The sequence below is a fragment of the Fundulus heteroclitus genome, chromosome 9 (genome assembly GCF_011125445.2).
Source record: "Fundulus heteroclitus isolate FHET01 chromosome 9, MU-UCD_Fhet_4.1, whole genome shotgun sequence".
In the NCBI taxonomy this organism is placed as follows: Eukaryota; Metazoa; Chordata; class Actinopteri; order Cyprinodontiformes; family Fundulidae; genus Fundulus; species Fundulus heteroclitus.
Window position 1 is genome coordinate 36,824,162 of NC_046369.1, and position 128,878 is coordinate 36,953,039.

The following is a 128,878-nucleotide window of genomic DNA, read 5'->3' on the forward strand; positions in this document are numbered from 1 at the left end:
TGGAACTTAAAGCTGTTTGGTAAAAGTACAACCCGGTTGATTAGATAGATTTTATCAGCCCTACATCTAGTCATGCATTAGTTTTACAGTTATCCTCAGATGGAGTTGCTGGTGTTTAAGAATTTATGAAGAATGTTACTGGTTTAAATCGTTTTACTACAGAAGTTAAACTTTGCAGAGCGACAGAAATCAACAGGAACAAAAAAGGATTTGGAAAAATTAAAGAGCAGATCCCACAGTATTTCTTTAACACATTCTCTAAATTAGATAATTTGACTAAAGGCACACATGATTGTGTGCCCTCTTCTGCTGCAAATTGTATTGAAAATGATGCTTGAACGTTCCACATGCCAGATGTAACTTTGTTTTCTTTACTAATTTCTTACTTGGAAGATGGAGTTATAAAACATTCTCCCTTAACACCCCAGCAGTGGTTCTTAATTTGACTGGGACCCACAACAGCGGTGAATTATTCAGAAAAATGATTTTAAAAGTTTTGTCCTCTTCAGTATTACAGCTGATGTAACTAAATCGTTATAGATCTGATTGTGATTATGCTCGCTGGGACAAAACATTTGGTACATAATTTTCCAGTGTGGCTCAGGATGGGGAGAGGAAGAGTAAATAATAATAATAATAAAAAAAGGTATTACAAGATCTATTATTTAGATTGCAATTACAGGGAACAAAACAGAAAGTGAGTAAAATAAAAAGTGAACATGTGATGTTTCAGCAGTTGGATCTTCAACCCTGAAGGTGTCACCTCAGTTTAATTAACTCCAAGGAGGAGGCTTGCCTATTGCCTCCTTTTCTCTATTCTTTATTTATTTACAGGTCTGTTGGTTGCTGAACGTGGAAGCAGATGGCTTGGTGGTCAGTGTGACGTCGAGTATTGAACCCAGGGCGTGATGGATGAGTGTTTGGAGCTGATATGGTGGACATGTTAAAGCACCCATCGACATACAATTGTGATTTTCCTGGACATTGAACACCTGTGGGCTGTTTCACCCCACCAGCAGGTCCACCTGGTATGGAGCAACAAAGTCCTGACATGACCTCACCTCCACAAGGTCAGTACCCCTACAAGGGGATAACTCGTCTGATGACACACCCCTGAGCATGGCCAGCTGCATGAGCACTGCAGACTCCGAGCTGTCAGCGGAAAAGACTGCATGAACTTTTGGTGGACACTGGAGCCACATATGGGCCTCTGAGTTGTGGACTAAGATACTGAGAGAAGAAACAGTGTCTGCCCTTGTGATCTGAGGGGGAGAAAGCATTGCTAGCATCTATGGAGGACTGAGAACAGAGCCTGCTACAACTGGTGTTCTCTCCAGCTATGGAAGATGCAACGTCTGGGTTCCTGCTCTTCTTCCCACCTGACCCGCCACACGTCACTCTACTGCACAGACTGGTATCATGATTCTTTAAGGTAAAACACAGACAGTCATTCTAGGAATATGTATGTGGCACCTGAGCGTTTGGCAGCTGCTACTGCTGAACAATTTATAACGATATATGATGTCGGATGAAACGATTTCACACATTTCTCTTTCTCTCCATGTTGAGCACCAGAAAGAAGTAGGGGCGTGGTTAAACATTCCCTTCAGGCAACTGATTGGGCTCCTACCAGCGTGCAGGTTTGTTGTTTTAAAATATACTGATACCTTTTAAATTATCTGTGATGTAACTAATAAGTTTATTTAAAACATGAGTTTGAAGTGTTACCATGGCCGGGAAAGTACTGATCATCATTAATCAGCAGAAGGTCCACGGAGGTGGGAATCCTTTCATGTGTTCCACTTACATTTAAGGTTAGTAAAGATAAAATAGCAATTTGCCAAGGAACGTGTCTTTCCTGGGCTGTGTTATTTTCCGCAGGAACAACCAATGTGTCCTCCAATAACAAGCAAAGCGTTCTAACAAACCTAAACTACAGCGCGTGGAAGACACATTATAGTTTTGGGACTAAATGAATGCTGTGACAACTACATGGTGGGTACGTTGATCTCATGCAACCTTTGAGGGACCTCGGGAAAATATCAGGTATGATAAAGTTGAATAAGATTTTGATTTGGATTCAGGATTCGAGGAAATTTTTATTTTCTTTCTTCCTACTTCACCAAAGATTACCCTATGGAGTTGAAATGACTATTATTGACAGCTTCTTATGTAATGATGGGTGTGGAGCAGAACCCAATATTCTGCAGAACAGAGTTATTCCTTTAAACTGGATTTAATGGAAGACAGGTGAACATAAACAGGATCCAAATAGAGGTAAGGCAGACATCCAAACAAGCTGGACGGGAACTGGCAAACAGACTGGGCAGAGTAAACTGAAACAGGTAATCCAAAACAGAATCAAGGTGCCGGGGCTCTTACCAAAACAGAGAGAGTAACCGAGGAGGAACAGGAGCATGGGCATGTGAGTGTGACGGACCAACAAATAACTGAGGAGCAAGTGAGGCTTAAATAAAACAGGCGAACAGAGGGAACTAATTAACCGTAGGACGGTGGAAGCAATAACGATGCTGACAGAAGAATAAACCTAAGACTGAGGATAACACAAAGCACAGAACACAGATAAGGACTAATACAAAGACCGGAAAACTTAAAACCATACACAGACTAAACAGGAACCTAAAACAAGATAGAACCTACAAAAGAAATAAAACCAGAGGCAGGAGAGAACAAACTTCACCAAACAATAAACCTAGACAAAAACAGAACGTTACATTTTACTGTTGTTTCTGGAATAAAACTAGTTTGATTCCAAAAGGGGGATGTACATATCAGTAAATGTTAGATAAATAAAAAAACATAAAATAGAAAAACAGGGTGCAGGATTTTTGACATGAGAATGGCATCTATTGAAGAGGAACTGAGAGAGGAACTAGAAAAAGCTGTTCCTGCGTAACAGCCAGTGAGAATGCTAATCTGCAGAATGATTGAGCAGAAGATGCAGAAAACATTGAAATCAGATTTGAAGAATTGAAAATAAATAAGTAAATTGAATTAAGAATTTAAAGGATTTGAAGAATTTGAAAAACTTGAAGAAATTAGAAAAAATTTCAAAAAATTTGAAAGAATTTGAAGATTAAGAACAATTAGAAGAATGGGAAGAATTTGAAGGAATTCGAAGCAATTTGCATTGATTCCAATGGGAACAGCCAAAAAAATCGCACAAAAAGTGAAATATTTTAAAAAGTGTAAAAGTTAACCATAACCATTAGATATAACAGGCATGCCGGGAACGAGCCGAACGTTTTGACACCAAGACTGTTGAAATTGGATGAAGTATGCGGGCGTAGTTAGACGTCGACGTAATAATAATAATAAAGAAAAACAGGAAAACAATAAGTGAGAAGGCTGTATAGCATTCTCACTGATTAATTACAAGAAGAGTGTAGGTGGAGCAGAGCAGCTTCAGATGTGCGTTAGAGTAGAACAGGTGCTGTAAAACAACCTCATGGTGTTTCCTCCAGGATTAAAACAGGAACTTTTTCTGAAGCACCCGGAGTAGGACATCTGGGGTTATAGAGGTTACAGCAATGTCATGTGTAAAGTAGTGTGTGTGCGATGTGTGGTCATTTTAATCCAAGGAAGATTTGGACATCGTTATAGGAAAAAATGTACTTTGATTTCAAACCACAATTAACTAACTTTTGATTCCACAGACACGGTGATTCACATCCGAGGTTTAAAAGTGTTTGTGTGTGCGTGCGTGAATTCTTTTACAGGATGACCAGAGGCCTGTGAAAGGAGAGAACAGAGAAACTATGATAAAATGTCTAATTAACTATTACATTTCTAACAATAGGTTTCCTGACAGGATGAAGATGGAACAATAAAAGGTGGTAAGGATTAATTAGTATCCTGAAAATAATTGGCTGAAATCTGTGCACAGACTAAATTGATATGGGGTAAAGTTTTGTTTCTTGTTGGAGTGTTCAGTTAATTTCATTACTACGACGGAGTATTAGGGCCACACATGAAGGGAATTTTTTTTTTTGCCATGACGAGATTAAACTCGACATGTCAACTTCAAAATCGCCATGTTGACATTAAACTCAACATTTCGAGAATCTCAAATTCAGAACTGCGAATCCGGGTAAGCATCACTAGGGAAAGACGTTACGTTATTGGTAGGCCACCGCTTCCACTGATGATTACAGTTGCAGCACGGCAAAGACTACCTTCACACTTAATTAAAACGCAGAGACTGCAGCTGTGGAGCGCGGTTGCTCTTTTCTCCAAACTTTGGAATGTCGAGATTAAAGTCGCCACGATATATCAACTTTATTCTCGAAATGGTGAGTTTAATGTCGACAGGGACACTTTAAAGTCGACACGTCGAGATTAAAGTCGACATAGCAAAAATATTTTTTCTCTTCATGTGTGGCCCTAATACTCCATTGTACATTACAGGATGCACTCTCTGACAGGAAGGAGTTTTTCGGGGTTGCGACGTCAACCTCCCAGGATTCACAGGTAGCACACGAAATTTGACATCTAAAGATTGTTGTGTAGTTTCAGATTATATTGGAGATTCCTAAGGAATGTGAAGGAGGGTCCACAACCCCCAGACCTCGGCTGAGTGCGCGCTAAGGTCAACGAAGGACAGAGGTGAGGGTTGTGATTTAGGGTGCTCTGACCAGAGTGCGGAGCCGTGAGGTCCCACCACAGGGTGCCAAAGGAAACACCGAGACCAGCGCAGAACCAGAGTGGGAAAGTCATGAAAAGAAAGTGGTCAGAACCAAGGTGGACCAGCCCGTACCAGATGGTGGAACGCACTTCGCACGCGGAAGAAGTGGGCAGTGAGCTGCTCTCCTGCTCCAGAAAAAAAAAGAAGAAAAAAAGCATAAAACAGAAGAGGCAGAAGAAGTAGTTTTTACCTGACCACATGGTGTTGTAGCAACTCTTACACTCAGAGAGAAGAAGAAAACCAAAAAGAGACTCAGAGAACTAAAAAAAATAATTTTGTTTTTATATATGTATTTTTGCATTTCTTGTTGAAATTTGTGTGTTTCTCCACAGGTGTTTTTCCACAGGGGTACTAAAATAGCATTAACCAAACCCCCTAAGGGTTGTGTTGCAGGCAAATGGCTATATCTGGATTATACTAATATTGTGGTGGCCATAGGCAGTAATAAAAGCATTAGAAGGATTGCGCACGCTCTCAGAAACTATGCACGAGTACTCCGGAATCTCTAACCCATTCGAGGGGTGGATGACTGGTGAGTTTGGCAAGTGAAAAAGTCTGATCATCTCTTTTTATATCACTTGCAGCATTTGTAGCAATATTGATTACATGCGATTGTTGTTGCACGCAATGCATTTGCTCATTGACGGTCCGCCTCATATCCTCCACCATTGAGAAACAGAACCACAGAGTTATGATGCCTTTGTTAGTCACAGTACCTGAGGAGGAGAGCGAGGACACTGGGTTTGAGCTGATGCATGTATAAGATTTAACCAGAAGTATTACTGTTTTTGGGAAAATATGTGTTTTTCTTTTATTACTTATTACCATTACAATATAATCAAGTATTTACCAAAGGTGTCATAACAAACCAGGAAATTTAGGGTTTTCTACTGCAATAGTTTATGAGTGAACTCTTAAAAGAGTTCAAAAGGGGGAATTGTGGAATGTATTAACTTTGATTCATTTTTTAGTACACATTTATGAAGGTATAACATGCTTTTATTGTGCAATATATTTGCTTTGAGGCCTGTCTGTTTATCAGAAGAAGAGAATGTGAATAGGTTCTGTGTATGAGTATCAAGAGAACTTTCAAGGCCAGTCCGAGGCAGTGGGAAAGAACAGAAACTCCGGTTCACATGCAGCTGGAGAAAATAATGAGGGAAGATAGTTATTAGGGAGTAAGATAGCGATAGGATGTGTGCGTCATTCATTGTGTGACTTTGTATAATCTATGTTCTAACTTTAATAAAAACCAGCCTGAGCGGGAGAGAGACGAGAGTTGTTGCCCGGAATCGGCAGGTGTACCATCTCTCCCCTTTGCAAAGGTGAAACTGAAATTCTGCGTCCATGGCTGAGTTATTATTTTAAAGTCCTGCACAACAAATTAACGAACCCGGGGAAGCAGACGGCTTCAACAGTTCTGGTCCGGTTTGCTGAAATGTCAGTGCAGCAACTCAGAATGGTACTTAATGGTTTGTGTGGGCCCTAGGTGCTTCAATGCATGCCTGACAATGTTGGGGGGATGCTCCTTAGGAGATGATAGATGGTGTACTGGGGTATCACCCCCCCCCCTCCCCTCCCCCCCGATCCAAACCAATACATCAGTGAGCTCCGGGACAATTGGTGGTGCAACCTGGTGGCGTCAGATGGACCTAAAGATGATGTACCAGAGATATTCTGTTGGATTTAGGTTAGAAGTATTGAGGCCGGTCAGTGGTATCAATTCATTTATCATCCAGGAACTGCCTGTACACTCTTGCCACATTAGGCCAGGCTTTAGACCTCCACCTGAAAAACCATTCCTCTTTTTGGGTTTTAATGTCATTAACACCAGAACAGCTGATCACTGACTAACTACTGAAATCACCACATCAGTAATCTACACATTTAATTGACTTGATATGACTGAAACTCTAATTAAAAAGTGTTAATGTCTTCTGTTTTTATTTTTTTTTAGCAGGGTATAGTTTTCAGTTCTTTCATTTTACCATAGAAAATAAATGCAGCACAAAAAATCCAAAAGAACCCAACAGGCCTGTGATTTTTATGCGTAGGTCTTAAAGGTTTAAATCCAGGCAGACATTTGCATTCTTTGTTTGTTTTTAGACCCGGGGGGTATGAAAAAAAAAAAAAAACCCTGTCACAGTTGATTTTCTTAAGTGATAAAAATCAGTGACTGTATTGGTGTGTGAGTGATGGGTAACGGCTGTCTGTATGTGTGTGTGTGCTGGTGGGGGCTAACTGTCTGACACCTGCAGCTCTTCTCAAAATGCAAATCCAGGCTCACCCCACCCACACCGTGACCCCTCCTTCGATCCCAGAGATCTGGGGTTACCGGCCAACGACTTTAACCAATCTAGATCAGATTTAGATTATAGCCCAAGGCTGACGACATAAAACAGCATCAACATGTTGCTGAGAAAATAATACCGGCTAAATTTCCCTCTGATATTATTTCCAGATCTTGTCAGTTGATATAGCTGGTAACTCTACCTTGCTTTGAGTCGGTAAAAATAACATGTTTTTAAATCCTTTAATAAAGACAAGTGATTAAATTGCAAATACTAGCTTATATGATTCTATGTAGACACAAATACAAACCCAGTGGATATGATTATGCTTTCACAACTTTACTCCAACTTTAAGTTAAAAAAAATCCTTCATGTGTAGAAAAGGGTGGTGACTCAGAACAACATGCCAAAAAATAAATACATTTTTAAGTCATTTAACTAAGCAAAGTGTTAAAGCTCCATGTATCAAGTTGCAGGTGCTGAACTCCTAACCAGCTCTGGGGCCGCAGTCCTGAAGCCCAGCCTGACCACTGACCCCTCTGCTGGGAGCTACTTAAGGATGTCTCTCTGTGGGGAACAAGTAAAGTGCTGAATTAATTGTTATTGTTGTGTGGGAAGTGAGGGAGGACAAGCACCTGTTTTATTGGGTACCACATTTACTCTCTGGGGAGACTGGAGATGCTCCTGGCTATTACCCAGCTCTATAGCGGTGAGGCCGGTAGGTGATGCCGGCAGTTCCTTGGCCTCTCGGCAGGGGGCGCTCAAGGGGCGCCGCTCGTGATCCTAAAACTGTAGAGTGACAGCAAGTTATGGATGTTTTATTAGCGAGTTTTGCTAAACAAGTAAAGCACTAAAAAGACTCTAAACATACAGCTGGAACGGGACTGATCAAGGAAGGCTTTCCTCCCTGGCAGTGAGCTCCATTGACACTGAGAGACTTTTAAAACTGAAGAAGATAAAGAGAACTTTTACCGGAAAATTATAATATTTTTGTTCAGAAAGAGCTCCGCATGGACTTCATTTATAAGTAGAGGTAAGACAGCAATAATTATTCATGTTTTGTTTTTATAATTAAATGTGTGTAATGGGGTTATAGTTTTTAAATGTGTTACAAATGCAGAAATCCATCAGAACTCATAAACTGTTACCATAATTTAGTTTTATTTTTTTCATCAAAGAATCAACATTTTTCCATGTCTCTTGGTGAATTGATTTGGCTCAGTCAGTCTCCTTCAGCACTTTGCAATGAGTCTACTCTGTAGAGTGTATATATTTGTAAATCTGACTCTGGTGACGTCAGTGCCTCACCAGCATACCACAAAAATGGCAGAACAGGATAGATTTAAGGAGATTTGCTCTCAGATGGAGCTCAGAACAGGGTTAAAATGAGGGAATGGGGGGTGTAATTAGTAAGGAATTCTGACCAAGGCATTGCAGTTCCACTTTATATGGACCACAACTCATTGATGCAGCTAAAAAGCATGATGTGGCCCCTTTAATAAAAGTGTACCATAAGTCTAGCCGGCTTACTAAACTAATGATCACATTTTGACCAATGAATGAGTGAATTGAAAGAGCAGGAACATTGTTGAAAAATTAACAACATTAAACTCCTCTTATCTCTGTGAGCTTCTGCAATGTGATAACAACAAGCAGTTTTCACACTTCTCAAATGATGTATAAAGAAAAACAGTTGCTTTTATAGCACACAATCCTTATTTTGATGATTACGTCTCTATAGTGCTACAGTGCAAATTCAGTATTCAGTTTTTGAACTGCTGCAGTTTTTTGGTGAAAATGGCGGGAGGTGGGAGGATGAATTATAAGGCATTCTCCCTGGTCCACTTGTGTGAAAAAATACATTAGGTATTCTTGGATCACAGGAGATGTTTTATTTTAAAGTGTAACTCCCCCCGATTTAAGGGCATAACACCACAACCAGACACTTTTGGGAAAAGAAACGCCACCAAAGTGGTAGATTCAAAGAGAGAGATGGGGGTTTTAAGCAGTGCTGAGTACTGCGAAAGTCCGGACGAAGGAAAACTGTGTTTCATTTCCAACATGAGACCCACAACTGAGAGGAGGTCCTCAATATTACACAGTGGTGCTCCAGGAAAAACCGCATCCAGAACACCAGCAAGACCAAGGAGTTCATCGTGGACTACAGGAGGTCCAGGAAGACTGAACACGCTCCTCTCTTAATATACGGGGAGGTGGTGGAGCGTGTGTTGAAGGTCCAACAACAGCTCTTCTTTCTCAGGCAACTGAAACGCATTGGACTTTCTGCTCATAAGCCTTTATAGAGCCAGGAGTGAAAGCACTGAGCATGACAGTGTGGGATGGGAGCTGCACTGCATTAAATGCGGGTGGTGTAGCTGATTAATTGATCAATTATTGAATAAATGGCTCCTTTTTGTTGCATTTAATTTTTGGCCCTGTGTTTATTTCACTGCGTCATTATGCTGAAAAAAAAATTCCCGGTGAGGACCCTGGTAGTGTCTTGCCTAAAGACACTAAGACGGTCAGACGAGGGATTGAACCGACAACCTGCCAGCTGCAGGAAACGCCCCCTAATTCCCTCCTCCCATTCTAACAAGCTACCGTCTAAATGCAGCTGTTGGTTTTACATGTAAAGTTTGTGGCACTTCAATGCAAAATTTGGAGAAACCGTAGGTGGTATGAAAATAGTGTCTTCAATTTTAAAACAATATGATGGATTTCTGTAAAAACAGAAAGTTAAACTGTGTTTCTACATGAAAGTATGACAACATAGTAAAGCCTAAAAAATAGTGAATTTTAATTTCTATGTTTTTAATGGGGCATAAAATTGTATTATATCTCTAATTGTTGCTATGGGAGGCCCCAACAATTGTGTTTTTAAAAATGTACACAAATACACTTAAGATGTTTATTTTTGAACAGCTGCTAGGTTATTATGCGTCCGCATGATGCCAAAATGATTTCATTCAAATATCAGCACTTAAGATATCCCTTAACAGACATTTGAAAACCCACTTTCCATATATTACGGCGATAGAGAAGTACTTGCTTAAATTTATCACGGTTTTTGAGATACTTTGCTCAGTAAGTGTGAAGATGTTTTCCTGCATTTGGAAAAAACAAAAGGTATGAACCTGATTCTTTGTGTAATCTGCTGATTTGACTTAATGCACTAAGATGATTTCCACTCAATTTGATCGTAATTTAGTTTGACTTGTTGCTACTAATTTGTGAAAAGGTAACATTATCAAACTTTAATATCTGTTTTTACAACTTTTTAACAGAAAAGCCCTCCAGGGGATGTACGCTCTGGAGATGGTGATAGCGCAAGTCTGCAGAAGAGGTAAAGTTTTATAACAATCCTAACTTGTTTCCACATAGTTTTAATTTATCAGACTTTATTTTCCTGTAACAAATGACTTGGACACCCACAAATTTGACATTTTCTGCTTATTTTTCTGATATCAGGCTACAGAGAGAGGCATGGTCTCCCATTTCCACCACAACCCCTGATACCAGCGAGGCTCCCAGGACTAGAAAAACCTCCTTCTGGCAACGCTGGTCTCTTCATAACAAGGTATGTATAGCAGAGCTGATCATTTTAATTAATAAGCAGCAAAGAAAAGTGGTTGTAATTTGTGAGTGTCAGCACAGTCTGAGCTCATCTGTGTGGATTTAGAAGAAAAAGCAGACCCATCTCCCACAAAATGTGGACAGGGTCACAATCCTGTCACCCTCTGTGACAGAAAGGAGGTAAAACAGCAGTTTTCATCAACAGCAGTTTTATATTTTATTATTTTATGTAGGAAAAACTCCCTAATTCCCTCCTCCCACTCTAACAAACTACCGTCTAAATGCAGCTGTTGGTTTTACATGTAAAGTTTGTGGCACTTCAATGCAAAATTTGGAGAAACCGTAGGTGGTATGAAAATAGTGTCTTCAATTTTAAAACAATATGATGGATTTCTCTAAAAACAGAAAGATAAACTGTGTTTCTACATGAAAGTATGACAACATAGTAAAGCCTCAAAAATAGTGAATTTTAATTTCTATGTCTTTAATGGGGCATAGAATTGTATTATATCTCTAATTGTTGCTATGGGAGGCCCCAACAATTGTGTTTTTAAAAATGTACACAAATACACTTAAAATGTTTATTTTTGAACAGCATTGCTAAGTTATTATTTTTACCTTTTGCTACTTATTTGTGAAAAGGTAACTCTATCAAACTTATATATCTGTTTTTACAACTTTTAAACAGATAAGCCCTCAAAGTGATTTACGCTCTGGTAATGGCGAAAGCTTAAGTCTTCAGAAGAGGTAAAGTTTTATAACAATCCTAATTTGTTTCCACATGGTTTTAATTTTTTTTTTTCCCTGCCACACATGACTTGGACATCCAAAACCTGACATTTTCTGCTTATCTTACTGATATCAGCCAGCAGACAGAAGCACCCTCTCCTTCTACCATCACAACCAGCGAGGCTCCTAGAACTAGAAAAACCTCCTTCTGGCATTGTTGGCGTCTTCTTAACAAGGTATGTATAGCAGAGCTGATTATTTTAATAAATAAGCAGCAAAGAAAAGGGGTTGCAATTTTTAAATCTCAGCATGGTCTAACTGATTTCATCTGTGTATACTTAAAAGAAAAAGCAGAGCCATCTCCAACAAGATGTGGACGCGGTCACAATCCATTCACCTTCAGTGACAGAAATGAGGTAAATTAAACCTTCATCAACTGCAGTTTAATATTCTATCATTTATTTTTAAGTTGTCGTTATAGAGGTGTATGCCACCACAGAATAAATTTTATTTTTTTCTTTATTTTACAGTTGTTGCACAAGTGAGAAGTCTCAGGGAGGAGAGACTGGTGTCGAGTTCAGGGCCTCACCTGTTCTTGACAGTCCTGTCTCTGCTCACCATGAGCCGCATCTCCAAGTAGTCCCACAATGCTCCACCACGTATGAGTTTCTTTACATTAGACTTTTTAGAGGTCAACCCAGTTTCAGTCATTACAAAGTAAAATATAAATATACAAATACAGATGTGAGATTGTTTTGCCCCAGGAATCATTGGTTACTTGTTTAGTTTTTTCTCCACTTGTCCTCAAATTAAACTAATAACTGTCTTGTGGACAGTCTTAATTTTTTTGTGTCTTCTTCATAGTATACAATGCACTGGTGATTTTGGGGATGTCGAAGATGGAGGACTGGATGGTTCTTCTGCATCTTCCAGAGAAGGAGACTCCCAAACTGGCCAGAACAGCAGAGTGGAAGAGACTGTCTTGTCCTCTACTGCCACAGCACAGATGTGAGTTATTATTTAGAGCTCAATAATATTTATATTTTATAGTTTTTCCAAGTTTCAAATGAAAAGTCATGTTGATCTGTTTTTGTGTGGTGATTTTTGTGTTGCTTCATTACCAGCATAAACAACCAAGAGGACTGCAAAGAAAGCGAGGCTGATGTCCAAGACAACATCCAACCTGCGTCTGAAAGTCAAGACAAGACTCCCGAGAAAGATTGGTATGAAAACTGTCTAGTCTGGATTCAGGATGTTTGAATAGAATCATGCATATGCACTTACACACAATTTCTCTGTTTCAACACTCAATATATATTTGACCTCCCTTAACTATCACAAAATAGTCTGCTGCAGAATTAAAAACTAGGTACTTGGCATATTATGGTCTGCATGTTTACGTATTAAGAATGTTGTGTAATTACAGAGGTCTGAATGTATTTGCGTTCTCTTTCCAGCCCTTGAAGAGCTAACGCACCTGCCATCAGGGCTTGCAAAATGAGTCACATTTCTTTAACTTTTCCACATATAGTCACATTACAAACAAAAAAAACAAATACATTTTATTGGAGTCTTATGTGAAAGACAAAGTGGTATACAACTGTGATGTAGCAAGAAACTAATACGTGGTCTCTTTTTTTAACAAATAAAAAACTGAAAAGAGCAACATGCAAAAGTATTCAGCATCCCCCAGTAAATATTTCTTGGAACCGCGTTGTGCGGTAATTACAGCTGCAAGTCTCTGCCAGTTTTCCACGTCTTGTGACTGAAATTTTTGGCCATTCTTCTTTGCAAATCAGTTGAAGCACAGTCAGATTAGATGTAGAGCGTTTGTGAATAGCAGTTTTCAGACCTTATCAGATCCAAAGATTCTTGATTTGGTTTAAGTGAGAGGTCGACCGATACAGGTTTTTAGGGCAGATACTGATTATTTTGACAACATGCAAATCGGTATCCGATACGTGAAAAGTAAAAATAATACAATTGAAAATGTTGAGTACAACACAAAGTATCTATCTTTTAATAATAATATTATTAATAAACATAAAGACACTTTTGACATTCCCTTTAATTTCATTTTAACATCTACCCAATTATATTTAATTACTCAAATGCAGACTTTGGTGAATTAAAATCTGCTATTAATTTGATTATTAAAATTGGCTGATTACAGCAAGTGTTTTCAAAGAACTGACCCAAATACTGTTCTTATACTGCTAGACCAAAAAAAAGTTACATTTTTTATTGTTAAAGAGTCAAATTAAATTATTCAAAATAATCTATAAACTTGGTGAATACAACAATTGAGCAAAACCCTTTTTAAAATTTTGGATCTAAAATAATTTACACGTTAATTTTCTACAAAATATCTGACATTTAAAATAGTTATATTTTGCTGAGCAGGTAAAACATTAATGTGATTGTTTTGGTTTTAAAAAACAATTGTGTTCATTTTTCGTTCCTTTGACTTGACAATTTTGTACCGAAAAGTTAGGACACTCCTGCTGTAGAGGCAACTGCAGTAAATGGATGAAAACTCATTTTACATGTCAGACATGTATGAAAAAGGGTGAAATAAAAAGCTTCTAACTTGTGCAAAGCTCCTTTTAAAAAACACAAAACATTAACGATGGCTAGCAAACAATATAGAACATTTAAAATATAACAATAAAAAATAAACACTTAATTGTTTGTGCACTTCATGTAGCAGCACAAGGCCTATGTAGTGCAAATTACGTTCCCGAGAAATGTTCTGTTTGACTTATATATTAAACGTATTTGCTCTACTTAAAAAAATGACCATGTTTTACTATCCTATCCATTCTGCTTCAACTGGCCTGACGGAAACTGTCAAAGACACCGTCTTACTTCAACTAGCTTTGTGACTCTCAAACTAAACTTAATAACAGCGACAAAAGATTTTCTTGTTGTGGGGAGGAGGAGGAAACCTCCTAGACTGACCACTGCTAAACATTATTTTCTGCAAAGTTAAATGCTTCAAGTGTTGTGATTATTTTTATGCGCATACATGGCTTCATATCAACGAGCACTAACACAGCGGTGGCAGGTGGCCAGCTGGAGATCAGACATGTTTTTTTTAGACAGTGTTTTTTAGGAGTTTTATACCGACTTTAGCAGTTTAACCACCATTTACAAACCAGCATTGACCTGCGAGTTTCATTGAGTGGAAGTAAAAACCCTGCTCCGTTCTCAGTAAAACAGCTGTTCCCACCCGCTCACAGTGACTGACATTCAAAGGGCAAATACCGCTAAATTGTCAATCAGTCTGACATTAGCAGGCGCTCTCTGCCAGGGAGGCAGCGGCAACGTATGCGCGTCACGGGACGTCAAAGCATGGTGGCTGAATGCGCCAATGGATCGGCCAATGCATGCAGTGTATCGTCCCATCCCGATACAACAGAAAACACAAATATTGTATTTTTAACTGTCTGATTTAGTATTTGCCCTTTGAATATCTGTCTCGGTCACTGTGAGCGGGAGGGAACAGCGGTTTCACTGAGAATGGAGCAGGGTTTTTACTTCCATTTTCACTCACAGAAACTCGCGTGTCAATGTTGGCTTTTAAATGTTTAAAGTCGGTATAAAACTCCATCCCACTGTCTAAAAAAAACTTGTTTGTTTCCAGCTGGCCACCGCTGTGTTAGTGCTCGTTGCCATGAAGAGTCGGCGTTTACACGCATGAAAACAATCACAACGCTTATAGCATTTAACTTTGTAGAAAATAATGTTCAGCGGTGGCCTTTTTCTTCCTCCTCGTCCCCACAACAAGAAGTTCTTTTCTCGCTGTCATTAAGTTTAGTTTAAGAGTCGCAACGCTATTTGAAGTAAGACGTGTTGGAGCAGGAAAGATGTGACAGAGTGGCGTAGATTGGCTACGAGCGCTCTTTCTGTGTGCGTATGTGAGCGTCTTCCTCTGTGTGTCCATCTTTGACAGTTTCCTTCAGGCCAGTTAGAGCAGAATGGATTGGATAATAAAACATGGACATTTTTTAAGTAGAAAAAATAATTTTAATATATAAATCAAACAGAAGATGTTCTCCAGGAAGGCATTTTGCATTGGCCTGCCTGTCTCCTCATAAACTTTCCAGCACATGCAGCCCAGCTCTTACTCCACCTCCTTATTAGTTCCACCTGTCGTTCCTAATTAAGCCTGGATTCAGTGCACGTGCCAACACCTCTACTTAAAACTCCGTCAGTCTGCTCTTCTCTGCTGGATCGTCATCATTCTTCATCCAAACCTCGTCCTGCCTCGTGTTTCTCACGCCTGCTAGTCAGAGCCTCCTACGCCTGCTAGCCAGAGCCTCCTACGCCTGCTAACCAGAGCTTCCTACACCTGCTAGCCAGAGCTTCCTACACCTGCTAGCCAGAGCTTCCCACACCTGCTAGCCAGAGCTTCCTACACCTGCTAGCCAGAGCCTCCTATGCCTGCTAGCCAGAGCTTCCTACACCTGCTAGCCAGAGCTTCCCACGTCTGCTAGCCAGAGTCTCCTACACCTGCTAGCCAGAGCTTCCTACACCTGCTAGCCAGAGCTTCCCACACCTGCTAGCCAGAGCTTCCTACACCTGCTAGCCAGAGCCTCCTATGCCTGCTAGCCAGAGCTTCCTACACCTGCTAGCCAGAGCTTCCCACGTCTGCTAGCCAGAGTCTCCTACGCCTGCTAGCCAGAGCTTCCTACACCTGCTAGCCAGAGCCTCCTACGCCTGCTAACCAGAGCTTCCTACACCTGCTAGCCAGAGCTTCCCACGTCTGCTAGCCAGAGTCTCCTACGCCTGCTAGCCAGAGCTTCCTACACCTGCTAGCCAGAGCCTCCTACGCCTGCTAACCAGAGCTTCCTACACCTGCTAGCCAGAGCTTCCTACGCCTGCTAGCCAGAGCTTCCCACACCTGCTAGCCAGAGCCTCCTATGCCTGTTAGCCAGAGCCTCCTACGCCTGCTAGTCAGAGCTTCCTAGGCCTGCTAGTCAGAGCTTCCTACACCTGCTAGCCAGAGCTTCCTACACCTGCTAGCCAGAGCTTCCTACACCTGCTAGCCAGAGCTTCCCACACCTGCTAGCCAGAGCCTCCTATGCCTGTTAGCCAGAGCCTCCTACACCTGCTAGCAAGAGCTTCCTAGGCCTGCTAGTCAGAGCTTCCTACACCTGCTAGCCAGAGCTTCCTACACATGCTAGCCAGAGCTTCCTACACCTGCTAGCAAGAGCTTCCTACGCCTGCTAGTCAGAGCTTCCTACAACTGCTAGCCAGAGCTTCCCACGCCTGCTAGCCAGAGCCTCCTACGCCCGCTAGTCAGAGCTTCCTACACCTGCTAGTCAGAGCTTCCTACACCTGCTAGCCAGAGCTTCCCACGCCTGCTAGTCAGAGCTTCCTACGCCTGCTAGCCAGAGCTTCCCACGCCTGTTAGCCAGAGCCTCCTACGCCTGCTAGTCAGAGCTTCCTACACCTGCTAGCAAGAGCGTCCTAGGCCTGCTAGTCAGAGCTTCCTACACCTGCTAGCCAGAGCTTCCTACACCTGCTAGCCAGAGCTTCCTACACCTGCTAGCAAGAGCTTCCTACGCCTGCTAGTCAGAGCTTCCTACACCTGCTAGCAAGAGCTTCCTACGCCTGCTAGTCAGAGCTTCCTACACCTGCTAGCAAGAGCTTCCTAGGCCTGCTAGTCAGAGCTTCCTACACCTGCTAGCCAGAGCTTCCCACGCCTGCTAGCCAGAGCCTCCTACGCCCGCTAGTCAGAGCTTCCTACACCTGCTAGCCAGAGCTTCCTACACCTGCTAGCCAGAGCTTCCTACACCTGCTAGCAAGAGCTTCCTACGCCTGCTAGTCAGAGCTTCCTACACCTGCTAGCAAGAGCTTCCTAGGCCTGCTAGTCAGAGCTTCCTACACCTGCTAGCCAGAGCTTCCCACGCCTGCTAGCCAGAGCCTCCTACGCCCGCTAGTCAGAGCTTCCTACACCTGCTAGTCAGAGCTTCCTACACCTGCTAGCCAGAGCTTCCCACGCCTGCTAGTCAGAGCTTCCTACACCTGCTAGCCAGAGCTTCCCACGCCTGCTAGTCAGAGCTTCCTACGCCTGCTAGCCAGAGCTTCCCACGCCTGCTAGCCAGAGCTTCCTACACCTGCTAGCCAGAGCTTCCCACGTCTGCTAGCCAGAGTCTCCTACGCCTGCTAGCCAGAGCTTCCCACGCCTGCTAGCCAGAGCCTCCTACGCCTGTTAGCCGGAGCTTCCTACGCCCGTTAGTCAGAGCGTCCTACGCCTGCTAGCCAGAGCCTCCTACGCCTGTTAGCCAGAGCTTCCCACGCCTGCTAGCCAGAGCCTCCTACACCTGCTAGTCAGAGCTTCCCACGCCTGCTAGCCAGAGCTTCCTACACCTGCTAGCCAGATCTTCCCACGCCTGCTAGCCAGAGCCTCCTACGCCTGCTAGCCAGAGCTTCCCACGCCTGCTAGCCAGAACCTCCTACGCCTGTTAGCCGGAGCTTCCTACGCCCGCTAGTCAGAGCTTCCTACACCTCCTAGTCAGAGCTTCCTACGCCCGCTAGTCAGAGCTCCCTACACCTGCTAGCCAGAGCTTCCCACGCCTGCTAGCCAGAGCTTCCCACGTCCGCTAGCCGGAGCTTTGTACGCCCGCTAGTCAGAGCCTTCTACGCCCGCTAGCCAGAGCCTCCTACGCCCGCTAGCCAGAGCTTCCTACATCCGCTAGCCAGAGCTTCCCATGCCCAGTAGCAAGAGCCTCCCATGTCTGCTAGCCAGAGCTTCCTACGTCTGCCTGACAGAGTTCCCTTCGTCGACACCTGCTACTCCAGCGCTCCAAGTAATTTTTCTGCTGTGCTGCTGGATATCCTGCTACTCCATACATGTCTGACGTGTAAAATGAGTTTTCCTCCATTTACTGCAGTTGCTTCTACAACAGGGGTGACCAAACTTTTTGGTACATGGGCCAAAATTGTCAAGTCAAAGGAACTCGAGGGCCAAAAAAGTGAAATATATATAAAAAAAAAAAAAACAATACAATCACGTTTATGTTTTACCTGCTCTACAAAATATGAAAATTTTAAATAGTCAGAGTTGTGTAGGAATCCTGTATCGGTCGACCTGTAGTATACACCATTAATGTGTAAATGCTGTGATTTTTTTCCCCCCAATATACACATTATGTGACATGATCCAAGCTTCCCCTATTTCATTTGTTGCTACTAAGCCCAGAAATGCAGCTTCCTCTTTACTGTCATCACCTGCTGCCCATATTTCTTTTATTGTTCCAGATCTGCGCACTCTTGCATAGTGACCCTTCTTTTTGCACCGATTAATCAGTGCATCTCTGGCTGGGCACATATTTTTACTGTAAAAGGGAATCTTTGGCTTTAATGACGTCCACGTTATATAAATTTTCCTGCTTAAAGCAATTGGTCGCATCAGAGAAAAGGAGGCTGAATACCTTTGCACAGAGCAATTTTCATTTATTTGTAATGAATGTTTTACATCATGTAGGATATTCCTTCTACGTCACAATTGTATATGTTATATTGGACTTTCACATAAGATTTAAATAAAATGTTATCTTATGTTTGTGGATGTAATGTGACTAAATTTGGGAAAGTTTAGAAAAGGGCCACTGGAGGTGCTCCTCACGACTTACACGGCAGTGAAGGTCGAACAACGGCTTCCTTGGATCCACGCGTCAAACTGCAGGAAGGTGCCGCCACCACCAGGGGCCGACAAATCGCAGGACAAGAAAGATCACACGCCAGGAATCATCGTCATCGACCTGAGCCACCGAGCTGGCTGTGAGGACAGCGGCCCACCACAAGTTTTTTTTTTTTTCCTTCTTGGTGACTGTTCCTTGTAATGCTTTTAAAAATGTTCCTGTGGGTTTGATAATATATATTTGTTTGATTTGCAGTTTTACAGTAGTATTGTCAGATTGTTGTTTTTTTTCCCCCGTTACTTTTTCCGTTTTTATTTTGTTTTATTATCAGTTTCGATTTAGGCATGAATGAAAATGTTTAGTTGTGTTACTTCAGTTTTGCTTAAGCAATGTTAAAATTGATATTTGGAATTTCAAATGTTTTTCCTGACATGATTGGTATTTGTTCTCACTGCTTGATGAAAGAAATGGAGAAGTTTTCTCACACCAAAGATCACTGATTTATGCAATTTTTGTTTATTATGGAAGGACAGACCGGGATCTGATTGGCTCTATAGATCCTTTAAAATTAGCTAGTAATGGTAACTCCTAGATTCAACACAGGGTTTTCTGGCTCAGATTGGCCGAGAGCAGATCTCCCTGGGGGTCTCACCAATTTTTACTACCCCTGTGGGTAGCGTTTTCTGGGTTTCCCCGGCCACACTGAACCTCTCCTGCTTTTGCTCCTGGTTTGGTAAGTTTGAGGGTGGTGGATGGTTATCCATCGAAGTGGTGAGTGGAGGCTCGAGTAGGAGGGTTTTCAGGGTGGGGAGAAGGTAGACGGATTCGACCTAAATTAGTATACAGGCTTAGCTTAAGTAGTCTAATATACTAAAATAATGTGCACATAGGGACCTAAAACAGGCCTTACTTAATTAGTTGAACCCTAAATTGTAGGTGAATGCTAAACCTTTGATCTTGTGTGTTAAAACTCCATGAAGCATTCAAGCTGATCTTTACTAAAAGTTCCAGCACACGTGATTTGTAACTGTTATGAGTCCTTGGTGTTGTATTTGCATATTTATGTGACGAGTTATCTTGTTTTTCAATAAATACTGTTTCTCAATAAAAGTGCTGGAACTTCATCACTCCACCGTCTCCTTATTCAATAACTCTGGGAAGTCAGTAGTTGTTTAGAATTCCATCCACAGGAAGCTGAAGAGTTTCTAAGACAAAGTGTGTTAAAGCAATATCTTCCAAAGGGCGTGATATAGGTTGTGAGAAGCACTGACTGAGTTTGCATCGAGTTTGCACCCTCTAGCTATCCTAGGGTGTGCTCCACTCATGACAATATGTGTCCTTATTTTATAACAGAATTGCTCAATTTAGTTAAATCGACACACACACAAACTTCTTCTCTATCTGGTCTGGGTACTGGGACCATACTTGCACACCAGTCAGTAGGCTGCTCTACTCTAGAGATTACCCCTCTCTTCTGTTTGAGCTAGTCCTTTTTTACTCTGAGTAACAGGGAAGAGTGACATGTTTTGGGGTTGACAGAGCAAATGGTTTAGCATCTGCTTAAAGATCTATTCTGTATTTACCCTCCATGCGATCTAAGCCGCTGAACAGTTTTGGGAACTGCTCCTCTACTGCTTCTACCCTGGCCACCAACCCAATTGCTTAGCTTGCTGTGCGGCTAAGTAACCCTTGTGTCAGATCGGCTACTACATACACAGGCTGTACTGTAGTTTTGCTGGGAGTGCTCAGGTTAGCGGTAAACTTCCCTTTAACTGCTAGTGGAGACATACCTGCACCATACAATGTATATTTTGTGGGTTGCAGCTGTGGTGTCTGTGACAGAGAGACGTACACTTTTCCTGGCAACACGGTTACAACCGTTCCTGTGTCTATTTTGAGTAAATAGTTCAGATTGTTCACTTTGACTTCAGTGATCCAAGCTTCCTCCATTTCATCTGTTGCTACTGAGCCCAGAAATGCAACTTCTTCACCGTCATCACCTGCTGCCCATATTTCTCTTGTTCCAGATCTGCACACTATTGCATAGTGACCCTTCTTTTTACACTGATTACTCAGTGCATCTCTGGCTGGGCACATGTTTTTACTGTAAAAGGGAATCTTTGGCTTTCATGATGTCCACATTATATTTATTTTCCTGCTTAAAGTTAACTCTAAGAAGATCCTGCTGTTTCTTAACAAGCTCACAAGCCACAATGTTCTGCCAAGGCATTTAATTATGTAATAAAACCAGGGACGGATTAAGGGTAGTCTGGGCCCCTGGGCAAAGAATTTGCCCAGGGCCCCCCCGCCCCCCCCCCCAAAAAAAGTTTACAAACCATGCTATCGTGGATTGTGAATAAATTGAAGCGGTTTGTCGCTTTACATCTTTCCGCACAATTATAGCTAGCCTGGTTGCACATTAAGCCACTCGTGTCGCAACGGAGTAGCCAGAGTTCAATGAAACCTAGCAGAAATACTAGGTGCAGCTATATGCACACAATCTCAAATGATGTAAATTCAAAAATGCAAAGAGAATTAAATTGTTGAAACTAAGTGCAATCAGAAACACTGTCAATATGTTCAATAGAATTAACAACTTGCTAAGGTTTAGACTGAGTGAGAGAGTGGAGGAGGGGCAGCCACTATCTACTAAAAAAATGCATGCTGTGTGCATGTGTGTGACAGAGGCATGGAGAGGAAGACAGATATGAGGGAAGGTATTGAGTTGGCTATAATAAAAATGCTGTGTTAATTGCAGTATTAAATTACGTTTTATCATTGTAAATACATATTAAGTGTGAGTGTTTTACAGCAGGCTTATGAAACATGTTAGGTCCAAATTGTGAGGAAATAAGGAAAAAAAACATTGAATAAGCTGAAAAAAAACATGTTTTCCAATAAACATAATTTCAGGGTTACAAACACACATACGCAGCCACAGCTACTACAATAAAACTACTTGTTGTTTCATCATCTGTCTCCAAATTAAAATTGTGCTACTGGGTAGAATTTGCTTGTAATTCGGATCTGTATGAAACAGCACAGAGTTTAAGACCGTTGCTCTCTCTTTACTCCAATTTATTACACATCGCACTTGGTAGAGCACTTTTTTCTCCCCATTTTTTAGCCCCGGTTGTTACTATGGTAAAACACAGGTCTCATTTTACAATTAACACATCACAAGTGACACATTTGTTATTTGAAGTCTTGTCATTGACGACATATCTGAGATCCATGCTGAGATCCGTGCAGTTACAATGGCGTACCGCGCAGGTGACGTCACCATCTCATGAGCAACGCCCCTTGCCCCTAAGGTAGGTCAAACAGTGTGAGAGCGCACGTAGCAACCAGCCATTACACATGCAACAGATACAACGATATGACCGACTTTTCAGCTGTTAAACTATCACAAGAGGATGTCCAGGCGCCCATTTTACTGGTAGAACTGTGGAACAACATACCAACGTTCAGCTCAAACGATGGATTGAGTTTCGAGGTCTTAGAAAGACTGGAAAACGGGCCGAGTTGATAGGAAGGTAAGTCGTTGTTTTTCTCCTGCTCGGCGTTCATGGCGTCATCAGACGTTTTTTTTCTGTTTGTAGTCACCGTCCAGGAATCGGTATAAATTGTCCGGCCCGCCGAACAATTTAGTCCGGCCCAATGGCCAAATGCATTATCATTATCCAACGGCTGTATCTCCTCGCTGCATCGACCGGTCTGCACCAGATTTGTTGTGAGTCATTGGGGAGCGCTCAGTGGACGGGCAGGGAAAATGCGTGACAGCATCTGCGGTGGGGGGCGGCCGGCGGTGTGCAAACCTCGCCGGTCAGCTGGCCGGCCAGAGCCGCGGCGGTGGCCAATAGGCCGGAGCGGCGCTTGGCTGCGAGGGCCGATCGAGGCCGCTTGCGGCTTTAACATACTTCATATGCGGCCTATCAACGTACCTCGAGTCGCTGTTGCACGTTCCATAACAACAATGTTTAAAAACCATGGTTAGGAGACTTCTTAGACTTAGAAAAAGCGGTAGTTTTACTGAGTAAAACCAAGGGTAACTACAGCGAAAGAGAGGAGGAAAATGCATATTTGCCCCACCTGTACCACGTGATATGACGTCACGTTCTAAAAATAGCTCCTCGCGGTACGCTATTAGCGATGACACTACATGTGGATCAAGCTAGAGTCCACCTCTTTTAAGCATACTAGCTGGGATCCATGTGGGGCCTGCTAAAAGCACTCTTACCCGGGGCATGTGGTAAGTCAGAGGCCCCTGGTAGGGGCCCTCAAAATCAGTCAGAGGCCCACCACACCATCAATTGTCATAAGGCAAAAGCAGGGCTAGGGGCCCTGGTAGTCATAGGGCCTGCTGAAAATATCCTCCACCCCCACCCCTCATCCATTTTCATAAGAGGCCCAAAAGCAGGGCAAGGGCCCTTCCACAACCACATCCACTCTTACCAACGTTCCAGGGTAAGGGTGCTTTCATCAGGGCCCATGGCTGACTAGCAGGAGCAGCTGTGGAGCCCGCTAAAAGCACCCTAAGGGCCTGTGGTTAGTCAGAGGGCCCTGGTAGGAAGTACCCCAACCCTCAAAGGGCCCTTGGTAGCCAAATGTCAGGGGTCCCCACTCCCTCCTTCTTTTCATCAGACACCCTATGAAATAACAATTTATTGTATTGTATAAGTTGAAACAGTTTTGGTCTCAGCTGGCCCGGTCCGTAATCCGTCCTAAAACCATCTGCGGTTGCACTCGCTTCTTGTTACCTCTGATTAAACTCAGCATGTTGAAAGCTAATGTTCCTTCTGACAACAAAGTTGTATAAATGTAGCAACAAATGGTGCTTTTCTCTTTAGACAGAGGAGATGCTTCCTGACGCTCAAGTCAAGCATCAAAAAATAGGAGCATGCATATTGTGTAGGACCAATGATGTCAGACCAATGAAGCTTTGGACCAATAGTGTTCCTACCAAAGTTCAAATCCCTGTCAGCAACACTGCACACCTTCAATCCTTTGACCCTTTGATTTGAAGTATATTTTTTGTTCCAATGCATATCTTAATGTATCTGAAAGCATGTTTCACCGTGCTCTAGTGTTATTGCGTTGGCTTAAAAAGTGTTGTGGTAATTTACTAACCACAACGTTCAAGTCTGGTCTGGTGCAAGTGGATAACTGAATTAACACATCTCTGTATCAGTGACGTGCAGTCAGGGGAGGCAAGTGAGGCCAGGCCTCCCTTATCATCGTGGAAAGAAAGAAAATATATAATAACATAATATGAATTTTGATTCACTCAGTCATTTGTAATAAGTATTTTTTATCTAATTTCCTCATTTTTGATCATATTCTCTTCAAAATCGCAGACTTTTCGCTATTTTTCATATAAATCCTTGGGGGCGCTTGATAGCGAAGCCGGTGAGGCCGCAGCGAGCTTGGCCTCCCCTGGGATTGCGCAATCCCATGTTAACTGCGCTGGCTTCCATTCCGTGAATGCATCTTCCTGTCTCTAGATCATGAATTCAATTTTCAAACAGTTATGAACTGATTTTCCACAATTTAATATATGTGGATTACGAATTGTGTTTTGATCATCAAACTGTGTGCAGATAATAACATGTTTTCGTGCTGCTGAGCGATCATAAAAGCCAAAGAACTCGTTGTAGGTGAGGCCGGCAGTTCCTTGGCCTCTCGGCAGGGGGCGCTCAAGGGGCACCGCTCGTGATCCTAAAACTGTAGAGTGACAGCAAGTTATGAATGTTTTATTAGCGAGTTTTGCTAAACAAGTAAAACACTAAAAAGACTCTAAACATACAGCTGGAACAGGACTGATCAAGGAAGGCTTTCCTCCCTGGCAGGGATCTCCATTGACACTGAGAGACTTTTAAAACTGAAGAAGATAAAGAGAACTTTTACCGGAAAAATTATATTTTTGTTCAGAAAGAGCTCCGCATGGACTTCATTTATAAGTAGAGGTAAGACAGCGATAATTATTCATGTTTTGTTTTCGTAATATAATGTGCGTAATGTGGGTTATAGTTTTTAAATGTGTTACAAAAGAGCATGATGTGAACGTCTGCCTGCTGAGTTTGAAATTACTAAACAATTCTTTAGTGCGGGGGAAAGCCATGTAGATTTGACCGATGCAGTAAAATGCTAACCAACCAATGGGAAGAAGTTGAGCCCTTAAGACACAGCCCCTCCTCATTTGCATAATGAGGCAGAAATCCATACAGAAATGTAAAAAGGACAGGCAGAAATGTAAAAACGAGAGACAGAAATGTAAAAACGAGAAACAGAAATGTAAAAAGGACAGACAGAAATGTAAAAACGAGAAACAGAAATGTAAAAAGGACAGACAGAAATGTAAAAACGGCAAACAGAAATGTAAAAAGGACAGACAGAAATGTAAAAACGAGAAACAGAAATGTAAAAAGGACAGACAGAAATGTAAAAAAGACAAACAGAAATGTAAAAAGGACAGGCAGAAATAAATAGCATCGGAGAAATAAATAGGGCAAAAAAATACAAAGAAAGAACAAAACAGACAAAAATATTATAACATGCACATAAATAAATACTTTAAAAAAATAAGTAATTAATAAATAAAGTGGCTAATTAAAGGAGATATATACATTTTGTCTCACTGTATAATTTATTTTCTACCTACATTTATTTGTTTATTATATTTTTGGTGGCACATAATTGTATGCATATTTATTTATTGAGCATTTATTTATTTCTGTATTTATTTTTAATTATGGAAGACTTGGTCCTCCATAGCTATGGGTAAAATAATACAATTCAGGTTTAAGAGGTGACTTAACAAACAGAAAGTAGCTAAATTTCCAGGAAGCTATCAGTAATAAATCGGGAAATCTAAAGGGGAAATACAGAGCAACACTCTGGGAGTTTTTTAGAACAAGGAGGTTTCGTATATAGAAAAAAGAGAGAGACGTCTCGCAGAACACTACGCGCAAGCTGTCTGTCTGTCTTGTACAACATATTGTATCTGTGGAAATGAGATCATTTTGTTTGAGTGAGTGGGGGAGAGACCATAGACATATATAAAGAGTAACAGTCAATGCGGGGTCTACTCTTATATTATGTCTATGGGAGAGACTGCTTGGATCCGCGGAGGTTGGTGTCTGTGCGCTAATGGGTTTTTGTGTGTAAGTCTGTGTGTGTAGATTTGTGCGTATGACAGAGCTGAGAATAGCAACTGAAGCGTAAGAGAATTACGGTGCATTTGATCAGGATATTAGTGAAAATAAATAGAATTGTGCAGCATGGATATCAATGGGATGACAGATCGATGTATTTGTGGCTTTTTTGGCGCAACAAAGCGTTCTGAGTGCAACCAGCAGTTAGTCGAGGGAAAAAAAAAAAAAAAACAAACAAAAAAAAAAACGGAACTTTAGAAGCGCATCGTTTCGCGGGGGAAACATTTTAGTAACGGACCGGATAGATGATTATCTCGGCTAGTGGGGGAAAATGACTAAAAAAAACGTGAAACGTAATGAGATAAAAGATGACAGGCGAGTGGCGAGATGTTGAACCTTGTTTCTGCGGATGCGCGGCGTCGGACAGCCGGTAAATTGAGCGGTTACGGCGGTGCGGGGCAATTTTGCCAAGTAAACCTCCCCGAAGAGTGACAGAGGCGCGTTGGCCAATAAGCGTGATATTTCAGCAAAATATATTTCGGCAATCTAAACTTTTCAAACATGATCTGTGAACAATACTGTTAAAAGGAAAGACACGTGTGTGTGTTTTGTTCGTCTAATTGTCTTGTTGTATGTGTTATTGGTGTGAAAGCTCTGTTCGTCTTTGGAAAATAATCCAGATTAAAATCCTAGAAAACCACGGTTTCAAAAAGTGTTTATTTGCGCTGAATGTCTGCAGCATTCAAAACAAATGCACTTTGGAGACTTCCATTAAACAGAAAGGTTTAACTAAACGGTTGTCAGAGAAAAATACTTAAGAATTAATAATATAAAAGTTTGTCCAGCCCAAATTAAATTTAAACAAGTAGATATTAACATGACTTAAATAAATATATCTCAGGCTTGTTACAAATGATTGAAACTGGGGATAAAGGTTTTTGTTTTTGTGTTATTTGGGTGCCTAATTATGGAGTACAGTTAACCAGAGCCATGGGGAAAGTATTCAGTTACACTATTAATGCACAAAGCTTGTATTTGACAATGGATTCATGACAGCTGTAAAAATAATAGAGTAGGGTCTTTTTTTAGATTGTAATGTTATAACTTTATTAACTTGGCAAACAGCATATGGGGAGATTATATGGGAGAAGTGGAGCTGGATGGAATATGTGTGGGGGAGACTTTTTACACTGAGCTGAATCGAACCTCAGGGGGACAGTTTGACCTAAAGCAGGACAATAGATATGATAAACAAAACTGACCATGATGTAAACATCTGAATGTGTTGGGCGGAGAATTAACGGTTCCTGGTGACACCCCCAGGAACAACACATTATTACAAACACCCACCAACCTTGCGCGTCATCTGTTACTACACCTACAGCCCCAACATCGCTGAAAACAGCCGAGGATTGGTCACTGATAGTTGATATGTCCCGCCTGCTGCTCAGGGCGCAGCCCTCCACTCTAGAGGCAGACTTGCTGTCTCTGCATTTGACAAACTAAGGGACCGCTCAGGAATATGTGTTTGAGAAAGAGAGTAAATAATAAATGAATAATAAAACTTATATCTGTGTTTAGGAGTTAAAAAAAAAATTTCAGCATGAAATATTTATTTATTCACACATTTGTTTATACATTGTGTAAACATCAGGGCGTAATAATTTGTGATTTTGCTCATTATTGGCTATAGTTTATCAGTTTATGGTACCAGAATGTTGTCATTGCAGTTCTGAAAAGTACCTAAAAAGAAAAGTAGTTTTTGTATAAGCATAATTTTAACTAGTGTGGTTTATTGCAAAAGTGCTTATTAAAATTCCCAAATGAGCTTTTATACTTTCAGAAATAAAAAGATAGAATACGAGATTAATTGAAATTAAAATTTTAATAGTTTAAAAGGCCTATTTTGAATATAATACGCTAGACTTAAATCTGGTTGATCTAAGGAAAGCAGGAATTAGCTCACTAACAACTTCTGCTAATTGTAGGTCTAGGAATCACCAGTTAGCAGAAACAAAAGTTCAAAGTTAAAATGGAACTTAAAGCTGTTTGGTAAAAGTACAACCCGGTTGATTAGATAGATTTTATCAGCCCTACATCTAGTCATGCATTAGTTTTACAGTTATCCTCAGATGGAGTTGCTGGTGTTTAAGAATTTATGAAGAATGTTACTGGTTTAAATCGTTTTACTACAGAAGTTAAACTTTGCAGAGCGACAGAAATCAACAGGAACAAAAAAGGATTTGGAAAAATTAAAGAGCAGATCCCACAGTATTTCTTTAATGTAAACACATTCTCTAAATTAGATAATTTGACTAAAGGCACACATGATTGTGTGCCCTCTTCTGCTGCAAATTGTATTGAAAATGATGCTTGAACGTTCCACATGCCAGATGTAACTTTGTTTTCTTTACTAATTTCTTACTTGGAAGATGGAGTTATAAAACATTCTCCCTTAACACCCCAGCAGTGGTTCTTAATTTGACTGGGACCCACAACAGCGGTGAATTATTCAGAAAAATGATTTTAAAAGTTTTGTCCTCTTCAGTATTACAGCTGATGTAACTAAATCGTTATAGATCTGATTGTGATTATGCTCGCTGGGACAAAACATTTGGTACATAATTTTCCAGTGTGGCTCAGGATGGGGAGAGGAAGAGTAAATAATAATAATAATAAAAAAAGATATTACAAGATCTATTATTTAAATTGCAATTACAGGGAACAAAACAGAAAGTGAGTAAAATAAAAAGTGAACGTGTGATGTTTCAGCAGTTGGATGTTCAACCCTGAAGGTGTCACCTCAGTTTAATTAACTCCAAGGAGGAGGCTTGCCTATTGCCTCCTTTTCTCTATTCTTTATTTATTTACAGGACTGTTGGTTGCTGAACGTGGAAGCAGATGGCTTGGTGGTCAGTGTGGCGTCGAGTATTGAACCCAGGGCGTGATGGATGAGTGTTTGGAGCTGATATGGTGGACATGTTAAAGCACCCATCGACATACAATTGTGATTGTCCTGGACATTGAACACCTGTGGGCTGTTTCACCCCACCAGCAGGTCCACCTGGTATGGAGCAACCAAGTCCTGACATGACCTCACCTCCACAAGGTCAGTACCCCTACAAGGGGATAACTCGTCTGATGACACACCCCTAAACATGGCCAGCTGCATGAGCACTGCAGACTCCGAGCTGTCAGCGGAAAAGACTGCATGAACTTTTGGTGGACACTGGAGCCACGTATGGGCCTCTGAGTTGTGGACTAAGATACTGAGAGAAGAAACAGTGTCTGCCCTTGTGATCTGAGGGGGAGAAAGCATTGCTAGCATCTATGGAGGACTGAGAACAGAGCCTGCTACAACTGGTGTTCTCTCCAGCTATGGAAGATGCAACGTCTGGGTTCCTGCTCTTCTTCCCACCTGACCCGCCACACGTCACTCTACTGCACAGACTGGTATCATGATTCTTTAAGGTAAAACACAGACAGTCATTCTAGGAATATGTATGTGGCACCTGAGCGTTTGGCAGCTGCTACTGCTGAACAATTTATAACGATATATGATGTCGGATGAAACGATTTCACACATTTCTCTTTCTCTCCATGTTGAGCACCAGAAAGAAGTAGGGGCGTGGTTAAACATTCCCTTCAGGCAACTGATTGGGCTCCTACCAGCGTGCAGGTTTGTTGTTTTAAAATATACTGATACCTTTTAAATTATCTGTGATGTAACTAATAAGTTTATTTCAAACATGAGTTTGAAGTGTTACCATGGCCGGGAAAGTACTGATCATCATTAATCAGCAGAAGGTCCACGGAGGTGGGAATCCTTTCATGTGTTCCACTTACATTTAAGGTTAGTAAAGATAAAATAGCAATTTGCCAAGGAACGTGTCTTTCCTGGGCTGTGTTATTTTCCGCAGGAACAACCAATGTGTCCTCCAATAACAAGCAAAGCGTTCTAACAAACCTAAACTACAGCGCGTGGAAGACACATTATAGTTTTGGGACTAAATGGCTGCTGTGACAACTACATGGTGGGTACGTTGATCTCACGCAACCTTTGAGGGACCTCGGGAAAATATCAGGTATGATAAAGTTGAATAAGATTTTGATTTGGATTCAGGATTCGAGGAAATTTTTATTTTCTTTCTTCCTACTTCACCAAAGATTACCCTATGGAGTTGAAATTACTATTATTGACAGCTTCTTATGTAATGATGGGTGTGGAGCAGAACCCGATATTCTGCAGAACAGAGTTATTCCTTTAAACTGGATTTAATGGAAGACAGGTGAACATAAACAGGATCCAAATAGAGGTAAGGCAGACATCCAAACAAGCTGGACGGGAACTGGCAAACAGACTGGGCAGAGTAAACTGAAACAGGTAATCCAAAACAGAATCAAGGTGCCGGGGCTCTTACCAAAACAGAGAGAGTAACCGAGGAGGAACAGGAGCATGGGCATGTGAGTGTGACGGACCAACAAATAACTGAGGAGCAAGTGAGGCTTAAATAAAACAGGCGAACAGAGGGAACTAATTAACCATAGGACGGTGGAAGCAATAACAATGCTGACAGAAGAATAAACCTAAGACTGAGGATAACACAAAGCACAGAACACAGATAAGGACTAATACAAAGACCGGAAAACTTAAAACCATACACAGACTAAACAGGAACCTAAAACAAGATAGAACCTACAAAAGAAATAAAACCAGAGGCAGGAGAGAACAAACTTCACCAAACAATAAACCTAGACAAAAACAGAACGTTACATTTTACTGTTGTTTCTGGAATAAAACTAGTTTGATTCCAAAAGGGGGATGTACATATCAGTAAATGTTAGATAAATAAAAAAACATAAAATAGAAAAACAGGGTGCAGGATTTTTGACATGAGAATGGCATCTATTGAAGAGGAACTGAGAGAGGAACTAGAAAAAGCTGTTCCTGCGTAACAGCGAGTGAGAATGCTAATCTGCAGAATGATTGAGCAGAAGATGCAGAAAACATTGAAATCAGATTTGAAGAATGGAAAATAAATAAATAAATTGAATTAAGAATTTAAAGGATTTGAAGAATTTGAAAAACTTGAAGAAATTAGAAAAAATTTCAAAAAATTTGAAAGAATTTGAAGATTAAGAACATTTAGAAGAATGGGAAGAATTTGAAGGAATTCGAAGCAATTTGCATTGATTCCAATGGGAACAGCCAAAAAAAATCGCACAAAAAGTGAAATATTTTAAAAAGTGTAAAAGTTAACCATAACCATTAGATATAACAGGCATGCCGGGAACGAGCCGAACGTTTTGACACCAAGACTGTTGAAATTGGATGAAGTATGCGGGCGTAGTTAGACGTCGACGTAATAATAATAATAATAAAGAAAAACAGGAAAACAATAAGTGAGAAGGCTGTATAGCATTCTCACTGATTAATTACAAGAAGAGTGTAGGTGGAGCAGAGCTGCTTCAGATGTGCGTTAGAGTAGAACAGGTGCTGTAAAACGACCTCATGGTGTTTCCTCCAGGATTAAAACAGGAACTTTTTCTGAAGCACCCGGAGTAGGACATCTGGGGTTATAGAGGTTACAGCAATGTCATGTGTAAAGTAGTGTGTGTGCGATGTGTGGTCATTTTAATCCAAGGAAGATTTGGACATCGTTATAGGAAAAAATGTACTTTGATTTCAAACCACAATTAACTAACTTTTGATTCCACAGACACGGTGATTCACATCCGAGGTTTAAAAGTGTTTGTGTGTGCGTGCGTGAATTCTTTTACAGGATGACCAGAGGCCTGTGAAAGGAGAGAACAGAGAAACTATGATAAAATGTCTCATTAACTATTACATTTCTAACAATAGGTTTCCTGACAGGATGAAGATGGAACAATAAAAGGTGGTAAGGATTAATTAGTATCTGAAAAATAATTGGCTGAAATCTGTGCACAGACTAAATTGATATGGGGTAAAGTTTTGTTTCTTGTTGGAGTGTTCAGTTAATTTCATTACAGGATGCACTCTCTGACTGGAAGGAGTTTTTCGGGGTTGCGACGTCAACCTCCCAGGATTCACAGGTAGCACACGAAATTTGACATCTAAAGATTGTTGTGTAGTTTCAGATTATATTGGAGATTCCTAAGGAATGTGAAGGAGGGTCCACAACCCCCAGACCTCGGCTGAGTGCGCGCTAAGGTCAACGAAGGACAGAGGTGAGGGTTGTGATTTAGGGTGCTCTGACCAGAGTGCGGAGCCGTGAGGTCCCACCACAGGGTGCCAAAGGAAACACCAAGACCAGCGCAGAACCAGAGTGGGAAAGTCATGAAAAGAAAGTGGTCAGAACCAAGGTGGACCAGCCCGTACCAGATGGTGGAACGCACTTCGCACGCAGTCAGGCTCAAAGGAAAAGGCGACACCTGGTATCATTGGAGTCAGTGTGCAGCCACTGAGGAACCCCAGTGCTCTCAAACATCAGGTGCGCCAGGATTTACAGGATAACACCACAACGCCGTGAAAGGGAGCATACCGGTGAATCCTCTACTCTCCAAGGGACATAATAATGCCCGTAGAGAGATTCAGTGAGCTTAAGCTCACTCACAAAAATTGCGCAAAGGAGACAAAGCAGAAGAACAAAGAAGAAGAGGCGGAAGAAGTGGGCAGTAAGCTGCTCTCCTGCTCCAGAAAAAAAAAGAAAGAAAAAAAGCATAAAACAGAAGAGGCAGAAGAAGTAGTTTTTACCTGACCACATGGTGTTGTAGCAACTCTTACACTCAGAGAGAAGAAGAAAACCAAAAAGAGACTCAGAGAACTAAAAAAAAAAAATATTTGTTTTTATATATGTATTTTTGCATTTCTTGTTGAAATTTGTGTGTTTCTCCACAGGTGTTTTTCCACAGGGGTACTAAAATAGCATTAACCAAACCCCCTAAGGGTTGTGTTGCAGGCAAATGGCTATATCTGGATTATACTAATATTGTGGTGACCATAGGCAGTAATAAAAGCATTAGAAGGATTGCGCACGCTCTCAGAAACTATGCACGAGTACTCCGGAATCTCTAACCCATTCGAGGGGTGGATGACTGGTGAGTTTGGCAAGTGGAAAAGTCTGATCATCTCTTTTTATATCACTTGCAGCATTTGTAGCAATATTGATTACATGCGATTGTTGTTGCACGCAATGCATTTGCTCATTGACGGTCTGCCTCATATCCTCCACCATTGAGAAACAGAACCACAGAGTTATGATGCCTTTGTTAGTCACAGTACCTGAGGAGGAGAACGAGGACACTGGGTTTGAGCTGATGCATGTATAAGATTTAACCAGAAGTATTACTGTTTTTGGGAAAATATGTGTTTTTCTTTTATTACTTATTACCATTACAATATAATCAAGTATTTACCAAAGGTGTCATAACAAACCAGGAAATTTAGGGTTTTCTACTGCAATAGTTTATGGGTGAACTCTTAAAAGAGTTCAAAAGGGGGAATTGTGGAATGTATTAACTTTGATTCATTTTTTAGTACACATTTATGAAGGTATAACATGCTTTTATTGTGCAATATATTTGCTTTGAGGCCTGTCTGTTTATCAGAAGAAGAGAATGTGAATAGGTTCTGTGTATGAGTATCAAGAGAACTTTCAAGGCCAGTCCGAGGCAGTGGGAAAGAACAGAAACTCCGGTTCACATGCAGCTGGAGAAAATAATGAGGGAAGATAGTTATTAGGGAGTAAGATAGCGATAGGATGTGTGCGTCATTCATTGTGTGACTTTGTATAATCTATGTTCTAACTTTAATAAAAACCAGCCTGAGCGGGAGAGATACGAGAGTTGTTGCCCGGAATCGGCAGGTGTACCATCTCTCCCCTTTGCAAAGGTGAAACTGAAATTCTGCGTCCATGGCTGAGTTATTATTTTAAAGTCCTGCACAACAAATCAACGAACCCGGGGAAGCAGACGGCTTCAACAGTTCTGGTCCGGTTTGCTGAAATGTCAGTGCAGCAACTCAGAATGGTACTTAATGGTTTGTGTGGGCCCTAGGTGCTTCAATGCATGCCTGACAATGTTGGGGGGATGCTCCTTAGGAGATGATAGATGGTGTACTGGGGTATCACCCCCCCCCCCCCCCCCGATCCAAACCAATACATCAGTGAGCTCCGGGACAATTGGTGGTGCAACCTGGTGGCGTCAGATGGACCTAAAGATGATGTACCAGAGATATTCTGTTGGATTTAGGTTAGAAGTATTGAGGCCGGTCAGTGGTATCAATTCATTTATCATCCAGGAACTGCCTGTACACTCTTGCCACATTAGGCCAGGCTTTAGACCTCCACCTGAAAAACCATTCCTCTTTTTGGGTTTTAATGTCATTAACACCAGAACAGCTGATCGCTGACTAACTACTGAAATCACCACATCAGTAATCTACACATTTAATTGACTTGATATGACTGAAACTCTAATTAAAAAGTGTTAATGTCTTCTGTTTTTATTTTTTTTTAGCAGGGTATAGTTTTCAGTTCTTTCATTTTACCATAGAAAATAAATGCAGCACAAAAAATCCAAAAGAACCCAACAGGCCTGTGATTTTTATGCGTAGGTCTTAAAGGTTTAAATCCAGTCAGACATTTGCATTCTTTGTTTGTTTTTAGACCCGGGGGGTATGAAAAAAAAAAAAAAAAAAAAACCCTGTCATAGTTGATTTTCTTAAGTGATAAAAATCAGTGACTGTATTGGTGTGTGAGTGATGGGTAACGGCTGTCTGTATGTGTGTGTGTGCTGGTGGGGGCTAACTGTCTGACACCTGCAGCTCTTCATACTCAAAATGCAAATCCAGGCTCACCCCACCCACACCGGGACCCCTCCTTTGATCCCAGAGATCTGGGGTTACCGGCCAACGACTTTAACCAATCTAGATCAGATTTAGATTATAGCCCAAGGCTGACGACATAAAACAGCATCAACATGTTGCTGAGAAAATAATACCGGCTAAATTTCCCTCTGATATTATTTCCAGATCTTGTCAGTTGATATAGCTGGTAACTCTACCTTGCTTTGAGTCGGTAAAAATAACATGTTTTTAAATCCTTTAATAAAGACAAGTGATTAAATTGCAAATACTAGCTTATATGATTCTATGTAGACACAAATACAAACCCAGTGGATATGATTATGCTTTCACAACTTTACTCCAACTTTAAGTTAAAAAAAATCCTTCATGTGTAGAAAAGGGTGGTGACTCAGAACAAACATGACAAAAAATAAATACATTTTTAAGTCATTTAACTAAGCAAAGTATTAAAGCTCCATGTATCAAGTTGCAGGTGCTGAACTCCTAATCAGCTCTGGGGCCACAGTCCTGAAGCCCAGCCTGACCACTGACCCCTCTGCTGGGAGCTACTTAAGAATGTCTCTCTGTGGGGAACAAGTAAAGTAATGAATTAATTGTTATTGTTGTGTGGGAAGTGAGGGAGGACAAGCACCTGTTTTATTGGGTACCACATTTACTCTCTGGGGAGACTGGAGACGCTCCTGGCTATTACCCAGCCCTATAGCGGTGAGGCCGGTAGGTGAGGCCGGCAGTTCCTTGGCCTCTCGGTAGGGGGCGCTCAAGGGGCGCCGCTCGTGATCCTAAAACTGTAGAGTGACAGCAAGTTTTTTTTTTTTTTTTTTTTTTTTTTTTTTTTTTTTTTTAAGCAAATCCAAAATACAATTTTCAAAATATCAGATAAGTACAATTAAACATATGGCAGCCATAACAGATTTTTTTTGAAAGACAAAAAATAAAATAAACTTAAACAGTCTCATTAAAGTTAAATCAAAAGTAAAAAGAAAATAAAACAAATAACACAGGGGTTTAGCTAAAGTATACTGTTATCAAATCTGAAAACTTTAAGGCTTTGTTACTTTCCAGTAATTTGATTGAAGCATACAAATTCTTTACATCATTTTGGAATGCTTGAAAATTTGGAGAAATTTTAAAAAATTTGCATTTGTGAATAAAGAATTTTCCAATAATGAATATAGTATTACACAGAAATTCTACCCTTTTATCTTGAAAAGTAATGCCAAATTTAACTCCTTTATATTCAAAATTAGGAATCGCATTTTTCGTTGATAACCAATCATGAATCTTGTCCCACAAAGACTTAACCACACAACAACTGTAAAAAAGATGTTCTTGTGTTTCCAAATCTTTCTGACAAAAATTACATACATCAACATCAAATTTAAATCTTAAGCTTAAGAACTCTGCACAGGGATAAATATTATTTATAGTTTTAAAATTAACTTCTTTCATCTTGGGTAACACAGGAAATGAGAAAAATCTGGTTCTAATCTTAATCACATCCATCTCTGAAAATTCATTTAAAGATAAATTCTTTTTAACTGGGAGAGGGAAAATTTCGTTGTTTATATGTTCTCTCATCATTTTGTTACTGAATTTGAGATATGTGAAATCGTATTTACCTATAAGAAGAGAGGGAAAGATCGGAGTTACATCAGAATATTGAATCATTCCTTTGACCAAGTTTATCATGGTTGCTGGAATTGCCTTGATCACAGATAGAAACCACTGAGCTATATTATACACTGGAGTGCTAATCACCGTCTGTTTGAACGAGTCGCTTTGAAGCCACCAGCCGCCATATTGGTACTCCCTATTTCCCCCCAGTAACTAGGGAATATGTGCGCTACAGCATCGAATAACGAGGATTTTCTCATGTTCAGGGGGGGCTTAAGACTTTTAAAATGTCAAATGCCATATACTTTTATGTTATGTTGTAAAAATATCAAGTACTGAGAAAGTCATGTGCTGAAATATTTAGCATTTTATTCATTTAAATATATATGTTTAACATTTATAAATATATAAATAACAATATACAAAAACATATTTTTACATATGTGTATACATATATATACATATATACATATACACATACTTATATATACATATATATATATTTAATATGAATAACATGTAAAATATTTCAGCACATAATTTCCTAGTAGTTTATAGTGTTAGTACATCCACTGACTGTAGAATTACCCGTGAAACGTTTTCACACAGCCAGAAAACTGCTTGTTGTTGCAATTGAATCCTATGGGATTCTGTGAGAGTAGGGAGGAGCAAGATGGCGGCCAGTGACTTCAGTTTTTCGGCAAAATCAGCACTCCAGTGTATTATATAGCTCAGTGATAGAAACTGTCTCTGTGGGCAATCTAAATTACATTTTCTTTTAAATTCTGTGTAATCTAGAATATTACCTCTTGTATCCATTAGATGTACTATGGCCCAAATTCCTTTTTCATCCCAATCCTTGTAGTATAGAGATTTTCTCTTATATAGAATATATTTGTTGTTCCAAATAATCATATTATGTGGTGTAAAGTTGTGCTTGTATAGCATTTTCCAATACTTAAGAACTTGTGTGTGGTAGTCTGATAATTTAATTGGTAATTTTGCAGGATCAAAGTCACATTTTAAGAGAAATTTTATTCCACCAATTTTTTGAAATAGTTGTGATGGGAAACTAAACCATAAACTTTTTTCATTCTTAATAAAAGTCTGCAGCCATTTTAATTTTATTACGGCATTCATTACTTCAAAATCAATAATGTTTAATCCTCCTTTTTCAACAGATTTTACTATGTCGTTCTTTCTGATCAGATGTTGTCTATTATTCCAAATGAAATTGTAATGAATTTGATTAATTTTTTTTATTGTAGAATTTGATATATTTAAGGAATATGCCGGATAAACTAATCTGGCTATTCCTTCCATTTTTGTCAACAATATTCTACCAAAAATTGAAATGTTCCTTTGGAGCCAGCTGTTAAATATTTGTTGATTTTTTTGTAGGATGGGTTGAATATTTATTTTTTAATTTTCAGTGTGGTCCTTGTTAATCATTAAACCTAAATATTTTACTTCATTTTTTGCTTTGATATTATGAATTAAAGTGGATCGATTATTTTGAATAGTTAAAATTTCACATTTTTCCATGTTAAGCTTTAAGCCTGAAGCTTTTGAGAAGAACGAAACTGCTTCTAAAGCCTCAGGTATTTGGTCAGCATTTTTTAAAAACAATGCTGTATCATCTGCTAACAATTTTTGTACCGAGGAAATTTAGTGGACTTATCTTGCTGTTATTTTTAATGTATAATGCTAATAATTCTGTTCCTATTATGAAAAGTAGCGGGCTAATCGGGTCTCCTTGTTGTATACCTCTTTTTACATCAAATCTCTTTGTAGTTCCTGACTGAAGTAGAACCGAGCTTGTTATATCTTTATATAATGTAGAAACAATGTTTATAAATTTTTTCCCAAAGCCAAATTGTTGTAACGACTGTAAAATGAAAGGGTGCTCTATTTTATCAAAGGCTTTAAGGAAATCTAAGAACAAAATGATACCTTCATCTTCTATAAAATGTTTGTAATCCATCAGATCCAAAACTAGGCGGATGTTATTGTGTATTAATCGACCTTGTAGGAAGCCAGATTGATTTTCACTGATGATTGTGTTTATTCCACTTTTAAGTCTATTAGCCAGGACATGTGTAAGGATCTTATAATCTATATTTAATAAAGTAATTGGTCTTAGGTTTTCAATAATTGTTTTGTCTTTGTTTGGTTTAGGTATTAATATAATCAAGCCTTGCTTCATTGTAGTTAATAATGTGTTGTTTTGTATGCATTCATTCAGTACTTCATACAGTAATTCTCTTATATCCAACCAGAAGAACTGATAAAAATATGTAGTTAAACCATCTTGTCCTGGTGATTTACCCAAAGCCATTTTCTTTACCGCTGCATCTAGTTCCTCTATTTTTAAATCAGTATCACAAGTCTTTTTAAAATCCAAATCTATCTGTTTAATAAATGGTTTGACTGTTTTAAAGAAGTTGTCAGAATGAGTAACTGAAAATTCTGAAGAGTATAGATTCTGATAGTATGTGAATATTTCGTAAGATATTTCTTTTGATGTTGTTACAAATCTATTTCCAATATTTAGAGACGTAATTATATTTTTCTTTTGTCGGGTTTTTTCTAATATCCTAAAATATGAACTATTTTTTTCTCCTTCTTCAATCCATTTGGCTTTTGATCGAATAAATGCACCACGTGCTCTGTCTGTTGATAGAATTCATCCAATTTTGATTGTAATTCGATATATTTCTTTTTTTCCGCTTCTGTTGACAAGGAGTTTTTGCAGCAGTTATTAATATCTTGGCTCAATTTTCTTTCCTGTTCTTTTTGTTTCTTACTTTTTTCTTTACCATAATTAATAGAATATTCTCTCAGTTTGTATTTAAAAAATTCCCATTTATTTCCTTTGCTGGTAATTTCTCTATTTGTTTTAACATCAGATAAAATCTTTTTAACCATATTACAGTACTGATCATCTTTTAATAAATTTGCATTAAATTTCCAATATTTTTGTCTGCATGTAATATCTTTTTTAGACACTAGAGTGATACTGACAACTGAATGGTCAGTTGCTGGGGCAGCAGAAATACTAGTCTGTGAGGTATAGTTTAAAATTTCCTGAGTTACTAACCAGAAATCAATTCTTGACATACAAGAGCCATTAGGCTTAAACCATGAAAACTGTTTTAGCGTGGGGTTAAACTGTCTCCAAATATCAATAAGAGAATTGTTTTTGCAAAATTTTGTAATTGTTTGATTAAATTTGTGGTCGAGATATTTTGTAGGGAATCTATCATACCATTCATCAGGAACACAATTGTAATCACCTCCTATTAAAATACAATCCGTTGTATATTTTAATTTAAGATTCTTAATAACCTCAGAAATTCTTTCTAATAATAGTTTGTTTTTAGCTTCTCCACTATATCCATAAACATTTAGTAGAATAAATGGAAGACCATCAATATTCAATACCGCAGCAATCCAGTGACCTTCTGAGTCTTTTTTAGTTTCCAAAACATTTCCTGGGCAGTTGTTCATGCAAATGGCCACACCTGCAGATTTGTTAGTTCCATGGCTGAATAAGATTGTGTCGCCCCATTGATTTCTCCAAAAAGCTGTGTCTTCTTCACTGGAATGAGTTTCTTGTAGAAAAACACATTGTGCCTTTAGTCCTTTGCAAAATAAAAAGATAGCTTTTCTTTTGGTGTTATCCTTGAGTCCCCTTGTGTTTAATGAAACAAACGAACATTTATAACTGAAATTGTTCATAGAACTTAATCAAACAGTTTAATATAAATAGGCTAGTGTAACTTGCCTTAATAAAAGTCTAGAAATCTAGAGAAAGGAAAATAGAAAATATATATTGGACCCTCTTATTAAACTTTTTGTGCGTCGTCATTGTGAAATTCTCCTGCTGGTATCTTGAGACATTTTATGCAAATATTTGCACATCCTCAATAAAGCCGAGCGGTCCCCGAAAGTAGGCTCTTTTCTTCTGGTCCCGCGCCTCCTTGATTTTTGGCCACAGCTTCTCTCTAGCAGCTTTGTCCTCCTTCGTTAAATCTTCAGCAAATCTGATACCGGCCTGTTTGCACACATCACAGTCTTTGGAGAGCCTCCATATCTGATTTCTACATTCTTTTTTCACAAACTGGATGATCACTTGCCTTGAGTGATTTCGCTCTTTTTTCCCCAGACGGTGGACGGAGTCCACCATGTCATCCACATTCCAAGCCACTCCTGGAGCAATCCTGGAGAGAAGTGAGATTACCACTGCTCTGGTATCTTCATTTTCTTTTTCTCTCAATCCTTTCACTCGAAGATTCCATCTTCTTTTATATCTTTCTTGTTCCTCACATCTCAACTTGACTGCTTTCACTTCTTCCTTCAGCATGTCAACTTGTTTTTCGAGCTCAGCCGTTCGTTTCTGGGAATCAGCTACTTCTTCACGCAGAAAAGCCATCTGACTAGAATTTTCCTCCATTTTTTTATTAAGTTCTTCCATTTTTCTTTCTTGTATGTCGAATCTGTCTGCCAACTTATTAACAGCTTCTAAAATCTTGCTGTTGGTAGCAACTTCTTCCTGCAGTTCTCTGTCTTCTGCGGCTTTATTTTTCTTTGTAGCTGCCATCTTGTCAGGAGTGGATGTTGGCTCACCACGCTTGTTCATGTCGAGCTTCTCTTTTCTTGCTAGTGTGTAGTTATGATCTGATTCGGCCATAAACAGTAACGAGTAACCCGGTTTTCACATCCAGCAAGGACTCCGGATTTATATTCTTCTTTTTTTTCGGCAGACTTCACACTAAACTGCGTTTTTTACTTACTTTTGAGGGACCGAACTAAGAGCTCCAAAAAAACGTTGCTGCTCACAGCGCCATCTTACCGGAAGTCCTAGAGTGACAGCAAATTATGGATGTTTTATTAGCGAGTTTTGCTAAACAAGTAAAGCACTAAAAAGACTCTAAACATACAGCTGGAACGGGACTGATCAAGGAAGGCTTTCCTCCCTGGCAGTGAGCTCCATTGACACTGAGAGACTTTTAAATCTGAAGAAGATAAAGAGAACTTTTACCGGAAAATTATAATATTTTTGTTCAGAAAGAGCTCCGCATGGACTTCATTTGTAAGTAGAGGTAAGACAGCGATAAACAGAACTCATAAACTGTTACCAATCAGATGACAAATAATTTAGTTTTATTTTTTTCATCAAAGAATCAATATTTTTCCATGTCTCTTGGTGAATTGATTTGGCTCAGTCAGTCTCCTTCAGCACTTTGCAATGAGTCTACTCTGTAGAGTGTATATATTTGTAAATCTGACTCTGGTGACGTCAGTGCCTCACCAGCATACCACAAAAATGGCAGAACAGGATAGATTTAAGGAGATTTGCTTTCAGATGGAGCTCAGAACAGGGTTAAAATGAGGGAATGGGGGGTGCAATTAGTAAGGAATTCTGACCAAGGCATTGCAGTTCCACTTTATATGGACCACAACTCATTGATGCAGCTAAAAAGCATGATGTGGCCCCTTTAATAAAAGTGTACCATAAGTCTAGCCGGCTTACTAAACTAATGATCACATTATGACCAATGAATGAGTGAATTGAAAGAGCAGGAACATTGTTGAAAAATTAACAACATTAAACTCCTCTTATCTCTGTGAGCTTCTGCAATGTGATAACAACAAGCAGTTTTCACACTTCTCAAATGATGTATAAAGAAAAACAGTTGCTTTTATAGCACACAATCCTTATTTTGATGATTACGTCTCTATAGTGCTAAAGTGCAAATTCAGTATTCAGTTTTTGAACTGCTGCAGTTTTTTGGTGAAAATGGCGGGAGGTGGGAGGATGAATTATAAGGCATTCTCCCTCGTCCACTTGTGTGAAAAAATACATTAGGTATTCTTGGATCACAGGAGATGTTTTATTTTGAAGTGTAACTCCCCCCGATTTAAGGGCATAACACCACAACCAGACACTTTTGGGAAAAGAAACACCACCAAAGCGGTAGATTCAAAGAGAGAGATGGGGGTTTTAAGCAGTGCTGAGTACTGCGAAAGTCCGGACGAAGGAAAACTGTGTTTCATTTCCAACATGAGACCCACAACTGAGAGGAGGTCCTCAATATTACACAGTGGTGCTCCAGGAAAAACCGCATCCAGAACACCAGCAAGACCAAGGAGTTCATCGTGGACTACAGGAGGTCCAGGAAGACTGAACACGCTCCTCTCTTAATATACGGGGAGGTGGTGGAGCGTGTGTTGAAGGTCCAACAACAGCTCTTCTTTCTCAGGCAACTGAAACGCATTGGACTTTCTGCTCATAAGCCTTTATAGAGCCAGGAGTGAAAGCACTGAGCATGACAGTGTGGGATGGGAGCTGCACTGCATTAAATGCGGGTGGTGTAGCTGATTAATTGATCAATTATTGAATAAAAGGCTCCTTTTTGTTGCAGTTAATTTTTGGCCCTGTGTTTATTTCACTGCGTCATTATGCTGAAAAAAAAAATCCCGGTGAGGACCCTGGTAGTGTCTTGCCTAAAGACACTAAGACGGTCAGACGAGGTATTGAACCGACAACCTGCCAGCTGCAGGAAACGCCCCCTAATTCCCTCCTCCCACTCTAACAAACTACCGTCTAAATGCAGCTGTTGGTTTTACATGTAAAGTTTGTGGCACTTCAATGCAAAATTTGGAGAAACCGTAGGTGGTATGAAAATAGTGTCTTCAATTTTAAAACAATATGATGGATTTCTCTAAAAACAGAAAATTAAACTGTGTTTCTACATGAAAGTATGACAACATAGTAAAGCCTAAAAAATAGTGAATTTTAATTTCTATGTTTTTAATGGGGCATAAAATTGTATTATATCTCTAATTGTTGCTATGGGAGGCCCCAACAATTGTGTTTTTAAAAATGTACACAAATACACTTAAAATGTTTATTTTTGAACAGCTGCTAGGTAATTATGCGTCTGCATGATGCCAAAATGATTTCATTCAAATATCAGCACTTAAGATATCCCTTAACAGACATTTGAAAACCCACTTTCCATATATTACGGCGATAGAGAAGTACTTGCTTAAATTTATCACGGTTTTTGAGATACTTTGCTCAGTAAGTGTGAAGATGTTTTCCTGCATTTGGAAAAAACAAAAGGTATGAACCTGATTCTTTGTGTAATCTGCTGATTTGACTTAATGCACTAAGATGATTTCCACTCAATTTGATCGTAATTTAGTTTGACTTGTTGCTACTAATTTGTGAAAAGGTACCATTATCAAACTTAAATATCTGTTTTTACAACATTTTAACAGAAAAATAAAATGTGGTCTATTAAATATAAGGTCTCTCCCTCCAAAGACTTTGTTAGTTAATGAATTAATTTCTGATAATCAGATTGATTTGTTTTGTCTCACAGAAACCTGGCTACAAGAGGACTACGTTAGTATAAATGAGTCAACCCCCTCCAGTTATTCAAATTTCCACATTCCCAGATCTGTGGGAAGAGGAGGAGGAGTGGCAACTATCTTTCAGTCTGATTTATTAATTAGTCCCAGGCCAACTAATAATTACAGTTCTTTTGAACATTTAACCCTCAGTTTCCCTCATCCAAACTGCAAAGCAATAAAACCTCTTCTGTTTGTTGTTTTGTATCGTCCACCAGGCCCTTACACTCAGTTTTTGGATGAGTTGTCAGATTTCTTATCTGATTTGGTGTTAAATACTGATAAGGTTATTATAGTGGGTGATTTTAACATCCATGTTGACACTGAATGTGATAACCTTAGTGTAGCCTTTAAAACTATCCTAGATTCAATTGGTTTTGCTCAAAATGTGCATAAACCGACGCACTCTCGGCTCCATACTTTAGACCTTGTGCTGACATATGGCATTGATTGTGAAGAATTAACAGTATTTCCTCACAACCCTGTCCTGTCTGATCATTTTTTAATAACATTTGAGTTTAATCTAACTGAATTCTCCACCCCCAAAAGAGGGTTCCATTATAGTAGATTTTTATCGGATAATGCTGTATCAAAACTTAAAGAGTCTGTCCCCTTCTTAATATCCTCAGTATTGCAGAAATGCCCTGTAGATGGCAGCATTGCTGTTTCTTCCCATTCACAAATCGATACCTTTGCTAACAATGTGACTTCCTCATTGCGTTCTGCATTAGACAATGTAGCTCCCTTGAAAAAGAAGGTGATTATTCACAGGAAGCTGGCTCCTTGGTTTAATTCAGAGCTGCGTTCCTTGAAGCGCAATGTTAGGAAATTGGAGAGAAAATGGCGCTCTACACACCAAGAGGAATCCTACTTAATCTGGAGGGACAGACTATTGTTGTATAACAAGACCCTCTGCAGAGTTAGAGCAGCATATTTTTCATCATTAATTGAAGAGAATAAAAATAATCCTAGATTTCTCTTTAGTACAGTTGCCAAATTTACCCAGAGCCACAGCTCTGTTGATCCATCCATTCCCTTAGCTCTCAGTAGTAATGATTTTATGGGATTCTTCATAAATAAAATTGATGCCATTAAAAATAAAATAATTGGCATCCTCCCAAACATGATTACCTCGTCCTCAGTAAGTGAGGCAGCATTGGAGGAATCTTTAGAATCTGCGCAGTGTTTGAACTATTTAAAAGCAGTAGAGCTTTCTGAGCTATCTAAAATTTTAGCTTCATCTAAACCTTCTACCTGTATGTTAGACCCAATCCCAACCAAGTTGTTTAAGGACATATTCCCTTTGATCAGTGGCACTATTTTAGACATGATTAATCTATCCTTAGTAAATGGATATGTACCACAGGTTTTGAAAGTAGCTGTTATTAAACCTTTACTTAAGAAACCTTCTCTTGATCAAGATGAGTTAGTAAATTACAGACCTATATCTAATCTTCTTTTCTTATCTAAAATTCTTGAGAAAGTAGTTGCTAATCAACTTTGTGAACATTTACAAAGTAATGACCTACTTGAGGAGTTTCAGTCAGGCTTCAGAGCTCATCATAGCACTGAAACAGCTCTGGTGAAGGTCACTAATGATATTCTCATGGCCTCAGATAATGGACTTGTGTCTATACTTGTCCTGTTAGATCTCAGTGCTGCGTTTGATACAGTTGATCACAATATTCTCCTACAAAGACTTGAACATACTGTAGGGATTAAGGGGAAAGCATTAGGCTGGTTTAAATCTTATCTGTCAGACAGATTCCAATTTGTTCATGTTAATAATAAATCTTCCTCAAACTCTAGGGTCACTTGTGGAGTACCACAGGGTTCAGTCCTTGGACCAATTCTATTTACTATATATATGCTTCCGATAGGCAAAATTATCAGACAGCATGGGATTAATTTCCACTGTTATGCTGATGATACTCAGCTATATTTATCCATAAATCCTGATGAATCCAATCAATTACTTCGACTGCAGTCATGTCTTGATGACATCAAAAGCTGGATGACTTTAAATTTCCTGCATCTAAATTCTGACAAGACCGAAGTTTTAATCTTTGGGCCAGAGTCCTCAAAAAATAAACTTCTTAACCAATCACTTAATCTGGGTGGCATTAAACTGGCCTCTGGTAATAAAGTAAAAAATCTTGGTGTTATTTTTGACCAAGACATGTCATTTAAATCCCATATTAAACAGGTTTCCAGAGTTTCCTTTTTTCACCTCCGGAATATCGCCAAAATTAGAAACATTCTGTCCAGGAGTGATGCTGAAAAACTGGTCCATGCATTTGTTACTTCAAGGCTGGACTATTGTAATTCTTTACTATCAGGAATTCCACAAAATGCAGTTCAAAGCCTTCAGCTGATCCAAAATGCTGCAGCAAGAGTTCTGATGAAAATCAACAAGAGGGATCATATTTCTCCAATTTTAGCTTCCCTTCATTGGCTTCCTGTTAAATCAAGAATAGAATTTAAAATTCTTCTTCTAACGTATAAAGCCCTTCATAATCAAGCTCCATCATATATCAGAGCTCTGATTACCCCGTATGTTCCTAACAGAGCACTTCGCTCTCAGACCGCAGGTCTGCTGGTGGTTCCTAGAGTCTCTAAAAGTAGAATGGGAGGCAGATCCTTTAGCTATCAGGCTCCTCTCCTGTGGAACCAACTCCCAGTTTTGGTCCGTGAGGCAGACACCCTGTCTACTTTTAAGACTAGGCTTAAAACTTTTCTTTTTGACAAAAATTATAACTAGTGACTCATGTTACTCTCAGCCACCTTTATAGTTTTACTGCTATAGGCTTAGGTTACTGGAGTATATCAGGATCTAATTTTCTCACTATATTGAGTTCTACTGTTCTTCAATTATGCATTATGTGTTGTCATTTCTGCTTTAACTTTCTGTTCTCTCTCTTTTCTCTTCATAGTAGGTACACCTGGTCTGGCGTTCTGTTAACTGTGACATCATCCAGAGAAGACGGCTCACCCGCTACTACCATCTAATGTAGAACAGATTACTAGATCAATGTGTGCTTCTGTGCTTTTTTGTCTCTCTTGTTGTGTCTCTGTTCTGTCTTCTGTAACCCCAGTCGGTCGAGGCAGATGACCGTTCATACTGAGCCCGGTTCTGCCGGAGGTTTTTTTCCCCGTTAATGGGTGGTTTTTCTTCCCACTGTCGCTTCATGCTTGCTCAGTATGAGGGATTGCAGCAAAGCCATGTACAATGCAGATGACTCTTCCTGTGGCTCTACGGTTCCCCAGGAGTGAATGCTGCTTGTCGGGACTTTGATGCAATCAACTGGTTTCCTTATATAGGACATTTTTGACCAATCTGTATAATCTGACCCAATCTGTATAATATGATTGAACTTGACTTTGTAAAGTGCCTTGAGATGACATGTTTCATGATTTGGCGCTATATAAATAAAATTGAATTGAATTGAATTGAAAAGCCCTCCAGGGGATGTACGCTCTGGAGATGGTGATAACGCAAGTCTGCAGAAGAGGTAAAGTTTTATAACAATCCTAACTTGTTTCCATGTAGTTTTAATTTATCAGATTTTATTTTCCTGTAACAAATGACTTGGACACCCACAAATTTGACATTTTCTGCTTATTTTTCTCATATCAGGCTACAGAGAGAGGCATGGTCTCCCATTTCCACCACAACCCCTGATACCAGCGAGGCTCCCAGGACTAGAAAAACCTCCTTCTGGCAACGCTGGTCTCTTCATAACAAGGTATGTATAGCAGAGCTGATCATTTTAATTAATAAGCAGCAAAGAAAAGTGGTTGTAATTTGTGAGTGTCAGCACAGTCTGAGCTCATCTGTGTGGATTTAGAAGAAAAAGCAGACCCATCTCCCACAAAATGTGGACAGGGTCACAATCCTGTCACCCTCTGTGACAGAAAGGAGGTAAAACAGCAGTTTTCATCAACAGCAGTTTTATATTTTATTATTTTTTGTCGGAAAAACTCCCTAATTCCCTCCTCCCAATCTAACAAACTACCGTCTAAATGCAGCTGTTGGTTTTACATGTAAAGTTTGTGGCACTTCAATGCAAAATTTGAAGAAACCGTAGGTGGTATGAAAATAGTGTCTTCAATTTTAAAACAATATGATGGATTTCTCTAAAAACAGAAAGTTAAACTGTGTTTCTACATGAAAGTATGACAACATAGTAAAGCCTGAAAAACAGTGAATTTTAATTTCTATGTCTTTAATGGGGCATAGAGTTGTATTATATCTCTAATTGTTGCTATGGGAGGCCCCAACAATTGTGTTTTTAAAAATGTACACAAATACACTTAAAATGTTTATTTTTGAACAGCTGCTAGGTTATTATGCGTCCGCATGATGCCAAAATGATTTCATTCAAATATCAGCACTTAAGATATCCCTTAACAGACATTTGAAAACCCACTTTCCATATATTACGGCGATAGAGAAGTACTTGCTTAAATTTATCACGGTTTTTGAGATACTTTGCTCAGTAAGTGTGAAGATGTTTTCCTGCATTTGGAAAAAACAAAAGGTATGAACCTGATTCTTTGTGTAATCTGCTGATTTGACTTAATGCACTAAGATGATTTCCACTCAATTTGATCGTAATTTAGTTTGACTTGTTGCTACTAATTTGTGAAAAGGTAACATTATCAAACTTTAATATCTGTTTTTACAACTTTTTAACAGAAAAGCCCTCCAGGGGATGTACGCTCTGGAGATGGTGATAGCTCAAGTCTGCAGAAGAGGTAAAGTTTTATAACAATCCTAACTTGTTTCCACATAGTTTTAATTTATCAGATTTTATTTTCCTGTAACAAATGACTTGGACACCCACAAATTTGACATTTTCTGCTTATTTTTCTCATATCAGGCTACAGAGAGAGGCATGGTCTCCCATTTCCACCACAACCCCTGATACCAGCGAGGCTCCCAGGACTAGAAAAACCTCCTTCTGGCAACGCTGGTCTCTTCATAACAAGGTATGTATAGCAGAGCTGATCATTTTAATTAATAAGCAGCAAAGAAAAGTGGTTGTAATTTGTGAGTGTCAGCACAGTCTGAGCTCATCTGTGTGGATTTAGAAGAAAAAGCAGACCCATCTCCCACAAAATGTGGACAGGGTCACAATCCTGTCACCCTCTGTGACAGAAAGGAGGTAAAACAGCAGTTTTCATCAACAGCAGTTTTATATTTTATTATTTTATGTAGGAAAAACTCCCTAATTCCCTCCTCCCACTCTAACAAGCTACCGTCTAAATGCAGCTGTTGGTTTTACATGTAAAGTTTGTGGCACTTCAATGCAAAATTTGAAGAAACCGTAGGTGGTATGAAAATAGTGTCTTCAATTTTAAAACAATATGATGGATTTCTCTAAAAACAGAAAGTTAAACTGTGTTTCTACATGAAAGTATGACAACATAGTAAAGCCTGAAAAACAGTGAATTTTAATTTCTATGTCTTTAATGGGGCATAGAGTTGTATTATATCTCTAATTGTTGCTATGGGAGGCCCCAACAATTGTGTTTTTAAAAATGTACACAAATACACTTAAAATGTTTATTTTTGAACAGCTGCTAGGTTATTATGCGTCCGCATGATGCCAAAATGATTTCATTCAAATATCAGCACTTAAGATATCCCTTAACAGACATTTGAAAACCCACTTTCCATATATTACGGCGATAGAGAAGTACTTGCTTAAATTTATCACGGTTTTTGAGATACTTTGCTCAGTAAGTGTGAAGATGTTTTCCTGCATTTGGAAAAAACAAAAGGTATGAACCTGATTCTTTGTGTAATCTGCTGATTTGACTTAATGCACTAAGATGATTTCCACTCAATTTGATCGTAATTTAGTTTGACTTGTTGCTACTAATTTGTGAAAAGGTAACATTATCAAACTTTAATATCTGTTTTTACAACTTTTTAACAGAAAAGCCCTCCAGGGGATGTACGCTCTGGAGATGGTGATAACTCAAGTCTGCAGAAGAGGTAAAGTTTTATAACAATCCTAACTTGTTTCCACATAGTTTTAATTTATCAGACTTTATTTTCCTGTAACAAATGACTTGGACACCCACAAATTTGACATTTTCTGCTTATTTTTCTCATATCAGGCTACAGAGAGAGGCATGGTCTCCCATTTCCACCACAACCCCAGATAACAGCGAGGCTCCCAGGACTAGAAAAACCTCCTTCTGGCAACGCTGGTCTCTTCATAACAAGGTATGTATAGCAGAGCTGATCATTTTAATTAATAAGCAGCAAAGAAAAGTGGTTGTAATTGGTGAGTGTCAGCACAGTCTGAGCTCATCTGTGTGGATTTAGAAGAAAAAGCAGACCCATCTCCCACAAAATGTGGACAGGGTCACAATCCTGTCACCCTCTGTGACAGAAAGGAGGTAAAACAGCAGTTTTCATCAACAGCAGTTTTATATTTTATTATTTTATGTAGGAAAAACTCCCTAATTCCCTCCTCCCAATCTAACAAGCTACCGTCTAAATGCAGCTGTTGGTTTTACATGTAAAGTTTGTGGCAATTCAATGCAAAATTTATAGAAACCGTAGGTGGTATGAAAATAGTGTCTTCAATTTTAAAACAATATGATGGATTTCTCTAAAAACAGAAAGTTAAACTGTGTTTCTACATGAAAGTATGACAACATAGTAAAGCCTGAAAAACAGTGAATTTTAATTTCTATGTCTTTAATGGGGCATAGAGTTGTATTATATCTCTAATTGTTGCTATGGGAGGCCCCAACAATTGTGTTTTTAAAAATGTACACAAATACACTTAAAATGTTTATTTTTGAACAGCTGCTAGGTTATTATGCGTCCGCATGATGCCAAAATGATTTCATTCAAATATCAGCACTTAAGATATCCCTTAACAGACATTTGAAAACCCACTTTCCATATATTACGGCGATAGAGAAGTACTTGCTTAAATTTATCACGGTTTTTGAGATACTTTGCTCAGTAAGTGTGAAGATGTTTTCCTGCATTTGGAAAAAACAAAAGGTATGAACCTGATTCTTTGTGTAATCTGCTGATTTGACTTAATGCACTAAGATGATTTCCACTCAATTTGATCGTAATTTAGTTTGACTTGTTGCTACTAATTTGTGAAAAGGTAACATTATCAAACTTAAATATCTGTTTTTACAACTTTTTAACAGAAAAGCCCTCCAGGGAATGTACGCTCTGGAGATGGTGATAACGCAAGTCTGCAGAAGAGGTAAAGTTTTATAACAATCCTAACTTGTTTCCACATAGTTTTAATTTATCAGACTTTATTTTCCTGTAACAAATGACTTGGACACCCACAAATTTGACATTTTCTGCTTATTTTTCTCATATCAGGCTACAGAGAGAGGCATGGTCTCCCATTTCCACCACAACCCCTGATACCAGCGAGGCTCCCAGGACTAGAAAAACCTCCTTCTGGCAACGCTGGTCTCTTCATAACAAGGTATGTATAGCAGAGCTGATCATTTTAATTAATAAGCAGCAAAGAAAAGTGGTTGTAATTTATGAGTGTCAGCACAGTCTGAGCTCATCTGTGTGGATTTAGAAGAAAAAGCAGACCCATCTCCCACAAAATGTGGACAGGGTCACAATCCTGTCACCCTCTGTGACAGAAAGGAGGTAAAACAGCAGTTTTCATCAACAGCAGTTTTATATTTTATTATTTTATGTAGGAAAAACTCCCTAATTCCCTCCTCCCAATCTAACAAGCTACCGTCTAAATGCAGCTGTTGGTTTTACATGTAAAGTTTGTGGCAATTCAATGCAAAATTTGGAGAAACCGTAGGTGGTATGAAAATAGTGTCTTCAATTTTAAAACAATATGATGGATTTCTCTAAAAACAGAAAGTTAAACTGTGTTTCTACATGAAAGTATGACAACATAGTAAAGCCTGAAAAACAATGAATTTTAATTTCTATGTCTTTAATGGGGCATAGAGTTGTATTATATCTCTAATTGTTGCTATGGGAGGCCCCAACAATTGTGTTTTTAAAAATGTACACAAATACACTTAAAATGTTTATTTTTGAACAGCTGCTAGGTTATTATGCGTCCGCATGATGCCAAAATGATTTCATTCAAATATCAGCACTTAAGATATCCCTTAACAGACATTTGAAAACCCACTTTCCATATATTACGGCGATAGAGAAGTACTTGCTTAAATTTATCACGGTTTTTGAGATACTTTGCTCAGTAAGTGTGAAGATGTTTTCCTGCATTTGGAAAAAACAAAAGGTATGAACCTGATTCTTTGTGTAATCTGCTGATTTGACTTAATGCACTAAGATGATTTCCACTCAATTTGATCGTAATTTAGTTTGACTTGTTGCTACTAATTTGTGAAAAGGTAACATTATCAAACTTAAATATCTGTTTTTACAACTTTTTAACAGAAAAGCCCTCCAGGGGATGTACGCTCTGGAGATGGTGATAGCTCAAGTCTGCAGAAGAGGTAAAGTTTTATAACAATCCTAACTTGTTTCCACATAGTTTTAATTTATCAGACTTTATTTTCCTGTAACAAATGACTTGGACACCCACAAATTTGACATTTTCTGCTTATTTTTCTCATATCAGGCTACAGAGAGAGGCATGGTCTCCCATTTCCACCACAACCCCTGATACCAGCGAGGCTCCCAGGACTAGAAAAACCTCCTTCTGGCAACGCTGGTCTCTTCATAACAAGGTATGTATAGCAGAGCTGATCATTTTAATTAATAAGCAGCAAAGAAAAGTGGTTGTAATTTGTGAGTGTCAGCACAGTCTGAGCTCATCTGTGTGGATTTAGAAGAAAAAGCAGACCCATCTCCCACAAAATGTGGACAGGGTCACAATCCTGTCACCCTCTGTGACAGAAAGGAGGTAAAACAGCAGTTTTCATCAACAGCAGTTTTATATTTTATTATTTTATGTAGGAAAAACTCCCTAATTCCCTCCTCCCACTCTAACAAACTACCGTCTAAATGCAGCTGTTGGTTTTACATGTAAAGTTTGTGGCACTTCAATGCAAAATTTGAAGAAACCGTAGGTGGTATGAAAATAGTGTCTTCAATTTTAAAACAATATGATGGATTTCTCTAAAAACAGAAAGTTAAACTGTGTTTCTACATGAAAGTATGACAACATAGTAAAGCCTGAAAAACAGTGAATTTTAATTTCTATGTTTTTAATGGGGCATAAAATTGTATTATATCTCTAATTGTTGCTATGGGAGGCCCCAACAATTGTGTTTTTAAAAATGTACACAAATACACTTAAAATGTTTATTTTTGAACAGCATTGCTAAGTTATTATTTTTAACTTGTTGCTACTTATTTGTGAAAAGGCAACACTATCAAACTTAAATATCTGTTTTTACAACTTTTAAACAGATAAGTCCTCAAAGTGATGTACGCTCTGGGAATGGCGAAAGCTTAAGTCTTCAGAAGAGGTAAAGTTTTATAACAATCCTAATTTGTTTCCACATGGTTTTAATTTTTTTTTTTTCCCTGCCACAAATGACTTGGACATCCAAAACCTGACATTTTCTGCTTATCTTACTGATATCAGCCAGCAGACAGAAGCACCATCTCCTTCTACCATCACAACCAGCGAGGCTCCTAGAACTAGAAAAACCTCCTTCTGGCATTGTTGGCGTCTTCTTAACAAGGTATGTATAGTAGAGCTGATTATTTTAATAAATAAGCAGCAAAGAAAAGGGGTTGCAATTTTTAAATCTCAGCATGGTCTGACTGATTTCATCTGTGTATACTTAAAAGAAAAAGCAGAGCCATCTCCAACAAGATGTGGACGCGGTCACAATCCATTCACCTTCAGTGACAGAAATGAGGTAAATTAAACCTTCATCAACTGCAGTTTAATATTCTATCATCTATTTTTAAGTTGTCGTTATAGAGGTGTATGCCACCACAGAATTAATTTTATTTTTTTCTTTATTTTACAGTTGTTGCACAAGTGAGAAGTCTCAGGGAGGAGAGACTGGTGTCGAGTTCAGGGCCTCACCTGTTCTTGACAGTCCTGTCTCTGCTCACCATGAGCCGCATCTCCAAGTAGTCCCACAATGCTCCACCACGTATGAGTTTCTTTACATTAGACTTTTTAGAGGTCAACCCAGTTTCAGTCATTACAAAGTAAAATATAAATATACAAATACAGATGTGAGATTGTTTTGCCCCAGGAATCATTGGTTACTTGTTTAGTTTTTTCTCCACTTGTCCTCAAATTAAACTAATAACTGTCTTGTGGACAGTCTTAATTTTTTTGTGTCTTCTTCATAGTATACAATGCACTGGTGATTTTGGGGATGTCGAAGATGGAGGACTGGATGGTTCTTCTGCATCTTCCAGAGAAGGAGACTCCCAAACTGGCCAGAACAGCAGAGTGGAAGAGACTGTCTTGTCCTCTACTGCCACAGCACAGATGTGAGTTATTATTTAGAGCTCAATAATATTTATATTTTATAGTTTTTCCAAGTTTCAAATGAAAAGTCATGTTGATCTGTTTTTGTGTGGTGATTTTTGTGTTGCTTCATTACCAGCATAAACAACCAAGAGGACTGCAAAGAAAGCGAGGCTGATGTCCAAGACAACATCCAACCTGCGTCTGAAAGTCAAGACAAGACTCCCGAGAAAGATTGGTATGAAAACTGTCTAGTCTGGATTCAGGATGTTTGAATAGAATCATGCATATGCACTTACACACAATTTCTCTGTTTCAACACTCAATATATATTTGACCTCCCTTAACTATCACAAAATAGTCTGCTGCAGAATTAAAAACTAGGTACTTGGCATATTATGGTCTGCATGTTTACGTATTAAGAATGTTGTGTAATTACAGAGGTCTGAATGTATTTGCGTTCTCTTTCCAGCCCTTGAAGAGCTAACGCACCTGCCATCAGGGCTTGCAAAATGAGTCACATTTCTTTAACTTTTCCACATATAGTCACATTACAAACAAAAAATACAAATACATTTTATTGGAGTCTTATGTGAAAGACAAAGTGGTATACAACTGTGATGTAGCAAGAAACTAATACATGGTCTCTTTTTTTAACAAATAAAAAACTGAAAAGAGCAACGTGCAAAAGTATTCAGCATCCCCCAGTAAATATTTCTTGGAACCGCGTTGTGCGGTAATTACAGCTGCAAGTCTCTGCCAGTTTTCCACGTCTTGTGACTGAAATTTTTGGCCATTCTTCTTTGCAAATCAGTTCAAGCACAGTCAGATTAGATGTAGAGCGTTTGTGAATAGCAGTTTTCAGACCTTATCAGATCCAAAGATTCTTGATTCGGTTTAAGTGAGAGGTCGACCGATACAGGTTTTTAGGGCAGATACTGATTATTTTGACAACATGCAAATCGGTACCCGATACGTGAAAAGTAAAAATAATACAATTGCAAATGTTGAGTACAACACAAAGTATCTATCTTTTAATAATAATATTATTAATAAACATAAAGACACTTTTGACATTCTCTTTAATTTCATAGTAACATCTACCCAATTATATTTAATTACTCAAATGCAGACTTTGGTGAATTAAAATCTGCTATTAATTTGATTATTAAAATTGGCTGATTACAGCAAGTGTTTTCAAAGAACTGACCCAAATACTGTTCTTATACTGCTAGACCAAAAAAAAGTTACATTTTTTATTGTTAAAGAGTCAAATTAAATTATTCAAAATAATCTATAAACTTGGTGAATACAACAATTGAGCAAAACCCTTTTTAAAATTTTGGATCTAAAATAATTTACACGTTAATTTTCTACAAAATATCTGACATTTAAAATAGTTATATTTTGCTGAGCAGGTAAAACATTAATGTGATTGTTTTGGTTTTAAAAAACAATTGTGTTCATTTTTCGTTCCTTTGACTTGACAATTTTGTACCGAAAAGTTAGGACACCCCTGCTGTAGAGGCAACTGCAGTAAATGGATGAAAACTCATTTTACATGTCAGACATGTATGAAAAAGGGTGAAATAAAAAGCTTCTAACTTGTGCAAAGCTCCTTTTTAAAAAACACAAAACATTAACGATGGCTAGCAAACAATATAGAACATTTAAAATATAACAATAAAAAATAAACACTTAATTGTTTGTGCACTTCATGTAGCAGCACAAGGCCTATGTAGTGCAAATTACGTTCCCGAGAAATGTTCTGTTTGACTTATATATTAAACGTATTTGCTCTACTTAAAAAAATGACCATGTTTTACTATCCTATCCATTCTGCTTCAACTGGCCTGAAGGAAACTGTCAAAGACACCGTCTTACTTCAACTAGCTTTGTGACTCTCAAACTAAACTTAATAACAGCGACAAAAGATTTTCTTGTTGTGGGGAGGAGGAGGAAACCTCCTAGACTGACCACTGCTAAACATTATTTTCTGCAAAGTTAAATGCTTCAAGTGTTGTGATTATTTTTATGCGCATACATGGCTTCATATCAACGAGCACTAACACAGCGGTGGCAGGTGGCCAGCTGGAGATCAGACATGTTTTTTTTAGACAGTTTTTTTAGGAGTTTTATACCAACTTTAGCAGCTTAACCACCATTTACAAACCAGCATTGACCTGCGAGTTTCATTGAGTGGAAGTAAAAACCCTGCTCCGTTCTCAGTAAAACAGCTGTTCCCACCCGTTCACAGTGACTGACATTCAAAGGGCAAATACCGCTAAATTGTCAATCAGTCTGACATTAGCAGGCGCTCTCTGCCAGGGAGGCAGCGGCAACGTATGCGCGTCACGGGACGTCAAAGCATGGTGACTGAATGCGCCAATGGATCGGCCAATGCATGCAGTGTATCGTCCCATCCCGATACAACAGAAAACACAAATATTGTATTTTTAACTGTCTGATTTAGTATTTGCCCTTTGAATGTCTGCCTCGGTCACTGTGAGCGGGAGGGAACAGCTGTTTCACTGAGAATGGAGCAGGGTTTTTACTTCAATTTTCACTCACAGAAACTCGCGTGTCAATGTTGGCTTTTAAATGGTGGTTGAGCTGTTTAAAGTCGGTATAAAACTCCATCCCACTGTCTAAAAAACATGTTTGTTTCCAGCTGGCCACCGCTGTGTTAGTGCTCGTTGCCATGAAGAGTCGGCGTGTACACGCATGAAAACAATCACGCTTATAGCATTTAACTTTGTAGAAAATAATGTTCAGCGGTGGCCTTTTTCTTCCTCCTCGTCCCCACAACAAGAAGTTCTTTTCTCGCTGTCATTAAGTTTAGTTTAAGAGTCCCAACGCTATTTGAAGTAAGACGTGTTGGAGCAGGAAAGATGTGACAGAGTGGCGTAGATTGGCTACGAGCGCTCTTTCTGTGTGCGTATGTGAGCGTCTTCCTCTGTGTGTCCATCTTTGACAGTTTCCTTCAGGCCAGTTAGAGCAGAATGGATTGGATAATAAAACATGGACATTTTTTAAGTAGAAAAAATAATTTTAATATATAAATCAAACAGAAGATGTTCTCCAGGAAGGCATTTTGCATTGGCCTGCCTGTCTCCTCATAAACTTTCCAGCACATGCAGCCCAGCTCTTACTCCACCTCCTTATTAGTTCCACCTGTCGTTCCTAATTAAGCCTGGATTCAGTGCACGTGCCAACACCTCTACTTAAAACTCCGTCAGTCTGCTCTTCTCTGCTGGATCGTCATCATTCTTCATCCAAACCTCGTCCTGCCTCGTGTTTCTAACGCCTGCTAGTCAGAGCCTCCTACGCCTGCTAGCCAGAGCCTCCTACGCCTGCTAACCAGAGCTTCCTACACCTGCTAGCCAGAGCTTCCTACACCTGCTAGCCAGAGCTTCCCACACCTGCTAGCCAGAGCTTCCTACACCTGCTAGCCAGAGCCTCCTATGCCTGCTAGCCAGAGCTTCCTACACCTGCTAGCCAGAGCTTCCCACGTCTGCTAGCCAGAGTCTCCTACGCCTGCTAGCCAGAGCTTCCTACACCTGCTAGCCAGAGCCTCCTATGCCTGCTAGCCAGAGCTTCCTACACCTGCTAGCCAGAGCTTCCCACGTCTGCTAGCCAGAGTCTCCTACGCCTGCTAGCCAGAGCTTCCTACACCTGCTAGCCAGAGCCTCCTACGCCTGCTAACCAGAGCTTCCTACACCTGCTAGCCAGAGCTTCCTACGCCTGCTAGCCAGAGCTTCCCACACCTGCTAGCCAGAGCCTCCTACGCCTGCTAGTCAGAGCTTCCTAGGCCTGCTAGTCAGAGCTTCCTACACCTGCTAGCCAGAGCTTCCTACACCTGCTAGCCAGAGCTTCCTACACCTGCTAGCCAGAGCTTCCCACACCTGCTAGCCAGAGCCTCCTATGCCTGTTAGCCAGAGCCTCCTACACCTGCTAGCAAGAGCTTCCTAGGCCTGCTAGTCAGAGCTTCCTACACCTGCTAGCCAGAGCTTCCTACACATGCTAGCCAGAGCTTCCTACACCTGCTAGCAAGAGCTTCCTACGCCTGCTAGTCAGAGCTTCCTACACCTGCTAGAAAGAGCTTCCTAGGCCTGCTAGTCAGAGCTTCCTACGCCTGCTAGTCAGAGCTTCCTACACCTGCTAGAAAGAGCTTCCTAGGCCTGCTAGTCAGAGCTTCCTACACCTGCTAGCCAGAGCTTCCCACGCCTGCTAGCCAGAGCCTCCTACGCCCGCTAGTCAGAGCTTCCTACACCTGCTAGTCAGAGCTTCCTACACCTGCTAGCCAGAGCTTCCCACGCCTGCTAGTCAGAGCTTCCTACGCCTGCTAGCCAGAGCTTCCCACGCCTGCTAGCCAGAGCCTCCTACGCCCGCTAGTCAGAGCTTCCTACACCTGCTAGTCAGAGCTTCCTACACCTGCTAGCCAGAGCTTCCCACGCCTGCTAGTCAGAGCTTCCTACGCCTGCTAGCCAGAGCTTCCTACACCTGCTAGCAAGAGCTTCCTAGGCCTGCTAGTCAGAGCTTCCTACACCTGCTAGCCAGAGCTTCCCACGCCTGCTAGCCAGAGCCTACTACGCCCGCTAGTCAGAGCTTCCTACACCTGCTAGTCAGAGCTTCCTACACCTGCTAGCCAGAGCTTCCCACGCCTGCTAGTCAGAGCTTCCTACGCCTGCTAGCCAGAGCTTCCCACGCCTGCTAGCCAGAGCTTCCTACACCTGCTAGCCAGAGCTTCCCACGCCAGCTAGCCAGAGCTTCCTACACCTGCTAGCCAGAGCTTCCCACGTCTGCTAGCCAGAGTCTCCTACACCTGCTAGCCAGAGCTTCCCACGCCTGCTAGCCAGAGCTTCCTACACCTGCTAGCCAGAGCTTCCCACGCCTGCTAGCCAGAGCCTCCTACGCCTGCTAGCCAGAGCTTCCTACACCTGCTAGCCAGAGCTTCCTACGCCTGCTAGCCAGAGCTTCCTACACCTGCTAGCAAGAGCTTCCTACACCTGCTAGCCAGAGCTTCCCACGCCTGCTAGCCAGAGCCTCCTACGCCCGCTAGTCAGAGCTTCCTACACCTGCTAGTCAGAGCTTCCTACACCTGCTAGCCAGAGCTTCCCACGCCTGCTAGTCAGAGCTTCCTACGCCTGCTAGCCAGAGCTTCCCACGCCTGCTAGCCAGAGCTTCCTACACCTGCTAGCCAGAGCTTCCCACGCCTGCTAGCCAGAGCTTCCTACACCTGCTAGCCAGAGCTTCCCACGTCTGCTAGCCAGAGTCTCCTACGCCTGCTAGCCAGAGCTTCCCACGCCTGCTAGCCAGAGCTTCCTACGCCTGTTAGCCGGAGCTTCCTACACCCGCTAGTCAGAGCTTCCTACGCCTGCTAGCCAGAGCCTCCTACGCCTGTTAGCCAGAGCTTCCCACGCCTGCTAGCCAGAGCCTCCTACACCTGCTAGTCAGAGCTTCCTAGGCCTGCTAGCCAGAGCTTCCTACACCTGCTAGCCAGAGCTTCCCACGCCTGCTAGCCAGAGCCTCCTACGCCTGCTAGCCAGAGCTTCCCACGCCTGCTAGCCAGAGCCTCCTATGCCTGCTAACCAGAGCTTCCTACACCTGCTAGCCAGAGCTTCCTACACCTGCTAGCCAGAGCTTCCCACACCTGCTAGCCAGAGCTTCCTACACCTGCTAGCCAGAGCCTCCTATGCCTGTTAGCCAGAGCCTCCTACGCCTGCTAGTCAGAGCTTCCTACACCTGCTAGCAAGAGCTTCCTAGGCCTGCTAGTCAGAGCTTCCTACACCTGCTAGCCAGAGCTTCCTACACCTGCTAGCAAGAGCTTCCTACGCCTGCTAGTCAGAGCTTCCTACACCTGCTAGCAAGAGCTTCCTACGCCTGCTAGTCAGAGCTTCCTACACCTGCTAGCAAGAGCTTCCTAGGCCTGCTAGTCAGAGCTTCCTACACCTGCTAGCCAGAGCTTCCCACGCCTGCTAGCCAGAGCCTCCTACGCCCGCTAGTCAGAGCTTCCTACACCTGCTAGCCAGAGCTTCCTACACCTGCTAGCCAGAGCCTCCTATGCCTGTTAGCCAGAGCCTCCTACGCCTGCTAGTCAGAGCTTCCTACACCTGCTAGCAAGAGCTTCCTAGGCCTGCTAGTCAGAGCTTCCTAGGCCTGCTAGCCAGAGCTTCCTACACCTGCTAGCCAGAGCTTCCTACACCTGCTAGCAAGAGCTTCCTACGCCTGCTAGTCAGAGCTTCCTACACCTGCTAGCAAGAGCTTCCTAGGCCTGCTAGTCAGAGCTTCCTACACCTGCTAGCCAGAGCTTCCCACGCCTGCTAGCCAGAGCCTCCTACGCCCGCTAGTCAGAGCTTCCTACACCTGCTAGTCAGAGCTTCCTACACCTGCTAGCCAGAGCTTCCCACGCCTGCTAGTCAGAGCTTCCTACACCTGCTAGCCAGAGCTTCCCACGCCTGCTAGTCAGAGCTTCCTACGCCTGCTAGCCAGAGCTTCCCACGCCTGCTAGCCAGAGCTTCCTACACCTGCTAGCCAGAGCTTCCCACGTCTGCTAGCCAGAGTCTCCTACGCCTGCTAGCCAGAGCTTCCCACGCCTGCTAGCCAGAGCCTCCTACGCCTGTTAGCCGGAGCTTCCTACGCCCTTTAGTCAGAGCTTCCTACGCCTGCTAGCCAGAGCCTCCTACGCCTGTTAGCCAGAGCTTCCCACGCCTGCTAGCCAGAGCCTCCTACACCTGCTAGTCAGAGCTTCCCACGCCTGCTAGCCAGAGCTTCCTACACCTGCTAGCCAGAGCTTCCCACGCCTGCTAGCCAGAGCCTCCTACGCCTGCTAGCCAGAGCTTCCCACGCCTGCTAGCCAGAGCCTCCTACGCCTGTTAGCCGGAGCTTCCTACGCCCGCTAGTCAGAGCTTCCTACACCTGCTAGTCAGAGCTTCCTACGCCCGCTAGTCAGAGCTCCCTACACCTGCTAGCCAGAGCTTCCCACGCCTGCTAGCCAGAGCTTCCCACGTCCGCTAGCCGGAGCTTTGTACGCCCGCTAGTCAGAGCCTTCTACGCCCGCTAGCCAGAGCCTCCTACGCCCGCTAGCCAGAGCTTCCTACATCCGCTAGCCAGAGCTTCCCATGCCCAGTAGCAAGAGCCTCCCATGTCTGCTAGCCAGAGCTTCCTACGTCTGCCTGACAGAGTTCCCTTCGTCGACACCTGCTACTCCAGCGCTCCAAGTAATTTTTCTGCTGTGCTGCTGGATATCCTGCTACTCCATACATGTCTGACGTGTAAAATGAGTTTTCCTCCATTTACTGCAGTTGCTTCTACAACAGGGGTGACCAAACTTTTTGGTACATGGGCCAAAATTGTCAAGTCAAAGGAACTCGAGGGCCAAAAAAGTGAAATATATATATAAAAAAAAAAAAAAACAATACAATCACGTTTATGTTTTACCTGCTCTACAAAATATGAAAATTTTAAATAGTCAGAGTTGTGTAGGAATCCTGTATCGGTCGACCTGTAGTATACACCATTAATGTGTAAATGCTGTGATTTTTTTCCCCCCAATATACACATTATGTGACATGATCCAAGCTTCCCCTATTTCATTTGTTGCTACTAAGCCCAGAAATGCAGCTTCCTCTTTACTGTCATCACCTGCTGCCCATATTTCTTTTATTGTTCCAGATCTGCACACTCTTGCATAGTGACCCTTCTTTTTGCACCGATTAATCAGTGCATCTCTGGCTGGGCACATATTTTTACTGTAAAAGGGAATCTTTGGCTTTAATGACGTCCACGTTATATAAATTTTCCTGCTTAAAGCAATTGGTCGCATCAGAGAAAAGGAGGCTGAATACCTTTGCACAGAGCAATTTTCATTTATTTGTAATGAATGTTTTACATCATGTAGGATATTCCTTCTACGTCACAATTGTATATGTTATATTGGACTTTCACATAAGATTTAAATAAAATATTATCTTATGTTTGTGGATGTAATGTGACTAAATTTGGGAAAGTTTAGAAAAGGGCCACTGGAGGTGCTCCTCACGACTTACACGGCAGTGAAGGTCGAACAACGGCTTCCTTGGATCCACGCGTCAAACTGCAGGAAGGTGCCGCCACCACCAGGGGCCGACAAATCGCAGGACAAGAAAGATCACACGCCAGGAATCATCGTCATCGACCTGAGCCACCGAGCTGGCTGTGAGGACAGCGGCCCACCACAAGTTTTGTTTTTTTTCCTTCTTGGTGACTGTTCCTTGTAATGCTTTTAAAAATGTTCCTGTGGGTTTGATAATATATATTTGTTTGATTTGCAGTTTTACAGTAGTATTGTCAGATTGTTGTTTTTTTCCCCTGTTACTTTTTCGGTTTTTATTTTGTTTTATTATCAGTTTCGATTTAGGCATGAATGAAAATGTTTAGTTGTGTTACTTCAGTTTTGCTTAAGCAATGTTAAAATTGATATTTGGAATTTCAAATGTTTTTCCTGACATGATTCGTATTTGTTCTCACTGCTTGATGAAAGAAATGGAGAAGTTTTCTCACACCAAAGATCACTGATTTATGCAATTTTTGTTTATTATGGAAGGACAGACCGGGATCTGATTGGCTCTATAGATCCTTTAAAATTAGCTAGTAATGGTAACTCCTAGATTCAACACAGGGTTTTCTGGCTCAGATTGGCCGAGAGCAGATCTCCCTGGGGGTCTCACCAATTTTTACTACCCCTGTGGGTAGCGTTTTCTGGGTTTCCCCGGCCACACTGAACCTCTCCTGCTTTTGCTCCTGGTTTGGTAAGTTTGAGGGTGGTGGATGGTTATCCATCGAAGTGGTGAGTGGAGGCTCGAGTAGGAGGGTTTTCAGGGTGGGGAGAAGGTAGACGGATTCGACCTAAATTAGTATACAGGCTTAGCTTAAGTAGTCTAATATACTAAAATAATGTGCACATAGGGACCTAAAACAGGCCTTACTTAATTAGTTGAACCCTAAATTGTAGGTGAATGCTAAACCTTTGATCTTGTGTGTTAAAACTCCATGAAGCATTCAAGCTGATCTTTACTAAAAGTTCCAGCACACGTGATTTGTAACTGTTATGAGTCCTTGGTGTTGTATTTGCATATTTATGTGACGAGTTATCTTGTTTTTCAATAAATACTGTTTCTCAATAAAAGTGCTGGAACTTCATCACTCCACCGTCTCCTTATTCAATAACTCTGGGAAGTCAGTAGTTGTTTAGAATTCCATCCACAGGAAGCTGAAGAGTTTCTAAGACAAAGTGTGTTAAAGCAATATCTTCCAAAGGGCGTGATATAGGTTGTGAGAAGCACTGACTGAGTTTGCATCGAGTTTGCACCCTCTAGCTATCCTAGGGTGTGCTCCACTCATGACAATATGTGTCCTTATTTTATAACAGAATTGCTCAATTTAGTTAAATCGACACACACACAAACTTCTTCTCTATTTGGTCTGGGTACTGGGACCATACTTGCACACCAGTCAGTAGGCTGCTCTACTCTAGAGATTACCCCTCTCTTCTGTTTGAGCTAGTCCTTTTTTACTCTGAGTAACAGGGAAGAGTGACATGTTTTGGGGTTGACAGAGCAAATGGTTTAGCATCTGCTTAAAGATCTATTCTGTATTTACCCTCCATGCGATCTAAGCCGCTGAACAGTTTTGGGAACTGCTCCTCTACTGCTTCTACCCTGGCCACCAACCCAATTGCTATGCTTGCTGTGCGGCTAAGTAACCCTTGTGTCAGATCGGCTACTACATACACAGGCTGTACTGTAGTTTTGCTGGGAGTGCTCAGGTTAGCGGTAAACTTCCCTTTAACTGCTAGTGGAGACATACCTGCACCATACAATGTATATTTTGTGGGTTGCAGCTGTGGTGTCTGTGACAGAGAGACGTACACTTTTCCTGGCAACACGGTTACAACCGTTCCTGTGTCTATTTTGAGTAAATAGTTCAGATTGTTCACTTTGACTTCAGTGATCCAAGCTTCATCCATTTCATCTGTTGCTACTGAGCCCAGAAATGCAACTTCTTCACCATCATCACCTGCTGCCCATATTTCTCTTGTTCCAGATCTGCACACTATTGCATAGTGACCCTTCTTTTTACACTGATTACTCAGTGCATCTCTGGCTGGGCACATGTTTTTACTGTAAAAGGGAATCTTTGGCTTTCATGATGTCCACATTATATTTATTTTCCTGCTTAAAGTTAACTCTAAGAAGATCCTGCTGTTTCTTAACAAGCTCACAAGCCACAATGTTCTGCCAAGGCATTTAATTATGTAATTTAGACCCAGTCCTTACCAAATTATTTAAGGAAGTATTCCCTTTTATCGCTGTCTCAATTTTAGATGTGATTAATCCATCTTTAGCAAACAGATATGTGCTACAGGCTTTAAGGTGTCTGTAATTAAACCTTTACTTAGAGCATAAAGGTATGTAATTTATTTTATCATCTTGATCTAAAGAAGGATTCTTATCTTTCAATAGTTGCTAATCATGTGAACATTTCCACAGTAATGACCTGTTTGAAGAATTTCAGTCAGGCTTCAGAGCTCATCATAGCACTGAAACAGCTCTGATAAAAGTCACTAATGATATTCTCATGGCCTCAGACAATGGACTTGTGTCTGTACTTGTTCTGTTAGTCAGTGCTGCATTGGATACAGTTGATCGCAGATTAACTGTATCCAATGCAGCACTTGTTGATTTGTCTGACAGATTCCAGTTTCTTCATGCTAATGATAAATCTTTTTATGCTCTTGGTTTACTTGAGAATTGCAGAGTTCGGTGTATGAGAAGTTTTTCTTTAATATATACTTATACACTTCTACTTGGTAAAATTATCAGACATCATGGGATACGTTTTCGTTGTTGTGCCAATGATACTGAGTTGTATATTTCCATAAATCCTGACGAATCCTATCAGTTAAGATAGCACACTATTTACAGTAACTTGCAGAAAGTAAGACAATTTAAAATAAAACGTAGTTATAAAGTTAATTCAGTGTGAGGAAGCTTGTAGTGGTCATTTTAAATTGTGTTGGATTTACTTTAAATAAAATATCAACATAAGTTGCTGTAATGTTAGATTTGCTTTTTAAAAATCCATGTAAACTATTGCAGCATTTTCTAAGACAGTGTATTTTTCAGTGTCTCAGTGGTCTTAGAGGTCTGTTTCAGAGTATGAACTCAAACCCTGGAGCCAGCCTCCTATAACTGATTACCTTCTTTATCAAGAGGCCTACACTAACACTGCGCACAGACTGAAGTAGATTTTTCTAAAATAACTCTATTAGAAAAAGGACCAGAGGCCATAAATATAAAACTGCAACAATACAGCTAATCACCCCTCTCAATTTTTTTTTACACGGGTTGGAATGAATTGAAGTAAAAGAAAAAAGATGGATATCCCCAATTGCCCACAAGAGGGTAGTAAACATCAGCTGTGCTACTTGAAGAACCATGGTAGCGACACTGTGCTTCCGGTTCTTTGTCTGACGTGGTATCCGGACAAAATTAAGCTAATGTTGCCCAGAATAAACTATCCCGTATCAATTTGTGTAACGTCTATTCCTGTTTAGATACTCCGTTATTTCTGACGATGCAAAGCAGCTCGCAGCGCGGTGAGGATTGGGTTCCTGGCACCGGGGAGCTGCCTCCGCTCAGCGCTCATTGTTAGCCTAGCCTTAGCCGTAGCCATGCTCCCAGCCGCTTTCACTTCTGTTCCGCACTGGGACCACCGCTGCTAGCTAGCCTGGTAGCTAGCTAGTGAAGCTTCTCCCCTCCAGATAGGGCAGTCGTTTCGCTGTGTATGAGCGGGCTATCGCTTGGTAGACTCCCGTCGTGTTTGATGGAAGAGCTCCAGCGAGCGGAAGCGGTCCGCCGGTCGTCTTAAAGCGCCCAAACGGGGATGGTGCGTTTGGGGAGCTAACCAGCAGACCTGACTTTGAGGAAACCTCTCATCTCTTCACGTTCAACCTGCTCGGCTTTATTTCACCCGAGAGGGCGGTTACTGGTTAGTTGGTTGCAGCGCTCTTCTCGAGAAGAGGGGTTTGTTTTATTGTTTCACTATTATCCTTTTATTTTATTTTTTGGAGGGGGGAGGAAAAAACACACAAACATTTGTGCCACGATGGCTTCCTCCTCCGGAAACGACGACGACCTCACAATCCCCAGAGCGGCGATCAACAAGATGATCAAAGAGACTCTTCCTAACGTGAGGGTGGCTAACGACGCCCGGGAGCTGGTGGTTAACTGCTGCACGGAGTTCATCCACCTGATCTCCTCTGAAGCCAACGAGATATGCAACAAGTCGGACAAGAAGACCATATCCCCGGAGCACGTCATCAACGGTGAGCCCCGGCAGCTCCGTCCTGGATGCGGAGGACCAGGATGCGGGCTTTAAACCACCGAGAGTAATTGGTTTGCACTTTCTCCCTTTCGTTTTTCGCAGCGCTAGAGAGCCTCGGTTTCGCATCGTACATCACGGAGGTGAAAGACGTGCTGCAGGAGTGCAAAAGTGTCGCCATGAAGAGGAGGAAGGCCAGCTCCCGACTGGAGAACCTGGGCATCCCGGAGGAGGAGCTGCTCCGGCAGCAGCAGGAGCTGTTCGCGCAGGTAGGATCCGTGAAGGGGGGGGTGAAAGTGGCGACCCCACCTAGCAGGGTGAGGCGTTGGGTCATGCAGGAGGACTTAAGCCAGCAGTGGGTTCTGGATGCGCCCTGCTGAGCAGAGTGTTCAGGTGGGTTTGCTGCAGCCAGAGAGGGCAAAGCTACATCTAACAGTCACCAAGTCATGCTGCTGACCCACAGGGAGATCATTCAGAGGCTTCAGAGTTTATAAGATGCTCAGCAGTGTCTCACACAGTCCAATATTTAACTTCCATGCACAGACACTGAATTTTCAGTTTCCAAAAACTCAAATTTGGTCCCCATCCCAAAAAACTTACTTCTTGTCATTTTTATCATCAAAATTACAGAAAAAAGAAATGGAAATACATTTATACACTTGGTCTAATGACTCTGTATACTATGAGTTTCACTTCCTGAAATCAGTAACAAGAAAATAGCCTTTTCTCACTATATTCCAGTTTTCTTAGCTGTACATGCATTAAACCTATCCGTTGTTGGTCTTTGATGTTCCCTTAAGTTTTTATTAACCTCCAGAACGTAAATATTTCGTTTCAGTATCAGAAAAATATCTAATTGTGACACTATTGCTGAAAATTGTGATTACGATGTTAAGCACAGTTAATTAGGGCTGGCCGATATGGACCAAGAATTATATCTTGATGTTTTTCAGGCCGAATGCTGATATGCGATATTTATCTCAGTACGTTTTTCCTTTCATAAAGTAATTATAAAACGGCGTCTCTGAATCAAAGCTTTATCCCAAATGTCTCACAGGCACATTTTATTAAAACGAAAAGCTGTAGATGAATATGAGAGAGGGCTGAAACATAACCTGCTGCAACACATAACAGTATAACCATAACGCAACGTAGACCATCTTCTTATAGTCTCATCTTATATCTCATTAAAAAACAATTTTTAAAATCTCGATAGATTGCATAGTTAACTTACATTTCTCACGCATTTTCCTTTTTTTGTGGCCAGGGGCGGCGTACACAGGGAGAAAGTTAGGACAACTCCAAAAAGAAAATGCTAAATAATTCTGAGTTGTGGAATGATTTGGATTTTCTGTCATACAGTGTCTGCATGATCTGCAGCATCTCAGCCCGTAGAGACGCCCATCCGATGTGGCCAGTCGGGGCCACACTGGAAATGAAATAACCTAACACTACCAGATCCTACCTCCAGGCAACCCTGTGATAATACACACTAATATTGCGATTTATCTGTATTGTGCAGATCTAATTTAAACACGTTAAAAACACAGGTATAAGGCTCATGTTTGGGCTGACTTAAAGGTAAAGGTACAAACCTGTTGCTCAGCTGTGCTGCATTTTACAACATGGTGACACAAGCTTTATGGCTCATACACGCCCACTGGTTTCACATGCAAGGCAGTTACACAATGATCTCTTGGCTGCCTGCAACCCCCCCCCTCCCACCCCCCCACCCCTGCATTGACTCAACATGGGATTCTCCAGCAGCTGCCTGTAACGTGGCTGGAGTCCTGATGCTACCGTTTATCTGCTGGTGCCTGGTCCAGACGTGCCAGCTTCTTACAAATGAAATGATTTCCACACCCATCAGATCTGCAGGTTTACCAAATCAGATCCAGGTCGGACCGCTCCCTCTGGGTGGCTGGCCTGGTGCTTCATCCAAGTATCGCATTAGAAACGGCAAAATTCGGTTCAACTCACTAAATTTAGCAAAAAGGTTTTTATGCTCGCTTGATTTTTGTTTGACTTTCTCAAAAAGGCGTAAATGCTCTAAAGGGGAGATGGAAAGACTTTCATGGAATCGGTTCTAACATAGCAAACGTTTAGCTCACATGACTGATCGGCTGTTTCTGCTGCCGGCGTCTTCCTGGATGTCCCCACAACGCTCGGAAACAGGTCTGGAAGCAGAGCCAAAGAGACTGGAACATTTCTTAGTCTCATCCGTGGAAAAAAAAACAAATGGCGACGCATTAATTAAAACCTCCCCCCTGTTCTGATCTGTGGTGTGTGCTAGCCACTGAGCTATATAATACACTGGAGTGCTGATTTTGCCGAAAAACTGAAGTCACTGGCCGCCATCTTGCTACTCCCTACTCTCACAGAATCCCATAGGATTTGCTTGCAATAACAAGCAGTTTTCTGGCTGAGTGAAAACGTTTCACAGGTAATTCTACAGTCAGTGGATGTACTAACACTATCAACTACTAGGAAATTAGGTGCTGAAATATTTTACATGTTATTCATATTAAATATATGTATATGTGTATATATAAGTATGTGTATATGTATATATGTATATATATGAATACACATATGTAAATATATGTTTTTGTATATTGTTATTTATATATTTATAAATGTTAAACATATATATTTAAACGAATAAAATGCAAAATATTTCAGCACATGACTTTCTCAGTACTTGATAGTTTTAGAACATAATATAAAAGTATATGGCATTTGACATTTTAAAAGTCTTAAGCCCCCCCTGAACATGAGAAAATCCTCGTTATTCGATGCTGTAGCGCACATATTCCCTAGTTACTGGGGGAAAATAGGGAGTACCAATATGGCGGCTGGTGGCTTCAAAGCAACTCGTTCAAACAGACGGTGATTAGCACTCCAGTGTATAATATAGCTCAGTGGTGCTAGCTTGCAGCCTCTACTTCCTGTTTATTACAGCATAACGTACGCCGCCTTGAGTCGCCTGGTTAATTCACTACAAACCAGTAGATGGAAACACCTGATTCGCATTTTCCTTTTTTGCAACATTTTAAAAGTTCCCTCAAAATTCACATGACAGCTTGGAGGGAACGTGGCTGCTGTTGCTTTCTGATGTATACACAGTAGAAGTGTCGTGTAAAGTCTGTTTTTTTTTTTTATAACAGTCCTCTTAATCTCGCAGGCGGTCCTATTTTCACGTGTTTGCGTCCTTTGCTTGCCGTCCCTCTAAATCTGCGTGCCCGTGTCCCCCGCAGGCCCGGCAGCAGCAGGCAGAGCTCGCCCAGCAGGAGTGGCTGCAGATGCAGCAGGCCGCCCAGCAGGCACAGATGGCAGCAGCGTCTGCCAGCGCTGCTCAGCAAGCCAGCTCCTCTCAGGACGAAGACGACGAGGATGACATGTGATCCCAGGACGCTGTTCAACCCGTCCCAGTTCTTTGCCGGGGCCGCGTGAAAACACACATCTCCTAGAGCTTTCGTCCACAGAGGCGCGGGACTCCTTGGAGCACTGGAAAATTCCTGCCGGGAACGAGCAGTGACACACGGGAGGGGAATTTAAACACGGACCCCTATTCAGACACTAGTACAGGAAAACAAATTGGATTGGATAAACTGTTAAATATTGGCATCCACCCCACCCTAATTTTTAGTTGCTTCTGTTGAAATGACCTTTATTTTTGTTATTTGTAGATTTCTGGGTGTGTTTTGAACCAACTGAGGACAGACGGCGCTGGGGAGAGCTCCTGGATTTGTTGGCGGGTTATGTGGCCGTCGGGTTCTGCACCAGATGACTGGTGCCCAGTGACAGTCAGTGGGTTAGGTGAACTGCTGGAGACCGATGCCAGCATGCCGTTCCTCCTTCTTAAATGTTTGACGGTCATTTTTCCAACAAGGATTTTTCTTTACCCCTCCTTGGTATATTTGTTCAACAATGGATTGTGGGAGATGTTGTGAATATTGAATTTGTTTGGTTATGTAAAGAAATAAATGAAAGTTTTGTTTAATTTTAGCTCCTTGTTTTTTTTTGTTTTGGAATATTTTGTGTCATTTCTGTTCTTCCTAGAACCACCGCAGTATTGCTAATTCGCTACACCTTTGAGAAAGAATATTTTTGTCTCATAGAACCAAAGATAGAGGACAGACTACCAAGTCCAGAGTTTGTTTTTAAAGGTGTAGGTGCTACTGTGATTCCCTTTGCTGATTCCAGATCAGTGTAAACGATGTTAAGGAATATTAATGTCTAACTTTGTAAGATGCTTTCATATCCAGGCTGAATTTGTTACTTTGGGTGCAGTATCGAGCAACTGGCATTGTGACTTTGGTCAATTCCAACTGTAAAGATGAAGAAACAATGTTGTGATACACATTCACTTGAGTTTATTACAAAGTTGTATTCTTTCAGCAATAAAGGCATCATTTTTATAGACAGCTGCTCTCTGTTTCATTTACTGACCTGTTCAATCCTTATGGACTGTGCAGTGGAGGATCCGATGTGAGCGGTAACTCTGATGCAGCAAACTGCTCCTCATAAAGAAATTGTTCTAGACTATTAAGGACAAGTACTTTCTTGCAATGCTACCAGTGCAGAGCCTGCTCAGTATTCACTGGGAAATGGGTTTAAGTGCATCTGGACAACAGTGTTTTTTTTTTATCACTTCAGTCCAATGTAAACAAGAAAAAAAATTCTACAGAGAACTGTGCTACAGGAGCGAGTTGCCACCAGTGCAGAGCTTGCTCATCCTTGGGAGCAGATAGACATGAGTGGCACATCCGGCTTTTAAAATATGTCTCTTGATAAAAATGTCTGGTTATCCGGTCTTCAAAGTGAAAGTGCTGACGTTGTATAAAGAAATAATTACATCCCTAAGGATCACAGACTAAAATTAGATTGTTACCAAGATGTATATTTTCAGTAGTCAAGAGGGAAGAGTTGAACACAAACTTTAATGAAAGTAGGAAATGAGGCAGCTTAAATTTTCATTTCAATTTAATTTTACTGCTGACACAAACTTTTTTTTTTTATTAGCAGTCATTTCTGAAATCTAAGACATAATAAAAAAACTGACGAAAAGCCTTTTGGTCACTTTTCTTCAGGAATTAACTGGTCACTGTGCTCCTGTACTTTTGATTAATTTATGCAAAAGTTCAGGGCCACTGTTGGACCCAAGTCAAGAATGCTGGTGCCTGGCAGATCAGGTTAAGTTTACTTTGACCGAAGCTGTTCATGGAGGAAGGCAGTGTGAGTCAAGGGGATACAGTGCCTTGCTTTCATGCCCTTTGAACTCTCACAATTTGTTACACTGCAATCACAAACTTCAATACATTTCATATGATATGCCTATGGAGGACCTTCCATGTACTCTAGTAGCTCGTGGAAGAATGGCAGAAGGAAGCCAAAGTTATAAGAAAGCCCCAAAAAGTCCTGTTTGTAGTTATATTCCATAACTTATATTTTCCAATTATTTGTCAGATTCTCTTAAATAAACTTACCATTTTGTTTCTGTAGTAACATCTTATTTATCTCCATTTTCCATCTCCTGACCTGCTTCTGGGACTGCAGATGGAAATGAGCTAAGAAGCTGGAGTCTGGGGCAGTGCATCATTACTCTGTTAGTTTTAGGTGTTTCTGTTAAAAAATAAAAATAAAAGCTATTAAACATATACTTTACGAAGCCCACATTTCTGTAATAAAATTATTTTTATTGGTCAGCTATTTTCATTATATGTAAATGGAAAAGCATCACATTTAAGAGAAATACAGGCTTGAAAACATCAGTCTGTCTAAGTGTTTCACTTTGTGAATTGAGTTACTGAATGATATCGTAAATTATTGGGCGTAGCTCTAACATTGATTACACGCCAAGTAGGAATCACAGCAAACATGTGGAAGAAGGCGCTCTCTGGTCAGACGAGACCAAAACTGTACTTACCTGCAAAACGCTTCATGTGAAAGAAAACGAGGCCTGCACTGCCCCCTACAGACGCCACAGCGTCCCTACAACGAGTCACGGCCGTGGCGGCATCATGCTGTGGGGATGCTCTTCTTCAGCAGGGACAGCTGTTATATTTATGAAAAAAAAAACGGGTGAAGGTTAGCCCACAGAAACCATGGGAAATGCTGGGATAAATAATCCATGTAATCTTAATTAAGTATATATTAGTGACGTCATCGTGGGTTAAACCCTATCAGTAAAACTGAAAAGAAGCCGAGAGAAAACACAAGTCTTCACGCCTTTCACAAATAGTCTTACTTCCACTGAAACCTTCCTGCTTGGATCATTCTAAACCATGGAGAGCTACCAGGAGGGGGCGCTGTTGTACGCCCCAAACGGTGCGCAGCCCAGCCCAAGGGCTCCTCAGCAGCGGCCAGCGGTTGAGGACCGCCTGCGCCCACCGTCTGGCTGCTCAGCTCCGCAGCCCAATGTGTCTTAGCCGCAGGGAAACTTTTCAGGCGGACGGGAAGGAGACCACGGGGCATTATTTCATGGTCGGAGTTTTTTTTTTTTAAATCCCCAAATTTCGCATCAAAACAGCCGCTAGGTGAGTATCAGAAACACTAATTATTTAGTATTTTTTTCTTAGGAGGCGAGGACAGAAATTGTGTCAACAACAGACGGAACCGTGTGTGTGAATGAATAAGGGGCAGCTGAAGAGCTGGGTAGATGCATTTGATGGGAAGCCCGTCGGTTCCTCCATGTGACATTTCTAGCTGTCTTTAGGTTGAACAATAATATCAAAGCCTACATACACGCAATCCATGTAAAAATTATGTAAGAACTGGAAGGTTGAAGCCAATGCGTCCTGTTCTGCGGTGTCATTCCAAGTACTAATTCGATTTTTAGGAATATTTGTGGTGAAGTTAACATCAGTGCACAGACCCTAAAATATACAAAGGAGAAATTGTTTTTGTTGTGGTCTGAACTTTCAGACTATCTTTGAAATATTGACCTGTTAAAGCACAGAGGACTCTAAAAGTGCTGAAATGACGCTTTAAATTGTGAAACTGCAGGGATATGGAGCATCATAACCTTGGGGAAGACAGCCCAGTGGGGATCTTCCATCCCAGGAATTCTGAATGAATCCTTCATTTCCCTCCATTTTTTTTAATTATTTTTTTATTTTTTTTTTGCAGCTGTTCTGCTGCTTACTTTGTTTTCATGCCGGATTCACAAAGCAGATGCCACTAAATACATGCAGGAGGGAACACGGTCATCAAGTCCAGTAGATGGGAGGACTTTGCAACAGTCTGAGCCTTCAGGTCACAAATGTCCTCCTTTAGCTACACAACAGATGCAGTCGAATGACCAAAGGCTACAACATCAGACTGGAGGAATCACTGTAGAATGGCCTTTCTAAATGATGCTGCAGATTATAAAAGGCAGCGGAGAGATGAATACCTTTACTCGATGCATTTGGAGATAAAACCGAGTAAAGATAAACATTTAAAGGATTGTGTATTCGGTAGTTCAGTTCAATTCAGTTTATTTAAATAACACTATTTTATGGCAAATGTAATCTTAATGCACTTAATTTGACCCTTATTGATCATACTTTTTTAAAAGGGTAACTCACTCCCAAATCAACTTTTTTGTGTGATAATAAACTGTGGTTGTCTTATAGTACCGTCTGCATATCCTGGTCATTATTTTGACAAATTAGTGCATATTTGTTGAAATCCTGGTTTTGTGTCTAAAATCATCAGTGTGGCACCCTGCTAGGGTTAAACAATGGTCTCGCATTGAATTTTGAATCCGTATTAATGTTGGTTCAAAAAGTTTTTGTGACCTAATTTGGAGAAACTGACTTCAGTAGCTCTGCTGCTGTGGGGTATAAAAGCAGCTTCGTCTTAAAAAAACAAACAAAAAACAGAGCTCCGTCTGGTGCTTCCGTAGCATCCACTGTTGCACTTTTCAATTGAGGCAGCAGCAATGCTCTGCTTCTACATTGCAAACTAATCATGATGCGTTAAGCTGTTGGTTATCCTGCCCTGGATATGCTTTTACATGGGCTGATTTACACTTGATTTACACAAAGGCTTTACAGCAAGCATGCTTCCACTTAGTTTAACTAATTATTTGTAATATTTCTTAACATTTATACATTTCTGTCAATGACAATAACAAAAAGAATAATTCAGTGTTGGATCCTAAATTTTGATTTAGTTAAAAATCCACTTAAGCTGATCATTTCTGAAGGGTTGTGAGTTCTCTTTATACCAGATGCAAACTGTTTCTTGGTGTGCCTGGTTATGATTTGCAAAAAGCCTTCAAATAAATTGATATTTTTTGCACAGTTTCATTGCTGATACTGGTAATGGCTAACAACTGCTTTGACTGGGGATGATTTTCATATTTCAAGGATCATGCAATAACCCTCTTCATACAGATCACTTATTTTTCCAGCTTTCGATGCTAAAGTGTCTCAGATTTCTGTCGACAAAACATTTAGGCTCGCATAAAGTGGCGGGGGAATTTGTGAGGGTGTAAAACAGGGAGGAGAGAGAAAAACATGCAATGATCACGGTTAATATTGTTATCATATCATTGCAGTGATCAACATCTGTATCAGTCATTTGATGTCCTCAGATTGGGGAGTCCTAATTTTATTAAAAAAGAGGAAAGAGGACAGAGGAGTGCTGCCGTCCTAGCCACATGAACATGGCCCAAAGATGTACAGTCAGGAGCAAACTTTGAAAAGCAGAGGTCTTGTTATGAAAAGACAGACAGGCAGTACGACTACCATGTTGTTCTGTTTGATCCTGCACCATCAATTTGGTTCATCACAGAATCTGCAGGGTCGGGTCACAGAGTTGAAAGGAGCAGTTGTTGCGGCAGATTGTTAGAATGTAATCCTGATACCCCTCCCCACCCCCCAACAAGAAGCTCTGATGTTTACTGCAAACAACAAAAGGGAGGGTTGTTTAGGGGCTGACACGTTGTAGCTGCCTCATGTGGGAGTAGCTGTCAGTTAGAAAGATTACGTGTTTGCTCTTTGTAATGCTGGCTTTGTAGATCTAAATGTTGGCCTGAAAATGAGCAAACGTGCGTGAATACGAAGGATCGGGCTGGCCGAGTCCTCCCAGAGACAGTCTGGGTCAAACATCATTCAGCAGCTATGTTTTCTCAGTCTGCTGTGACTTTGCTCAAACCGATTTTCGGTGTTGAAGTGGACTTGTCCATGTTGCCTGGTTACCCTGCAGCCACTGATGCAGACCTTAGTATGGTTCAATCCCATGAGAGCCCCCCCCCCCCCATCCCATTCTGTCCCTCGACTCAAATTCCTCCCTCGGCCTCAGGGGAGCTCCTCCGTGCGTCACTGCTCTGGTCACAAAGACCTTCAGAGAATGTTTCTAGTCAGCACCGCCATCACTCTCTATATCTGTATGTCCACAGTAATATGCAAAAAAAAAAAAAAAAAAAAAAAAAGAACATGGCCTCCTGCTTTGATGCAACTATATGAGCCTCCTTCCTAAGATATGTGGCAGGGATGAAGGTGTGCAACCTCACTGCGTGCCATATGTGAGAAGGTTGGCGGGCGCAGAATGCATTAACTGCTTAGCAACAAGTGAGGGAAGCATTTACGATGGCCTCTGTTCCTTCACTGATACCTTAAGATTTCAACTGAAACCTTGCATATGTACCACAGAACCATGGTGCCTGTCACCTTTAGTTTCAGGTTTTTCAGCAACATGTGAATTTCAGTTACTATTCATCTTAACAAAATTCTGAACTCACTTTTCTCCTAGTCTAAGGTCTTCTAATTTCTCTGTTTCATACATTTACTTTTAGGCCCTTTTTGCCTTTCTGCAGCGGCACAGCAGATTGTTGGTGTGTTTCGACTCTGTGTTCCAGAATGTTTTTTTTTTTCCTTGGAAATTCAATTTCCTGGCAAGTTGTGTTTAACGCCAGGAATCGGTCGTGTATTTCTACCGTGGATTCCAAATCCAGGCTGTTTATGTAAATAGACGGCTGATGCTGTGGGAGCATTGTGACGTTGGAAACAGGATACAACCAGGAAGAGAAAAACAGGTTCTGTATCCTTTTAATCTGTTTAAAATCAGCAGACATGCTTTTTTTGTCTCCCAGTGCAACGTTCGCTCCTGCAGCAGTGATCCGCTGCGAGCTGCCGGCGCCCACAGCAACAGAGTCCAGAACGCGATTCAAAACACTGTGAAATCAGACTGATGTAGCCTTTGATCTCAGCTTTTCTTCTCCTAACGCTGACCATTTAAAAGCCAAGGAGCGTAACTCAAAGCTTTGTGTCCACTCTTTGTGGATGTTGAAGGACCTTTAATCAATCTCTTTTTCTTACTAAAACATCTGTGATTGGCAGCTAATAAAACCACAATCAATGATTCTGTCACTGCGATTACAGTTCACAACTTATATAATGGCGTATCTGTTACAGACTTTATAAAATGTTGCTGACACAGTCGTGCGTGTTCAGGACATTGCTTTGGGAGCAGAGCAAGGGAGAAGAGGATTAGCTCAAGTCAGAGTCACTGCACAATGTTCTACAGCCACAGTTTAGGATTATTCTACAGCTTTTAAACTCTGAAACAGAGTAAAAAAGCACAGATTTAAAAGGATAATTGTCACATTTAGAGTCTTTTATAAGTTAAACCCGGCCTGGTGTGTCCTGAAAGAGCGTTGACAACACATGCCGAAGTAGCCGTTGGATGCCTAATTTCTTTCATACTTAAGACTGGGTAATAATACACTATGATCCTATGTTTTAAAATCTTTATGTATATACGGACGCTTCTTTACTTTTTTTTGGATGATTGAAAATCCAGAGGATCATAGAGTGAATACAGATGAAAGTTTAATGTCTGTTCCTTGTTAGCAGCCATAGGCTGATGTTCACATATACTCGGGCCTTACTGGTACAGTTGTTGAGAACTTGGACAATACCTGGCTATGATGTCATTCCAACCTACAAGTGTCAGCTTACAGTGAACGTGTAAATTCAGCAAACCCTGCACTGCAAGTATTTTGACAGGTCAGCTGTACTGGCCTCTACTGGATAGGCTCCGCCCATCATTTCACATTAGCTCTGCTTTGAATAAAACAATGTGTCAGAGCAAGGAATTATTAGCCAGCATCTAGTGTGGGACAAATTGGACATTGCCGTTTAGGTAATTATGATCTAAGGTAGATCTTATGATCTATGATCTAACGCTCTCTTCTCGTTACTCTTTCTGCCAGCGTGATCGGATGTCCTTGCTGCTAGTTTGTGACCCCTCCCTGCAGAGCGTGACAGTAGCCGGCTCACCCGTTTCACTCTTGCTCCGTCTGATCTCACTGACATTGAGGGAGATGTCATCCATCTTCTGCAGGATATTTATAGCCATGTGCACCACCAGGTCTCTGTGGTGCGTCTGTGCAACATCGAGAGACCGACTCTCTCAATGAGGCTGTTACTGTAATTTAATTATCTTTGCTGGTCCTTTCTTTGACCCTCTGCATGGCTCCAGAGATCTTCTGTCCTTTTGCTCTGTTGTATTATTAAGGCAAGACTGTTCAGGCGGCTTCAGAAAATTACGTAAAAATAGCAGATTTAACATTGTTGCTGGCAGATTCTTAACAGGTTGTGCATGATCTTCAGTTACAAAGTGACAATTTTCTATTCAGTCTGATGTGTTGTCCACTCACATGAATAAATGAACATGCTAATTAGTCCCAATGTTCTTCTACTAACAGCTAACAGTCTCTTTTTATTTCAGGGGCTAATAATGACTCATTCTTATTACTTTACATATGATTACTTTCCATCCATCCATCCATCCATCCATCCATCCATCCATCCATCCATCCATCCATCCATCCATCCATCCATCCATCCATCCATCCATCCATCCATCCATCCAGTTTCTGACTTGCTTATCCCTCATGAGGTCACGAGGGGTCTTGGTGCCTATCTCCAGTGTTCTATGATTAGTTTGTTGCTTTTATTGTAACTAATATGAAGTGCTACACACATTAAAACTTCCAAGCACCTGCAGTCCCCCATGACCTGCTGTAGTGAGGTCCAGCCCCAGAGGGCAGCCAGAGCTCAACGTGCTACAGCACAGAGAGGAGCAGCATTTATTGGCTTAAAGAAAATCTTTCACATATTGAGTTTCCTACTCTTCTGTCTGAACGTCGGGACGTAATATTCAGATTCAGACTCAATTTTGTAAAATAAAATGACAAACTAGTATGGGACTGGATACATTTTGACCTTGTATATTTTGGGGGATTTGTGGAACCTCTTGCCGACACATACATGCGACACAATTATATGAATATAATAATTAATATGGTATGCCGGTGTCAATGTTAAGGAGGTTTTCTTCACATTTCAAATGTCAGCATTTATTTAATTTTTTTATTATAACCGCATATTCTACAGATGAGCTTGTCATTTATTTTTTATTTTTGCCATATCCCTTTCTTTGGACAAGACTATTGACAAAGCTACTATTGCTACAAATGTACTCTCCTTTCCCCCACAGACCGTACTGCTTGCTTATCTGTTTGGCTGTTTCTCTCCCAGACAAAGCCAATAAGGGAGCTACAGCAACCGTTAACTCTGTGTACGCAGCTGTTTGTTCTCCTGTTCTGTTTTTATGTATTTTTATGTGGCTGCTCTATTCTGTTTTTTTTTCTGGTGAGCTGGTGCTTTGCAGAGAAACTGAATAAGGCTGAGCAGAACGACACCAGTAGAATCTCAGCTGCTTGTGTTATCTTGATTACGCCACAGTGTTAACATGAGATAAATGAGGGCTGTGTGGTGTTATATGTGCAGTACTGGGTTGTAAATGCTCATCCCACACAGCAGCGCCTGTTGTTGCTGCAAAGTCTGGTAAATTATAAACCAGATGAGGGAAAGGACCTGTTGCTGGGCAAGGATAAATGGTAGCAATGATTTTAACAAATTTAGGTGTTATTAAATTCCCTACATGTCATTTGTGATTAATTAGAAGGAACTTTTTGTCCCGAATAAGCATTTTGTTTAGAAATGTATTTCAGATCTCAGTGTAAATTCACAATCCGAATCAGCATTAATTGACAAGTTTGTGCGCAGACAAAATTAATTATGTTCCATTTTGCCCTCAAGGAAGACATTTTAAGTACAAATATACATAAAAGGAAAAGAGAAAAATAATTCTTGTAAATATGTGTACATGTTAATGCAAAACAGGAAGAGATGGTTGGATTGGTCAAAATAAGCATAGTAATGATATGGGCACTGATGATGCTCCCTGCAGACCTAATTGTATGTTTTACTTTGAAGATCTTGTTTAGTGGGTGAGCCAAACCATACAGGGATGAATGTGCCCAAAACCAAGAATCAAGAATAATGTCACCATGTGTTACCATGGTGAAATTTCGCTTGAGGCAGACACCGACTTATGATGTACATGGATACATGACACACCAGACTTAGTATTTACAGGAGATTATTTTACATTAAAGCATGAAAGTTTGCATCAGAGTCTAAGAGGTGTAATATCAGTCCCTTTGCAAATGATATGAAACATGTTACATAATCCCTCCTTCAATGAATCTCAAGTAATGAAGTCATTTTTGTGCAGAGATCTTAAGGCTTCATTTACAGAAATGTGCAGTTCAATATTCCTGAGAATAAGAGTGTGCAAATATACAATAATAGTAATGTGATGATGGATCACAATCTACTCACCAGGGGGCGATAGTTCTCACAGCTCTCAGAAAGAAACTATTCCTGAGTTTATTAGTTCTGGATTTGATGCTTCTGAAGGGTGTACCTGATGGAAGAGGGGCCAAAAGTGCATTGCCTGGGTGGATGGGATCAATGGAGATACATCTGGCCCTTTCCTGGACTCATGCTACATAAACGGAGGCCAAATCCTGCAGATGGCATCCCACAATCCCCTGCGCTATTCTCACCACCCGTGCTAGGTCCTTCCTCTCCTGCACCGTGCAGCTCCCATACCATACACATTCTATTGTAGCAATGTAACAGTATTTTAGCAGCTTAGTGGAAAGTCCAGACCTTTTCAGTTTCCTGAGAAAGAAAAACTGTTGTTGGGCCTTCTTCACCAGGCATGAGGTGTTCCCAGGCCAGGAGAGGTTGGAGGAGATGTGGATGCCCAGGAACCTAATGCTGGCGTCTACGAGCTCCCCAACCTCCCCCTGTATGTAGAGAGGTGCGTGTTCAGTCCTCCTGGACCTCCTATAGTCTGTTATTACCTCCTCGGTCTTACTGGTGTTCAGGATCAGGTTGTTCCTGGAGCACCACTGTGTGAGATTGCTGACCTCATCCCTGTAGTGGGACTCATCATTGTTGGAGTGGTGTCATCTGCAAACTTCACCACGGTGTTTGTCAGGTGGACAGCAGAACAGTCATGGGTGAAAAGGGTGAAGAGAGCAGGGCTGAGGACACAACCCTGCGGCGTTCCTGTGTTGAGGATCAGTGGAGCGGACGTGTGTTTCCCTTTCTATATCACCTGGGGTCTGTTAGTGAGGAAGTCACAGATCCAAGAGAGGAGAGTTGTGGATAATCCCAGGATGTGGAGCTTCAGAGTCAGCATGTCTGGAAGCAAGATGTTGACTGCGGAGCTGAAGTCCATGAAAAGCATCCTAACATAGGTGTTGGGCTGATGCAGGTGAGTCAGCAGGGATGGCATCCTTGATGTGTTACAGGAGGAACTTCAATATGACGGCGGTCAGAGGAACAGGGCAGTAATAGTTGAGGCAGGTGAAGTTTGGTTTGTTGGGGACAGGCACGATAACAGATGATTTCAGGCAGGCAGGAACCGTGGAGAGCTGCAGGGAGAGGTTGAAGATGTCCAGAAAGACCCCCGCTAGCTGGTCAGCATGTGATTTTAGCGTCCAACTTGACACCACATCTGGACCTGCAGCCTTGTTGGTGTTGACCTTCTTTAAGGAGGAAGTGGCTTGGTGCTAGGATGATGAGGGGAAGCAGTGTGGGAGGTGTTCTGTGGAAATCCACCGTCATCTCCAGTCTTGAGTGGATTAAGCTTGAGGTGGTTCTGACTAAAGCGGTGGACCAGCTTATCCAACTCCTGTTTGTATGTTGTCTGCAAACCCCAGGAGTTTGAAAGATGGTTCCACTGAGGTGCATTTATTATGTACAAGGAAAAAAGGAGAGGGGACAGAACACACCCCTGGGGGGTGCTGGTGCCAATAGTTCTTGTGCTGGAGAAGATGCTACCTCACCTGCTGCTTCCAGTCTGTCAGGAAGCTGGAGATTCACTGACAGGTGAAGGCCGGCACACTGAGCTGGGTTAGCTTGTGGTGGAGCATGTATGGGTTGATGGTGTTGAAGGCCAAGCGGACTTCAACAAACAGGATCTTGGCGTATGTCTCTGGGTGACTGAGGTGGTGCAGTCATAAGTTTATTCCCATGTTGACTGCATCATCTGCTGACCTATTTGCCCAGTGGGCAAACTGGAGGGACTCCAGCAGGGGGGTGGAGATGCCCCTGAGATGCTTCAACACCAGCAGCTTTTAGGATTTTATGATCACAGACCTCAGGGCTACAGGCCTGTAATTATTCAACCCAGTGATAATCTTTATGAGGTAGATCACTGTCATCTTTCATATGAATGATGATGTTGCAAAAACCTTCTGCTTAAAATCCTAGATATATTTTGTAAGAGATTGTACCTTGTTTTTACTTGTGGGAAACAAAAGCTATTTGAGAATGCAAAAATCCAAAATTCTACATTACACAACCTTATCATGAAAAGACTCGCTAAGGGATGAGACAGCATGAGATTCTTATTGTAGGATAAACGCCCTGCACAGCTGCGACTGCAATGGCTCTTGAGAACATCGGACATTCGATAGCAAATAAGGCATATGTACCGTCTAGTTCAGCGCTGAACATTCAGTGAAATATTGATAGACTACCATATGATTGTCAGTTTGTCCTAGAACGTATCCTGTGTATCGATGACAGTGGTCACAACATTTCTGCACATTCTGAGCAACTTTGGAGTGCTATACCAGCTGTTGAAATTGCCCCCAGTGCTGTGATGAATGCAAAGGAGTGCAATGCGTGACCCCCCTCCCCCACCATCTTTTTTTTTCAGTGTTTTTGTGTCGTGTGTGGGGACACTGGGGTGGGAGTGAATGATTGAGACTCAATGATTGAGACTCAGCGTAGCTGGCTCCTGGGGGCTTCAGTGTTGCGGCGGCTGGGGATTTCCTGGGGGGCGTCTCCCCTCTTCCCTCGGTGGAGGCTGCGGATTTCTTGTGCTGGCCCTTCTTGGGCACCTTTATTTTGGGGGTCCCTTTGGGCATCTGGGGTTTTGGGTCCCCTGGGGCCTGCCTTGGTGCTCTGGGGGAAGAGGGGGTGGGGGGTCTTTGGCTCTTCACAACCACTATTGAGCATTTTCTCCAAGGATAAACCTTACACACACAAGCGCACGCTCAGAAACACCTACATGTGTTTGAATCTGGCTATTTACATACTCACCAATTTTTAACTTCAGCTACAACTTTATACATTTAGTATTGAGTAATACTGTATATACTTCAGTGATGGTATCAAGGTGTCGCTGTATTGTATCTGTAACTCTATTGTTTGTGCTGTTCTTTTTACATCTCTCTTTGCAGGTAATGAAGCAGACTAATGAAGTTTTGTCCATCTCGCTCTACTGTCTCCTCTTTCTTTCACCTTTTCTCCCTTTGTCTTTTTTTTCTCATTTCTCTCTCCTCTTTTACTTTATCAATGTAGTGTCCAGATAACATAAATTATTCCCTACATAATAAAACTATTTACATATATAAATCAAGCAGAGCACTATGGCGAAAGCGATAATGCTCCACTTGTGAGAATAAGATAACAATTCTTTTTGCCACATTGCCAGACAGGACACAAAAAAAAAAGAAAGAAAAGAAATTGCCCCCAGTGCTAACAGGCTATACGTGTGCTCTACCACTATATCATTGACTTTCAAACCGCAAATCCAGAGGGTATTTTCACTGTTACTGGGGACATTAATCAGGCCAACATGAAGACATTTCTTCCACTTATGGACTTTGCAGCCAGAAGCTCAAACCCACTGGACAGGACCTACAAAAATATTAAGGCAGCATTAAGGGCAGCCCCCCATCCCCACCTTGGTGTCATGCCATTTCCTGCATGCCCATGTTATGCCCCTACTTATCAGAGGAAAACCCACCATGAAGCAGATGAGGGACTGGCCTGCAGGATCTGTGTTAGCATTACAAAACTGTTTTCAGTGCACAAACTGGAACATGTTGAGGGAGGCTGCAACTGAAAACCAACACACCGATGTAGAGGAGTAGGCTGAATCTGTGCCTGCATACAACCAGAAGTGCAAGGAGCATGTCTCTGTGACCAAGATCATTACCACACAGCCAAATCAGAAACCCTGAATTACCAGTGAGGTACGCATAATGTTGATATGAAATGCAGTGTTCAAGTGTGGGGACGGAGAGAGATCAACCAGAGCCAACGTGAACTGTGCCATAAGAACAGCAAAGCGTGTCTATGGTCAGAAAATGCAAGGATTTCCCCACAACTGGACAAACACCACACACGTGGCAAGGCATGCAGGCCATCACAGACTATAAGCCTACTCCTTTACCCTGTGATGACAACACAGGCATTCTCAGAGCACTCAGTAATCTCTTGGTTCAGGCACTCCGAAATGAGAACATTGAGAAGTCTCAATGCATGGAAAGTAGCGGGCTCAACATTCCAAGATGGGTGCTAAAAGACTCTAGAGGGCGCTGTTTCTCCATAACTCCCGAAAGAAAAGCAGTAGAGGGATGAAACTTTTTCAGGTGCTAGATTTTAAATATGACATTAATGATTACAACATTATTGCATTTAAACACAATAAACATAGAATCTCAAACAAATTAAAAGATGTTAAAGGAAAAATAAGTGAAATATCAGTACAAGATGGGCTGTTGAGCAGTGTAGACAAAAGCAAGATGTGTGACAAGCCATGACTCCAACTTCACCCCCCCCCCCCCACCCATCTTCTCATATGCACATATTTGCAATGATAAATTCACAACAAAACAGCATCACCTTTCGGAGGAACATGTCTAGTGAAGAAGTAAGTTACTCTTAACTTTATTACACAGTTAAAAGCCAGCGTAAAATCAAATCAAACCAATTAAAAATATACACAAGGATAGGTTAGGAGGCATGCACTAATCTAAAGAGATGTGTTTTCAGACCAGTTTTGATTTGTGTTGATGAAGTGATGTTTCATACGTCAGAGGGCAGTGAATTCCAGAGATGAAGAGCAGAGCGACTGAAGGCTCGGCTCCTGGCGGTGGAAGGCCGGGAAGATGGAACAGAGAGGAGAAGGGAGGAGGCTGATTTAGGGCTTATTTAAGTTACACAATGACAACAAAGGTTCTTGATTCTAGGAGACTTTAATATGTTAGCTGAGCCTGGTAGCAGTTACCTAAGAACAGTATTGAGAACAACCGTTTTTCTTTCCGCCACTTAGCAGAAAAACCCACAGAAGGTTGTCCGGCCACAGGACTGGTCATCTCACTAGTTTTGCTGGAATGCAGAAATGGAAGCAAGTGGTGCAGAGAGCAGATTTCTTCTGACCCACAGCACTTTTCAGTGGTAGACAGATGGTGATGGAGTAAATAGTGTCAGTGGACTGTTTGCTATTCACAGAATACACTAAGAGCCCTGTTTTCTCTCTGGTGGACTGTTTTCTCCTTCACATACTGTAACTGTCTCACAATTTACTAAGCAGCATTTGGTTGTTACTCAAACATTTCCTTTGTTCTTTTTTCTTTCCAGATGCATGGTGACCACATGCTCAGGGACACCTCATACACGTTCCTTACTGTTTGCTTGCATAAAGGTAAGTGTCTTTGTCTGCAGGCTCCGGGGAACACTGGCACCCTGAGCTTTTGGTATATTTGTGAGGCTTCTCCGGTTGCAAACACAGTTCATCTATAATTAAGCATGTTCAGTCCCCACACGTATTTCATAGCGTATCAGGTCAGCCTTTTGAGGACTGTCTGTAATCTGCTGCCCTCTTGAGATTGCAGTGAAGTTTACAGGGTCGATGCATGCAGGGGTAACACTGGAAAGCTGTTCTGGGTAACAAGTCCTCAAGCCAAGCTCTGATGGTTGTATACTTTCACTAAAGCTTATTTATACTTCTGTAATAACATACATAGAGATGTTCAATTAATCATTTGTATCGCCTTTCCACATCCACAATATTGGGGATCAAAGTGCAAACAAAATATATAAGAATACACAAAACATAACAGAAAAAAGCAGGTTAAAATGTAGATTAAACCAAACAGATGAAATCAAGAGTGTCCCTATGTTTTTAAGGTAGTAAACTTCTGCCTGAATAAAAATGTCATGAGCTGGGGCTACTTATGCTCACCAAGCATTTTTCAACAAGATTATTATTTACTAGAGAAGTATAGTCTTTTGCCTGATTTACCATCTCTACTTTTTGTACAGTTTTGAAAACTACTGATACTGATTGAGTCTAATTCAAATTACTCATTTAAAACTATAGTCAATGGTTTTGAGGCAGACAGACTTTTATGCTTTTTAAAGAAAGAGAAAATGATTAAGGTCTGGACATTTTAAACTGTCTTGAAGAATCCTGGGCTGGCATTTCTAAAAACACTGCAGTGTCTGTGTGTATCCTCTACTGACTGCAGATCCTAAACCTTAACTCTAAGACTCTGAGCTGAAAAGAGCAACGTTGTTGTTTTCTATTTTAAGTTCCATTCTCTCTTGCTATTTGGCAGCCAGAATGAACCATAAGCATGTCTCAAAGTGTCATTGAAAACAGTTTCCTTTAAATATTGTGTTGCATTTCTGTTCTTCCTCCATCTTACTGATGATAATGATAATTGCTGACTTTGAGTCTTCTTCCTTCATTATAAACATCCAAACTGATCTGTGGGCCAATTTACATATCTCTGTATTCTGGAAACAAGAGGCTGAAATTAGCTTTATCTGTTTGGTAGCTGGGCTCATCCGTACAGAGAGAATGAGGAGCTTATCTTACCAAGAGAGTAGATTCACTCCCCTTCCACATTGAAGGGAGTCTGCACAGGTTGTTGGGGCATCTGATCAGGACACTTCCCTTTCGAGGTTTTGAGTTTTCTGTCAGGAGACCCCAAGGCAGACCCAGAACTTGACAGAGGAAGGATCACCTTGAGATCCCCAAGAATGAGTGTCGCTAAGGAGCGGGATGTCTAGGGTTCTCTTCTGAAGAGAACCCAGTCTTTGATAAGCAAAAGCAAACGCAAAATATAACAAGGACCAAAAGATAAATGTGACGCATGAAATCATCATCTTTAGCCTTTGTTTAAAGTTGTCTAGCTCTAGATCTGTTCCACAACATATCATCTGCTGTTGTACTGAAAGAGCAAATGTTGTGGTGAGCAAAATTTAGAGATGATATTTAAATTTTGCAGTTTGCATTCATTGACTTTAACTGCTGCTTCAAGCCTCCAACTCGACGGCCAAGGTTTTTCATTTTTATTTTGTGTTTCACTGCTGTTTTCTTCTTCTTTACCTACCTCTTCTTCTTTCATTTGTGAGCTTTCGTTTCCTGAAATAGAAGCGACTGAATGTTAAATATCTTAGACAGCAATTTAGACAGATGCTGGCAAAGAAGAGGCCACTGCGGCTAAAATTAGAATTTGGCTACGTATCCTAAAAGGTCACCACATGGTGTCAGTGTTGGTCAGCCTATGAGTTTGTGACAGAGCCCTGCAGACTGCAAACATGAAGAGTTTCACTGTCAGCTGGTCGCCAGCATGTACATGTTGAGTTGTTTTAAGCTTTGTTGGTATTTCCAAGTACAATGAGCTTCCACGTGTGGTGTCAGAGCGACCTCAGAGTTATTCCTGTGGGTGATCCTGACATAGCACTGAAAAGTCAGGACAGCAGATTTATTTAATAAGAAAAAGCTTAATAAATACCATTAGCAAACCAGATCCTTGTGAAAGCAGCAAGAGCAACAAAGACGTGTTTTAGTGTGAGCACCCAGCGGTCAACTGACAGAGTAAATCAGTGACAGCGGTGCGGGTGTTGAACAAAGGCCCTTTTTGCTTTTGTGCAGGTGTGTTGCTAATTGGTTGCTGGGCTGCTGTTTATTGCGCAAACTTGGCAGAAACAGAAAGCTGTGGGCTGGCTGAAGAACTCGCCTTTAGGGGAAATCATTGATTTGACCATAACTTCCCAGTTTCCCACAGCTGCTTGAGGTGACCGTTACGAGGCAGAAGGGTGTCAGTGATAGGAGGTCTGTGTCACAGTTTGGGTCTCAGTGCAGGTGAAAGATTCTGAGCACCAGGGTGTGTGTTTGCACATTTAGGAGGAGGCTTGAATATTTCCCGCATTGCTGTCACACCCGAAGGAGATCCCAAGCTTCGGCATGGAAGACATACCTCCAGTGCACGTCTCCATCCTGTTTCACAGGCATCTGCACATATATGGACGTCCTTCTTCCTCCTACGCGCTTTCACCACGTCCGCTTCCTGAGTAAACCCCCTCCCCCCTGCACACACACCCTTCCACAAAAAAACCATTCCTTTTGTGCCTGAAACTTTTCTCACACACACACAAATATACAATGTGCAATCACAAACTCCTACTCACTATTCTTAGTTAAGAGCAGAAGGAGGAGTGGCATTTCCCAGAGCAGGAACTAATGTGGTTAATACGGCTTTGATGGCTCGCTTCCATGACCAGCGAGCCAGCTCTGATTCTGTCCATTCTGGAGCCATATGTAAGGGGTGTTTAAAACCATTTATGTCTCCATGTGCGACTCTTTATTCCTCTCAGACGATGTGTCATGCATTCCACTTGGCCTGAAAGAGTGGAAACGTGACATATTTAAAACAAATCTTTTTTTTTCATCCTTAGAAGACAGAAATGAATGAATTCAGGACCTTTTGTTCTCGTATGTTCTGCCCTTTTCAGCACTGCCCTGTTCTCAAGAAAAGAACAAGAACATATTGCTTCCAAAAAGAAATCATACACAGACTGGTATTCGTATCTTAAATCTTGGAGCTCATTGCAGAACTGCGGTTTCTCTGGGTGGCCTCTTGGTACCCTGGACACTTGCAGATACCTTAACGTTTAGCGGTCCTGTCAGCACAGTTGTAATGTGCACACAGCTCGGCTTTGAAGGCCAAACATTTGCATCAAAGTTTTGCTTCAGGTTGCAGAAAGCATCCTCTGAGGTTTGCAGCAGCCACTGACCGTTTCCTTCTTGTTCAGCTAGAATATTTCTAATTAACAGGGTATATGAAAAGATTTCTTCTATAATGTTTTGTCAGTGAATGTGTAACATCTAACTATTTATGTGAATGAATAGGAATCACAGTTTCAGATGTGCAATCTCCCACTCCCTGTTGTTGTTCTTCTTATGATACATTATCAGCCCCTTTTCCACAACTAGGTCACTGCAGATCCTGTTTCCATGGAACGGTTTTTGAAACAAGTGACTGGCAACCCACTGACTTCACCTTTGAGTTGGACATGAATTACATGCATTATTTATATGTTCTATTTTTAACCTAAGAGGGCTTGTAGATATGTTTTTTTTTTTAAATATAGTACAAGTGTTGTTCTCCATAAGAGCTCAGGATTTTAAAATTATGTTTATATTGTCGACGTAAAAAAGTGAAGATTCTCGTTTGTAAACTAGGGATTACCAATTTAAGTAAAATACCTTGGATTGCATATTACAAATTCATTTAAATACAAATACACGTGGCTTTTAAAAAAACTGCACAACTTTTAAAACTCCATCTATGCATTTAAAGCAGAACCAGAATTGAAGGTTTAAACACTCCACACCTATTTTCTAGATTATAGCAACCGATACACAATTCTTCTTCTTTAATCAGTCCGTCAGAGATAGGTTGCTGAAGGGGGATGTAGAAACAACCCGTCAATGTACAGGTTCTGCTGTACAAACGTTATTTTTTACTGTAAACCATTAAATAATTTCTTATGAAATTAAAAACTCAAATACTTGAAGAATTAGTAATTTCTTGCAAGTGGTTAAATGTATTCTTTTCTATTTACTGGAAGTATGCATTGTTCCAGGCACTGATGATTTAATCACAGTCCATTGGTTAATGATATAAGGGTTCCAAAGAAGTGTCCTGGTGGACACTGGTGGACACATCCATCATGATTTTTCCAAACAACCACACATAAATAATTGCATTACTGATTTTGCAGAGGACTTTTAAATGCTGCCTGTAATTTTTTCAGTGCCAGTGGAGAGAGCCATCCACTACACAGAATGTTTCTTACAAAACGCTCGGTTGCATTTTAAAGAATGGCTTCTGGGGAAGCAATAATGTAGTTTTACCGCCTCTGAGGGTGGTTGGCGGTGCATAAACAGAGGAAGTAAGGGAGACTGTTTTTCCTTTTGTCCGTTCTCTGCTCATCTGACAGAGCACAGTAATCAGTCAGTGTCTGCACGCAAACAGTGCGTCCAAGTTCAAAGGGTACTATACAGCTATGTCAGTTGGAATAGCACAGGACTAAGAAAAGTCAAGAGGTCAAAAGTGGGACTGGAAAAAAAGTAATGCTGCACGCCTTGTTTTTCTTTTTCTTTTTGCTCATGTATAACTGCAGACATTGTGTTTTGGCCTCAGAGTGTCTCAGTCTGTTCCCTTTGGGACAGACTGAGTAGTGAAGACCCTTATTTTAATGCACTGCTCTCACTGTACATGCTTGTGTTCATAACATCTCTCTGCAAGCAACAAGATGTGCCTTCTAACCACGACTGCAAAGCTGTGACAATAACCAGTCTATCCAGCTTGCTTTATCTCTCCCTGGTTTGCTGGATCCCATTTTGAGACTTTTTTTTTGCCACGTGTCTGCCAAGCAGGAATTCCAGCCACCCTGATCTTTGCAGGAAATCTTGGCCTCAAGTTAACAAACATTACGGTCTGGCAGTTAAGAGAGGAAGACTAAGCAGCTAGCGGGATGTCACCCTGCCCAGAGAGTTCGTCCAGCCACCAGTTACGTGCCTGGCATTCCTTTCTACAAGTCGGCTGCTCTTCTGCGCTTTGATTCCCCCCCCTAAAACATTTCCCCCTCACAAGACAGGGGAAAGAGAAATATTTTCCAGTCCAGAAATAAGTTAACTGCTTTGCCTTGGAAGTATACACTAGGTGGTCTGTGCCACTGTGAAAATGTGCTTTTGACTGATGTTCATTAGGAAACAGGGCGGTATGCTACCCGGCATTGCAGACGCGTTCCATTGGAGTTAACGCTCTTCTGAAAACAAACCGCTCCAACCGGCCTGCACATACTTTCCCTGTGAGATCCTGGTCGCTGCTTTCAATGAACACAGCATTATAACGCTCCAAAATGCATGACTGGAAATGTCAGACTCTATCTGAGCTCTGCACCAGACTGTGGCTAAGTATCATATCTTGCAATCTTAATTTAGTCTGTCTGGGGTTTAGCATTTTGGCTAATAGTTTGCATTGCAATTAACCTCATATTCCCTCACATCAGAATGTGAACAGACTTGTCTAGGTCTTAGTGACCTTATACAAGGATAAAGATTCTCACCTCGTATGAATCATTTACTGGTTTGTGTTAAAGTGCTTTCCAGAGCACTCTGTTGGACTTTCATTATCAAATCAGTGACGGTGACACAGCATGTCAGGTCACTCAGACCAGCACACAGAAAAGATGTTCAGAAAGGGATTTTATGGAGTCTTTTAGTTTGCATGCCTGCATGCAGACTTTGAGCCACAAGCAACTTCTCTGCTTTGTATATCTAGAATTTCTTCTTTGCTATCTAAGTGGCAGGACAAACACGCACTCTGTCTTTGGTGCCATTCATTTGCTGCTGTGCATACTGTAAACAGGCTTTTGTGCAGGAATGAAGGCACCAGCAAAGACAGGTCGTGCTTTTGCTGTACAGTAGTCAGTCCTGTGCACTGCCCTACAGTTAACGTTGAACCACAAGTCCACTAAAGAGTATGATTTCCTTTTGGGTCTTCTTTGGCAGAGCTTCAAATAAAGTATGGCACAAAAAAATAAAGATATGATGAAAAAGTTAAATTGCTTTTGTTGCCAATTGCGTATTACTTACTCATGTATGTATTTTGTCTTGTTAAAAATTTATATATTTATTTTTACAAGAAAATAATTCTATTTACTTTTTTGCATATTGTGTTTAGAATGCCATCACTGAGATCAAAGTGGAAACAATGTCAAATTCCTTGTTCCAGGAAGCAACTTGGCAATTAATGACTCATTACACACTGACTAAATATTTCAAGGCTTTGTTTCTTGTGATTTTAATAATTTATTCACAGATAATGAAAACCCAAGATTCAGTTTATCAGAAAATTAGAACATTCCAAAAGAAATGATTGAATGTTCATAGAAAACTGAGTGGAAGGAAAAAGTGTGGCCGTAAAAGGTTCACCAGCAACAGGGATTTTTGGGCTCTGTGAAGTACTTTGTGATTTTTATTTGTGAAACGTGCTACTGTATATACATAAAGTGTACTTACTTATAATTTGACAAACAGCACAGAAATAGCTGGAACTGTTTTTAGTTTTTGTACATTTAACTGATTTAGAATTTTCGTGGTGAGTTTACATTTTTATTGACACTATACTATGTTGGTCTTTATGTATTAGCACAAGAATGTAACCCTACTGGGATCATTGAATACTTTTTATTTATTCATTTATACATACCAGAGAGATTAAGATTAATCAGACCAGCAGTTCTTGTTTTCCCACATTTATCTAAGTATTGTTAATGCACAAAAATGTCCTAGACAAGTTACCTGTGCTGCAGCTTTGAATAGACATTAATCCTTTCAAACAGGATATTGTATTCCCTGTGAAAACACGGGGAACTTTCCTGTCTGCAAATGCTGACTAAAGTTCTCCGAAACTGGGTGAGGTGTGTTGGATGTTTGGAATTCTTATTTCATTTATATTACCTGTTTTATGACTGTATGCGGGTTTTCTGGTTATAACATGGCAGTTCAAAGGGTGGATTGCTAATGTGTCACCACCGTAAACTTGTGATCAAGTGGCTTTAAAGAAAAGGAGTTGGCTTTGCAAAATATGTAATCATTAGTGGAGTTTCTCTGCAAGAAGTGGTGGGGCACAGTGTCTAAGTGACCCGCTCTTACGTCTGTAGGCCTCAGCTCTGCCTCCCCCTCACTTGCTCATTATGTATACTTTGGTGCTCCAAAGTTCACAGGAAGGAGAAGGGGAAGTGGAGGAGGTGTCACTGAGGTCAGAAGGCTCTGTTTTCCCCCAATTGCACCCCTCTTTCTTCTCTCTGTGTTTGTCTCTTCTTCATCGTGATAAGCAATCAGAATTCAGCCGTAAGAAATGTCTCTATCTGCAACCACCACCATCACAATGTACATGGCATGTGCTGATTAGATCACCTTGTTTCCCAACAACAGAAACAACAACAACAATTCAAGGGTGATCTCATTCTCCCACTATTCTAAAATTGATCAACGCAGAATCTTTTTTTGCATGCTGCAAATACATTGTGCAGTTTCTTCCCACTTTGCGAGTGCAATATAAGTATAAAGTTTATCAATATGTAGCCCTTTGAGTCAATTCTTTGTAGAACCACCTTTCACTGCAATTGCAGCAGCAAAAATTTGTCCAATATTCCCGTGTTTTTACCCATTCTTCTTTGCAAAACAGTCCTGGCTTGATAGACTTTGACTGGGCCATTCTAACACATGAATGACGTTGGTCTAATGCATTTTATTGTAGCTCTAGCTGTATGTTTAGTGTTGTTATTCTGCAGGAAGATGAGCCCCAGTCAACAGGTTTCCTTCCAGCAGTGCCCTGTATATAGCCAGCCATCTGGACACCAATGTTGACCAGCTTCCCTGGTTTTGACCATATTAGTGATCATTTTCACACTGCTTCTGCTTGTCAGCTTCGATATGCAGCCATGTCTTAATGGGTTAGGGGGTTGCATAATTCTTCCATGTTGAGATAATGAAAAGAGCTTGGGATATAGTTTTAAAACCTAACCCTGCTTTAATGGTATATATGTAACGTTTCTGGCACTGGAGCTGCTAATTGCAATCAGCGCACCTGCAATGTCTCCGCCTCTACCTGCTTATAAGCTCTGCGCATTGCAGTCTCCAGTGCCAGAACGTCTCGAGCCAACCCGGTGAGAACTTCCAGCCTTCTGAATTAACCTGTCTGTCAGTCTGAAGCCCGACCTGTTTTTGCCCTGTTTTTTGAGCCAGCTCTGCCCTTTTCGGATCCTGTTTGCCCGCCCTGAGTTCTGCCTGTCAGTCTCCGGATTTGGATTGCTCACCCGTGTACCGACCTTATCTGCCTGTGAGTACCTGAGATTGCCTGTCCCCCTAAACTATCTGTTCTTTGGATTCTGACCCGGACCTGGACCTGGAAACCCCTTTCGGATTTGCCCTTGGAAACCTCTGCCTAGTCAATCGCCCTCACGATATCGGACCCGGACTGGACTCGGACAAACGACCTTGGATAATCCCGCACGGACTCTGTCGCCCTCAGGGGCCAGAAGAAGCACCGACAAGCCCACCCTCCACCAGGTTAGTGATCCAGCTTCTAGTTACCTTTCTATCTGGCTCCGCTGATCACTAACCTGACGTCTCGTCTCCAGGAGCTGCCAGCCGCCGAGCGTGAGCCGCACGCAGCAAGGGCCGTGCAACCCCTTCTTTTAATAAAATATCAAAGCGTCACTGACCTGTTTTCGGGTTGTCTTTTGGGTCCATCCAAATTCATAACAATATAGCCACATTATATGCTTAAAAAAGACCAAAATTGTTTGATTATGACAAAATAAGGTTATATACACCAAGCGTCCGTCCCGAAAATGTTTTGATGGTCCTTTTGTGGATAAATATAGCCCCAGCACCGGGCGCAACTAGCAGATATAAACAGATGTGGCGCCATCTAGCGACAGTATCGAATAATTATCATAATGCCGGTTTGCTTAATTAATAAATCAAAATGAAATCATGCCGGACCAAACCTGACCCTCTGAAATGCCTTGCAGTAAAGCAGCAGCTCAGCGTGATTGAAGACCAAACGTTAATTAAATAAAACAATCTACAGCAACATTAAGAGCTTCATATCAGAACATTTACTCACATTGATCAACTCTGCGGTCACATCTGAGCAATCGGCAGGTATAGCGTCCACTTTAGTGAACACCAAAGTTAATAGTGTATTCCCAGAGACATTCCAGTCTTTTCCCTCTTAGAATCATATATTATTTTTCTCTCTCACTATATCTTGAAACATTCTTTGATTCACCTGGAGATGCTAATAGCTGCTTCCTGCTTTGCATGCATAGTGTGGTACTTCCATTAAAATTGTAAATAAACATGAAAGGCGTTATTTACTAACAAACTGAGCAAAAGCAAAGCATAAAACACCAAAATAACAACTAATACACCAGCAGAGAGTGATAATCTTTCATAAAAACTTGTACGCAACATGAGTGAGCAACTGACATATAAATGAGAAAAAAGTCAAAAAACATGGCTATGCACCTTTAAACTTCTCCACAATTTAGTTCCTGACTGGTCTGCTGTGTTTCTTTATCATCATCAAAAGAAAATTGTATATATATTACAGGTTTGCTCATACAGTGTGTGGTGTCCGGTCAAACGTCAAGTACAACACACAAACAGACTTCACTCAGGAACATTCAGGTGTCAGACAGTAAATTTAGTTAAACCTGACATGAGTTCAGAGTGAATGAACATGGATGACGAGGAAGAATAATGACGATAGTTTGTGTACTAATTTTAACTAATAAAATAAAATAAAAAGAAAAGCCATTGGTTAAAGGAGTTTAGACATATTGTTTGCTGCACTATGATACAGAAATTAGTTTTTTCTTCAGGTTTACCTCACGTCAAATTCAACGGGTTGCATGCTCTTTTTTCCTTGGGTGACACCACACTCCAAGAAATCGAGCCAAGACAATCAAGTATGTTTCATATCCCCAATCTGAGGTCAGAACGGCCCCAACGTCCTTCTGAGCAGACTAGATCACTCTTGGTGCGTTCTGACCAACCGCGGTGTCGGCGGCAGGACGGGTGGATTTACTTATTATTCCTATGCAAATTGCACGGTTAGGACAGGCAAAACGATCTGAGGTGCGGACTGCTAGGGATGAGGGGTGCGGTAGCTGCGGTCCGCCCGATCTGCGCAGAATTCACCACTCAATGACTTTCGGTGAAGTTCAAAGATATGAACTTGTCTTTCAAATTGTGTCACGACAACCAATCAGGGACTGGTTGTTTTTCTCACAGACAGAAAAATTATGAAGTAAGGAATGTTCTTTAGAGATTTGTCGGTGGCTTTAAAAAAAAAATCCTATTTAGTTTAGTCATTAAAAGGACTGTTAAATCATTCATGATTTGTCCTCCTCTCATAGCTCTAGAACTGGACCGACCAGCCGGCGCTTGTGCAGCCGAGTTGGGTGCTCTGTCTCCCGGCCTGTTGCTCTGATAGTTTTGCGATACTGCTGGTTAGGGCTGGACGATATAGAAAAAAAGTTTATCGGTAAAAAAAAATGCATATTGATCGATATCGATAATTATTGAAAATATTTTATATACCATATTTTATGTGCGGCTCTGCCTGGAAATTTTAGGATATTGCAAAATGATTTAATTTTAATAAAGAACACAAACACAAAATTCCAATTAAATTTTTATTTAACCAACTTTTTTAACCATAACAGAATTTCTTTAAAGAAAAATAACTTAAGAGACCTGAGTTATGTTATTAAATACTGTCAAAGAATAAACTAAAGGGACCAGTAAAATGACCAAAATAAATATACCAATACCATTTTATCACAAAGAAGGGAGCCCCGTTTAGCTGCTATACCTGCTTTGTGTTGGAAGAAGATTTCTCCGAAGATGACGCGGAGTCGTGCGGGGCTAAAATGAAACAAGTTGGTTGCGTTACCAGACTTTGTTTTTACCAGTTCCTTGCAAGTTTTACAAATCACTGGTTTATTTCTGTCAGACTGGCGAACTAGTAAAACCCCATTTTGGGACAATTTCCTCCGCCGCTCCTTGCAGCAACATATTCACTTGCTCTGTGTTGTGGTTTGAGATGGCGGCGCTTTGTGACGGCGTGCCTGGGTCCACGATTACGATTGGTCGAGAGGAAGTAGTGACTGTAGTATCAATTAATAAGATAGGCTGAAGGGAAGGAAGGAAAACTGTCTATCGAAGTTTTATCGACCCTATTTTTTCCTATTGCGCCACACGTCTATCGATCGATATATATTGTTATTGAATTATCGTCCAGCCCTACTGCTGGTAGATGGCGCCACATCTGTTTATCTGCCCCTCGCATCGGTGCTAGGCCCCAGCAGCTGGTGCTATTTTTTCAATACACTATCACGATGGACGCTTGGTGTATATAACTAGGGTGACCATATTGTCATTTGGGAAAACCAGGACACCTCGGAGCGGGGGGGGGGGGGGGGGGGGGGGGGGTGTTGTAAGGCAAACGCGGACGGCCGAGGGTGGGGGGGGGGGGTTGTAGGGCAAACGCGGCCGAGCGGGGGGGGGAGAGACAAGCGCGGCCGACAAACGCGAGGGAGGACTCTATCTTCTCATTAATAACAGGGCTGCCCACACTGAAGCGGCTCAGGGATTACGTCACACGCAGCGTGACGTACCAATGAAGGTAATTTAAAAAACAGGACATTTCCTCACTTAAAAAAAAAAACCCGGGACGCCCGGGACAGGACGTGAAATACGGACATGTTCCGGGAAATACGGACGTTTGGTCACCCTAATATAACCTTATTTTATCATGATCAAACCGGTTTTGGTCTTTTTTTAAATATGCATATGATGCGCCTATTTACCTGATAATCACGGCATTTTGGAAGGGAAAGATCAGGGCAAAAATCGGGTTATCCTGCCATGTGAACCCAGCATTAGTTTGGGAGCGACAGTGAAACTGACCCAGAAGGAGCAAGTCACCTTTTTCCTGTTTAGAACCATGGCCTCGGATGTAGAGGAGCTGACTCTCATCTTACTTACTTCACACATGGATGTACGCAATTCAAATACACGCTTAAAACCAGAATCACTTTTATTCTGCAATTTTGTGGGCACAAACAAAACATTTGACTTTAGATTCCAGTGCTCACAATGTGTCAAAAAGCAGGCAGACAAGTAACAGCGAGCAGAACAACTGAAATATATAACAGAATAAAACAGGTAAGAACAGTATGTAGAGAGTTTGTTTCATGGCTTAAACATGCTGACAGACCACATCGTCAAAAGACCAACAATGATAACCTGAGGTCCCCAAACCAGGCACCATCCTCTCAATGACTACACCTTGAGATCTTGTCCACAAATGCCACAAACAGGACCAGGACCTTGAATTCATGGTGCAGAATACAGCCTGCACACGCTCAAGCTGAGGTTTTTACCGAGAATACAGGACAACAGGACACGGCCTTTTCTGGATACACAAAACACCTGTAGCCTGGATTTACTTCCTATACTCGTAATACTACCAAAATAAAAGCCTCACGTTCAACGTAAAATGGCACATACCTTATGAAATAAACAAGCATTACAAAAAACTATTCAAATGCATTTGGCAACCTTGCTACCAACACACTGCTTCTCCTGACTCAGAGGTTTGACAACTGGTCAAAGTCTCTTTTCAAACACACTAGAGTAAAGGTTTACCAGGAAGACAGTAAAGACTGATCCCCACTGCACCCCCCCCCCCCCAACCCACCCAATGCGTATTGCGCTTTTGACTTGTCTTTGAGCTTAAAGACAATTATTTTTTGTAGTCAAAATAGGAAATTTAAGACAAGAATAGAGTCTTTTAAGTTGTTTTTAAGCTACTAAGAGTGGCATGCCACTATATATATATATATATATATATATATATATATATATATATATATATATATATATATATATATATATATATATACATATGTGTGTATGTATGTGTGTGTGTTTGCTGTATCATATGTGTAGAAATAGAACTGTTAAGGAAGTGTACTTCCAGGTTATTCCCTGGTAACTGAAAGAGATAAGCCAAAAATAGTGTCCAGAAAGCATCCTGTTTAACCAAGCTCGCTGTCATCTGTTGTGTTACTGAATAACAGGGGCGGTACAGTTATTTGGGAGTATAATGCTGGATTATTGAGACAATGTGAGCTGTGACTTGGTTCTTATGTGCCATGTGAGGGCAGCAGGCTGAAGGTGGTGTGAAAATGAGGGGCTGTGGTTTCACTGAATTCCTATGCAGTGAGCAAAGCATTTGTTTCTGTCTAGACAAAGCTCAGTTGTCGGGGAGGCCCGTGAACATCTAGGACTGCACCAGGCTCCAGGAAGCAGACATTTGTTGGAGAGAGTGGCTCTTTTTTTTTTTTTTCAATCCTCTGGGAATTTTGCAGCCTGCAACTTGGAGTGTTTCTTGTGGTTGGAGTTTTTTCTCCCATGTTAGGGTGGAGACGGCATGGTGTAACTTTGTAGTGATAGCAACTGTGCAAGAAAATCTCTGCTTTCATGTCTCCCACTCAGGAAGTAGTATGCCTCGTCTTGGCTGCTGAACGTTCATGATCACTGCTGCACACCAGGCCACACACACACACACACACACACACACCCACACACACACACACACACACACACACACGCACACATATGCACACGCACACATATGTACACAAGCTTCTGTGCAGCACCATTCACTTTACCTTGTCACGCCAAGACGTAAAAGCGGATTTTCTGCTCTGCTCCACTTTGTATGGCTCTGTTGTCTTCAAGTAATTGTGTGCGTCAAGGCCAAGTGAAGAGAAACCAGCGGGACGGCTCGCAAAGCGTCAGATTGGCGGGCAAACAGGTCTGACTAAGGGTTCATTAACTGTTACACTCAACCATTCCCTTAGGGTTCTTTCATGGAGCCCTGTGTGCCATTCTAACCAGAGCTGAGATAGTTCATTGTATTCCAAGGATATTTAGTGTTAAGTGAAGATAACAGAGTCTGGGAAGAGACAGAAGAAAACTTGCAGGTGCCTATCCCAAATTTGTTCCTGCAAATTTCTGCTGACTTGGATGTTGCACCAAATATGGACATGCCTTTAAAATAGCCAAAATTGATTATAATCTTTATCATTTCTACTCAATGAATAAATAATTCTCCTTCTACAGGTATACCAATGACATTTTGGTGCCAAATTCTGATCATTACTTTTCTATAATGCCCTGACCTGCTCATACCAATTGGTTGTTCACAGTGATATATTTTATAGTACAATAGAACAACATTTTGTCTCAAGAATAATACAAAGTTACAGAACTGTTTCTCTATGCCATTAAAACTCCATTAATCTGGAAATTAAATCCTCCAGATTATGGTACTAATGTATCTCAACTAAAGCCCAACTAAAAACAGATCATATGCCATACACACCTTTCACAATACACTTCAAAGTTAGCTTTAGGGCCCTCTTTGCCATATTCATGTCATTTGTGAAAAGACAGATGCAACATTGAATGGAATTGAACAATCTGGGTTGAAGTCAGACCAACTCTTTCTCTGACTCACCAAATGAAGTAGTCACAGCCCTTCATCAGCTGACTTGTAAACAGGCAAGCTGGCTTTTTCAAGAGAATGATGCATGATTTGTGTGACCACCCATACAAAAAAGCAACAATTTATAATTCATATTTGAAGCATTCCCTCAGCTCACTACAATGAAATGTTCACCAATATTGTTTCTGTTAAACCTAATATAGGACAATTGGATTTACGGTGATGTTTTTCATTGTTTTTGTCTTTCCTTTCAATAACATACTTCCATTTTACCTTTCCACCCACTGTAGTATGCACAATTTGACCACCGCATAAGCCCTTCTCTCATAGGTTTGCAGGCATTTCGAAAAAGTACGATCCATGGGCGCTGCTGCGATCATATTCCATGCTGCACATTCACACCACTGCAACAAAATCAACACCACTGGGACTCAAATATTAAAGTACTGGTAATGACAAACAATAGCCCCACATTAATTTTTATATATTTTTTATTTTTTATTTTGCTTTCATTCATTGTGTTCAAACAAAACAATTAAACATAAAAACAAACATTCTAAAGTTCAATACCTTACATACCTTATGCATGCTATTCAGATGGTTCACTCACCTTAGGAGGCTACAAGGTTAAAACTGGAAGTTAATTTTACTGTCTGATTAACGTGGCTAATAGTTATTTGACCACCTTAGAGCACTCAAAAAGCATGGAAATGTTCTTCCCAGATGGCCATTTGATTGTTTAATGCGGAAAAAAATCCGACAAGATGGTGATATCACAGAAAGGTAATGTACCCAGTCATGACGCAGTAGAATACTGGGAATTCCACGGCATTAATCTCAGTATTCATTCACTAGTGAGACCTGGAACATATCAAAAGCACCAGGCATACATTAAAGAAATTACACAACTTGATGTTTCAGAAACTCCTTTTCATTTCCTTATGTAAAACTTGTTTTTCATAATGCCAGTACACATTGCAAAATAGGACACCAGCTTAACCATAAAATAACTGTAACCAACTTTTCTCTAAAACAAAACAATATAATTATTAATTATCAGCATTAGGACCAGGAGTGGGGTCACACTTTTGCATGAAAGAGAGGAGTTGTCCCTGCGCAGCTCTGTTATTTAACAAAATATCCCTATTATTACAAAACAATGCAAAAATCCTTGTTAACATCCAACTGTGCTAATCATTAACATGAATAGCACGATTACTGCTATGATCTACAAAAGACAACCAACATTTACTAATCCAGAATAGTTCACAATTGAATTACACTCTTCATAATGATACATTAACGTAACTTTGCTGCAATACATTCATCTTCCTGTTATTCGCTGACTTCTGACCCCTGGTTAAAGTAGTAGCATAAAGGAACATCCAACATGCCTCAGTAGAAGATACTGTTTACTTTTTAAAACGTTCAAATGCCTTTTATGCTTCCACACTTACTTTTGTAAGTGATAGCTGAAACTTCTTCCGTCAGTAAGAACTTCAACACTGAAGAGTGTTGTCAGTGCCTAGGTATGGTGCATTCACCTTAATAAGCGTGGATTCATAGATTAGAGTCGATAATCTCCAACCAGCCGAACACCAAATCAGGCCCAAGCAAGAGTAACTTTGGTCAAGACCAGTGAAATATATTTTCCACGTTTATTTCCTTCTTCTAAAATCATGCCTTAAATTAGGCACAATGTTGCACTTAAGTTAGATGGTATTCTTTTAAAAAGAACTCTACATCCCTGTAAGATCCACTATGAGCTTGGTGTATTTTTTACTGCCTCCACCCACATACATCTGTTTGACATACAGTACCAGGCTGGAGCACTTTCTATAACTGAACTTGTATGTTTCATATGAAAATGATCACGTCTACCATGTGTACATATCGAACAGCACCTGTTTTTTTTTTTCTAACTGCTTTGTTTGATTGAATTCCAAGTAAATGGATTAAAAAAAGATGCCGAAACTTCAAAGAAATCCATAATCCCTGCACATTATTCAGCATGTATTTCTGAAGGGAGTGTTAATGGTCTTAGATGATGTTCTTCAAAAGCCCATTACTCAGAGCTTTAAGCTATAGACTTGTGACCGAGTGCACACGCTCAAAGGAACTAGTTTTTCTGCACATGGGGCCCAGGTGGGAGGACAGGACAGGATGTCAGAAACAGGAGTGAGACTCTGCTGTCCTGTAGGTGACCTCACCTTTAGTCAGGATGCTGCATGCCTCTACAGGGCGCCCAGAGAGAAAGTTTCAGTTTGTGACTCAGTGGTTAGGAATATATGTTTCTTGTTGCAGTCTGCAGCTGAAACGCCGACACCTTTGTTTCTTTTCATGTCGGCTTACTTCACTCAGGTCTTCAAAGCATGTTTAAGAGCACCCATGATGCCCTTAAAAATCTGTCAGGATCAGAGCTCGTAATCAACAAAGTTTCTGCACAGATTAGAATATTGCAGCATTAGTCACCGTAGCACAACTCAGAATAGACTGTTTGCTTCTCTCTGGGAGTCCTCTGTCTCTTCCCGCTGCACGCCTCACTTGGCAGTCTGTCTCCCTGATAGCATCAGGCTGGTTGAGATTAGGGCTCATGAGGGCGCAGTCAAACTTGTAAAACCTCTGGGCTCCCATTCGAGTTGCCTCTGTTCTATACAATGCACAAATAACTGTTGTGAGGGTGGCACAATGCTGATAGCCTTTCTGCATTGTCACCATGCCTCTCAAATGTGCCAAAGCCTCAGAGCCCTTTGTAGAGGCAGCTACAGATGCCTGTGCCTGAGTGGACTGTGTGTGCAGCCCGTGTTGTTGCCAAGCAGTTTAGCTGTGGACCTGATAGATAACACAGAAACTCTGTCTTATAGCCTGCTTTTTTAACTAGGCAGCACCGTTTTTTCCTTTTGGCAGCAATACACAGATCATTTTCCCTTTGTAAGATTCTGAGTTACAACTTTATAAAGTAAAGAGAGAATGGTGTGTGTTTGTATTTTCTAGTTTTAGATATAATAATAGGTTTTGTTCAGTTAGGAAGACTTTTTTAAAATCCTCGAAAATATATTTGGTTTCTCATTTTGTCTGATTTGAAATATCTAACTGTGCATCCAAATTTTCCTAGTACCACTGAAAAAGAAAATAAAACTACAGCTTATTATAATTAATCTAATTAATATTATTCAGTGTTATAATGTTCAATAGTGCCTTTCACAACACGATTCTCTTATAAACCTGAAAACAAAAAGACATACTCTGAGCTTCCTTAGGTTATTCATAAATCCCACATAAAGCCGTCAATATCCCACGTGCATGTGAGTTTTAAAAAATCAACCTATCTTCATAGAACCAAAGTAGGCATGGAATAAAATTCTGCCTGATCAATGCAAGATTAAAGGTAGAGTTTGCAATTTTTCTGGGAATTTCCCCAAGTCCATTTTTGAATAACAGTACATGCATAAAACGTCTTTCATGCTCTTCTGCTCCTCTGAGGAATCGCGTGAAAAAAAATCTCCCAAATCCACTCTGGTCGACACTAACAAAGCTAACCGCTAAGCTAACCGGATACATAAACCCTAGAAGTGTGCATGCCCAGCAACCGGAAACTAACAAGGATCGAGCACGCACGCTGGCGTTATGTGAGCGTATCAGAATGATGGCATGTGGGACAACCAATAGATGAGGTGATTCCCCCGGAGCTCGAGGGACAGAGAGGGGTGTGAAGAGCCCAATTCTGATCTTTTCACCCCCCCCCCCCCCCCCCCAAAAAAAAAAAAATTCCAATTTGTGTCACTTCCATATGTTGGGATACACATCGGGTATTTTTCAAAGCATCCACAGTCTGAACGTTCATGCCGCATTTCATCTGTCTTTCATGTCACTGTCTTGGATCTCACTACACATCCACACACAGTAGTAGCAGTTAGTGCTCCTGTTAACAGCTGTGCTGCTTCCTTCTTATGTTACTTCATCTTGCTATGATGTGGTCTTAATATTGTCAACTCCCATTGCTAACAAGAAGAGTATCCATATTTTTTTGCATTTTTCTAAGTTAAAATTTTTTTTGGCACTGAATTTTGTTCAAGAGTGCTGTAGCTACAAGGTGCTTCTCCACCGTCAGGGTGGGGATGTGTGCGTGAATGGGTGAATGACCGACAGTGATGTAAAGCGCTTTGGGGTTGTCAGACTTGATAAAGCACTATACAAGTACAAACCATTTACCATTTACTTTCACCATTAACTCCATAAGCAGCACACTGCTGTGTGACATCTCCTTCTGTTATCTGCGCTTGTGGGTCGCTTTGCGGTTTTGAATCGTTCAGACAGCAGTATGATGGCGGTCACATTTAATAGTAGTATGAACGGCCAACACAAGAAAAATCCAATCTCAGCAAAAAAAATGGAATTGAACATCAAGACATTCAGCGTGTGTGTCTAAGAAAACTCCTAAATGCTAAACACATCAGTGCTGGGTGACACCTTTTAGAGGTGGTTATATTTTCAAGCATAACTACTGAAAAAAAACCTTTATGGCCAAAGTCCAGTAATTGGACTGCCTCAGTACACTTGTTGCACAGGTCCTCTTTAATTGACGCGTTTTACCATTAAACAGCAAGGGCAGGTTGCCCAGTGAGGTCGACCACCTCACTTGACGAGTCAGTGGAGTAACAGTAGCATGTACACTTAAACCCTCCTCACCACCTCCGTACTTTCACAAAACACTTGGTAATGGTGGAAATTAGCAGCATGATGGCAAGTGAAAAATACTTTTCTTGGTTCATAGTTTTTTGCAGTTAAAACAACAGAATTAAGTCATGGCACAGTATTCATGTCATGGATGTACAGTTTCTCCTGCTTCTCCAACAGGTAGTGATAAAATGCTAGTTTTGTTATTGCCTTTAAAAAAGAAAAGTCAGTTTAGCACACACAGTCAACCACAAGACATGTATGAACACACATACAAGTGACCCAGCAGACCCACTCATACTTTTTTCCTGCTCCCTTTTATCGTTTGTCTTCCTACTTGTCTTATGCACCAACATCAGCAAATGGATGCATCTGTTTTTTATTAGTTTTTTTTACAAGAAAGCCACTCACACATTGTAATCATCAATAGCACAGAAATGACTGCACATTAGGGGTGTAATGGTACACACATTGGTACGGAAACCATGGGAACATCTGGTACAGCCTTGTCGGTTTGGTACGCACATGTACTAAACAAATACAGTTTTGTATATGAACACATGCAGAGTATGTGCACAACTATGTGCTCACTGCAATATTCTGTAGCCCAACTCTGAAAAGTGACACCAAAACAAAGCAGGGGTCTCCCAACTATCATAAGCTTTGCGTCAAGTAGAATGGAAACATCCCTGGTACTGGAGAAAAATAAGCTGATGTCCAACTGGCTACCTGTAGCATTTAATCAGCCTGGACTCTGCAGTTGGAGGAATCTCCTTTGATGAGAGGAGATTTTTCCCACCAACTGCTCATGCTGCATTCAGGTACAGTTTGGACACAAGTTTATAAAAAAATAGCAAAACTCCTAAGTGATTTAAACAGGTTTTATTCACATATATGGGCATTGTCCTCAAAAAATTCTAAACCTTAATGCTGACTGTTTTCCAGTGATTATACTGTTGTATAATCTATCCAGGCATTGGCTGTGCCTATTTATACTGCTTCATTCACTGAAATCCACTATCACAAGGCAATAAAAGCACTTGTAAATTGCTGATTAAAAGAAGGATCTCAAAGAAGCTAAAGTCAACAATGAAGAACACTTTTGGAGGTCAAGGTTTGAAAAATTTAGGTTCATGAAGATGGAACCCCTGAAGGTTAGAAGATAAGTTTCACCCCTGCTTGGTTTCCTCAGTGTCACAAAGCCTTTTGAGCGTTCTGAAAGTTAATGTTAACTTTAGAAAATACTTTATCATCCCAGCCTCCTTTGGACTTCTGGCCTAAATGATGAATTTAAGTATATAAATAATTATCTATTTAAACAGAAACTTTTTCATGCTGTCCCAGTTTTTCTGATTATAGGGTTGTATAACTCTGTGTCCTTGACGTGCTGAGATATGAGCAATGTCTCATGAGTTTAGTGCTGCAGCGCGGTATCTGTTTGTCGCACAGATATAAGATTTTGACATTTACTTCAGTTATTTGGGCTAGTATTTTGAAATCCAATGTACTTACAAGTCCGTTTCATTTATCCACAAGATGTTCAGATCAAAATTATATTCTGTACACTCTGTGCTTAGAACCAATACCAACAAAACACATAGTACTTGTTCCTCTGAATGAAACCACTGCTACAAGGACCAGCTACAACATATTTGCTCATGCACCAGTTTCCTATCAGCTATTGTACTCTAGGTGGATTAGTGCAAACACTCTGCAGACACTCCGTATCCCTCTCTCAATGAACTTTTCAACCAGTTCATACAACTTTCAGCTCAAACTGTACAGCTCATTCAGCAATAACCTCAGTACACAATTAAACCCAAAAAAAGGCCTGGCTGAATGGTGCATTAACAGATTATTGTGTTTTTAGCAGGGAAGCTGAAGCAGCTGACCAGCAAAGATCAGCGCCTCCTCCGTGTGTTATGTAGGTGGTTTGCAGTGTTGCTCAGCATGTTTGTTGCCCTGTGCAATATTCTTAGTGCTAGTTTCAACAACAGAAGCTCCAAATATGGGATTTTCTTCTATATAGCTTTTGCTAAATTTGTCAAGCCAACTGGCCAACACAGGCTGAGGGTATTCTCTCACTGGATGAGGATTTTAATAGAGTGGAGTCACTTAAAAGAGTATTTGTTCAGGCAGCAGAACCTAGCTCTGTGTTGGGTTACAAACCATAGGATTAAAGTTGCTATCCTAAACTCTTCAGGACCTTTCTGCTGGCACAGGGAGATACCACCTGTGCAGAGCCTTGAACCCGCATCAAAGAAACATCTTTGATCAAAGACAATTTTTTTTTTATCAATGCTTTGAGTGTCTCACATGTTTACATTTACTACACATAAGCACTGACGCAGACAGGAACACCACAGCTGACGGCATTGCAGACATTCTTTTGGCTTGTAGGATTTTGAAGTCTCAGTCTGCATATGAAGAACACAACCAGCTGGGATAAAAACTTTTGCCGTTGTTTTTGATGTGTTGAATAATCATTTTAACATGCCCGATTTTTATGTATTTATTTATTTTATTTTTACGTTTTTGAGGTCCTAAAAATTAAAGAGGATCTTTTTTAATTTGAAAAAGTCTCCTTTAAATTTCCTCATATGGCACAGAAAGCAAAATGCACAAAGAATCTGATGCTACTTGGTTCTTACACTGAATTGGATTTTGATTTAAAATGTTTGCTTTGTAACACACCTTTCGTTTGTAAGTTGGTTCTATTTAAAGTGTAACTCACCCCGATATAAGAGCATAACCCTGCCCCAATTATTATTATTATTATTTTTTTTAAATACCACCATGCGAACAGAAAGTCTGAAGCATTTACCTGAGGCTCACACTAACCACGTTGCAGGTTGTTTTCCCGATCCAGTTCCGGTTTGCCGCAAACCCCCACTCACACTACTCCTAGGGAAACAGCGGCCAGCTGCGACTCCAGCTGTGAAAATGGCACTGATGAGAACAGAAGTTCATGTGGTCTTTTCTGTTGCTATTTTTCATAAATTATTAAGAAACAGTTATGGTTTTAATTTCTTTAGGGCAAATCTCGTTATCCATGCGCTTAAATATCCTGTTTCATCCTCCAAAAGCCCCTCTGTTTCTTCTGATATCTGTGTTGATGTTTTGTTTACACTAGTCAAGTTAGCGTAAGTTGGTGCGGTGATTTTATTCTCAAATTCACCGGAACCATATCCTGTCCAGCGCCAGACATTTCCTATTTGGCTCGTGAAATTCAGGAGCTTGATCTGGGGGCTGCTGTGGTGTCCGGTCAAACTACCCTCTTTGCTGCGCCGCACAGCCTCAGTAACCGGACCTGCAGCCACATGTGACTGATGGGAGTGGACACATTGATTTTTAATGATTTGGGGTCCTTGCGATGCTGCAGCCGTATCTGAACCGTATTCTGTGTGAACCCGGGTTGTGCTTTTGCTCCAAAGCATCCCTATTCTCCTAGACTCTAGAGGGCAGCGTTGTGCTCCTAAATCAGGCACACTACACCCCACCACACTACAGAAAACACAGTTGTTTCCAAATTTTAAAGCATCTTACTTTCTTCTTCTAAGAGTTCTGCCCTAGAATTGTTAACTTGTTGATCACGGTGACCCTTATGGGCCGAATCATAAAAATGTCTGTATTTACGAAGAAGGAGCATTTCTCATCTGCCATGTTTTTCTGCAGGAACTGTCCGTGTAGATAGGAATTTACCTAGGTGTGCAGAGCGGAAACCATTGGCCGCACAGTGGGGCATTGTAGCCTAAATGACGTAATATGGTGTGGGGATGAACAGTGGGGTTAAGCGGGGGTGTGGTCAGAAGCTGGTGCTGCCGAGGCAGAGGAGGACAGGATGGGTCTAGTTTCTGAGTGGTAAAGTGATGTTAGTACCATCATAGCTAACACGTGCTAATGTTCAAAGCACTAACAAACTTTCTGAAAAAGTTTACGTTTACATTTAGATTTAAATGATCTAAAGTAAAGCAATATGATCAAAGGTATGAAAAATAAAACAATTCTCTTTCAATGCTATGATCAATGCTGGAAATGTTGCAAAATTCCAACTCCTGACACACCACAGGTCGTGTCTAACTAAGATGCTTTTGTATCCGTGCATGGGGCTATGATGATGAAAGCATGTACTGTTGAAACCAATAGGAAAATTCAACTGCAATAACCACCGTTCCACCCTTAAAATACAGCACTAAGATGGTTTTAAGACAAGTATTGCAGAATTAAACAAGTTCACATGACAATGTAAAAAAATGCACTGTGACATTAAAGTAGCACCAGGGACGGCTGGTTAATAATATATATAAGTATATATATAAGTGGGCTAGTAGGGCCAAGCCCTCCCTGGTGTTTACAAGAAAAAATGAATACCTAATAAACACAAATTAAAAATATAGGCTATCACATTTTGTCAAATTTACAACAAAATCAATGCCTTTGGAAAATCCCAAGTTCTTTCCATAGGGCAATTTTTTCACAGCCCCACTCATGTAATGTCTTTCTTGGTTCAGAATGATTGATAGATGTCTCGCCATGAGCATTTTTCAAGCAATCACTGAGAATAGAAGAAAACCAGGACATGGCCATCCACCTAAGCTCTAATTCCAAGGTAAAGTACAATTTATCACAGAAGCAGTCAAGAGGCTAAACTAAAGCTGATTGTGTTCATCAAAAATCTGGTTGGCCTTTCAAAGGATGCAAATGACTTGAGAATGTGGTCCTCCACAAAGTGCACCGTTCAAATTGGCAACCCCACAAATACAACTGGAGCTACAATGGAATATTTTAGATCGTATATGAGAATGGCCTAGTCAAAGTCCAGACCGTAAACCAATTCAGAATTGTGTGGGAAATTTAAGGTCTGAGCTGTTTCACAAAGAAAGCAGTACAGGAAAATGTTTTCGATATGCAAAAATGGAAGACATGGGTGCAAATACTTTTACAAGGCTCTACAAACCTATGACTAACACTTCTATATCATTCATCTAGATGTATTTTGGAGACATTAGGGTTTAGACTTGTCTTTCAAAATGTTGCAGGTCCATAAATCTTAAGTGCTGCATATGTTCCCTTTTCTATCAAAAGCCTCTTTGAAAAGCAATACTAAAATATGTGCGGGGCTGTCAGAGATAACATTGTAAGTGGACGTGCAGGTAGGACACCCCTGGCAGCGGCATAAAGACACAATGTCCAGCCAGACTAAGCTGAGGCTTCATAAAGCTAGGACCCTCTGTTCTTTTTGGTTTCCAACGTCACCTATTTTTTGCCGAATAGTTGGAGGCCTTTTCTTTATTTCTCAAAGATAAAATACATATTGTGCATCCTGCATGGGACCACTTTTCAGTCAAGACGAAAGTGAAATAATTCAATGGCTCAAAATGTCGTCTGTCTATAACTATTTGTCAAACGTGCAGGGTTTGTGTAAAACTGACTACTATGGAGCCTGGGGCGAGAGGGGCCTCACCAGACCAGGCTGTACTCAGTTAGCTACGTGTGATTCACCACTCCTGCTGGAACTGTTCACCTCTCCACTAAGTATAGACAATATGCCACATGAGGCACATCTGGCCCGAGGGGAGGAGTGTTCACTGTCAAAGTAATTAGCCTTCAAAGGCCCCTTCCTGCTGCTGCAGAGCAGAAAAGAACAGTTAGTACCTTGCGGATCTTTGCTCTGGGTCATAACTAGGAGAAGGAAATGATCAATGAGCTGGTGTCTTTTTATATAATTACACCAAACTCTATTGTTCCATAGATGTTAATATTTTAAACTTAGAGGAAGAGATTACTAAAAAATAAAACCGGTATCGTAATCTTTTTCAACATTATTCAATTTTACCGGTATGTTTGTGATCTTCGCGCACCTCATGTCTGGTGCAAATATGCATACACCTGAACTTGGCAAACAAGCATTAATGAGAGAAGTGACCCAGAGATTCAAGGTGGTTCACCTTCCATCAGAATAACAACCCTAAACATAGAGTTAGAGGTACAATTGGAGGGTTTAGAACAAGCTTATATATAGACACTGCTCAAAGAGATAAAGGCAACACTATAATAACACATCCTAGATCTGAATGAATGAAATATTCTTATTAAATACTTTGTTTTTTACATAGCTGGATGTGCAGACAACAAAGTCACAAAGATTATCAATGGAAATCAAATGTATTAACCCATGGAGGTCTGGATTGGGTGCAACCCTCAAAACTAAAGTGGAAAAACACTACAGGTGGATCCAACTTTGATGTAATGTCCTTAAATAAGTCAAAATTAGGCTCAGTAGCGTGTGTGGCCTCCATGTGCCTGTATGACCTCCCTACAACGCCTGGGCATGTTCCTGATGAGGTGGCAGATGGTCTCCTGAGGGACCTCTTCCCAGACCTGGACTAAACACATCCACCGACTCCTGGACAGTCTGTGGTTGCAACGTGGCGTCTGTGGTGGAGCAAGACATGATGTCTCAGATGTGCTCAGTTGGATTCAGGTCTGGGGAACGGGTGGGCCGGTCCATAGCATCAATGCCTTTGTCTTCCAGGAGCTGCTAACACACTCCAAACACAAGGTCTAGCATTGTCTTGCATTAGGAGGAACCCAGGGCCAACCACACTAGCATATGGTCTCACAATAAGTCTGAAGATCTCATCTCTGTACCTAATGGCAGTCAAACTACCTCTGGCGAGCACACGGAGGGCCGTGGAGGTACATTACGTTGTTTGAGCATTCCCTTTATTTTTTTGAGCAGTATATATATATATATTACGAGAAGAATGCAGTATTGGTGTATCACATAATATCCCGATAGATATATCGATGATTTTGTCACATATATATAGATATGTTACAAAATCCTTTTGCTAACTATGGTGCTTTGCTTGTTGATGTTGATGTGCTGTTCCAAACATTCAGAGAAAGTAGGTTGCTAAGACTATGAGTAGAAAAAAATCAGTTGTATGTGTTTTTATAGAGGCAGGCGCAGTGATTCCTGCACTGTAGTCAGCTCTATCTGCTTCATAATTATCCATATAGCACAGGTCAGTTCAGCAGTAAGGTTATGCAGTTTATTAAACATAACAGTCGTTAAAGGAAAGAACTTGATATAAGCAGGAAAAAGCATTTGTGAGCAAAAGCTGAAAGTTTTCTCTCCTTCCTATCATTTTACAGGACAAAAGGCAAACCTGCTCCAAGTGTCTCAAAGGTATAAAAGTACCTGAAAAGTACCTTTTGTCCCAAAAGATTTTAAAGCTTTATATACTCACAATAGTATTTTCTATCAACTTTTGGGTAGATCAGAAGCTAGTGTGACGGTTTTTGACCTTCTATACTGCAATTGTATCAAATAATAACAAAATATTGTTGATTGCTATGGATTGTAGCAGTTTGTAGCAGCTGCACAGTGGCGCAGTGGGTAGCGCTGTTGCCTTGCAGCAAGAAGGTTCGAGTACACCCCTGGGTCTTTCTGCATGGAGTTTGCATGTTCTCCCTGTGCATGCGTGGGTTCTCTCCGGGTACTCCGGCTTCCTCCCACAGACCAAAAACATGACTGTTAGGTTAATTGGCTTCTCCAAATTGTCCTTAGGTGTGTGTGTGAATGGTTGTTTGTCCTGTTTGTCTCTCTGTGTTGCCCTGCGACAGACTGGCGACCTGTCCAGGGTGTACCCCGCCTCTCGCCCAGTGAACGCTGGAGATAGGATCCAGCACCCCCCGCGACCCCATGAGGGAGAAGCGGTTTGGAAAATGGATGGATGGATGTAGCAGTTTGTAATAACAAAAGAAAACCTTCTGAGATCATTATCAGGTCTTAAAATTAGGGAAGATAAACTCTCATGCATAATACATCATGTCCCAGCTATGACCAGCTTCCCTGTCCCTGCTGAAAAAAAAGTTAAAACACAGTTTGACTAAATAGGCACCCAGTGTTTTATTTAGGGACATCAAAGTAACAATATAACAATACAAATGGATGCCGGACTTTTTACATTTTTAGCAGCCAAACGTTTTTAAAAAACATGTCTCATTTTCCTTTGACTTCACAATCATGCACCATTTTTTATATTGATCCATCACCAAAAGTCAATCCGGAATACATAGTGGTTTGTGATTGCAACAGTAAACAGTTCAAGGGCTGGGAATACATTTGCAAGGCACATCAGGACAGTGAAGAAGCTTCTTTACTGTTCTTTATATCACAAGGTCATAATTTGCAAATTATTATTATTGAATATGCAGGTCGGCTGCAGAGTGGCACAGTGGTAGTGCTGTGGCCTTGTAGCAAGAAGATGCTTGGTTTGAACCCTGGCCTTGGGTCATTCTGCATGGAGTTTGCATGTTTACCCTGTGCATGTGTGGGTTCTCTCTGGTTTCACGTTTAGCTTCAGCCGTATTGAGATGTGATCACAGTTTTAATCTGCTAGATCAGGAGTCTGAAACCTGCAGTTCCAGAGCCACAAGTGGCTCACCTAATGTTATTAAAAGATTAAATATTGCCCTGTTCTATTGTTTCATTCTTTTGTTATGTGCCCCTATGAAGAAACAGTGGAACCACCTTGCCCCCTGGTAAATTTGGTCTAGAACCGCCACTGGGTATTCATTGTGTGTCTCAGTGTTGCTCTGTGATGAACTGGTGAACCGTCCAGGGTGTACCCAGCCTCTTGCTCAATGACCACTGGAAATAGGCCACTTTTTGTTAAGCATTGGTATTCATCTGATCTTTTTACGCAGTAACAATGTTCAAGAATCAAGAGTCTTTATTGTTATCATGTAACTATAATGACATTTTGGTGAGATACTGGCTCAGGATTGAAAGACAAATCAAAGACATCCATGAAAAAACGAAGAATGAGCATTCATAGAGAAGATACTCAAAAATGCATAAACACACTATGAAAAGAAAAAAAGCTACATTTATAGTTTGGCATTACAGCAGATTGAGAAAGACCTACCAGAAGGGAAAAGGTCCTGTGCAATTGTTGATAGATAAAAAGGCATATTAAATGCACAACACTCTGCATATTAAATCAGCTTTCCTGCTTCAATTTACCAGATTTAAATGGATACCGGATTAAACATTTTCTGCCAAACTTTGACAAGATGTTGCTAATCTGTTCCTTTGAATGGGGTCTGCTGGGGTAGGGAGAAGTGTAAATGAGGCAGAATGGCGTTCCCATTGCTGTATGCGTCAATGTCCCTTGCTATACTCCCTACTAAACATAGAGGGCAGAGGTGCACAGGTTATGTTATCAGTTCATGGAGGACTTTTAGATGCACTAAATGTTTGCGAACAACATCTTATTAAAAAAGGGTGTGTGTCATAATCAGTCGTGAGCCAACTGTGCTGGAGGTAGCAGTGGAACTTTCTGGGGTCTGTGTTAGCAGCCAGCGTCACAGTGTCGGCGCATGGCCCTGCTCTGACGCAGCTCTCCCTATTGCCGGCACTCACGCCTAGCTGCTGCCGTTGTGTGTTTAAACACTACAGCTGTGTTAACACGAGAGGCACGACACGGAACAATGAGTCCAAAGGTCAAGAAAGCAAAACTTACAACAGCACATTGAGTATGTGTGCACTCTGAGCAAGACGCTTGTGATTTTAAAAGGCGATGCGTTTTTGAATCTGCTGAAAGGCTCGATCTAAAGAAGCGCCTTAAAACTCCCACCCTCTATTTTTAGCTGCAGCAGAACTCATTTCTCTGTTTCCTTGGGAACTCTTCAGTGTGAAGGATCTATTTTTAAAGCCTCCACCCCACATTTAATCATTTATGCTTTGGAGAGTAACTGGCGATCCAGTTTCCTGTGGAGGAAACGGAAGTGCAGTGGGTGGGGGTAAAGGAGTGGGGATTAGAGGGAAGCGTGGTCTCATCTGCTCTCTGTAGTTGGGCCGGCAGTTGCCAATGTTTCATCTCACTCACATTTCAACTGGTCCCCCTCCTCCATAATATCCGGCACCAGAGCACAGAGCAAACACTGAGTGCACCGCATGCCACCACACCACGTCGCCCAGCTTTCTTCATTTGGACCAGGAGCAACAGCTTGATCTGAGCAGAACTGAGCCATGCTGGGGCCAGAGTGGGGATTTAGGTTGTTGCTTAACCATGTCCCAGTGTAACAATATAAGACACTTTGTTCTCTTGCTCTTGCATTAGTCTTCAAAGTTGTTCCTTTAGAGGCTAATGCAAACAAAATAATTTTGCATTAGCCTTACTCAATGAAGGAAGTGGTTCCTTTGTCTTGAACTTGGTGAGGGGCTCCAGACAGGAGACACTAGCCTTTGCTCAAGGTCTGTTTTCCGCTTCTGCACAGCCATTAGCCGGAATGAAATGTTGAAAATAGCAGCTTTGCAGCCTCTCCTGCAAGCAGTACAGGGAGTGACGTAATGAGCCGGTAAAGACAAACCATTACATCCTGGAAGTGGGAATTGTGAAACGGGAGTTTGTTGAGTTAGGTCAGAGCTTTTACGCACATTAAGTCAGCAGTCATTTCTCAAAAGTTACACACCCATTGAGATAAAAAAAAAATTCTGCTTCAATATGTGCGCAACACCATTTCTGTTATTTGTCTGTTTCTCCCGTCCTGAAACAGTTATTTTATTGCAGAAGTTTGAACCCAACGTATTTCATCTTTTTTTCATTCATTTTGTATGAATCCATTCATGCATTTGTCTGACAGAGAGACTTTAAACAAAACAACTGGTGACTATATTTAGTGGTTTGGTGTGAAACACTTTCCACAAAGGGATTTTGTAAACTAATTTACCATAAAATAATTGAATATTTAAAAAAAAAGATTGGGAGATATTAGCATTAGTTCTGCCCCTATTTGATTTATTTGAATAATTTCAGTGCACAAGGGTGCAACTCTGATCTTTCACTGCATCAAGGACAGTCATGCATCACTACAAGAGCTAAATTGATTTCTCGAATGATTCAAGGCAAGGCAAGGGAAATTTATTTATATAGCACATTTCAGTACAGAGACAATGCAAAGTGCTTTACACGATTAAAATATAGGAAAATAAAACAGAATAAAAGCAAGTTGCAATAAATTTATATAAAAACAGTTAGACTAAAACAGTTGAGAACTGTTTAACTAGAGCAGTCAAAGGCAATCCTAAACAAATGTGTTTTTAATCTTGATTTAAAGGAACTCAGGCTTTCCGCATTTTTACAGTTTTCTGGAAGTTTGTTCCAGATAAGTGGAGCATAGGAACTAAATGCTGCTTCTCTGTGTTTAGTTCTGGTTCTAGGTATGCAGAGTAGGCTGGAGCTAGAAGACCTTAGTGGTCTGGAGGGTTGATACACTGATAACAAGTCTGTGATGTATTTAGGTGCTAAGACATTCAGGGATTTATAGACTAACAGAAGTATTTTAAAGTCTATTCTCTGAGATACAGGGAGCCAGTGTAAGGACTTTAGAACTGGGGTCTACTTTCTTAGTCTTAGTGAGGACGCGGGCAGCAGTGTTCTGGATCAGCTGCAGCTGTCTGATCCACTTTTTAGGCAGACCTGTGAAAACACCGTTGCAGTAATCAATTCTACTAAAAATAAACGCATGGATTAGTTTTTCCAGATCCTTCTGAGACATCAGTCCTTTAATCCTGGAAATGTTCCTCAGGTGATAGAAAGCTGACCTTGTAATTGTCTTTAGATGCTTTTGGAGGTTCAGGTCTGAGTCCATCACTACTCCCAGATTCCGGGCCTGATCAGCGGTTTCTAGCTGAACAGCTGAAGCTGTGTGCTAACTTCTGATCTCTCCTCTATTGGTCCAAAGATTATTACTCAAATTCCTCGAGTTACTTCCCTGGAGGCTTTGTCAAATTCTGTATAACTGTTTAGCATATTGTTTTCCAGTGAGCTGGTTATTTGAGTTGCACAACGCTCTCACTTCTGTGTTAGCCCTAAGCTGTTGATACACAGAGAGGCAAAAAGAAGTGCAGAGAAAGCGTCAGAACGCGTCAATCTGCTTCTCTTTTTGCACCTCAAGTTTTACATTTCATTGAAATTGTTTTTGATGCAAAATACTGTGTAGACATATGTCATCATCAATATTCACTATAATTCACCAAGCCAACCCTCTGCTTTTAGCACTCTGTTTGCTGTTGTTTCTTGCGAGCTGCTCTGGTTTTCTCAAAGATAAAATGAATGATATTGCAGCTGTATACGCACTAACCTTAGCCTAGCAGATACCCTGCACATGGGAGGAAATGCATACAGCTCTCAAGCAACACAAAGAAGAAGACCTTGGTTTTCAAAATCAGCTTGTTTGTTAGTAGATAACATTGATAATAATATCAAATCTTATTTTACTGGCCTAGTTGCTGCTTTTATTGACGCTCTAATAAAGCAGCTGGAACCACAACTGCATTTTAGCAGCAGCTTGACCTGATTTGTTGCTTCTTTAATCCCACGAGAACATCATGTTGCCAGTCAATTTTTAAACAGCCTTACTCCACTGTGGCCTCGCTGGTTTACCTTGTGTAAATATAATCTGTATGCTTTGTCTAATTAAACCCGAGTTAACAAGCCTATCGCTTTCTTCCACAGAATCAGGCACAGTCGTCTGAAAGGAGAGATGTCGTCGAAAACGCCGAGCTCCAGCAGCATCGCTCAGGCCAGGCGGACGGTGCAGCAGCTGAAGAGAGAAGCTCGCATCGAGAGGATCAAAGTGTGTCTACGTTGGGAATTATTCACACATATCTGCTTTGTCCACCTGGCTGGGATGCACGCATGCACTGAAATCATCAGTCACCCCATTAACCTTTTCACGTTTTGTCACATTTCACAACAAATCAAATGTCCTTTATTGGAATGCTAGGGGACCAACACAAAGCAGAGAATAATTCTGAACTGAATACAAAATTAAACAGTTTTATGTCGGGGGTTTTTTTACGTAACAATCTGAAACGTTTGGCATGCATTTGTATTCCCTCCCTGTTGTGTTTAGGAGGACCCAAGTGCAGGCAGGCAAAAAAGAAGTAAAAAGCTGAATAATGATTAAAAACAAAAACTTAAAGTAGCACCATGTAGGTTTTAACTCAAGTATTAGCTTGATCTAATATATATTAAATGATTTTTCAGGTTAGGGTTAGAGTTAATTGGTTCTTTGCTCCGTGTGGGCTGCACTTCTCATCACTGAATGGGTCACATGACCACAGGTCACTTTAGGTGCCATAACAACAAAACAAAACAGGTACAGCGATGACCTGATCAGACATATTCTTGGTTCTCTGATTTAATCTAGGGGGCTGAATGTGGTTTTGTCTGTACAAGAAACTCCATGAGACTTCTCAATCTGCTGGTCCAAAGTGCTCTGCTGTCAGAAACCAAAACATGGAGAAAGACGGTTTAATATTGCGACAGTGTAGTGTTGCCAGTGGCCTTCAGTGGCACTAAACCTGGAATTGTTAACATTTTGTTGATCATGGTGATCTGCATAATAAAGATTTCTATATTTATAAACCTCCACCAGAAGGAGCGCTTGCTTGTCCGCCATGTTTTTCTGCACGAGACTGTCCGTGTAGTTTTTCCTAGATGTGCAGAGCGGAAACATCTGGCTGCGCTGAGAGACGTGGTAGCAAAAATTAGGAAATATGGCCGTGCGGACCTCACAGTTGCGTCGAGCATAAACCAGGCTTAAAAGGTGCATAGCCATGTTATTTGACTCTTGATGTGAGTCAAATAACATGGCTAGTTGATTGATGTGAGTAAAATGTTCTGATATCAGGATCTTAAAGTTGCTGTAGATTGGTTTATTTAATTATTAACGTTTGGTCTTTGATGACGGCGAGCTGCTGCTTTACTGCCAGGCATTTCAGATGGTCAGGCTCAGTCCGACCTGATTTAATTTTGATTTATTAATTAGGCAAAGATTATGATAGTTCTGCGATACTGCCGCTAGATGGGGCCACGTCTGTTTGTATCAAGACATCAAGGTGGAGGCTTGGTGCATATAACCTTATTTTATCATGATCAAACGTTTTTTGGTATTTTTTAAGCATATAATGTGGCTATATACCTTTAAAGAACCGGCTACAATGAACGTACAGCAGGTAATCCAGTGAGGAATGACAAAGTGCTTAAATAATGGGGAATGAGAACTGGAATGCTTGATGAGTGAGTTATAAGTGACAGCCATTAATGGACTAGTCAGCTGGGCTTAACTGATGAATGATAAAAGAAATTTTATATATATATATATATATATATATATATATATATATATATAATATATACTATATATATATATATATATATATATATACATATATGCATACACACACACACACACACACACACACACACACACACACACACACAAGACTAGTCGGCAGTCTCTGTTTGCAGCAAACCCAAAGTAAAAAGATATAAACACTAATCATTTATTCATAGAATGACATTATTATTGCAACATTCACCAATATTACTGCATATCGCACCTTTTACTAATATTGTGCAGCTCCAATGCACCCACTACCATGTGTCACCTTTTGGGTGGTGTTCATTGCTTTGCCTGCAGGACAGAAAGTTGAATTTCCGTCTCATTTGAGCAGAGAACAACCTTCCACATGTTACAGATATCATTTTGCTTTAAACTTCTCAACAGCACTCTCCCTGACATATTTTCTGTGTTCCACGTTGGTTGTTCAATAATGTGCTACAAGACACCTCTGAGGTCTTCACACAGCATCTGGATTCATACTACTATTAAATTAAACAGATGGGCTGTGACTTCTAAACACATCTGGCTGCAGTGGTCTTTTTAGGGGTATTGATGTGAAGGGGGCGGAATACAATTTTACACACTTTTGAGATTTGAGCAACATGTGTTTTTCTCCTTCCATTTCCTAATTAGGCACTACTTTGTATTGGTCCATCAAATAAAGTCCCAAAAACACATTTTCCCAATTTCCTGTTGGAATGTGACAAAATGGAAAAACAGTTGAGTGGGTATGGATGTTTCTTAAGGCACTGTCAAAACTGCATGTGGATTGATTTGTGTGTTTTTGCAGGTGTCTAAGGCTTCATCAGACCTGATGCGCTACTGTGGAGAGCATGCCAAGAATGACCCTCTGCTAATGGGCATCCCAACCTCAGAGAACCCCTTCAAAGACAAGAAGCCTTGCACTGTGTTGTAGCTGAATGTCGTTTAAACCTCTAATGTAACACAGCTGATAGTTGAACTCATCTTGCCTAAAGGCTTCTGTGGTGGTTACGTTTTTTTCACCTATACTTCCTAAATGAAATTAAGACCAAAGAAGTCCAGAAGTTGAGGGCTTTCGTCAAAGTTTCGGGTCTAGACATTGTTTGAACGAGACGGGCCCAGGTGTGACTTCACGTTTCTGATTGGCACAACTCGTAATGATTAATTGTCATTTGATGCCAAAACAACACCTCTTACTCAGTGGGCCAATCAGATAGTGACGTCTTTACCTTTTACTTTCATCGTGCTTGCTTGAGGAAAGAGTGAGTTTGTGCTCTGCTGATGAGGATCGCTCAAGATAACGACATCCTGTGAGTGGATTAACAGACTGCTGCCCATTACAAAATGAAAAACAGTGAAGAGTGGAGCTCTGTTGCCAGTGACGTTCACCTTATGCCTTAGGCAGCCATGGATTAACAATCACAAGTAATAATGATGAGGACAGGACCACTACATTGTTGTTCATTTAAAGACGTTACAGACAAGTTCCTATGTGTTCTTTACAGAAAATAGATATATATATATAAATCTAGATATATATATATATCCTTTCCTTAGAGTGTAGATGTCTAAAAAGCTGCCAACGTTTCACCAATTCAACATGATCCATGACTAACAGAGGTTGAATGTATTACAGCAGTTTGCTGTAATACACTCTGCCTTCCTGTTATCTGCTGAAAATACAGTCAGATTTTCTCTGACTTTATTTCAAAAGCCTCCCTGATGCTGGAAATATCTAACTTGAAATCAGTGTGACGGCACCCTCTCTGAAGATTGGTATTTTCGGCGCGACATGGTCCTGCTCAGCGTGGTGATCTGAAAGAAGCCGAGTTTCTGGCCGGCTGGTCACCAGCTAGGACCAGTTGAACTGAAAATCGACCGATTCCAATTCGGTGTTCTCGTTGAATCTCTATGTGAGCAGTGTAGTTTAAATGAAACCAACTGCTGCCGTTGCTCTGGTAGTAACAGTGTCGTCTGAGATTGGCTTACAAAAACTGCTGGGTCTGATACGTGTTTCCACCAGCCTGTTCTTTTGCTGGGTGTATTCTTGGCATAATCTTGACTCTTCTTATACACTGAAAACATCTCTTTATGATCCCCTCACTGAAAGGCTACTGGACCATTGAAGCACTGTGAAAGCTAGATTGCAGATGACTATTATACTGTTATACTCTGCTCTTAGCTTCCATATAATGTCTGTAATAATGTGGCTGAAACTTTGCTTGTACTCAAGATCTGCTGTTACAGTTTTGTCTGCCTGAGTCTTAATCCTGAAACCAGACAGCTTTAACTCTCACGCAAGTGCTTTTTGGGTAATGCTGTGTACAATGAATTAAAGTGAGCTCGGGGTGTGTGTTGGCTGTGAAATAGATTTACATATTGCTTTTTTGTCATTAATAAACTGTGCTGGGAAGTAGTATTTGCCCCTTTCTGATTTCTTCTTTTTCTGTCATGCTAAGATTATTCATGTCATCAAACAACTTTTAACTTTTAACATCAGACAAGCATAATGTCACTTAATACAGAAATTTGTTTTTATGGTTTCAGTTATTGGGGGCAAAGCAACCTGACGCCATTAAAAAAGGCGAAGAATACAATGTCTCCTCTAGGTTGAACTAAGGAATTAATTTGGAAAAATCACATTTTCTGGTTACATTTCAGTAGTCACACCCAAGCCTGGTTACTGCCAGACCTACAGAATAGATAACTCCCTTCAATCTGACAACATGAAGCTGGCTGAAAGGTCTCAGAGCAACACATCATCTCCCAATCCAAAGTCATTGATATCTATTGGACTGGAAAGGGTTACAAAGCCATTTCTAAGGAAAAAGTCACTATCTACGAATGGTGTTACAACTAACAATGGTTAACCTTCTCAGGAGAAGTCATCCACCAAAAATACTCCAAGAAGGCATCAACAACTCATCCAGGAGGTCACAAAAGAACCAAGAGCAACATCTAAAGCCCTGCAGAGCTCACTTGCCTCAGTTAAGTTCAGAGTTCTTGATTCAACGGTAACAAAAAGACACTGGGAGAAATTGGCATTCATTTCAAGGCAAAATGCTGGAGCTGACCAAAAAGATCACAAATGCCGGTCTCACATTTGCCAAAAAACATAATCCCGATATGTTTGGGTGAATATTCTATGGACTGATGAGACAAGGTTTGAACTTTTTGGATGACACATCTTGTGTAAATCTAACACAGGAGTTTTGGAAAAAAGAATATTTGGCCATATGTTCATGAGCTTAAGGTCAATTCTGCTTTGGTAATGCAGCAGGTTAATGACCCAAAACCCAACAGCAGGCCCACCTGTAAATGGCTTTAGAAAATAGAGGTTTAGAAGTAACCCAGCGAAAGTATGGACTACAGTCTAACTGAGATACTGTGACATGATCCTTACCAGGCCATTTGAAAATTTTCCATCGTGGCTGAATTAAAACATTTCAGCAAAGAGGGTGGGGCAAAATTACTGCAGCGAGATGTAAAAGACTCGTTGACAGTTACTCTAAAAGCTTGATGTCAGCTGTTGCTGCCAAGAGCGACGCAACCAGTTTTTAGGTTTAGGGAGGAAACCGCTTTTTCACATGATTTGTTTGGGTAGCCTTTGAAAGACACATTTTGTATTTACACGGGTTATCTTTGTCTGATGTATAAATTAATTCAATTCAATTCAGTTCATTTCTATAATCTGAACTATTCAAGTGAGACAAAAAAGCAAGAACAAAAGAAATCAATAAGTTGGCCTGTATTACTATAGACCCTAGTGGGTATGTCCATATACTGGGGTATGTGCTTTCTTAGTACTTCTTGATGTACTTTCCAGGACTGCACTGAATGCAGAAATGGTGTGTGATGTCATTCTTTTTTTATTTATTTTTTATAACCAATTTGTTTGGTTAAGTATTACAGGTGGATTGTGACTTGGGCTTTAATATTCAAAACAGAGTAGCTCAGCTGTTGTACTCGTGGTGAACACAGTTCTGCTTTTGTGTTTGAGACAAATGCATTATCACAAAAGGATGGCAGCTTATTGTCTGGTTTTCAATAAAATCGGAGTGGAAGTCCTATTTGTTAAACTGGATTGTCTTAAATCAACACAACCGTAAAACCATGGCCAAAGGTTTTGGCAGAGACACAAACCCCTTTTGCAAACGTTCTGTTTTAGCGGTTGCTTCAAACATTTCATGGATGATTGTGGGAAACAATCAGATGCATATTAATTCATGGCAAAAATATTATGAGCTTTAAAGGTTTACTTTATAACAATTTACTCTATTTTCGTCCTGGCACAAGATGATGAGCTAACTTTCAAGGAAAAAAAAAAAAACAGTGCTATCATCCCTTCCTCAAAATGGTCTCTGATGCAGGAAAATGGGACATACAGGTATTTTTTTCTGATAACCAAGAGCTTTCAAAGTAAGTGCAGGGAAGAAAGCTTCATGACATCCAGGAACAATCCAGGCACATTTTGATGAATATCAGTGTATATTCTAGGATGACGGAGCATCACCTCACAAGACAAAACAGCTCACAAATTTAAACAGAAATTTTGGACCTGTGCTCGGGAATGTCCCCACTCCCCAGATCTTAACTTCATTAGTATAGTAAGTTCTCTAAAAGCCAACACATTTTGTGCAAATCTAGGCAATAAAAAGATTAACAGGTCACCATTAGACAGGATTTAAATCAGGAGTTGATATCCAGCATGCAACATCAGAGAAAAGACGCTGTCATGGCCGGAGGTTTTGACACTGTAAAATTGACTATTTATGAAGAATACGTTTGAAATGTTACATAAAGCTACTATACATTTTAAGTCAGGCTATAGGAAAATTCTGCTTGATTAAACAGTTTAGAGGTTTCTGGAGCGTCTTGCAGTTCTTTTAATTTACTATTTTGAGGTCAACATTTCGATGAAAAGTTTTGTGGTTTCATCCTCTAAAGAATGTAAAAGAATAAAATAAAAACCTGTTGGGATGATAGTTCCTGCTTATGTTGTATAGTATTTAAGTGAATTATATCCCGTCTGTACACGCGCACATTATCATGCAAAACTACATCTCTTCAACTTTTCAACTTTTTTCCTATTTATTTTATTGAATGTTATGCAACTGATCCAAACTAAGTTGTGCATAACTGAGAAATGTAAGAAAAAATATGAATATTTAAAAACAAAATCTTTACTAACAAAAATAATAAAACCATTATTATGCTTTATTCACATGCTATGTGTCCTTTGAGCCATCTACATTTCTGGACCTCAACAGGGAGACAACAAACATGTGAAAGAAGGTGATTTGATCAGATTAAATTAAAATGCAACATTTTGGCCAGTGTGCAAAATGCTATGTGTGATAGAAAACCAACACATGACCTTAAACACACCGTTCCTACAGTGAAACATGGTGGTGGCCACAACTTGCTCTGGTGACATTTGCTTTCAGCAGAGACAGAAAAGGTGGACAGAGGTGATGTGGAAGATGGAAGGGGGCTAGCCAGAGGGCAATCCTGGAAGAAAAACAAAACAAAACAAACAAAAGTAGGGCGGACTTTTGGCCTCAAGCAGGACAACAATCCTAAACATGCAACCCACAGCTGCAATGGAATGGTTTACTTCAACAATCCTAAAATCACATGTTAAAATGGTCTAGTCCAAGCCTGGAACCAAATGCAACCTGCTGTTCACAGACGCGCTCCATCCAACCTGACTGAGTTTGAGGTCTTTTGCAAAAAGGAATGGGGAAGCATTTCAGTCATGGGATGTGCAGAGCTGGTGGAGACGCACCCTGAAGGCTTAAAGCTTTACTTGCAGCAAAAGGGGGATTCTACAAGGTATTGCTCCTGAGGGGTTAAACACAAATGCATACCACTTACGTCTTTATATGTAAAACATTTTTAAAGCCCTTTACCCTTTTCCTTCCACTTCACAATAATGTTGGTACTATGTGGTGGTAATTCACATGAAATCCCAATTAAATTAATAGAAATTTCAGACTGTAACATGACAAAAATGTGAAAATGTGACGTGTGAACATTTTTGCAAAACGGTGTGGCTGCTGTCGGGTTCTGCTGATTTGCATTCCGCATATTGCCGTAAGCATAGCTGTGGAAGCGGCCCATGTTTTTAGCGTTCCGTCAGGGCATGGAGGACTGAACTATTTCTATCAGCATGTGCGGGGAAGCCACGATCAAAATCCGTCGGAGGCTATTTTCCTACGCTGAGATCACCGTGCCTCCATCGCAGCCACAGGTCACTGTGTTCAAACAGGTGGATGAGCCAACAAGGTCAGGCACGCAAACATGTTTGCTCTAATTTCCCATCCCAAGTGTTATGTGCGCCGAGCCATGCAACCGGTGTTATGCAATCCTCCCCCAGCCCTTTGTGCCCCCTCCTCCCCTGCTCCTCAGGTGTGATGTTACACTTACAACCAGGTCAACCCATATTCATGGCCCACATTGATGTAATCCGTACTCGATGCAGATGGTGGATGAGCTCAGATTTGTATCAGCTGTATTTCCAGTGTTGTTGTATACGTAAGCTGCGGTAAGCTAATAGTCCGGTATCTCTACCATTTCACCTACTTTTCAGGGGCCATTCCTCTGATTTACAGGAAGCAGGCTGGTGTTTTTTCTCCTCTAGGTGTCATCTCACTTAACAAACTCTGGTATTTCTGGAATGATTGCCATATTTCCTGAGAAGCGCCTCACCTTCATACCGAAAACTGCCAGAATGGCAGCTTCCCACAGAACACTACCAAAAATCTTTTAAAATCTGGTGCCCTGTGCAAAGTTATCTCTGCAGGGACTTCTGACATGTTTCTGCATTTGGAGCTCTGCAGACCTTGTCCAATCTGCAAACCGTCCCTGCTCATTTCAAACAGAGATGTGCATGAAATCTCCAGCAGTTGTCTTAACCCACATTCCTGCTTTGCTCTCTGCGTTTGACCCAGTTCCTCCCCACCCATCTGTCTGCCCTCCATCTTTGATAGCGCCACCAGAGAGGCTCGCTGTCTTCTCGATGTCTGTCCCCGGCTGCAAACTGACATCTCTGCAGCAGCCAATCACAAGTACCCCCCCGTTGCCAGAGTGTCAGCGGTCAGATGGGAACGCCTCTATTCACAGGGCTATTTTTAGCCTCAAAGCTAAACTACTGTACAGCTCTAGCAATAAGAGACCTGAATAGGCCTGACTCATGAAGCCATTGTCTCGTGACCCTCTCTGTGGAAAGCTTTGTGCCTCCCCTCTGAGCACCAGCACTAATAAGTTCTGGTTCTCTCTTTTTACAGCACTGAGAGGGGTTCTTCAACCACCCTTTTTCCTTCCCTCTTTGCTATTTTTAGCCAGTAGCAGTAAATTTAGCTGGGATTGCATTAAAGCAGGATGGCCTGCAAAGAACATGGTTGCCCACAGTGAGCCTGATCCTGCCAAGGTTAAAACCACAGTAGCATGTTTTCCTCCACTTAAAACCAGAGTGCCTTGCAAAAGTATTCCAACCCCTGCAACTTTTTTTTCCTCATTTTATTACAGCTACATACTTTAACCTATTTTTTGTTTGAACTTCATTTGATAGAAAAACACAAAGTAATGTGTAACTGTGATGCGAAGAGTAAAAACTAGAGGTTTCCTACCTTATTTTATTAATTTATTTTTACAAATGAAGATCTGAAGTTTCTGGCATGGATTTATAGTCCTCCCGCTTTGTGTCGTTACCTCTGACAAAAAGTCGGTGTCATCAATTGCCCTCAGAAGTCCCCTGATTATTGAAATAGGCGTTCAGTGTGTAACTGAATCTCTGCATAAATCCAGCTGTTCTGTGAAGGCTGCAGAGGTATGTTAGAGAATGTTAGGGAAAAGGACTGCATCATAAAGGCCAAGCACATCAGACAGGTGAAAGGATCTGATGACAGGATGACTATTGGTCACGCATTCGACAGATCTTTGTATGACCGAGCAGCAAGAAGAAAACCAGTGTTGAGAAATAGCCGTTCCGTTTGCCACAAGCTATGTAGGCAATGCAACAAATATAGGGAAGAAGGTGGCTCTCTGCTCAGACAAGGTCAAAATGAAACTTTTACGGAGGACAACACTGTGGTGTCAGCGTCATGCTGTGGGGATTCTTTACGTTAGAAGGGCCAGGAAAGCTGCTCATGGTTGATGGGAGGATGATGGAGCTAAATAGAGAATAACCCTGGAAGAACCCCAGACAAAGGTTTCAGAAGACTTGAGACTGGTTTGGAGATTCACCTTCCAGCAGGACAATGTTCCCACGCGGCTGTGAAACTCCTGATGTTTGCAGACAACACCGCTGTCATTGGTCTGATCCAGGATGGTGACCATTTTGTTCCTCCAGGCGGGCTCTCTGATGAACACTTACCTCAGAGTACCCAGATCGGTACCATGCTGATTTGCACCAACCCAAAAATGTCTTCCTGTACACACTGTCAGCGGTGCCGCCAGAAATTATGGACCCGATCACAAAAAAATCTAAATCATCCCAAAACCAGATAGAAATATATAAAATGTTCTTCTTGGGTCCTAACCCCCCCTCCCCACACACCACCCCTGTACACATATTTACAAAGATATTTTTATTACCTCTTATGTATTGATACATAAAACGTCTTCACCGAGAGTAAAGTGGAACCGAAGACAAATGCTTTGTGTCACAAACCTGCCGACTTATACTGATTCATACAGCCAGCGCGACAATGGAAGGGTTTAGGACAAAGCACATTGTTTTATAATGGCTTAGTTAAAGTCCAAACTTAGACCCAATTAAGAATCTGTGGCAAGCCTTGAAAGCTGCCGTTCACAGATGCTCTCCATCCCACCGGACGGAGCTGAAGCGCTTCGAAGAGGAGAATGTGCAAAAACTGCAGTCACTGAATGCGCAAAGCTGGAAGAGACCTAAACTAAAACCCTTTTGGCTGTAACTACACCAAAGGTTGTCCTACGAAGTATCGACTGAGCGTGTCTGAATACAAACGCACAGCTTACTTCTGATTTTTAGCTGTGGAAAATTCATTTTTACTCCTACTGTAATCATGGACTACTTTGTGTTGGTCTGTCGATGCAAATCTATTAAGTTGATAGTAGCAAGGTGACAAAATGTGAAGGGGATGGGTTTATCAGTTTATCATATAGTGAATCCTAGACAATAAACAAAGTCTCCATCTAAATGAGATTTCCACTTTGTGCAGAGGTCTGCAGGAAACGGTAGATACCTGCTGCAGCAGCGGTGTAACCTGCCTGGTAACGTGCTAAACGCTCTGGGGCAATAAGCGTCAGTCAGGACAAGCTGTCATAAAAAAACACAACACGCCTTGGTACTTCCTTCACAGAAAGTCTGTAGTTACGGGAAATCATCGAGGCAGAACAAGCCTGGGAAGTGTTGTTTGTTTATTTCACTTTCACATGGCAATCTCCAGCGAACTATGCACAATAAATAAAATTCTTTAAATTAACAACACGTAAAAACACCAGCGTTTAACGGACAACTCCGAACACGTCGTCTGAAAGATGATAGCAGTAACGGCAGAAGAAAAACGTTCCTTTTTTAAGTTAACAAAGTGACAATTCTTAAATAGCATTAAATAAAA

The 128,878-nt window shown here is 41.0% G+C and overlaps 3 protein-coding genes and 2 long non-coding RNA genes across 8 annotated transcripts; all 5 read left to right on the forward strand.

The window, feature by feature from the left end:
• Window positions 1-257: 257 nt before the first annotated feature.
• On the forward strand, window positions 258-6,042 carry LOC118564209. Its single transcript, XR_004931720.1, has 2 exons — window positions 258-1,640; window positions 4,429-6,042. It is a non-coding gene; the product is annotated as an uncharacterized LOC118564209 (long non-coding RNA).
• A 3,685-nt stretch (window positions 6,043-9,727) lies between these two features.
• On the forward strand, window positions 9,728-55,510 carry LOC118564202. Of its 2 annotated transcripts, XM_036141591.1 has the most exons (17): window positions 9,728-10,122; window positions 10,281-10,339; window positions 10,465-10,573; window positions 47,442-47,500; window positions 47,626-47,734; window positions 48,688-48,746; window positions 48,872-48,980; window positions 49,934-49,992; window positions 51,364-51,472; window positions 52,426-52,484; window positions 52,610-52,718; window positions 53,404-53,462; window positions 53,582-53,681; window positions 53,791-53,861; window positions 53,976-54,104; window positions 54,310-54,453; window positions 54,570-55,510. In XM_036141591.1, the coding sequence occupies exons 1-17, from the start codon at window positions 10,093-10,095 to the stop codon at window positions 54,703-54,705; spliced, it is 1,509 nt and encodes a 502-aa protein (XP_035997484.1). In that variant the 5' UTR covers window positions 9,728-10,092; the 3' UTR covers window positions 54,706-55,510. The 2 variants fall into 2 exon arrangements, with proteins under 2 accessions (XP_035997484.1, XP_035997485.1); XM_036141592.1 differs by lacking the exons at window positions 9,728-10,122; window positions 10,281-10,339; window positions 10,465-10,573 and adding an exon at window positions 43,148-43,698.
• Window positions 29,257-32,924, forward strand: LOC118564208. 2 transcript variants are annotated; one of them, XR_004931718.1, is made up of 2 exons: window positions 29,257-29,783; window positions 32,117-32,924. It is a non-coding gene; the product is annotated as an uncharacterized LOC118564208 (long non-coding RNA). The 2 variants fall into 2 exon arrangements; XR_004931719.1 differs by lacking the exon at window positions 32,117-32,924 and adding an exon at window positions 29,859-30,950.
• A 10,398-nt stretch (window positions 55,511-65,908) lies between the features above and the next one.
• On the forward strand, window positions 65,909-71,220 carry LOC105915937 (protein Dr1). Of its 2 annotated transcripts, XM_021309367.2 has the most exons (4): window positions 65,909-66,460; window positions 66,543-66,797; window positions 66,899-67,062; window positions 70,051-71,220. In XM_021309367.2, the coding sequence occupies exons 2-4, from the start codon at window positions 66,578-66,580 to the stop codon at window positions 70,195-70,197; spliced, it is 531 nt and encodes a 176-aa protein (XP_021165042.1). In that variant the 5' UTR covers window positions 65,909-66,460; window positions 66,543-66,577; the 3' UTR covers window positions 70,198-71,220. The 2 variants fall into 2 exon arrangements, with proteins under 2 accessions (XP_021165042.1, XP_012705671.1); XM_012850217.3 differs by having other exon boundaries at window positions 65,909-66,797.
• Window positions 71,221-73,214: 1,994 nt separating this feature from the next.
• Window positions 73,215-121,695, forward strand: si:dkey-44g17.6 (guanine nucleotide-binding protein G(I)/G(S)/G(O) subunit gamma-12). The gene is made up of 4 exons (XM_012850218.3): window positions 73,215-73,332; window positions 85,591-85,654; window positions 117,620-117,740; window positions 120,085-121,695. The coding sequence occupies exons 3-4, from the start codon at window positions 117,648-117,650 to the stop codon at window positions 120,208-120,210; spliced, it is 219 nt and encodes a 72-aa protein (XP_012705672.2). The 5' UTR covers window positions 73,215-73,332; window positions 85,591-85,654; window positions 117,620-117,647; the 3' UTR covers window positions 120,211-121,695.
• The last annotated feature ends 7,183 nt before the right edge of the window (window positions 121,696-128,878 follow it).

What these genes read in the sequence shown, in the direction of transcription:
- LOC118564202 (XM_036141591.1), top strand. Translation starts at nt 10,093, where the DNA reads ATGTTTTCCTGCATTTGGAAAAAACAAAAG. An exon ending in AACTCAAGTCTGCAGAAGAG is followed by an intron (nt 49,993 to 51,363) that starts GTAAAGTTTTAT and finishes TTCTCATATCAG; the next exon opens with GCTACAGAGAGAGGCATGGT. An exon ending in TCTACTGCCACAGCACAGAT is followed by an intron (nt 54,454 to 54,569) that starts GTGAGTTATTAT and finishes CTTCATTACCAG; the next exon opens with CATAAACAACCAAGAGGACT.
- LOC105915937 (XM_012850217.3), top strand. Translation starts at nt 66,578, where the DNA reads ATGGCTTCCTCCTCCGGAAACGACGACGACCTCACAATCCCCAGAGCG. An exon ending in CCCGGAGCACGTCATCAACG is followed by an intron (nt 66,798 to 66,898) that starts GTGAGCCCCGGC and finishes CGTTTTTCGCAG; the next exon opens with CGCTAGAGAGCCTCGGTTTC. An exon ending in AGCAGGAGCTGTTCGCGCAG is followed by an intron (nt 67,063 to 70,050) that starts GTAGGATCCGTG and finishes TGTCCCCCGCAG; the next exon opens with GCCCGGCAGCAGCAGGCAGA.
- si:dkey-44g17.6 (XM_012850218.3), top strand. Translation starts at nt 117,648, where the DNA reads ATGTCGTCGAAAACGCCGAGCTCCAGCAGCATCGCTCAGGCCAGGCGG. An exon ending in CTCGCATCGAGAGGATCAAA is followed by an intron (nt 117,741 to 120,084) that starts GTGTGTCTACGT and finishes GTGTTTTTGCAG; the next exon opens with GTGTCTAAGGCTTCATCAGA.